This window comes from Castor canadensis, chromosome 4 (assembly GCF_047511655.1).
Source record: "Castor canadensis chromosome 4, mCasCan1.hap1v2, whole genome shotgun sequence".
Taxonomy (NCBI): domain Eukaryota; kingdom Metazoa; phylum Chordata; class Mammalia; order Rodentia; family Castoridae; genus Castor; species Castor canadensis.
Window position 1 is genome coordinate 92,335,624 of NC_133389.1, and position 144,179 is coordinate 92,479,802.

Below are 144,179 nucleotides of genomic sequence, written 5' to 3' on the forward strand. Positions count from 1 at the left end.
GACCCCATCTGAAAAATGACTTAAAAATCAAGAAGGGCTGGATGTGTGGTTCAAATGGCAGAGTGCCTGAATAGTAAGTACAAAGCCCTGAGTTCAAACCCCAGTACTCTAAAAAAAAAAAAAAAAAAAGCCAGTTATGGTGGCTCACACCTATAATCCTAATAGCATAACATCTGATCAACCAAACAACCCAATGAAAAAGAAATGTATTAGATAAGCAAAAAACATGAGACAACAGTAGACAAAATTAAAATTGGGCTGGGCACCAGTGGCTCATGCCTATACAGAGATCAGGAGGATCACAGTTTGAAGTCAGCCTGGGCAAATAATTCATGAGACCCTAGCCTGAAAAACCCTATCACAAAAAATTGGACTGGTGGAGTGGCTCAAAGTGAAGGCCCTGAGTTCCAGCCCCAGTACCATACATACACACAAAAATATTAAAATTGGGAAACAGGTTTCATGTGGTATACAAAAGGGTGACTTTCTGCAATGCTGAGCTAAAGAAAATTTAAGGCTGTGTTTAGGACACAAAAGAACAAATCTTATGATCTATTTGTGACACCTGCCCTGGGCACAAGGCGGGAGGAGGTGCAGCTAGTATTTAGCTATTTGACTGAATGGTCGCCATGATCCTTCCTAGAAATCAAACCTCAGAGCTGAGACACTCACACATGAAGGAGAGGGAAAGGTGAACCACAGGAAGAGGGGGAAGGCGAGGGAGAAGGAGGAGGAAAGAAGAGGGAGGGAGGGAGGGAAATATGAACAATCAAAGGTCTTTTTTTTTTTTGGTGGGACTGGGGCTTGAATTCAGGTCATTGCGCTTGCAGGGCAGGTGCTCTACTGCTTGAACCACACCTCCAGTCCATTTTGCTCTAGTTATTTTGGAGATGGAATCTCTCAAACTATTTGCCTGGGCTGATCCTCCTGATCTCAGCCTCCTAGGCAACTAAGATTACAGGTATGAGTCACCAGTGTCTGGTCATCAAAGGTTTTTTGACAGTCAACTTAGATGCTGCTCTCTACAGGCGGGTAAGTGCCCCCACCTCTACTCAGAATAGCCAACTCCCCTGAGAACCTGCTGCACCCAGCATCTAGTTCCCAAGGACAGTTTGTCACCAACTCTAACTTGCCAGGTCAGTAGTCCATTCCCTTCTCTCTGATTGTCCCCTTTTCTTCCATGAGATAGAGAACTCTCCTTGGAGAAAAGTCAGTCACATAGAGAAAGGCTTTAAACTGATCCCTCCCAGTGCAGGTGCTATCATTAAAATATGTGCATCGTTAGCATGATTGCCCCTTTCCAGTGGGGTTCAGCAATTAAGATCCCACCCCCCACCACTTTTCAGAATGTGTCAAGAGACTTGTTCTGGGCAGCAAAGGAAAAATACATTTGTCATTGGAATGACAGCCACAACAATCAAAGCCATTTTTATCCTATGGCAGTGGAGCTGGCCTTATCCTTCTGGGAAAAATAACGAATATTAGAGGTTCGGTTTATAAATATGCACCTTTTGCTGGTTTCTCTCACAGCCCAGCAATTTTTCAACAGGACAGCTTTCTTGGAAACACTGTACAGGACCAAAAGATGATAAAATGTGGTATCCAGAGAGACACCCAGGGCTCTATTTGTTTAACTGGGTAATTGGGCATAGACTGGAAAAAAGTCAATTTCTTGATCCAAGTCGCCCCAAGGTGGTGGTCTGGGAGGAAGCTCTCTGGTGACACAATGTGGTCTAAAAGCATGCCTTCCTCTCTTCTCTGGCTTCCCAAAGGGCCACCTTCTCTGTCAGATTTACAACCCCTCTGCCTACCATTATTCAAGTTCACTGATCCTCGTGGACTTTTCCAGAAAGAGCCAAATATGTGAGCATCACCACCCTTCCCTTTGCTGGGTGAAGCTGAGCCTACTTGCTCTCTCTCTCTCTTAATATGCTTAAGTCCTAGAACCACCAATAAAATCAGTGTGATGAGCTATCAGTTCACACGTGAAATGGGTAAGGGTTGGTTTAGACTCAGGAGAGAAAATACCCCTGACCATAGCTCACAGATTTTTTTGATCCTATTTATGTTTGTCTTTATCCTCAGGGCCTATTGTCTCTGTGACACTATCTGCAGAGTCTCCCAGCAGGTGCTGCTCACATGTTCACTTGAAGATACCCAAAGTCTGTCATCCAAGGCTGAATTCAGGCTGAAGGAACAACATAAAATTTGCCTTTCCTAGTGGCCGTGTGGTATGATGGGGAAAGCCAGGCACACCATACTTGGTTGTGGTTCCTGGCTCTTATCTTCTTCTTATTTGTGTCTTGGGTGAGTCACCTGCTTTCTCTACGCAGCATCAGTCTCCAGAGCTGCAAAATGGGGAGGTAATGTGGTTGGTAGAACATTGAGCACTGAGTCCAGCTGAATAAAGACAGAGGTTGCACGAAGAAAGTAGTAACTATTACTAATTATGCTTCACGCTAGCCTGCTGTTAAAATAAGGACACTTTGAGTACAATGACTTGTATTTCTGTGACTCTCACTTGCAACGCAGCTCAGCAGAGGCCTTGAAATTTTTAGGAAGTCCCAGGAGGTGCTCTTGTGTGCACCCAAGCAAGGCTGACACTGGACGCTCTCTGCAGTTGATGGGCTCTGCCAAGCCTCTGAGGTCAGTGTGTCTGCCCCAAGACCTCATCTTCCTAAGGGACAGTCACCCCACACTTCCCAGCAGGGATACAGAAGGCTTTCACAGGCCTCTTTCACCATTAAAAATGTATATATTAAAATTATATTTTATGACTTTATTGGTGTAAAAACAAATATAATCCAGGTTGAATTAAAAATTAAAACATTTTTTGTGCACCTTAAAATTTCTTTTTTAAAAAATGTATTTGAGGTGAATTAATATAACATAAACTTAATTATTTTTTAAGTGTACAACTCAGTGGCATTTTAAAAAATCTCTTTTTTTTGTTAGCACTGGAGTTTGAACACAGGCCTCCCCCTTGCTAGGCAGGTGCTCTACCACTTGAGCTACTCCATCAGCCCAATTAGCACAACCATCATCTCACAATAACAATAACGTGTTATTCCAACATATTTTTATCACACCTAAAGGTCCTGCACCCAGGAAATACTCATTCTCCATTCCTTTCTCTCTAGCATAATGTCTTCAAGGTTCATCCTGCTGTAGCGTGGATCAGTACTTCCTCCCATGTTTTGTTCATTCATTCATCAGTGGATGGTTGGTGTGTTGTTTTCATCTTTTGGACTTTAGCAGGAACATAACCATGAACATTTGTTTAAATTGTTAAATACTTAGGAATGGAGTTTTTGAGTTATGTGGTGACTGTAAGTGTAGCTTTTTTGAAGGAATGCTATTTTTTTCCAAAATGGCTGCACCATTTTACATTCCCACCAGCAGTGTGTGAGGATTCCAACTTGTCCATGTCCTTGTCTTAACCCTTGGCAAGTATTTTTATTGTAGCCATCTTCAAGGGTGTGAAGTAGCAGCCATCTTCTTTTAAGAACAACTAAGTCAAAGACTAGAGAAGAGATGGGATCCACTCAGTGTCTAGAGAGCAATTGTCTTTCACTCCCAAACTGATGCTTGCTTCCATCAGACCAAGCCTTCTTTCTCTTCAGCACTGCAGTGAAAAGGAAAGGCAGACCAGCAGAGCCAGCCTTCACTTGTTGTCACAACATGAACTGGGGTGGGCTGGGGGAGCACAACCTGTGTGGAGCAGCTGTGGGCTTCAGCAGAGGGGTTTGAGTGGAATTTTCCCAGGTCTTTAAAGGGCTTCCTTTACTTTTTGAACTTTTCTTTGATGGTAGAGAGCTTCAGCAATGACGTAAGTCTGCTTTACCAACACTTCATTGGGAGACTTTTGGATGCTGGCCACAGAGCTACACAATGGAAGAATAAAGATGATTAAGATATGGCTCAAAGCCCACATGTAAACAATATCTCAGTTCTACTGAGTGTTAACAGTAGAGGCAGATGGAGGGCATGAAGGGGGTGCTGATGAGGGGACCCAACCTGGACTGGAAAAGGGTGTCTTGAAGGTCTTAGAGTGATGGTGGTGCTATGGTTTGAAGGTGTTTTGAGTGTGTCCCCCAAAGATTCATGTGTTGACATTTAATCTTTATTATGAGATATTAAAAGGGTGGAAACTTATCCAACTGTGATTTTTAGAAGTAGAGTCTTTGGGAGGTGATTAAGATTAGATAAGGCCATCAGGTTGAACCTCCATTATTGAATACTGGTGGTTTTATATGAAGAGACATCAATACCAGAGGCTCTAGACATACACACACCCTGTCTCTTGCCATTCTGCATTGTCTCAGGACTCTACCAGTGACAAGGCCATCACCAGATGTGGGACCTCGAATCTCTAGAATTGTGAGCTAAGTAAACTTCTTCTCTTTTTAAAGTTATGCACCCTCAGGTATTTTGTGACAATAATGCTAAATGGACTAATACAGGTTGGAAGCTTGCTAGACTGTTCTGTAGACAGAGACAGGTGAAGAAGCATGCAGGTAACTTGCCTGGGATGGGGATCACAGCTTGAAAGTCAAGTAACACATTCAGCAGCCCCAGGCTGCAGCAACCTTTTGTTTGACAGCTATGCACAGTTGAAAACCATTTTCAATGGTGGACCAATCAACTTCCTGGGTAACCTAACACCTATAATTCATGCAGAGGATTTTTCTACAAGTGGTAAGAGGTAAAGTGAGAAGGTATCTAACCATGGAGTAGCTGAGCAGTGACAGTCACAGCTGCAAATCAAGTTCTACCCTGGAGTGTGTGTAGCACACAAAGTGCTGGGGTATTAGGAAGGCTTTGTTGATAACACCTTCTTCCTACAAAGTGACTGCTGTTTTTCAGTTGTGAAGGACGTGTTAGATCCCCAAACAAGCATACAAATAAAGAAAAGCCTGCTTTGATTCATCTTTTCCATCTTGGTTTGCATAAAGCACCTATTTTTCACATCAGCCCCTGGCTCTGTGGTCTCTGCCCTGGCGGGCCTCAGCAAGATTGTGCAATGGTGAGGTTCCTTCCTGGGACCTACAGTTGTTGTGACCTTGCTCATGATGGGCTGCATGGGAGAGTGAGGGGCTTTAGGGTTGTTTACTGTAAAGCTGAACTCACTCTTGATTTGAAATCTTGATTTTGAAACACAATTCTCTTCAGAACTGTGTTTCCAGTGCTCTGTGCTGGCAGAAATGTTTGTTAAGTTAGGGTTTTCTTTTTTTTTTTGGTACTGGGGTTTTGAACTCAGGGCTTTATGTGCACTCTACCACCTGAGACACACCTCCATCCAGCCCTTTTTGCTTTAGGTTATTTTTCAGAGATGGTCTTGAGTTTTTGCCTGGAGCCAGCCTCACACTTTGATCCTCCTACCTATGTCTCCCAAGTAGCTGGGATGACAGATATCTTCCACCAAGCCCAACTTTTTTGTTGAAATGGGGTCTCACTAACTTTTCACCCCAGCTGGCCTATACGTTCTTGTCTCTACCTCCCGAGTAGCTGGGATTTCAGGAGTGAATCTCTGTGCCTGGTCTTAGTTTTGAGGGTCTTTTTAAAATGAAAAGCCAAGCGATGTGGTGACCAGTGGTCATCACACATACACACAAATGCCATTTTTCCAGCCAATGTACATAGCCAGTCATTTCTAGAATCTAGGAGCAGGAAGGAATAGCAATCTTATAGAGTGTAAGAGGATGGAAGAGTAAAGATTAATTTGAAAATTTTTAAATAAATCACTTAGATTACATATTTCTGATCAATGTGGATATTTTAATATATATAATTGCATTTTAAGTAAATAGTGGTAAGATAGCAATTATCCTCATCACGGAAAATCACTCAGTTTTTTTTTTTTGGCAGTACTGGGTTTTGAACTCAGGGCCTCACATTTGCAAGGCAGGTGTGCAATAAAAGGGTGCCAGCCCTTTTATTGTAATTTTTTGTTTTTTTCTGAGGTAGGGTCTTGTGAACTGTTTGTCCTGGGCTGGCTTCAAACTGTGATCCTTCTGATCTCTGCTTCCTGAGTAGGTAGGATTACAGGTGAGTCACTGGCATCATCATTTAAAAAAAAAAATTGATATTCCAGTCCACAGTCTGAATAGCATCACAGTTGGTGGAAGAAGAGAATGGATATGAGTCTTCTAGTTCAGAAATTAGGCCAAATTCTAGCACATTAGAATATATACACACCATATGAAGTCTTTTTCCTCTATAATTTGTGGAAGATTCTAGAGAGGGTGCCAGCATCTTCATTTCTCTCTCTCACTGTGCTGGGCTCTAGACAGCAGCAGGCAGGGGCCCGGAAGCAGGGCCAGGAGAACAGTGATGAATGTGGTCCATTGGGAAGGAGGATGGGCAGGACAGTCTTGGGGGCTCCTGGGGTGAGCCCATGCAGTGAGGGCACAAGGTGCGAGAGCCAAGAGTTTGATGTTTGACCTCTGTCCTCTCTCTCCTCTCTCCATCTATCCCTTCCCTCAATATGTTTTCAATGAGCATTTTCTACATTTTAGACTGTGTTAGCTACTGGTGTGTGAGAAGTGTGAGCTAGGGTTCCTGTGCTTTCAGAGCCTGCAGGAGACTAGTGAGGAATGTCTTGGAGGAGCAACATGTGGCCTGGGGGACTGTGCCTAGAGAGTGTGTCTTACTCACTGATTTTGGGCAGTGTGGAACAGTTTTGGAGTGGTTTAAGTGCATTTGCCCGCACCGCTCTCTTCTCTTATAATTTGCTCTGCAAATAACGCCTTTTCAAATTGAGTTGGAGCATCACTTCTCTGAAAATTTCCCGCCACCAAACACAGATGGCAACTCTCCTAATTCTCTGTTTATAGCCGCCTCCTGCTTCTAGGTGGAGAGGTCCTCAAAAGCTGAGACCATGGCACACTTATCTGGTATTTGCACTGCCTGGGACAAAAAAGGTGCTCAGCAGTGATTGTCCAGTGAATGAGTGGGTAAAGCTCAGCTTGGATTCTGTCTCTCCACTTGTTAAGGCCATTTACTTGGAGGCTGCCACCTCCCTGAGTCACCACCTAGCCATCTAATTTAGCCAGGGACGCCCATGGAGAGGGCCTGAAAACCTTCAGGCTATACAAGATTTTATCTAACACTTTTCTATTTCTGCCGTAACAGGTTCCTACAGGCTTAGTGACTTAGTGGCACATGTGTGTTATCTTACAATGCTGGAAGGCAGGCAGGTCAATCCAGACTTTGCAGGGCTGCCTTTCTCCTTGAGGTTCTAGGGGAGAGTTTGTTTCTCTACCTTTTCTGACTTTTCAAGGCTCCCCATAGTCCTTGCTCATGGCCTTTTCTTTTTTTCAACAGCAGGTCAAGTCCTTCATATACTCATCTCTGCTTTTCTTCTGCTTCTAGGAACCCTTGAGATTACAATAAGTTCCATCAAAATTCAGGCAAGCTAATTAACAACCTCAATGTCTTCTGCAACCTTTTTTTTTGTGGGACTGGAATTTGAACTCAGAGCTTCACACTTGCAACAGTCTGGAGCCACACCTCTGAACTATTTTGCTGTGGTTATTTTGGAGATGGGAGTCTTGTGAACTCTTTTCCTGGGCTAACCTTGAACCTTGATCTTCCCGATCTCAGTCTCCCAAGTAGCTAGGATTCTAGGCACGAGCCACCAGCACGACTCATCTGCAAACTTTATTCTCCTTTGCCATGTAAAAGCCATCTTATTCATATATTCTGGGGTGTGGGATGTGGACGTCTTTGTGGGGTCATTATTTTGCAGTCCACAGTCTGTGATATATTTCTGATCCCAAGTAAGAAATTACTTGAATCATTAGGTTCTCTTCTCAATACTCTCTTCCATTCCTGTGAATAGCCGAGTGTAAACTGACTTAGTACTTCTGTTTAAGCCACAGGACAGCAGTTGCTTCAAAAAAGCCCGAGTTGGTACTGGGATGAACACCTTCCTCCACAAATGTGAGCGAGAGTGTGTGAGTCATGGAAAGTGCTGGCTTCTCTCTGGTTCTGAATCTCAACCACAAGGATGTAGTTGACCACAGGTGAGCCATTCCTGGCTTGGGATGACTGTCACTGATGAATGACTGCCATGTGCCAGGTGTTCTTTTGCATGTATCCGCTCAGTGCCTACTGTCACCGAGGGTAGTACCATCATCCCAGTGCTTCAGAAGAGGACACTGAGGTTGAGTCAAATTAAGTAACTTGCTCTAGGTCACATAATAAGTGGTAGAGCTGGGTTTCCAGCCTTGGCTTATCTGATTTCACACCATTTCTGGTCAGCTCTCAGGAAACCATTTTTCTTAAAAGTCCTTCCGATTTGCTTCTGTTAGTCCTCAGCAGAGAGGCTTGCATTAGACTTACCTAGTGTGCCTTTAAATGATACCAGTGACTTGCCTCAAACCCATTGCTTTGGAATCTTGAAGGGGAGGGGCTTGTTTATTTGTATTTGTTGCTGTTGTTCCCCAGTGAATGTAATGGTGTTTAGAGCTAAGAACTGCTGCCTTAGGGAATGTGGTTGTGCTCTCCAGAACCTTCTTTGCATCACACTGCTGTTTAAATTGTTGCTCTGAGCTGCTTCCTTCATGTTTTGTTGCTAAAGAGGTAGAGTCCAGCAAGTCTGGTTTCTTTGCTTTTCTTTGGGGCTACAACCATCCCACCCCACTTGTTGGCAGACTTCCTGGTTAAGGTCCCAGTTACATGGGGGTTTGGGAGCCTCTTAGCTGCCCTTTCTCCCTTCTCTTGACTTAGCAACTCAGGTGGATGTCTTTGAGTACCTGTGTTTACCCAGGTGAACAGTGAAGAAGAGAAAAGGCCCCATGGAGTTCAGGAGTAATACCATACACCTTGGAGGAATAAAAGTACTTCTTTTTCATTCCTTTACTCCCCTTTCCTTCACTGATTTTGTGTTTGAATAAGTTCTCAGGACTAGCAGAAAACAATAATTTGCAAAGACAGTGATTTAAGTTTCTCTCTGGACATCTTTGGTTTAGTAAATCCACATAACACTTTAGACTGGAAATAACTTAAATACTTGCTAAGAATGGCAGGCATGTTCTGTTTCCAGAAAAAGAAGCAGTCACAAGTTTACTACAAGATGGCAAGTGTCTGTGAGGGGGTGGGATACACCAGGGGATTCTCCGCCTTCCCAAGCCAGATAAGTGGAGCACATCCCAAACTTTTTTCTTATTTACGAAACACCTCAAAAATATAGTAGTGAGAGGAAATAATATAACAGACACCCAGAGTTTAACTAGCAGTTATTATTTTGCCACATCCATTTTAGAATTCCTAAAAAAGAAAGATACACTAATATGTATCCACCTATCGTCTCATCTTATCTTTTTGCTTTTCTTCCTCTTTCCTCAAAAATAACCACCCTCTTGAACTTGAATATGTTAACATCCTAAAATGTAAGGAATCTATTATAACTCAAGAGCAAGAAAACCAGATCATCCAATTCAAAATGGGCAAAGGGTCTTAATAGACATTATTTCCGTAGAAGACATATGAATGGGTGGCAGATACATGTAAAGAAGCTTATTGTTGCTAATCAGGAGAGAAATGCAAATCAAGAACTCAATGACTTACCACCCCACACCTCAGAATGGCTATCATTGAAAAGAAAACACAGAAAGTGTTGATGAGGTTGTAGAGAAAAAGGACACCCTTGTGTACTGTTGGTGTGAATGTAAATTGATTCATCTGTTATAGAAAACAGTATGGAAGTTCCTGAAAAATTAAAAATCAAACTACCATATGATCCAGCAATCCCGCTTTGGAATACATATCCAAAGGAAAGAAAATCAGATATCCTGTAAAGATATCTGCGCTCCCATGTTCATTATTCATAAGAACCAAGGTATGAAAGCAATCTAAGTGTCTATCAGTGGATGAACAGGTAAAGATGTGGTACAGATACAATGCAATATTATTCAGCCTTAATAAAGGACATTCTGCCATTTGTGACAATGTGGATGAACCTGTGGTGTAATAAGCTAGACAAAGAGTCAATTGCTTCATGATCTTACTTATAACTGGAATCTAAAACAGTTGAACTCACAGAAACAGATAAAAATGGTAGACACCAAAAGATGGGGAATGTGGGAAAAAGAAATGGGGTGCTGTTGATCAAAGTGTACAAAAGTATAGTTATAAGATGATTAAGTTCTAAGGATTGAATATACAGCATGGTGGCTATCGTCAATAAGTACTGTACAGTACACTTGAAATTTGCTGAGAGCTCTAAATTATTCTCCCATATAGGAGAACAAAAAAAATATGGCAACTATTTGAGGTGATGATGGATGGTTTAACTAACTTGATGGTGACACTCATTTCACAATATATGCATGTATCAAAACACCATGTTATATATCTTAAGTATACAATTTTACTTGTCAATTATATCTCAATAAAACTGGAAAGAGAAAAAAAGAATTTCCTTTATTTTACCAGCTACCTTTTTGTTTTTGTAAGTTTTTTTTTCTTGTTTACTGTTGTGCAAATTATATGGACAGATTTTTAAACAAAACCTTTTTAGGATGAAACATACAGTCAAGGTTTTTTGTACATTATTCAATTTATTTACCTAAAAGATAACAAAAGATTTTGTGTGCCTGTGTCTGTGAGATTGGCTTATGGGTTTGCATTCTCACACTGTCCTCTCTGGTTTGGGTACCAAGGACATGTCACTCTCATAAAATGAGGGAGGAGCATTTCCTCTTTTTCTGCATTTTGAGACAATTTGAATCAGATTGAAAACATCTGTTCCTTCATTCTTTGGTAGAATTTACCCATGGAATCATTTGAGGTTGGGATTTTTGGCAGGTAGATTTGCATATGTGTGTGAGCACATTTTAAAGTATTGATTCAATTTCTTTACTAGTGATATCGTATATAAATTTTTATGCTTTCATCGAACAGTTTTGATAAATTATATTTTTCTAGGATAGAATAGAACATTTATAATCTAAATGTTCAAAAGTTTATAGTAATGTTATTTATAGTGTTATGATTTCTGAAAATCTCCACTGTGTTTGAAATTTGGTTCCTTTTTACATGTCTTCATTGGTGGTGTGTGTGCACATGTGTGTATAATTTTTAAATCTATCACTGTTTCTTAATCAATCTTGTCAGAGGGTCAATTTTACTTTGTCATTTTTTCAAATAATCACTTTTGGTTTTCATTGATCTTTCTATCATTTTTCATCTACTGATACCTATATATATATCATTATGAAGTGTAATTTATGATCTGAGTTAATATTAGTAATTAATGAGCCAATAACTCATGGCTACCAAGTAAAATCAGTGAATTAATGCCAATGACATTGCTGTAGCTTGTGAATTTATTGTTATTCAACACAGTCTGACATGTGGAAAGACACAAGCATGTCTGTCTATGATTCTGACACAGATTGCTTACGACAATTTTATCAGCAGTTCTTTGATTTTGAAACAATTGCTTTTGTGGCTGTCATTGATTGATACTTTAGTCTTCCATATTCCCAGAACAGGGAATTCATCCTTAAGGATCTTTTCCTTGTGAAAGATGAAAGTTTCAGGACCACCCCGAGACAAACACCAGTGGAAATAGTTCAACTGTTCATTATTGAATTCCGCATCTCAACATTAGAGGATTGCCATTGTGTCACCTGGAAATGCCATCCTCATTGCTGGTCTGCTGCTCTGTGGAAGACCTTGCTGTGGCCAGCCGCCATAAGATGGTAGGACCACTGGAGGGGATGTGCAAGATATGGTTCTCATATATGAAGATGCCTGATCCCTTTCTTAAAATACCTTTCTCAGGGTGAAAGTAGCAGGCCTGTGGTAAAATTTGCTTGAACTACTTTCCTGGTGAAGTCCCCATTTTACTTCTATCTAGGAGATTTTTCTTTGCTTATTCTAGAAACAAACTGCTCCTCCTAATCAAAGGAGAAAGCAAGTACAATTCTCAAATGAAAGGACTTTAGGAGAGGATTTTCCTATACTGTTCATTCCTCCTCCTTGCCATGCAAATATAAAGATATTTTATGAGGAAATGTACAAAGGCCTTTGTAGGCCTTGCTTGAGAAAAATAATTTCATTGATTAAAATCTTCTATAAAATCTTTATTCCCAAAAAAGAAACAATCATTACATAGCTCATGTTAGGACTCTATGTGCATATTCCTCTCCCGTAATAGCCAAGAGTAATAATGTCAGTGTCTCCTTAAGGACCAAAGATTGCCTTAGTGCTAGGAATACTGAGATAGAAAAAGGAGGTCTTTGCCTCTGAGGAACTCACAGGCTGATGGAGGTGGGTAGATTATCACTAGAGAATTTAGGAGTGATGTAATCTGTAAGAGAAAATGATTAGTTGGCTTTCATTAAGATTAAAAACTTTTATTTTTAAAAAGATATTGTTAAGAGAATGAGAAGTCAAACCACAGATGCGGGAGAAATATTTGGGAACCATATGTCCTTCTAAAGGTCTTTTAACCAAAATTTATAAAGAACAACCAAAATATATAAAGAACAGTGCAATCCCAGCACTCGGGAGGCTGAGGCAGGAGATTGTGAGTTTGAGATCAACTTAGGCTATATAACAAGACCCTGTCTTAAAAATAAAAAAAAATCAATAATGCACACATATATATTGAAAGAACACTTAGTTTAGTAATAAGAAAACAAGTACCCAATTTAGAAATAGAAAAGATTTGAGGTGCATTTCACTGAAGAAGATGTGTAGATAATAGAGCACAGGAAATGATGCAAAACATTAGTCATTAGGGAAATGAAAATTAAAACTACAATAAAATTTCATCACTGACCTAGAATGGTTCAAATGAAAAACATTGACCATATCTAGTGTTGGATAGGATGTGGGAAAATTGGAACTCATATACCACTGGTGGGAATGTGAAATAGTTTAGCAGTTTATTAAAAAATGTAACATATTCCTACCACACATCCAATCATTTCACTTTTAGGCATTACCCAAGAGAAAAGAAAGTATATAGCCACAAAGAGACTTGTACACAAATATTCATAGAAGCTTTATTTGTAATGCCCCAATCTGAAGACAACTCAGATGTCCATCCACATTTGGATAACCAAGCTGGGGAACTTCTATGAACTTGAACACTACCCAGCAGTAACAAGGATGGAGTTACTGACCCACCCAAGGTGGATGAATCTCAAAACAATTTTGCCGAACATGAAAGAAGACAGTAAACAAAGAGTACATGCTACATGGTTTCATTGAATCGAAGTCTAGAAAACGAAAACTAACCTAGAGTGACAGAAGGCAGGTCAGTGGCTGCCTGGGGAAGCCCAGGGAAAGGATTCCAAGAGTCATAGAGAAACTTTTAAAGGTGATGATTTGTTTGCTACCTTGAGTGCGATGATGGCTTTATGGGTGTATACCTGTACCAAAACTTATCATATTGTTCAGTTTAATGATATGCAGCTCATTGTAGGTTAATTATGCTTAAATAAGACTATGTAAAAATAGGGTGCCAGAAACTTACGTTGGAAGAGGTTAAGTTCAGGATGCTACCAATAGATAGTACACAGGAAAATCCCTTAACTAAACTACCCAGAAGTCAGGACAAGGGGGATCACTGGCCTGAGATTTGAAATTTGAGTAGATGTTATTCAAGGAAGTAGGGTGAGGTAGAGTAGGAGGAGTGGAGAACTCTCCATGTTGAAACAAATGCAAAATTTGCAAAGCACGTCAGAGTGTGTTGTGTTTAGAGACCTGAAAGTGGCTTGACTTGACTGAAACAGGATGCTCATGAATAAGAGAGGAGAAGGCAGGGGAGGCAGGTGCTGACTCTCAGATTCTTTTTGTTATGGTTTAGATATAAGTGCCCCCTCCAAAGCTTATGTATTAAGAGGTTGGTCTGGGGAGGCTCTGGAAACTTTAGGAGATGGGGTCTAGCTTGAGAAAGTAGGTCACTGGGGCTAGGTGTGCTTGGGGTGCTATCTTGTTCCAGGCTTCTCTTTTTCTCTCTCTCTGCTTCCTGTCTGCAATGAAGTGAAGAACTCCTCCACAATGGGCTTCTGCTGCTAGGATGTTCTCCCTTACCACAGGCCTAGAATCAATGGAGCCAAAGACTGTGATTGAAACCTCTGAAGCCACAAGCTAAAATAAACAATTCCTTCCCTTAAATTGATCTTTCATGTATCTTAGTCGTAGCTATGGAAAACTAACTATCACACCTTTCCTTCTCTTGAGTTTATGAAATTCTCATTATATGTTACTTACCTGGGTCATCAGCTTGTCCCGGCATACCCATCCCCAAATACAAAATGAGACCACAACTCTATTTATGTGCAAATTAAGATGACAGTTGCAGAAAGTATTCCCCCAGTTATTTGAGAATGTCCCCAAATGAAGTCTTGTATACATGCTCATTAACGAGTCTGCCATGTTCTCTTTCCTTCCCAATTCACACTTTTTGACATCTACTGCTCAGGAAGTTGCATTGGTTTCCTGGTTGAAAGTTTCGACTGGGAGAACTCCAGAGATCATGGCAAGATCAATGTGATATTGGGTATGGCCAAAGCCACCAATCTCAGGTACCAGAATTGGTATCATGGATCTGGATTGTGTCAAGATAGGTAAGTGAGATTAACCTTTCCATTATAGGTCCAAGTTATCATTGCTCACAAGACTCATTTATCCAGGGATTTGGAAGGTGGGATCACATTTTCTCACTTTGGTGGTGAGTGTGGGCATCATGGCAGTTTGTCACCTTTGTCAGCCATCTGTTGTCTGCTGAGGCAGCTCCCACAGGCTCTCCTGCTTCTGTAAGCCCTGGGCTAGATGCGTGCGCAGCTCTGTAGTGAAGGAGCCCAAGTCTCTTGTAGCTCAGCCAGGTTGGAGGTGATGAGAGACAGATGCAGGTTCCACTTCATTTTTAGGGTTCTTAGTTTGTCCTTGTTCTTGTCCACATCCACCTTTCCTTCCTGATAACTGGTCTAGTTGACCTAGAGCAACTTCAGGTTTACCACTAGAGCCAGAGGTAATAGGCGGCACAGACTCTCCACCACCTCCTATAACTGCATAACTCTAACCCTTATAATATAGGCTGTATTCCATGTCACTTAGTAGCTCTGCTTCTCTGAACCCTGCCTAAGACAGGACTCCCACCCAGCTTTGTGCCACGGTGGCCCAGGAGCAGCTCTGCTTTGCTAAAAACTCTCATGAAAGTCCAGTGTCTGAAGTTTGACCACCACCTTACAATCAGAGAATCAAACCTCCAGGCTGGCTGGGGGAGAAGCACCAATACAAATCTCATAATTTACTTGATTTTCCCAGCCCCACCCTAACCAAATGCCTTCCCCCTTCTTTGGTTAATGAAAACAAAAGCTCCCTGCACTTCCATGGGTGTGAACAGATGTTCCGTATGGGTGTGAGTACTAGTGGAGAGCTCTTTGCTGTCCCCACCAGCTGCCTTGGGGCCCTGCTCAGAGGGCCCTCAGTGTCCTGCAGAGGTGATTAACTCCTCCCGGGAGTCTTTGATTCTTTCGTTCAAAGACTTCTGGCAACTTGACCCTTTGCTCATATGTCTTTGTTTTCATTCATTTCCTTTTCATGGGGCTTTGCCAGGACGCAGGGATGGATTACAAGGCCTCTGTGAGTGTCTAGCTGGATGGAGGAGCAACTGAAAAAGAGTCCTTTTGTGGCTTTTGATTGCCTGGAACTATCTTAAATACAAGTCTGCAAGATCTTACAGAGAGAAAGTCTAAGCTAGAGCAGGAGGAACAGGTACGTAGAGAACCTGAGTTTGAAATGTCCTGTGAGTCTCTTGGCTTATGAACAAGTCTCTTTCTGTCTTTCTCTCATAAATCAGGTCCTGGACATGTACACTATCCCCATAGACTTCACAGAACATTCTGAATGAGTGAGTGCTCAGGGGTCTAAGAAGTGGCATTGTCAGAGCAGTTGTTTCTAAAGTTCATTAGAACCCCTCAGTTGAGTTACTATTCCTGCATACAGTCAGCCCTCTGACAGACTGGTTGTGTACCCATGGGTTCCGCCAACCTTGGACAGAGAATATATTTTAAAAATGCATTTGCACTAAATACACAATGGCCTTTTCCTTGTCATTATTCCTAAACAACAATTATGTACCTAGCATTTACATTGCATTAGGCATTGTAAGTAATACAGAGATGATTTAAAGTATAGAGGAAAATGTGGGTAGGTTCTAAATATTAGGGACTTAAGCATCCTTGGGTTTTAAGCATCTGCAGGGGTCCTGGAACCAATTCCTTGCAAATACTGAGGGACAACTGTATGTGTATCTGCTCATGTATATGTATATGCATATATGTATGTGTATATATGCATATGTGTATGCATATGCATATGTATATGTAGATGTTAGAAGCCAGCACTAATTTCCAGCTCCATAAACCTCCTCCCCAACATTGGAACTCAGCAGGCCTGCAGGTGATTCTGACATTCAGCTGAATTTGGCAACAACTGGCCTAGTGAACAGTAGATGAAAGGAGAGGACTTACGAAGTTTAGGGGTTTGTCTATGTGGCCAAGGAAAATGGAAGCAATTATCTAGATAATCCTGGCATGAAACATGTTTTTATTAGAATTGTGGAAATGATGAACAACTTTCTGAGAACTTTGGATGTGAAGCACACTAGTAAAACTCAAGTCTGTCGCTATTTACATTCGGATCCAGCCTCTGGAAGAGGGGCAATGGTTGGAGGTTAGGCAGAGGGGAAAGAATTGCATTTTCTGGGCTGTTTTGGTCTCACGTGGCTGCTATACATTCTGGATGTGCTGACAACCTCTTCTTTCATATATGCTTATTATTCCTTAGTCTCTTCCTCATGAACCATGAATCCCCACTCTGGCACGGAGAAACGATGACTGCTCTTTATAATGCACCATGTTTTGGCTGACCATCAGAGAATGTATCTTGAGACTGTTTCCCATTTTGCTTAGGATTTACAATATTTAATGCATCTTTCAATGCCTATCTATTTTTAGGTCTCTGTCAGTTGTAACTAATATGGCCACGTTTCCTAGATGTTATTGGGGTCCAGATTTATTATTTTTCCCCATTGTCTCATTGGTAGCACATGACCAGTTGGCCCCAGGCTTCCTAATTTAAGTGTGGGAAATTTTGGTTCTGTCTTTAGAGTCTGAATGGAATGCATGCAGCCCTGTTTCGGGTCATTGTGCCAGGGTCTGCATTGGCTGGATGGCTAATTTCTGCACTGCCAGGTTTCTAGGGAGAAACACTAGGCTATTTTGGTTCCATCAAATTTATCATCCACTGTTTATTGTCCTGCTGTGGGGTTCACCCAGAGAGGAAGAGGGTGTGGGGGCCAGCATTACATTTTACCTGAATGCCAACTGAGTGCTGCCATCTTGTGGCTGGGCAACCTCCAACAGCTACCAATGTCTTTGGAAGCAATCGTCTGAAAAGGAACAAAGCGTTCAAAATCCTGCTCAGCTGAAAAAAATTTACCACAAGCTCCTAATCACTGTACAACCCCTCCTTTTCTGTTTTCCTGAATGAAGAAACTAGTGGTTACATTATTAAGGTAGTTTCCTCTCTGTTTCTTTAAAGAGAAAGGAAATCATTCTTCTCCTGGTTTTTGGTTACTTTTGGACCAGCCCTCTAGCAATATGTTGAGACAAGTTTTGAGAACTTTGGAGAGAAGACTTTGGAACATGATCCAAGGTTAGAAAGAGGCCAAAAGTGGGTCCAGGGAGTCCCAGGTTTTCTAAGTGGAGGCCCTGCACCAGCAGCAGAATGACTTGTTATGTCACACCTGAGCCAGAGCTGCAGAAACAGAAACTCTGGGAATGTGTTGAAGATGAAACAGATGTATGTTCAAGTTGGGGAACCACTGGGTGGGGGTGTAGAAGCCAGCCCTGGGCACTTGTGACGTGGACAGCGTCCAGGGTCCACTTGGGTCTCCATAGAATGTATTTCTTTCCAGAGCCCTATCCTGCGCTATTTACTCAATAAACAGCAAATTTTTAATTCAGTGGATCTGTTTCAAGTGATATGGATACAGGAGTTGTCCTGAGAAAGGGCCTGAGAATCTCACTTCTAACAATTTCAGGGGAGGAACCATATTTGGGGAGCCTTGTTTTAGAGACAAAAGCAGCAGGCTCAGAAGCCAATGTGGTTCTGGATGGTGAATATAGTGCAAACTTTTTGGGGAACCCATGTGGTTGTGAGACCCACTTCCCTGCCTCTTACCGTGAGCACTCAGCAGCCATGTTTATTTGAATTGAACTCTAGTCCATTAGAAAGAGATTAAAATAACATGCTGTGATTTTTACCCAAAGGTTAGGCAATTCAAAAGCCAGAGTAGACATGTGAATATTAAAAGGCTTGGAGAAAATTGTCAATAGTTTTGGAAAGTTCGGCCGTACATTAAATGACCTGTTTTGTGCTATTTGTCGCCCCAACCAGATCAATATGGCGTGTGTGCCGGTACATTCACCTCTTTGTTTAGTTTACCATTTATAAGTTAGGTTGGTCCAACTAGTCTAAACAAGTCTAATGCAAAGAATAAATAAAAACTACAGCAAATCAAACTGGATTTGTGGGCACAATTATACAGCAGGAACACTCAAAGCTGGGAGCAGAGTTCTAACTGCAGATTAGAATACAAACGTCTGCCTGTGTGTCATATGCAGGCAGCCTCTACTATCTGCCAAATATAAATGGTTCCCCGATCAATCTTCTAGTCAGTAATGTGTGAGAAGGTAAGAGCTGTGTGTTGCTCTGCAAAATTCTTAAATCTTAGAGAGAATGTAGAAGGCAGCATAGGATAGTGGCAATGACTCCAAAGCCTTTGTGTTTTGCAGAAACTTATTTGATCTATCTAGCTCTTATTTTCTTTATCTGTAAATGTGGTGCCATGAAAACTATTTCATGGGGTGGTTTTCAGGATCAAATGAGTCGAGGTAGGTAAGGACCATAGTAGACACTCAATATATAGTGTCTACTCCCAAATCTTTCAGTTTCAGAGGGCTGGGGATAGGGCTGGGAGAGGTCAAGAGGTGAACATCATGGCTGGAGGTGGAGCCCAGCAACTGAGCTCAGTTGTGCTCAGTGTGCACAAGGCCCAGGATTCCATTCCCAACACCAATAAATAAATAAATACATAAACAAACAAACAAACAGACAGAGGTCAGGGCATGGTGACTCATGCCTGTAATCCCAGCTACTTGGGAGGTAGAGACAGGAGGATCATGGTTTGAAGCCAGCCCAGGCAAAAGTTAATGATAACCTATCTCAAAAAACAAGCTGGGCATTGTGGACTTCTGTAATCCCAGTGAGGGAGGCAGAAGAATCCGAGGCCAGATCTGGGCAAAAGTGTCAGACCCTATCTGAAAAATAACTAAAGCAAAAGGGCTAGGGGTGTGGCTCAAGTGGTAGAGCACCTGCCTAGCAAGTGGGAGGCCCTGCGTTCAAACCCCAGTACAAACAAACAAAAAACCCAAACCAAAAAAAAAAATCCCCCACAACAAAAAAACCCAAGCAAACAAACAACAATAATGACAACGACCAAAACAGGTGAGCATCGGCACTTCCAGCCTTCATGCTCCTGGTTACCCCCTCCAGCTTATTCTGTTAAGTGTGAGTGTGTGAGTCCTGAGTGACTTATGAAAACTCTGTCGTTCCCCAGAGCAGTAGAAGTGCTCAGTTGCGGAGCCAGGGGATCACACTGGAAAGTTACACTTGAGCTTTTAGTTCAGAATTGATAGAACTGGTCCCTGAAGATTAAGTTGAGATAAGATTAAGCTAGAACTTTAAAGGGGAGCCTCCTCTATGTGGTGGGTGCTGTGCTAATCACAGTCATTATGGTGGTCAGATGCACACCTGTGGAAAAGCAGCTGCGCTCAAGTTCAGTGGCAAAATGACTGAGAGGAGGAGTGTTGGGGTTCTAGGAGGAAAGCATGGGAGGGCTGTGGAGGTCAGCCCTCCACATCTGGGACTGCTATGGATGGGAGAACAAGGAAGGTGAACCTAGAAAAGTGGGAGGGTGGGTATGAGATGTGGAGACCACATTTCTAGAATTGCATGGACCATGGGCCAGCTCTCCTACCACACAACCCCATTGCTTAAGGAGTTCATCATAAGACTCTGGGAGAAGAAAAAAATTCATCCCAGCAGTTGTGTGAAGAGTGTATAGGGAAAAGAGTTAAGGCTATGGGGTCAGATTTGGTCCTGAATTAGAATCCAGATCTGCAACTTCAAGCTGGGGGACACTGCACTGGTTTTGTCGCTCATCTGTGACTCGGGTCTGATGTAAACTGGGATTCATAACAAACCTATCTGATAGGGCTGGCAGGAATGAGGACTGATAGAGATAATGCAAAGAGCACATAGCAGAATGTCTGGTTAGTGGCAAGCACTCCTATGCTAACTCATGTCAAAAGAAAGAGCTTGGTACATGGCTGTGTGACCTTCAACAGGTCACCTCTCCTCTCTGAGACAGAGTTGCCTCAGCTCTTTAGAAACAGAAATAGCCACAGCCAATTGCAGCTGGGGGCACAGACAGAGTCATTCATCAGGAGACTGAGTGCGAAGAGTGGGGCTTGCATGGGAGTGTTTGGGAGGAAGGCGAAAGCTCACCAGAACACATTTGTTTGGAGAGAAATTTGTCTTCCGTTTTGACTGGGAGGAAATGGGGAGGGGAGGGGAGGTTGCTGCCAAAGGCAGAGTCGGCTGATGAAACTCCGTGGTTATGTTTCTCAAAAGGAAATAGGACATTGTCGCCTTTTCTGACTCCCACCAGCTGAGCACCAGATTTTCTGCCTGTTTGCACCTGTCGCTCATGTCCTCACTTGACTTTGGGTTAAGCTGCAGCAACTGGGGCCTGGAAAGTGGCCCTGACATCCAGTGGACCCACTGTCCATATTTTGCCTATTCTCGTTAAATAGTTCATTGGACACTTACTGAGTACTTACTATATGCTGGTTTTCTGGGGTTTCAGCAGTGAACAAAATAGATCAAGCTCTTACACTCAAAGACCTTTCAGTCTTGTAGAAGGTAAAGGCAACCTTCAGAGACTAACCATGCATACATGTTGAATTAAGATGTCTGCTGTGTAAACATTTAGAATGTTATACAATGAAGACTGTACAATATAGTAAAACCTAAATTAGATTTGGGATCCAGCAGCAAAAAGAAACAAAGTGGGAGTGGAGATCAGATGAGAGAGGAAGTGACATTGAACTGAACGGGGACAGCCCCCTCCTGTTTTTCAAGCACAAACCTGTCTTTCATAAACGGGCATTGACCATGGGAAAGCAGTGTCCTGCTTCCTGATATTATTGTCCTCTGAATGCCCGCACTCTGAGCACCCACTTCAGTTACTCCAAATGATGTAAATGTTAACTTTAGGCTTGGCTCTGCTCTCCCTCATCTGTAAATCCTTCCTAAGTGTTCTGTCCTTCCTTTAGACTTTTCTTCTCAGGGAGTATCTGGATTGTCTGCTGACCTTGATTCTATTTGCACATATGACATGTTGTTTCGTTAAGCCAGTGGGAAATGTACATGGTAGCATGTGTGTGGTAACTCTATGCGAATGTACAGGTAGCCTTTTCCCAACAAGAAGGTTGATGAAGCTATACAATGTGAAAACTACACAAGCCATTGTAGAGCTCATCTTCCAGCCTGCTTATTCTGAAGGAACCCAGAGAAATTAAAAGACCTCATCAATTACTATGTGAGAATCTAGGCTTATAGTTCATGTCTTGCTAGTTATGTTTGTATCTTGCCACTGCACTTATCAGGATACATAATGCAATGCACATTTTCTTTGTTTAGTCCTCCAGTTAGGCCATGGACATGCTGTGCCATGTCCTTCCATTACTCACTTCAAACAGTAGATGTAGCATGTCGTATTATTTAGTCCCTTTGTGTGCTTTGTTTACCTTATCTGTCAAATGGGTATAGTAATCCAAATGAACAACATTTACTAAATACTGTATATCATGACCATTGCAAAGCTTTTTTTGTGGCCGGTGGCGGGGGGGGGGGGTGGGGGTAGGGGGATAGACAGCTTAGATAGATCTCAGATGTTAAGTTAGATCTGGTCCTTGCCTTAGGGGAACACACAGTGGTAGAACTTAGCAAAGGAGTAATTCATTACAATACAGCAAAAGTATCTATAATAATGGAATATGCAAAATATGGAAACACAGAACAAATCAACTGCCTTTGCCTGGGTGAAAGGGAAAAGCTCATTAATACCTTCTCTATCTCACCTTTGTATTATAAGATTCCAATAAGATAAAGCAGTGGAAGCATTGATGGAAAATGTAAAGGACTGTATAGTAAACAAAGTATCCAAACTGGGGGAACACTTACTTATTTTGATACCATTAAATTTCACACAAAGAAAATTCAGGTCCATGGCTATAGACCATCAGAGCTATAGTTACCAGCTTGTCAACTGAGCTTTCTGTTACAGAAATGACTAAACCTAGTCACCCCATTAAAACACCTGAAAGCTCTCTGTGACTTAGAGTGTGAGTCCTCATTATTCTCCCATTGGAAGAACATGAGTGAGAAGATGTGGGCTAGAAGAACAGACAGGGTGTTAGTTGGGGATTGGAATGGGAATCCAATGGGAAGCCCATAGGTCTCTTGTCAGTATCATAAGCCCTGATGGGCTGGTGAGAAATTCACTTCATTTCTTTCATGTAATTGTGAAGATCTGAATAGTGCGTTGTTCTGAAACAAGCAGTTTGCAAACATGAGCAGCTGTCACAATGATAGCACAATGCTCAGAGAATTATTTCTCAGGACTCACAAAAGCATGGGTCAAAGGACATTACCCAAAGCAAAACAATTATGTATGGTGTGAAACTGACATCACCCTAGGTGTCACGTTTTGTTAAAAACAAAACAAAAAATCCATTTGTGTGTTGCATATGACATTTGGTTCAGTTCAAAGTCCTGAGCCACATCCAACCTTGCCCTGAGAGTAAGAAGGAAATGTGACTACTGGGTGCCCTCTTGTGGTGAGGCAGACCCACTACAGTTCATGGTTGGAGCCCATACCCTGGAAGAAACCTATGCATCTCAGAAACGACTTCAAGAACTGTTTTTACTATCCTGGATGTGAAAAGACATGAGGAGAATGTTCTGAGGATCTTATTGCTTGGATGCATGACAATAAAACAGCCAAGTACTGTGCAGTCTTCCATAAATGGCTCATTACTGGAGTGAAATGACGCACAAGAACAGCCCCACTGTAAATCACTGTGATAAAGAACTAGCCCAACCAACTATAACCGCTTCTCCTTCTTTCTTTGCTTCCTCCACTTGAAAGTTAATACTGCTGGCATTAACCAGCAGCACCACTCTTTCTTTGAAGTTGAATCTGTATTATATTGCCGTGGAAACAACAGTAATTAGGGAACCACCACCAGTGGGGTGTCCTCTTTGTGGCTCCATGAGCTTCAGGAAGCACAGATGGAAAGAGGATGGCTGGAAAGGAGATAATTCAAATGCCTGTTGTCTTTTCACTCCAGGAAGAATGCCTTCACTATTAGTCAATACACAGATGTCACATAGGCTGTTGGCATAAGTCTTTTGTGTGACAAAGGGTGGTGATCTCTGGGACAACAACTGAGCTCAGTTTCATGGTGGTGCTTCCCAATAGCTTAACTGTGGTAAAAATAAGGGGAGGTCCATACAATCAACAGCACCCTGATGCTACCTGGCTTTATTTGTCTTTAGCTTATGCTGACTGTGACAGCCAAGGTTAGTTGGAAATGACCCCACTGGCAATTCAGCAAGACTGACTTTGCCAGTCTATGCCCAGACATCCTTGGCTATCTGTAGGATCCTTGTGCTAGTAAAGCCCATCCATAAGGTGCAGTTCCTAGCAACCCCACTTGCAAATAACTGGAGCAGGCCTATGGTTACTGCAGTGGAAGTGTGAGACAATGACTATCTGATAGATTGCAACTTGCACCTGTGCTGAGAGGCATGTTTTGTGTGTCTGTGTTTTTCACCTAGTGAGTCTCTCAAAACCATTCTTTGGTCATGGCAAAGAATGCATGGTGGTCAATAATGCATTGTTCTCACACAAGCTTTGATGTTCTCTAGATCCATGGAGCAGCCATGGATGAGCTGGGGAGGAGGAGCAGATGTGTGTGTGGGGAGTGGGCAGAGGACCGGGAGATGACAGAGCTATTCCAGGATGGTAGAGTCTCCCTGTAGCAGAAACATGTCCAGACAGTTCCCAGGCCCCAGAGGACCAGGAGTCTGGCTCTGTCTCACTTGAAGCAGAGTATACAGTGTATTTCTCTTCAAGACAGTTTGTAAGGATCTACTGCTGGCCCTGTTTTGCTCAGAGACAGTGATTCTTGGGGCATCAAAGTAGAAATGGATAACTCAGACAGATGGTGACCTCGTGTTAGGAAGATACTCAAGAGCAAACTAACCAAACCAGCATTTTTCACATTTTTTAAACAACTAATCCAATCTGAAAACTTAATTTGTACATTACATACTTTTAACTAAAACATATAAACCCAATGTCAGTATTTATTATTATCATTGCAAAACTATTTTTATAGCCAATTAAATTTTCAATCTTTTCTAGCTGAATACTCAGACAGCTTCTGCCTAGCACGTACCATGTCAGAGCACTTGTTTGTTCCTTAAAGTCCTCCTGAAATCATGAAAGGGAAACACAGAATGTGACCTGTCAGGAGTGCACTGGTCCTTAAGGAGATCTCTCATTGCTCTTTTGAGGAAGAGTCCATCACCATCATCATCTCATCAAAGTCTTTTCCAAAGGAGGATCACTTCTGAAGAAAGTTCCTTAGTCAATATCCTTGGCTGGGGTTTTAGCCGGGTAGGAGTTGGGCAGGTTCTGTTCAAGAAGCTGACATGCACTCTCATCTACTGCAGGTATCTGATTTTCTCTAGGCATTAGATCATGAGGTACAGTTGCTAGACAGTTCCCGATGACAGCCGCTTCCTTTGGCTCTCCTGTGAAGATGTCCCTGTGGGCAGATTACTCATGTTGAGCACTCTGAATGTTGCCATTCAGCTGGGCACCTGGTCTCCAGCTAGAGTAAGTTAGGATATTCACTTTATGGGTTTCTGGGAAATTGTGTGACATGATCAGCAAAAAGAGATGCTCTCTCTGACCTACAAAGCACTCAGAATTGCTCTTTTAGACTTGTAAGAGACCTGGCCCAGACTGAGTCCAGGTCTGAATGAGCAGGTGATCTTACACCACCTTACCTGAGAAAGCCTGAGCTTCAGCCCTGAGGGTTAAAACATAGATTTGTGTCATATGTAGCTGGGTACTTACATGGAATATAAGAGTATTGGTTTGGTAAGCAACTAAGTTTTGAAAGCCTATTATGTGTCAGAATATAGGGATAAAAGACTGAACAATCATTTATCTTCCCAGAAATTTTGCTTTAAAGGTTTATCAAAGTAATAATACAGAAGAACTTGTGGTGGCTAGGACAGTCTCTTCCCTGGTCATTACCACTCCCCAACTCCTGCTTTAATCCAGTTTTTACTTAATTCTTCTGGTGTTTTTAATCTTCTTTAAATATGCTATACTTCTGTTTCTTGATTTATGAACGTTAGGTGATATTTTTAACCATGAAAAACTAGGATTTATGTTAGAAAAGAGGTCACCTAACCTCTTTTCTTCCTCTGTTGCTTCAGTATTTTGATTATGATTATTGTATTAGGATGTTAAATGGGTTCCTCCAATCTTACCAGTGGAAGCTGCAAGTTGAAGACAATGGCTGGCAGATGTCCTCATATTCAAACTCGAGGTGCTATGCTGTCTATACTGAGGACCTGCTAAAAGAATACCCTATAGAATCTAGCCCCAAGCTATTTCCAGGTGACCAATGAGAGCAGGGAAGGGTGTGAGTGAAGTTAAAGAGTATTTCTGAAGGCATCAGGCTATTGTGTGCTTCCTACCTACCTTAAACCATGGACGAAGTCTTTAGGATTGTCACTCAAAAAAAGTGATGATCTCTTCAAGAGAGATTGCCCAGTGGTTTCTCCTTTAGGTACCAAATCTCTTAGTTGTCCTCTTTGTGAGTATTGATCACAGTGGTTGTTTGAGGTCCTGGATTCTAGATCTGCAACTCCCATTCATTTTTCCTTTGATGTAGACTTCTTGCCTGAGGGTGTATACACAGACCTAATTTCTTGCCAAATAATATGAAACCACAGCTTCTTCTGACATGCATCACAACCACAGAAAATCTTTTCTTCATAAGCTTAGAGAGGGGGTTATGCCAGGTCTTTGGGGATGGGAAATGAACTGCTCAACTCCAAGAACTCAAAGTCTCATACTTTTCTCCAATCAAAATGGTTTCACCTTTGCTCTACACCTCCAACCTTACTAAGTCATGCTTTCCAGTCTCTTGATTGTTGGCTCATTTCCCAGCCCAAGAGTAGCCAAGGGATTTTCATCTCCAGTCCAATTTTATCAGTAGTTGGTAAGGGGTGCCAGGAAGCTGTGAAGAATTTCCACTGGGAACACTATGACTGATTCTCCATCATCCAGTCCAGCCCTGACTCTGAAATCTATGGCATATGGGCCAGTGACTGATTTAGGAAAGGACAAGTAAACTAAATGAACAATAGGATGTGAGGAGAAGCTGACTGGGGGGGTTTCTGGAAAAGGTAGCTTTTCTCTACAAATAGGGAGAGATGATCTCTTTGGAGTTTCTGGACCTTGACATCCTGGATATGACACCTGCTGCAGCATCTTGAAGCCAGGACAAATGTGAAGCCAACTTTGAGGATGAAGAGAAAATAGACCCTTGATTACTTCACTGAATCAATTGATCTAAAGTCTACTTCTCTTTTGACCTTCTGAACTTCCTGTTATGTGAGACTATGCATTTACATATTGTTTAAGCCAGTTTGAGTCAGGTTTCTGTCACATGCTTCTAAAGTCAACCTACCAACTGATATGATTTCTGAAGTCATTTGTGGAACCAGTGTGACAGAATACTGTGATACATAATCTATATCTGTCCAAGGTAGGGGATGTGATGTTTGTCAGCCTGTGCTAGTTAGCTTCTCCCTAGTATCTGTTTGGGGGTTCTGTATTTTTCTCTCTCTCTCTCTTTTTTTTTTGCCTTCATTACTATCCACAATAGTACTTTTAAGGTGTAGACAGTGATTACCGCATAACATGAATACCCAACTTGTATATCTTGTTTTAGGCTCTAGCTTCCTGAACTTCCCAACCCATTCTACACTTCACTTCTTCTGTTCCTTTTGACTCCCCTGTGAACTGAATTCTTGCCTCACTGAGTTCTTCCAACTTTCTCTTTTCCCTGTTGTTGGGATTTTAAACCCACCTGAAGACTGGACAAGACAACAGCACCCTGAAGCCTTTCTGAAGCATCAGTTGAGTGATGCTGACTGTGTCAAATGTGAGGCTGATCTGATTGATGCATGTGTAACCCATTGGTGGCACAGATTGAGCTGGTTGATCTGACAGGCTAGGCTGGTGTCCCCTTTGTCTGGCTCTTATTGATATGTGGGCAACACTCCAGAAGCTGTATATGTGGTCAAAGAGGATGCCCTTCCCTGAGGGAAAGAGCAGGCCTTTGGTCAAAGGTGTAGAGACTGATGACAAACACAGACTTGACAACATTGAACTGAGTCTGCCTTTATTTCTGGAGTCTTCAATGCATTTCCAGGTCTATAAAAAGAATGACAGAGAGTAAGTAGAAACAATGGGGTTGCCATTTCTCAGCTCTCTTACCTTTCACCTGCAAACAAGTTGCAGAGGTTCAAACCCAGTGTGGACTGTAAATTCAGTTGAGAGTACAGGTAGACATTGCACACGGGTATAACTTGTGGAAGAGTTCATGATGCCCTTGGCAGTATGTGCTCTTCTTTTCTGTTTGCTAATTGATTAAAAATATGTATGTATTGCAAAGCTCATTTATTGATCGAGAGGAGAGTGAAAAGGATAGCTTCCCTAATTAAAACCGATTTGAGCTGTGAAAGTTTAATTAATTGGATGCATGTCACTTCATTTCCATGTTATGTTGTGCACAGATCTCTGTTTTCATAATTACTGTGTTGTGTCAGGGTGGCGGGTGTCTCTCTAATTAACAGTCTGAGAGAAAAGTGATGTATGGGCCTGCTGAGCAAGCAGAGTGGGTGGAAAGAGAAGTCCCAGCCAGAATACAGTCTCTGTTCCCTGTGGCCTGTTTCTTGCCATTCCCATCATCCTTTGTTCAGTAAACAGGGGTTTGGTGGATGTCTATAGGGACCACTGTTTATTTGATTGTGTTTTAGGTGTTTTTCCATCAGAAGGCAGGGAGACTGGATAACATTTCCAGAGATTGCAGGTGAAAACTCCCAGAATGTGGATGAGAAACACTCCAATGTTTTCTCATTAGGACCGCCATAATATCCACCGCATCCATTCCTTATTGGGCAGCCGACATTAGCCAAGACAAACTCTCACCAAGTGTCCATTCTGCAATGTATGGTGATGGGTGGGGTGACTTTGAGTCCAGACTTCAGCCTCTTACTAGACATGTGACTTTGGAGAAGCTACCTAAACTCTCCGTAACTCAGTTTTCTCATCTTTAAAATTGGAATGTGGGGGAATCTTCATATACTGTTGGTGGGAATGTAAATTAGTACAACCCCCATGGAAATCCATATGCAAGTTCCTCAAAAAACTGAAAATAGACTGACCTAGCTTATGGCCCTGCCACACCACTCTTGGGTATATATCTGAAGATGTGTAAATCAATATACAAAAGAGATACCTGCATATCCATGTTCATTGCAGCTCTCTTCACATCAGCCAAACTGTAGAATCAACTGAGGTATCCAATAACCACTGAATGGATAAAGAAAATATGGTATATAATATACATAGCCATCATGGAATATTTCTCAGCCATAAAGAAAAATGAAATTATGTCAGTTGCAGGAAAATGGATGGAACTGGAGATCATCATGCTGAGCTAGATAAGCCAAGCTCAAAAGGTCAAATATAGCATTTTTTTCACTCCTTTGTGGAATCTAGCTCTAAAATGACAATTATTATACTATTAATAATAGCAAGACGTGAATGTATAAGGTGAACTGTGTGTGCGTGCGATCAGCGGGAGGGAGAATGGGTTCAGGAAAAGATACTGAAGGGTGAAGAGGATATATATGTATATATATATGTGTATATGTATGTATACATATATATGTATATATATGTGTATATGTATGTATACATATATATGTATATATATATATATTATAATGAAACCACTGAATGCTGAATTATGGGGAAAGAAGCAGAGGGAGCATGGCAATATAATGTAGGGAATGAGCTTATTTAAGGTATACAGTACACACATACAGCATTATCATATGAAATCCCCCTCATACTATTAATGTATGATAATCCAAAAATAAAATTTAAAAATTAAAAAAAGAAAATATTAAACATAAATAAAACAGGAATATGAAGGCATTCTAGTAAAGATGTGTAGATTACATGAAATAACATAAATGGTGTATACTGTATACACAGTTGTTTCACCCCATAGTTCTTTCCTTCTCCATGTGTTTTGAGCATCCTTAATAAAAAAAAGTCTGAAGCTAGACACTGGTGGCGGCTCACACCTGTATTCCTAGCTACTTGTGAGGCTGAGATTGGGAGGATTGTGTTTTGAGGATAGCCAGGGCAAAAAGTTTTCAAGACCCCATCTCAATGGAAAAAAAGGCTGACGTGGTGGTGCATTCATCATCCTAGTTGCCGCAGGAAGCGTAAATAGGATTGTGGTCCGGTGGACCTGGGCAAGAGGTGAGACCCTATCTCCAAAATAACCGTAGCAAAAAGGGTTGAAGATGTGGCTCAACAGTAGAGCCTAGCAAGTACAAAGCCCTGAGCTCAAATCCAGTACTGACCCCTTGCCCCCAAAAATCTGAAGTCCAAAATGCTCCAAAATTCATATGTTGTAGAGTATTGTCATGATGCCACACGTGGAAAATTCCACACTTGACTTTATGTGACAGGTTGCAGTAAAAATGCAGGCACAGTACAAATGTATAACATGCCTTCAGACTATGTGTATGAGGTGTATATAGGCCATAGATAAATTTTGTATTTAGAGTTAGGTCCTATTCCAAAGATATCTCATTATGTACGTGCAAATATTCCCATGCCCCCCAAAAAATCCAAAGTTCAAAATGCTTCTGGTGCTGATCAGTTCTGTTAAGGGCTACTCATTTGTATTTTTAAGTTTTTAAAAATTTAAATCCTTACCTGAAAGATCCTACTGCAAGTTGTAACTCCTAAATTGCCTCACTCCTGTGCTCTCCTCCTAAAACCCATGCTCTGCTTTGGAAACAGAAAAGATGATTGTGTGAGACCCTTCAAGATGCCCTCTTGCCCAGGTGATGTTAAACTCTGAATCACAAGAATTCCACCCCTTGCACAAACTGACCCCTGTCTATCCTACTTAGGGACCCCTCTTCCCTTCTTTCTGCAGCCCTCCTCAGTACAGCCCAAGCCCCAAGACTTCTTCACACCCACACACAATACCCTTTTCCCCCTTCCGCCTGGAAGACTCCTTTTCTTTGAAAAGAAGAAGTCCTACTGATTTCTGCGTATTCGGCTCAAATATCTCCATTTGGGAGAAGTCATATGTTCCCCGCAGCACTATTTTCTTGTTTGACTAGACAGGAGGTTCCCACTGTCAGGGACAGGAAGTTCCTATAGATAGGGACGGGAAGTTGCTCTTTGTGTTGTAGTGCTTGACTAGAGTGTGCTATGAACCTGGCTGGTCATAAGTGATGTTGAATGATGGACACAAAAAGCAACATTTTCTTCATGTGGAATTATGATTTAATATTTGCCTTCTCACAGACAGTTGGCTCCATTCAGGCAACTTGTTCTATCTTGTTTCCTATTGTCTGGCACATCGTTGTGTCTATATCATAATTTTGTTGTGAGGGCAAATTAATGAATATAAAGTCTTTAAACTTAAAAATCATTGAATAATACAGCAGGGATATTTTAATAGAACAATAATTGCTAATACTATTTTAACCATAGTACTTTTTATTGTTATTGAATGGAATGCTCCTCCATTTTCGGTGATTTCTTGAGCAGCGGTGACCTTTGCATGTTGTTACTACAACTGGGGGTGACATCCTTGCACAGACCCACAGGCTGCCCTCATAATTGTCAGAGGGGAATCCTGAAGCCTTTACTTAGCAATACTGTAAGTGAGCTGCCAGCCAGCCTCACAGTGTGCCATTTGAAAAATCCTATAACTCACTGGTTTTCCTAATGTGCTAGTCTCCTACCTCTGTGACATGCGCAATAAATAATGTATTCAGGTAGCTTTAGAAAATCATTTTATTTCCAGGCACCTGTATAGAATCAAATCAATGTTTGTACTTATTCAAAAGGCTTTCTTTTTCTTTTTCGTTAAGAAAGGTTTTGTTTTCTTCTTATGAGTGTTTGACCTTGTGGAAAATAACAAATCTTTTCTCTGGTGTAATCCAAGGGAACAAAACTCAGCCATAAAGATTATCAATCCTACCCCTTCTAGGGACCGCTTATGGGCTGCAAGCCTGATCACATCTTCCGTTTTGACTGGCTCTTCACACTTGCCTGTAGTTGAGAAAACTTGATTATGAACTATGTCTGCTATCTCTCCAGCCCGGCACTGGTGCAGTTCTGTGAATAATATTTACCATCCTGAAGCTGGAAATTATGAAGACTTGAGGTGATTAGGAATAACTTTGGATGGAAATGACTAATTTGTTTCAGATCTTCCTCCACACCAAAAACTAGTATTAATGAAAGAAAAAAAAAAACCTTACCCTGCACTATTTCCCTAGCTATGTCTTGAATCATAGAGAAAAGCATCAAAAGCTGGCCATGGGCGTTTAGCTGGGGTATGAGGTGTGGGGGTGAAGGCCTAGGGGTCCGAGGGACCTGGCTTTGGCAGGCTCTGCCATTAGTTGGCCACGTGATGGGGAAGTCACTCACCTTTTCTGGGCTTCAGTTTTTCCTCTCAGTTAAGTGAAGGTGTTTGTTGCACAATTTTGGGTGAGCATGCAGGCTGTGTTCTACAATGATAATTGTGCTCCTACCTTGTGTCAGCGTTGTGCTGGGTTCTGGGGTCAGAGAATACAATGAAGTCTTGCTGGTCAAAGGACCAATGCAAAGCACAGTGTGCTCAGTCTACCCCCACTTCCCAAATGCAAGTTGGGTGCTGGGGTGATTGGCTTGGGACCAAGTCCACCTTTCCTGGGTGTTGAGCTCAGGTCATCAGCTCAGCCTCCTGCTCCAAGCAGATGACTTCCCCTTTACCTAGGCTCATGTGCCTGCAGACTGACTGCACCCTAATGCAGAATGGTGGGGAACTTATAAATACATGGATTCTGAAAAGAAGAGGCAGTGAGTAGATAGTAGTTCTCTGTCCTCCCTTGACCCTGCTGCCCTACTGGGACTTTACTGGCCTCTATGGATAGGTCAGAGCCAGTGCTCCACCTGGAGCCCTTGTAGTGCTGTGGGAGCCTCCTCCCTTAAGTTATGGAACTAAGAAACAAGTTCTACTTTGCTTCCCCAAGTAAAAAGAATAGCAATCAGGATGCCCTCAGGAAGCATCGGAAGAGCAAAAGGAGGGAGGTATAGGCAGGGCTGCATGGTACCGGCCTGGGAGGCCACACTTAGGCACTTTTACCCTAGGACAGCCGGGATTGTGGCTCTCAATCTTCATTGGGCACTAGAATCACCTGCACTGCTTGTTCCAACAGACATGGATTATTTCTGATGTAATAGGCCTGGGTGAGGTCTTAGAATCTGTTTTCTTACCGTTTCTGGGGATACTGAGTCTGCCTTGCAGCCCATAGGCTAAAGGGAGGACTTTCAGGGGTCTGATCTGAATGAGTGGTCACAGGGGATACATCCTGGAAGCAAAGCCTACAGAAGGTAGGGTGGTTTCCGGGTGTACTCTACCAGCTCCAATAGCATTTTTAAATACCAGTGTGCAACGTACTTACATATTAGGTATAGTCAATGTGCTTGTGAAGTCTGGGCATAGATCATGGCTTCAAGGGAGGGGCAAGGAGAGGAAGGAGCGCTCAGATCAGGCCTATAAAAGGTTAAGCTCAGCCATAATTGCCTATTATCATATTTTTCTTTCAGGGTGTTGGGGTGAGTGAATAAGAAAATTGAGCAGAGTCTTATTTCCAGCCAAACATCACTAATAGTACCTCTTCCAAAAGGCCTGAAACAGTTTTAAAAATGGTTTTATTGAGACACAACTCATATAAACACCTATCGTACCATTTACCTGTTTAAGGTGCACAATTCAATTGTATCCAGTAGCAGTCACTCATCATCACTCTCTTCCTCTCATCAGTTCTAAGCTGTTGCTAATCAACTTTCCATCTTTATTGATTTGACGATTTCATTTAGGTTTTATGTTAATGGAATCATACCATATATGGGTTTTGTGATTGGCTTATTTGGCTTAGCAAAATCTTTTCGATGTTCATCCATGTTGTAGCATGTGTCAGTATTTCATTGTTTTTATTGCTAAATAATATTTCATCATATGGATATATTAAATTTGTTTATCCATTCATCAGGAGTTGGCCATTTGGGTTATTTTCACTACTTGGCCTTTGTAAATAAAGCTGCTGTAAACATTCACATGTAAGTTTTTATGTAGATGCATGTTTTCATTTCTTTGTGTGTATATTCAGGAGTGGATCTTCTGGGTGATATTGTAACTCTGTGATTAACCTTTTGACAAACTGCCAGACTGTTTTTAATAGGTCTACAACATTTTACATTCTCATCAGTAATGTGCAAGTGTTCCAAAATTTCTCCACATTCTTGTCAGCACTTGTTATTATTTGTCTTTGATCATAGCCATCCTAATGGGTGTGTGTATTTCATTGTGGTTTTGATTTGCGTTTGTCTGATGGCCAGTGAGGTTGAATTTCTTTTCATTTGCTTATTAGTCATTTGTATATACTCTTTGGAGAAATGTCTAACAGATCCTTTGCCCATTTTTAAATTATTTTGTCTTTTTATTATTGAATTGTAGAGGTTTTTTTCATATATTCTATATACAAATTCCTTGCCAGATACAAGATTTACAAATATTTTCTCCCATTGTGTAGGCTGTTTTTTCTTTATTGATGGTATCCTTTGAAACACAAATGTTTTTAATTTTGGTAAAGTCCCATTTATCTATTTTTTTGTTTTTCATGTGTGCTTTTGGTGTCATTTCTAAGAAGGTTTTGCATAGTCCAAGGTTACTTCCATACTTTCTTCTGAGAAAGTATGTGTGTGTACAGACATATACATAGCATATAGGCATATGCTATTATATATTTATACACATTATGTATGTGTATATATGCATGTATATATACCATATAGTGTAGTTCTTACATTAAGAATATGATTCATATTGAGTTAATTTTTGTGTGAGGAAGGGATTAATTTCATTCTTTTAATATGGATACACAATTGTCCCAGCACCATTTGTTGAAGACTGTTCTTTGCCTCTTAAATTGTTTTGGCACCTTAAAACAATTATTTTTTAAACACTAGCTCTGTATCGACTCAAAATAAATAAAAATATACCAATTCTTGGGCTTCTCCTCAGTACAAATAAATCAGAATCTCAGGGCGAAATTCCCTATGCAATTCTAATATACAGTCAGGGTTGAGAAGCACAGGCCTAAGTTATGGTTCTCAAAAGGTGATCTCAGGATTGGCACATGGCAACACCTGGGAAATTGTTACAATGGAAGATCCTCAGGACCCTCCCCAGCCTTGTTGGAAAGAGCATCATGAAGGGTTGGGCCCAGCATTTTGTTTTAAGAAGCCCTTCATGCAATTCTAGTGTCCACTTAAGTTTGAGAACCTCTGGCCTTGACCAGGCATAGCTCCTGCTTTAAGTGCTAACAAGCTACCTGTGGCGCTAAACTCACCTGTAAGCCTTATGTCCCTGTTCCCATAGAGGTACCCATGCATGGTGTTTGCTGTGCCTTACGGTGTGCACTGAGGTCCTATGTCTCCTGTTGCTAATGCTGTGCTTGTGAATCCTTCTCCTGATGCAAAAACCCTGCCCACGGGAATGGGTACCTGCCCAACTCCTCCTGCCTCCACCTGTGGAGCCAGTGCTGAACACACAGCTTTACACCTCAAGGGGCTTTTGATCCTTTCTTAGGGAACTCCTGTGACTAATGTTCCTATACTTGTTGGTCTGCCCACCTGTTTGTTCAACATGCCCTTGTCTTCAGGAATGAAGGTATTTGATTACCATGATAGGAGTTTCCCTTAGAATCTTGAATTTCAGAGAGGATGGGGATGAGGGATATAGAACCTTATCATCAATAGCCTCTACCTCAAATTAGCCATTTCCACATTTTTTTCTGGCCCCACCTCCAGAGTGCAGAAGCACTCTTGTTTCTCTCAAATCTTATCCTTATGCCATTCAGCACCTCTCCACTCTCTTGTTCTGCAATCTATTTCCTACCTTTCTTTTCAAAATTCCAGATGTTGAAACCCAGACCCTGTGGTTTTGAGATGACAGATCTTCCTCCCCTTGCCAGGCTACCTCTTCTGTCTGTCAGGAGAGGGGCCTGGCACACCTCTAGGATGTCAGCAACTATTCTGTTGACCTCATTTCTGGAGTAAGCCCTGATTTTGAGCTTCTGTTTTCTGAACCAGATTTATGCTTCTTCCTAGGAATATCAACATCTACAGATACCTTGGGCTAGTCAAGGGTCTTTTGACTCTTAATGCTGAAAATGTGACCCAAAATGACCAAAGCAAAATTGGAATTCTCTTTTGACTGAATCCTAGGTTGGATCTGACTGGGGCTTGGTCGGAGATCCAGATGTGATTTCTGACTCATCATTCCTTGGTTCTTTTCTTTCATGATGAATTATTCTTACATTCTTTCTTGTGGTAGCAAGAGATGGCTACAACAGTCCCGGATCTTATATCTTTTCAGCTTCCTGTGCCATAGGAAAGCATGGAAATCTCTTATTTTGAAGTCTCATTGTTTCTCACTGAGCTGATGGGGGTCATGTGTTCAACCAGGATGATCTCTATATGTAGAATGGTGATTCAATGTGCTGATTACTTGTGCCTGGGTGTTATGCTCCACCGGTGGCAGTGGGTGTGGGTAGTGCTTCATTAATCAACTATAAAAACAGAAAATAGGGAAGGGGTGGTATGATAGAATATAATACAAACATTTGATATTTGTTTCTACTTTCTGGCAGAGTGCTCCTAAGACTCTTGGGATTTACTGTTTTGTATGCTAATGAAATGATTGGTGGCTGGGGACCCTATATAACTTCAGGATGGGGGTAGTCACCAGAGAGATCAAGCCATGATTAGAGAGTTGAAACTTTCAGCCCCTAGAGGTTAGGTCAGAGGATCAGAGATCAAATTCACTCACCAATGGCCAATGATTTCATTAGTGATGCCCACATAATGAAACCTCCATAACCCCTCTAAATGACAGAGATTGAGGAGCTTCAGGGTTGGTGAACACATGGAGGTGTGGGGAGGCAAACCTGCTGTGACCCCTTCCCCCATACCTTGCCTTCTGCATCTCTTCCATTTGGTTGTTTCTGAATTGTATCTTTCACAATAACACATAAAGGGGGTTCTGAGTTCCACAAATTGTTTTAGTGAATTATTGAACCTGAGAAGGGGGTAGTAGAACTCCTGGATTTACAGCTAATTGGTCAGAAGTACAGGAGGCTATGTTGAACTTGTAACTAGCATCTGAAGTAGAGAAAGTAATGTGGGAGCAACCTGTGGGTTCTGTGCTAATGCCAGATAGTGTTAGAATTGAATCCAACCATTGACACTCACTTGGTGTCAGAGAATCAGAAAATTGGTGTTGGGAAAGACACCGCATATATGGTGGTAGCAGAACCCCCCCCTTATGTGAATTCTTAAACAGTTGGTACCAGAAACAGGGTCCAAGGAGGCTGGTGACCAAAAGGCACATGCTCACAACATTCTTCCACCCTGGTTACATTCTAAATCTGCTTCTTTGGACAGACAAATTAATTCTGTGGTTATCACATTCTTATAGGGTGCCATCCTCCTTCCAGTCCCACACATCACAGCCCATTTGGGAAGTTGTTCATTGTCCATTATAAAGACTAAAATTTTAAATTCTGCAGTCATTTGGGAAAGTTTAATGGGTGTAACTTTCCTTAAAGACAGTTTAGTCCTATGTATTCCCTTAATAGGTCATGTGACCTTGTAATCTTAAATTTTTGGAAATTTATCCTAGGGGAATGATGTTATGTGGGTCAAGCTTTGGGTAAAATGTTATCTACTGCAGCATTAATCATATAAGTCAAATAAATTTTAGTGTATTTTAAGATGGGATATTATGCAAATACTAAAAATAATAAAAAATTTAAGTCTACTGGCAAATTATTCATTTAAAATATCATGTCATTAGTAATCTATATAACATCATCCAAATTATACCAGCCAGTTGTTTTATCAAATAATTGGAAGCACATCTTTCTAATACCATAACAGGGTTACCTTGGGATGTGGGATAATCAATGTTTTAATTTTTTAAAAAATATTTTTATTCTGTATTTTCTAAAAGGATGCTGCCATTGTATTTAATATCCAGGGTAAGATCCAGAGGGTCAAGACACAGAGTTCTCCTTTTATAATCAGGAAAGAAGCTAATAAAAAAATTTTCAGCAGTGCATTTCACATTAATAGAATTAGACTCTCATCTTTAAAGCTGTACAGAGAGGCTGTACAGCTGCTTTGATTTTTGCACTCCTTTTTTTCTTACTTGTAATATGTAACCCATTCAGGGTTACCTTTGAGGTAAGTGCTCCAGTGCTCCCAGGAGATTAAATCACAGGCTGGGATATTGCTCCACTGAGGCACACTTGGGGAGAGAAGGGGCCTTAGAACAGACTTTGCCCCTGGACAAACTCAGAGGGAGGGAAGGACACGGGTTGGTTTCTCAAATCTGGAGAGCATTAGCTATTATCAATTGGACAGTGGTTCTTAAATCACTGCCCAGGACAGCGGGCATTTTTCTGAAGTCTTTGCACACAGCTTGTTTCTCTGAAAGGCCACACCCTTTTGTCTTAGTAAAATAATGAACTTGGAGAAATGCATCCCTTTGTCTCCTCCTGTCCTTGTGTCTCTCAATGAATGCTCAGGGCTTCTCCTCCTTAAGATCCTACCTGCTCCCTGTCCTGTTGGTGTTCTGGCTTTATTTGGGTCTGACCACTTCAGAGGCATCCCTGGACCTGTGTACCACCTGTCAAACTCTCATGTCCAGGGTCCTTTGCCTTCAGCAGTTCTAGTCTCTGCCATCTAACAAACTTAATGGTATTCTGAAAAAGTGGGCACATGCAAGATATTCCATTCCCTTCCCAGATAATGCTTGAATTTGCATAACCCAAGGCACAATGACAGGCAAGGATGGCAAGTGAAGTTCCCAGACTTAGAGCTCTAACTGTCCTTGTGTTGTGTAGCCTTTTGTAAGGAGGTGTGCACACTTCCCAGAGAAGAACTCATGGCAAGTTTCCAGACTGTTCGGGATATCACTTCAAGAGAACTACTTATTTTTTCTTTAATTGTTTTAGGTAGGGAATACTTTTGAGTAGACTCAATTTTAAAAATGACAAAAGCACAGAGGGCAGAAATCTCTTCCCATCTCTGCTCCCCATCTGCCCAGTTTACTCACTCTCCACAAAGGAGGATGAGTGTAGAGCCAGCTTTTCCAGATGGCCGCCCCTGGTCTCAACTCCATTAATTTTTTTTTTCATTTTTCTTTTATTATTCATATGTGCATACAAGGCTTGGTTCATTTCTCCCCCCTGCCCCCACCCCCTCCCTTACCACCCACTCCGCCCCCTCCCTCTCCCCCCATCTCAATACCCAGCAGAAACTATTTTGCCCTTATTTCTAATTTTGTTGAAGAGAGAGTATAAGCAATAATAGGAAGGAACAAGGGTTTTTGCTGGTTGAGATAAGGATAGCTATACAGGGCATTGACTCACATTGATTTCCTGTGCGTGGGTGTTACCTTCTAGGTTAATTCTTTTTGATCTAACCTTTTCTCTAGTACCTGTTCCCCTTTTCCTATTGGCCTCAGTTGCTTTAAGGTATCTGCTTTAGTTTCTCTGCGTTAAGGGCAACAAATGCTAGCTAGTTTTTTAGGTGTCTTACCTATCCTCACCCCTCCCTTGTGTGCTCTCGCTTTTATCATGTGCTCATAGTCCAATCCCCTTGTTGTGTTTGCCCTTGATCTAATGTCCACATATGAGGGAGAACATACGATTTTTGGTCTTTTGAGCCAGGCTAACCTCACTCAGAATGATGTTCTCCAATTCCATCCATTTACCAGCGAATGATAACATTTCGTTCTTCTTCATGGCTGCATAAAATTCCATTGTGTATAGATATCACATTTTCTTAATCCATTCGTCAGTGCTGGGGCATCTTGGCTGTTTCCATAACTTGGCTATTGTGAATTCAACTCCATTAATTGAATAGTCCATTTTTCTCTCCTGATTTGGATGGATATCACAATGTCCTGTATGTGTTTGGATCTATTTTTGGGCTTTGCATTCTCTCTCAAGGTCTGTCTGTCTGTTTATATGCCAACATTGATGGGACTTGAGGACAGACAGAAAATACTTAAGCTCAGAGAAAGTGAACAGCTTTTCTGTCTTGCCTTGTTCTAGATTTCAGTTTCTCCTGCTTTTAGACTTTATGATTCTAATGATTTTTTTCTCAGTGACATGTAAGGAAGATATTATTATTCCCATTTTATTGATAAAGAAAATAAGAAACAAAAAGTCTTATGCAACTTCTGAAGGTCACATAGCTGGTAGGTGGAAGAGGAAGTCACTACAAACTCAAGTAGTAGGACCTCTGAGACAGTTATCTAAGTCTCATGCTCTGTTGTTTTCCAAAATGTTATATTTGAAAAAAAATTCAGCTGAGTGCTGGTGGCTCATGTTTCTAATCCTAGGTACTAGGAAGGCTGAGATCAGGAGGATTGTGGTTCCGGGACAGCTTGGGCAAAATAGTTCATGAGGACCCTTCCCCTTCTCAAAAGAAAAAAGCTGGGCACTCCAGAAACGATGGGAAGCTTAAAATAGGAGGATTTGCAGTCCAGGCCAGCCTGGGCAAAAAGTGAGACCTTATTACCAAACTAACCAGAGCATAAAAGGCTGGAGGTGTGGCTCAAATGGTAGAGCACCTGCGTTGTAAGTGTGAAGACCTAGTTCAAACCCTAGTACTATCTCCAAAGGGAAAAACAATTAAAAAAAATTATTTGTGGTGCTGGAGATTGAACCCAGAGCCTTGGGCATGGTAAACAGGCAAACTACCACTGAACCACATCCCCACCCCATGTTCTTATATTTCACATCAGTAGCACTGTTGATTGAGAGCTACCTGCTAGGAACAGTGAGCCTTGAGTACTTTGCATAGAGTGTCCTTTTCACTTACATCTCTCCTACCTGCAAGGTAGATATGTTTGATCATCAGATTTGTTAAAGACGGGTAATTGCAACTCAGAGAAGATATCTAAATTGCTCACATTCACTTGACTACTCTATGTGGCTGCAAAAAATTTGTTCCTGCAGGTTTTTTGATGCTATAGGGCTCTCTGTTGTCACAAGTAAGTATTCTTCCTTATTCTTTTTGATATCACTTCTTTTTTTGGCCACAGTCCTTGAGCATTTCCCAAAGGCACAGAGGCAGAGCTGGGCTTGGGTCTGAGACTCCTCACAGGCCTCTCTTCTTTGTACTACCAAGGCAGTCCCACTCTTCTGACACATTTTTGCTTTTTTAGGTGATGAAATTCTCTCAAACAATGTATAAACTCTCAGGGTCTTTGTATTATAAGGCAATTAGTAAATACATTGATGTTAAGAAAGCTGTTGGGGAAGTATGCATTAGAAAAAGAAACAGCAGCAGGAGAAAAAGATGAATGAGCTATGAAGGATCCTAAAACTCAAATAGCAAAGCTCAGAGTTGATGGGAGAAGGTACAAGGAAGACACAGAAAGCTTTTTCATTTGTTAGTTACTGTCCTTTTGAGTTAGGGTCTCAATATATAGCACAGGTTGGCCTTAAATTTGAGAGCTTCTTGCTTCATTCTCTAGACTGTGGGGATTACAGGTGTGTTCCACAATGACTGGCTTCACAGAAGATTCTTGGGCTGAGAAATAAGACAAATGGGCTTTATGGAAGAATAGTCATGGCCCATATGTGTTCTGTATAATCCTCCCAAAGAAAGGGAAGAACCAGGACAGCTAACTACCAGATATACTTAACACTGCTTATAAAGACTTCAGTCTTTCCCTGAAGACTTTTCTTTGTCCATCTACTTTAAACATCTCATCATCTGAGTGTCCCAATATTTGTTATTTTTCTTTTAGAGTAGAGGTCTCTGTGTATTAAAGGTCTAGGAGAGCAGAGAAAAACTTTCTCCTTTAAACTGATTTCTTTATTACAAAAGAGACTAGAAAGAGAATGGCAAGAACCCTAGTCAGTCTTCAGAATCCTTAACTCAGGGGACAAGGACCTTCAGCCTCAGATGTTGCCTTGTCTGTCTGGCTACTACCTCCCACCTTTCTTTGAGTAAATGTTTCAGTTTCCAAAAGCCCATTTTCCCTTTTGCCCCTGGGAAGTTTCCTAGAATATATATATATATATATATAGATATATATATATATATATATTTTTTTTTTTTTTTTGGCCTTTACGTCAAACACCTCTTCTTCCTTATGTCTTGACTGAGAGTTGATCTCCTTCAAGAAGCCTCCCTTGGCCTCTGAAGGTTGGTTGGTGTTCCTTGTATGGATTCCTGCTGTATTCTGCAATTTCCCGGTCTTTCTAGTGTTCCTGTCTGCTGGCTTGGTGATCATCTGATATTTACTTGCTCCTCTTTACTCTGAAATCCTAAGAGGAAAGAGCCATGTCTCAGGCTTGTGTGTCCCTGGGCCTGGCATACAGCAGCTGTCCAGAGAAGGCTGGTATGTGAATAATGAAGGAGCATTGCCACTGACCAGCTGTCCCCATCTGTTGCACCAATTGACTAGTTGGTAGCTCTTGGCTCCTTGAATTTCCTCCTTGTCATCCTAACAGGAATCTCTTTGCTCCGAAGTTGGAGATAGAGAAAGTCTTTCCTTTCTTAGAAGACCCTTCTTTATGGATCCCTAACTTCATGCCTCCTAGGTCCTGGTTCTCCGAGGGTCTGATTTCTCCCCAGCACCTCCAGCAGTGCCCTTTATAGTCTCCTCCCCTTAGGCAAATTAATGAAAAGCAATGCTTACATTTGCCATTTGACCTACTAAGCTACCAGGCTGACTCACAACTTTACGCCTCTCCCCCCAGCCTCTGTCTCTTGTGGTGACAGCAGCTGCTCCTCCAACTTCCCCAACACCTCTTCTCCTCCCCCCTCCTCCTCTTAGTAGAATGTGTCCCTTACTCCCTGTCTTTGTTAATTATTCCCGTCCTTTGACTTCTGTGATTCCTAAGCATTTGGTTTTCTTTCTCTTCTATTTTCTCCCCAAGCTGGTTCTTGTCCACACTTCTTAAATACAGATTTTCTCAAGTTTGTGTTTTTAAGCTCCTCACTTGGAGCCCATCCCCTTTCCAGGAAGCCCTCTCAAGGCTTCAAATGGATATTGTCCCAGCGTGGCTGAAGAGTCTTAGCAATGGTCCTAGATTCTCTGGGAGTCCAAACACAGGATGTGACCTGGGGCATCAGCTCATCCCATGGTCCCCCAATGCAGGATCTCATACTTGGAGTGATAAGTGAGACCTCAGGAGTCTCTCAGAGGCCAAATGAATGGAATAGGGCCCACTGAGAAGTCCCATGGTCCTGCTATTTGCCCATCCATCTGCCCATTGACAGACAAGATGCAGGTGGAAGAGACAGTGTTCTAGGCACCCATGGAGCAGCTGGAGGAGGTGACATTTGGGGGACCAGGGAGAAGACTGTACTATCCAAGATGTGTGCCACTCATAGCATCACTTTGGGCACAATTCCAAGAGTCTTTGCTAATGTTGGATGATTATCCATGTCTATCCCTTTTTGAGACATCCAAACCAACTCTATGTAAGCTGAATGTTCTATAAATTTATTTCACAACTGGACATGTCATTGTTATGTTAAAATACTTGACATGGAAATTTGTATTGATTTGAAATCTATTTACATTATCACAAAAATGCCAATATTATTTGTCAATAAAAGAAAATAGTTATTAAATTATTGTAATTTTTTGAAATCTTTTAAAACTGATTCAATAGTATTGATCTCCTTGTGTGAACAAAGCATCTTGTTGGGGACCATTAAGAACTGAAGGCATTGTTTATGAATCACTTTTAACCATGGCCAACCTGTGTGCCCTAAGAGAACAAGACCCTTATCCTTTGGGGCGAGTCTATAGAGTGTACGTTCATGAATATAAGTTCATGGTTTTTCACTTAAATATTTGGAAAATATTTTATTTGGTAATTTTATATAAATTCATTATTTAATACCTGTCTGAAACTTTTGTTTTATTTTTATCAGAATGATATAAAGTATAATGCTTTCTTTTCTCAAAAAAGTCTGAGTTTCTATCAGTTTACTCCAGGGTCTGATAGGGATGCTATCACTTTTCTCTGTATGTCATAAAATTAAAAAAAATTAGGAAGGAGTTTAAAGCAATTTTATTGAGGTATCATTTGACTACCATATAGTTCACCCTCTTTAAGTGTACAACCCAATAATTTTTTTAGTACATTTATTGAGTTGTGCGACTATCATTATCCAGTTTTAGAACATTTTCCTTATTCCAGTAAGATGAGAAGAAACATTTTTTTGTTTGTTTTTTGTGGCATTGGGGTTTGAACTCAGGGCTTCACGCTTGCTAGGCAGGCACTTTGCCACTTAAGCCACTCATCATTCTTTTTTGTGTTGGATATCTTCAAGATAGGGTCTCATGAACTATTTGCCAGGATTGGCTTCAAATTGCCATCCTCCTGATCTCTGTCTCCTGAGCAGCGAGGATTATAGGGTGAATCACCTGTGCCTGGCTGAGAAGAGAAGCAAGTTTTAAAGAAAGGTGAGAAGGGACAAGAAAGCATCCTAGGGAGGGAGACCTGTGGGGCCTGAACAGTCAGAGGGCAGGCACGAAGGTGCTGAAATCCCAGGAGAAATTTCACCCGTCCCCAAGAGGCATAGGAGAATAGGGAGGAGGCTACTGCTCAGGAGAAGAGCAGATGGCTCCTCCTGGAGCCATCCTCAGCTCACATAGGAGCCCCTCTTCCTTTCCTGTGTACCTGTGTCAACCTCTCATAGTAAGACTATTACAAGTGGATTTTTGGTTGATGGACTGCTATGCCTGCTAGACTGTGAGTTCCCTCTTCTGGCTCCACAGTACTTAGCCCATCTCTGGCTCATAGTTGAACTTAATCAGTGAGTGCCCAGGCCATAAATGATTGGTTCATTCTCCCTTCCAAGGTTGCTGAAGCAAACATGGAGTTTCCCACGCCAAACCACAGTGACTAGAGAAGAATCAGACCATCTCAGAACGTGAGAACACACAGAGAGAGGTCAAGTCTGGCTCTGCTTCTGATCATTTGTGCCTGTGTGTGTCACTGTTCCTCTCAGCCATTCCATCCCTCTAGTATGCTAGATCACATACTGTTTCTGTTGCTTTGTTGCCAAAAGTCCATGGATTCCAAAGGTGCATCTTCTCCTCAATGTCTAGTGGAGTTGCCTGCATTTGAAAGGCTAATTTCTGGGGAGCAAAAGAGGTAACCATAGGGGCTTTAGCCCTGGCTTTGAGTGGGAATTTATTATCATAACACTGGCTCAGTCCTACTCAGACACAGGGAAGGCAGCAAGTAGACAAATTGCCTTCACAACCCAGAGAAGCAGGTATATTGGCAAGATGGCTTCTTTGGGCACAGGAAAAATGAAGAGGTTTAAAGCAAGCACGTCAAACTGCTTTTGAGTGCACTTAGCAGCTGCCCAGACTTGCAATCCCCTTTTTAAAAGCAGAGTTACTTCCCTAATAATAGTGTTCCATTATTCTTATCTTCTATTCTCAACTCTGTTCCCCATTTCTCCTCAGTGCTCTGCTCACTGAGACATTTATCCTCTCTTAGAAACCTACACTTAAAGGTGACATGAAATGCAGTAGGGATGCCATGGGAAAGCTTTCTGGTGGTGGCTCCAGCTACAAATGATTATGGTGGTGACAGAGAATCTGTTACAGGCAATTTTTGTTCCCAGGTGCCTCAGTAGGTGTGGGGGTGGAGTGGGTACTGCTTCTTGGTGCACACTTGGAGAGATTTGAGGGCTCCTGGACTCTCCTTTGGACTCCAGTTCTGACCCTTTGTTGCTGGTGCAGGAGCAGCTGCATCAGGGGGAGGTAGACAATGACTCCCCTCTCCTATTCCCTGGGCATTTCAGGACCAGTCTGAGCATCCTAGAACAGCTCAAACCTGACTCAGTGTCCTGTCTAGTCAAGTTGTTAATTAACATAACAAATCTTCACAGCTGCTGGCTGTGGTTTGCTCCCCCTTCTCCCCACTAATTAGTGCAAAAGCAGGGAACAAATCTTCAAGCATTGATTCGCCTTTGTACTAAGGATTATTTTGGGAACAACCCAACCTTCTGCAAGCAGACAACCCCTCCCTCCACACACATACCCTGAGTTTGAACCATGCTTTTCCTTCCTCATAGAGTTTTGGCTTTGCTAGGCCAAGGTGGAGAACCCAATTACTGAAGACAATAATGCCACATTTGTCTTCTCTAGTTTTAAAAGACAAAAGGGATTGTGATATGATTCCTTTAAAGGTGTCTCTTTGTCTTCTGTTCAGAGTGGCCCCTGAAGGTGCAAACTTGGTTTAGCCAAGTGTCAAGTGGAGCATCTCCAAAAAACCCTCCACTCACACCTGGCCCTCCATGAAGTGTTCCAGCCTCCAGCAGCTCTTTGCACTGCAGCCAGTGCATCTCATGTCCCCAGATCTGTACTAGGTCAGCCAGCACCAGGGGCAGATGTGTATTAGTGTAACTGGAATGGCTGTCAGCTCGGATGCAGCAAGGGCAAAGGTGGAAGTCCCAGAGGCTCAACCAGCTCAGGGCAGAGGGGGACTTTGGATCTGGGTTTCTGGGTAGTTACTGAGGCTTTTGCATAGACTGTGCCTTTGTGGCCTGTTAGCTACTGGTAACCCTATATGGTAGTAGGACAACAGGACAGGAGTATGTGGCCTTTTGCGCACTTGGCAGAATGCATGATGTGTTTGAGACTTGGTCAATGGTGCCGTTTTCCCCCTCCTTTCTACTACCTTCCACCTTTGGAGGACAGTCTTCTTTGTTTCTCTCCCTCTTTCCCTCTGACTTGCCCTCTCAAAACAGAGGGATACATAACTTTATTATTTCACTTTCTGCCCAGCTTTTCTCACAGGGTTCTCTCCTGCCTCAGGAAGTGTAAAGGATGGAGGAAGCAAGTTGTAGTCGATTAGCATTGTCTGCAGTGGGGAAGGCTTGCTGTAATCTACTAAGCAAGCTATGTACCTACCATTTCCATCCTTTAAAAAATGTTTCTAATTGTGGAAAAATACAGATAGCATTAAATTTACCATCGTAACCAGGCTTAAGTGTACAGTTCAGTAGCACTAAGTATATGCACCAATTTCCAGAACTCTACATCTTGTAAAATTGAAACACTATATCTGTTAAACATTAACTTCCCTTTTCCCCTTCTTCACCACCACCAGTCTATTTTCTGTTCCTATGAGGAACAGATGAGGTACTCTAGGTACTTCATCTAAATAGAATTATATGGTATTTTTCTTTTCATGATTGGCTTATTTCGTTTAGCATAGTGTCTTCAAGGTTCATCCATGTTGTAATTTGTGTCAGAATTTCCTTCCTGTTAAGGTAGAATGATATTCCATTGTAGGATACACACCATTTATCCTTCTGTTCACCACTGATGGATATTTGGGTTGCTTTTACCTTTTGATCATTACAAATGATGCTGATACTGAGTGTACAAATACCTGACCCTTTTTTTTTTTAAAGAAATATTTCCAACAATTCAATGATCTAATTCAGTGATTTCGGAGTTTTAGAGAAGATATTATTCCCTGAACCGAACCCCCCCCTAATTTAATCTACACGATTGAGGGTAGAGCCTGTTGAAGGTCTATGCAAGAGCTTGCTGTCAAGAATCGGAAGCACTTTTTAAGAAAACATATTTTCTGGAGATTGTGATTCAATAGGTCAGGAATGGGGCCCAGAAAGCTATACTTTTAAACAGAGCCTCAGGATATTCTCATGATTGAATATTTAGAAATTACTCTCTATGGGCCGAGCATGGTGGTATTCATCTGTAATCCCAGATACCTGGGAGTTGGATGTCCAAGGCTGGCCTGGGAAAAAGCTCAAGACCTATCTGAAAAACAAACTAAAAAGTGAAGAACTGGGTGTGTGGCTCAAATGGTAAAACACTTGCTCAGCCAGGCCATGGCCCTTAGTTCAATCCCTAGTACCACAAAAAGAAAAAAGAAATAAGAAGGAAACTACTGTCTTAATCACCCTAACCACCACAAAGTCTTTATCTCTGGATCATAAAGAGCCTCAAATGGTTCTCTAATTACCATGTGTATCTTGGTATCATATCCCTGCTCAATTCATAGAAATGAAATTTCTGAACAAATAGGGGCCTTAGAGACTAGATAATCTGTTCTGTCAAGGTCACACATGGATTTCTGTGCTGGGGCCAAGATTCCATCCATTAAACCAGAATTTAAAGTTTTGTTTTTTCATGGTGTCTAGGCAAACCAGCACTTTACATTAAGGAAAGGTTGAGGGTGACTTCCATTTCTTTGGGGGAAGAGCTGATGCTACATTTATACCTCCTGTTATTAGTCAATAACTGGCACACTGTTCATGAAGTATGAAGGATCTAAAGTGTCCACTGAATGACAAAATTATCTACAGAGGCTGGGAGTTCAGCATAGCTGGGCTGACCAGAGCTATAGGTGTCCAAGTAACTGACTTGACTTTTGGTCAGGTTCAAGTACATATTAGCTGTAAGATAGTGGACCCCTAAAAAAACTTACCTTAATGAGTTGGATATAATTGTATTTCCTTCACTGGGCCATGAATTATAAGTGCTTACATTAACTGAACATTGTCTGTGTCCCAGGTGTTGTGCTACATGGATGGTGTGATTACTGGACATTGCTTTGTGGAAACTAAAGCTTAGAAATATTGAATGACAGGTCCAGGGTGACTAGCTAGCAAATATTCAGGTTCAGATTCACAGTCAGTCTGTCTGATTTCTCTGTCATTCTCTTAATCACTGTGCTATTTTGTGACAATGAAAAGAGCTAAGCAAAATGCTTAGCATTGTAGCAGATCAATAAATTGCAATATCACCATTACCACCACCACTACCACCACCACCATCATCGTGGTCATCCTAACAATAGCAACAAGCCCTTACATAGATCTTATTGTGTGTCTGGCAGTGTTCAAAGCACTTCATATATATATATTTATTTGCAAAATAACCCTATAAGTAGTACTATTGTTATAGATTTAAAGCTGAGGAAACTAAGACACAAAGATTAAATAACATGAAGTTATCCAGCTGGTAAATGGCAGAGCTGGGATTTGAACTAGAAAGTCTGGCCCTAAATTTAATGCCATTAAGTTGTGCATTCTGTTTCCTTCCAAAAGGTAAATGGTTAGTAATAATTCAAATAATAATGATAATAGTAACAGGGCTCTTTGTTTCCCACAAAATAAGAAGGAGCAACATTTTTCTACATACTTCCCTTGTAGGCAGGCTATTAAGGCAAAAATAAATATGACAATAGATTCAAGTGTTCTTTTGATGTCTCCCCTTGCTGCCCTTTCAAAATTCTTGGTTCCAACTAATACTAATTCACAGCATCTCATTTTAGGGGACTGATGTTCATAAGTCTTTAAATTTTTTTAAGATGGAAGAAGAAAACTTAGGACTTCCCCAGGAGGGGAGCTCTGAAATAAAGTACTTGCACCTGACAGAATGCACAGGGGTACCCACTGAAGTTGACAATGAAAATGTTGGTATAAACTCTTGGGGATATACCCAAAAGACTGTTACTCCAGAGGCACCTGCACACCCATGTTTATTGTGGCACTATTCACAATAGCCAAGTTATGGAAACAGCCAAGATGCCCCAGCACTGACGAATGGATTAAGAAAATGTGGTATCTATACACAATGGAATTCTATGCAGCCATGAAGAAGAATGAAATGTTATCATTTGCTGGTAAATGGATGGAATTGGAGAACATCATTCTGAGTGAGGTTAGCCTGGCCCAAAAGACCAAAAATCGTATGTTCTCCCTCATATGTGGACATTAGATCAAGGGTAAACACAACAAGGGGATTGGACTATGAGCACATGATAAAAGCGAAAGCACACAAGGGTGGGGTGAGGATAAGTAAGACACCTAAAAAATTAGCTAGCATTTGTTGCCCTCAACGCAGAGAAACTAAAGCAGATACCTTAAAAGCAACTGAGGCCAATAGGAAAAGGGGAACAGGTACTAGAGAAAAGGTTAGATCAAAAAGAATTAACCTAGAAGGTAACACCCACGCACAGGAAATCAATGTGAGTCAATGCCCTGTATAGCTATCCTTATCTCAACCAGCAAAAACCCTTGTTCCTTCCTATTATTGCTTATACTCTCTCTTCAACAAAATTAGAAATAAGGGCAAAATAGTTTCTGCTGGGTATTGGGGGGGGAGAGGGAGGGGGTGGAGTGGGTGGTAAGGGAGGGGGTGGGGGCAGGGGGGAGAAATGAACCAAGCCTTGTATGCACATATGAATAATAAAAGAAAAATGAAAAAAAAATAAGAAAGAAAATGTTGGTATAAAACAAAAGAAATGGAGGGCCACAGTGACCCTCCTGGTAGGCATTGTCATAGTGACCTGATGGCTCCAGCTGCTCCTGCTGACCCTCCCTGCTGGAAGCATTCACCTCCCTTAGCTGAACAAGGTCACATTCATGTGGCTTCCTATCTCTATCTGTTCCATCATAGTCTCTTTATAGGTTTCCTCTCCATTTAAAAAAAATGTAAAAAAGATGGGGACGTGGATCAGCATGATCTCCTCCCTTGCTGTCTGTGAAAGAAGGTCACTACAGCAAGGTTGGAGACTCTGGGGTACAGGCCTCCTGGTTCTGTTCCCTCTTAGCATATTCATCTTGCTGTGTGGATGGAATTGTGTCCCCTGGAAGACACATTGAAGTGCTAACTCTCAGGACCTCTAGCCTCATTTGGAAATAGTGTCATTGCAGGTATAATCAGTTAAGAAGAGGTCATAATGAAGTAGGGTTGGCCCTTAATCCAATATTACTTTTAAAGAAGAGGTGTCCTTATATGACCAGGAGAAGAAACAGAGACATGGAAAAAACACAGCCATGTGACAATTGAAGCATGAATGGGTGAGAAGTCAAAGATTGCTCCAGCCAAGTTCGGCTCCATAAACCTTGGTGTCATGGATTGCAGACAAATGCAGAAACTGAAAGAGAAATGATTTTCCCTTGCAGCTTTCAGAGGGTGCATGGCTGTGGTGATACCTTGATCTCACACTCTGGCCTCTGGAACTTATGAGACAATGGATTTCTGTTGTTTCAAGCCACTCTGTTTGTGGTCCTTTTTTCACCAGGAAGTCAACTCATGAGCCTATTTACTTAGATTTATGAATTCTATTTCCTTGTTTGAATGAAACAATCCCCACAAAACAGCACTGCACGACCATTTGAAGATAACACCTGTAGTGCAAGTCCAAGTGCATTACAGGCACATGGTAGCTTGGCCCATCTCCACCAGCCCCCATCATAAGGGAGAAATAAAGACAGTGACACCAAACCAACCAAAAGGTTTTGAAATTATCAAAATGTTTGATGTGTAGATTATCATCTAACACTATTATGATAAATCAATGTTGCCCCAACTCATATTGTGCCTTGAGGCATTGGCTGATGAGAGCATGAAGCCATTACAATCAATATGGCACTTAATATTCCTTTTCATCTTTATCTCATGTTTTTAAATATTTTATTTTTGTGCTGTTTAATAATATATGCAACATTTCTTCATTAAAGCATGTGTTTATAGCCTATAAATGAATGAGTAATTAAATGCATATAAACTGGCAATATATGCTTATTTAAAAATTGATGGAATATATAATCAAAGTTGAAGACCCTTGATCTGATCAATACCTGCCTCTGTTTGTGCATCAGGGAACAGGTCCAGTGTGGTTATGTGAATTGGTTACCAAAGTTGCAACCTGGACTTGGTTCTTCTTGACTTCAGGGTCAGGCCTCTTTACCATTCTTTCTCCCTTAAAGGTGTAGTGAGATGTACACTTTGCTCTATTTTAGCATCATGGGACATTGGACAACTTTGAGTAAGCCCTGTGATAAGCAGAGGTGTTCCAGCAGTTCAGATGAATATGGGCTTGAATTAGGGTCCTCCTGCTGGTTGTGTGACCAGGGCCAAGTAACTTAACTTCTCTGATACACATTTTCCTTAAATGTAGGATGAGAATAATTATGCTTACATTAGAGGGGTGTTCTATAAAGAATGAATTATAAAATACATCAAAGCATGAATGACATGCTTCTTAGCTGTCATAGTGTGAGTTGATGTTTCTGTTATAATTATCAAGATGCAAGGGATTCCTGGGGACTGATTGACCAGACCCAGGTCCAGATGTGAATGATGCTTGCCTGTCTGGTCAGGTGGCACAGAGGAGACGTGGGGCTGCAGGTGGTACCCAAGTCCAGGGAGCCAAGAAGACACTTTTGTAGGTTCAGGTACAACTCTGTCCTTTTCTTTTAAGTAAGTAATATTTATCTTCTCTTTATGATAAGTAATGCTGATTTTCTATTTGTGCTAATGACATAATGCTTTCTTTCAAAACCAACTTGTAAGTGAAAAAAAGAAAGTCAATTGAAATAAAACTGTTGAAATAGCGAGTCCAGTTGAGATATGAATATGGAGGAACATCATGGTGGTTAATACCGAAGTGTGACTGAAGTTTAGGAAGCAGGGTCTAGCCTGGCTAGCTCAGTGGTTCTTGTGGTTTGGATCTTAAATGTTCCCTGAAGTCCATGTGCTGAAGGCTTAGTCAGCAGCCTGTGACACCATTGTGAGGTGGTAGAACCTGTAGGAGGTTGGGCCTAGTGGGACAAATTGGGTCACTAGGGGCATGCCCTTGACCCTTGGAGATATTGGGATTCCTCTCTCTTTCTTTGCTTCCCAGATGTCATGATGAGAGCAGCTTTGCTCTTCTGTGTGTTCCTGCCGTGCTATTTTGCCCTGCCATAGGCCCCAAAGCAACAGAGCTAGCTGACTATGGACTCAAACTTCTGAAACCATGAGCCAAAATAAACCTTTTCTCCTCATAAGTTGATTTCCTCAGATATTTTGCCATGGAGATGGAAGTCTGACTAACATGGTGGTTTTAAACAATTTGCTTGACAACTCTCAAAATATTTTGGAAAACTTTAAGTTCTTTTGTGTATTTTTACAGTTGACAAAGTTTTTTTTTTCTATTATATGTTTAGAAGGTGGCAAATATAATTTATTGCCTTTCAACTTTTATAAGGTGAATTTTAAGTCTAAAGGAAAGCTAAATAACATGATTACTCAAATACCCTTCGCCTGCAGTCAGCAGTTGTGAGCCTTTTTTGCTCTTGCTTCATCTCTGTTGGGGTTTTTCTGTGTGTGTGTATGTGATGAGCCATTTGAAAGTAAGGTTCATTCCGACACTCATTCCTAAGGCTTCTGCTGCATCTCCTGAGAATGAGGCCATCCTCCTATCATAAGCAATAGATACCATGATCATACCTAAGAAAATTAACATTATGCAAAGCAGGTAACTTCTGTCATGTTCTAAATATTGACATTTAAAAACAAATCTCTTGCATTTTCCTATTAAGTTTTATTGAATGGAATCTAAACACCTTTAGGCTGTGATATTCATCACTATGTATAAATACACAAATAAGCTCTTCTTTATTATTTGAAAAATTATATTTTTATATTCTTTCCTTGAATTTGCATATTATTCCACTCTAAAAATATTATTCTAATATATTATTGCTTATGTTTCAAAATTTTTTATGGGGCATATTAGTATGTTCTAAAACAAAAAAATGCATTGATTAAAATTGAACTGTTTTTTATATGCTACAATCATAAAACTCTAAATGTTAAAGAATTTTTCTCATTTGGGTTGCCGTTATAATTATTATCAGTACACAGATATACTACTAGCATGCTATTGATCACAGCAGCCTTATAACACCATAATACTGATGTTAGTCATAAAATATAAAAAAGTTTTGAAAATATATCTCCTAGATGGCATGATTGTAAATTTGACAAACAGTTCTTGTATTCAGGGGTGAACATTTCCTTTTGCTTGAAAGCAAGAGGGTAGAGCAGCATTCCATTCTTATTTTTTGTATACATAAATTAAAAATGCACATATAAAATAAGTTGCAATAGAAGGGTTATTATATTATTGGTAATTCCTTCATGATTATATGTTAGTAATCACAGTGATATATTGCAAAATTAAAAACGATTCTGCTCATTACACATCACTGGATAACTCAGTTAGGTCCTCCTTCAATTTTATTAAAAGCAATGAATTAGAAATAAGCCAAAATTGCAAAAGATTTATTATCCAGTTTAGACTTATTCACTCTTAATTTCTTGGCATTATGATGAAGAGAACTTATCAATCCTTATTAACTTATTGTTAATTATACTTTTTTTTAACTTAAAAGCATCTTTTTTAACTTGGTGGTTAAGAAAATAAAAATATTTGTCATTGCAAAACTCTTTTCCAATGCAATTTTTAAATCAAGTGGAAAAGCTTTACATGTATTTAAATGAAACCATGGTGATGCAGAGTTTATGGAAAATTTCCTTCATGGCAGACCCCATCAGCCAAGGCAATGTAATTCCTGCCAGAAAGCATCTGACTTTATTTTCCAACTTGAGTATACTTGTCTGTTGAGTCTCACTCTGTCTTTGTGTCTTAGAAGGATGAGAAGAGAGCTAGGAGGATACTGACCCTGGCAGGGAGCTTGGTGTCTGTGTGACATAGTACCTGGGCCACTGTCTTTGATGCAAGCTGGGGAAAGAAGAGGAGAGGATATTGAGAAAAGTTCTGAGTATCTGAATTCAGGTCTTTAACCCTGTAGTTTGCTTAGATTATGCTCAACACACACACACACACACACACACACACAGAGAGAGAGAGAGAGAGAGAGAGAGAGAGAGAGAGAGAGAGAAAACCATGCTTGGGCAAGGACTTTTCCCATGCTGTCCTGGTTTGGGACCTAGACTGACCACAGGAAGAGGTCAGTTGTACTGTCAGTTTGCCCTTGGATGTAGAGTGAGCCCTGAGTGCCAGAGAGTGGAGGTGGAGGGGGTCCTACAGACCAACAAGAAGCCCCTACCACTGAGGCTGTCACAGAGAGATCAGGGTTAGAAAGAGTGGGCATGGGACTGGTAAACCTGGAATTTGATTTCCTTAAAGCAATCATGGCTTCCAATCTCGTGGAGTGGTGTCCACTTCCCCCTGGGTACATGTGCCCAGATGAAGCCTGCTGAGCAAGGCACCTGACTTTGCCAGAGTTCAGGTTGAGGATTATGAGGAGGAGTAGGGGTGGGTGGAGTGAGGGTCCCTGGGCTGCGGCCTCCCACTCAGCTTTTCCAATGCAGGGAGGCCTTGCATTGAAGCATCTATGTGGTTTGGAGGAACTTGGGGTGGTGGTGGGGAGTTCCCCACTGATCTGGTTAACTCTACCTTAGTGACTGAGAATGCCCTTTGTCCACTTAAGGCAGAGCTGTGACTTTTCCATTCTTTCAAGAAACTCTCAAGAGAATCATTAATATTTATAAATTCAAAACATCATGTTTTATCATATATATATCAATTAAAAAGTTTTATTAATGCACATTCATAATTGTCTATTCCATTCAGTTCTGGGTTGAAGAGCATAGGTGTAAATCGAAATGAGTATGAGCAAAGATTGTTTAGCAACTAAAAAAAAACCAAATTAAAAAAAGAACAAACAAGGTCGGGGCGGTGACTCATGCCTGTAAATCCTAGTTACTGAGGAGGCAGAGATCTGGAAGTTTGAGGCCAGCCTGGTCAAAAAGACACAGTCTCAAAGAATAGTTGGGAATGGTGCATGCCTGTGATCCCAGCTGTGGGGAAGTATAGGCAGGAGGACTGCCGTCCAAGGCCAGCCCAGCCAAAAGCTTGAGACTCCATCTGAAAAACCAAGAAAAAAGAGGGCTTGGGGCATAGGGACATGGCTCAAGTGGTAGAGCATCTAGCAAGCCTGGGTGGTACCTGAGTTCAAATCCAGGCACCACCAAACAAACCAACAAATGAACAAACATACAAACAAACAAAAATAACATTTAATGGAGGCTCAGCCAAGGCTGTGTGGGGAGAGTGGTTTCCCACAACATGTGTTGGGGAAGCTCTTGGGATTTTCCTCTGAGCAGGAGTCTTTCTAAGATATGTGGGGAACTGCTGGGGTGTGGCAATCTATTCTGAGCCTTCTGATCAGCTTTCAATTACTTTCTTGGCTTTTTAAGCCAGGCAAACCTCAAACAGTTTGTTCCTCAATTTCTGTGCAGGGCCACCCAGAAGAAAAACGAGAACTTCCCCGTGCTGTCATCCTCCCCAACCACGTGCATTCTAACCGTCCTCAGGGAGTGCGGGTCAAGGTCACAAACCCATGTCATTTAAATAATGTGCTTAGTTTGGACAGTAGGAAGTACTCATTTTTCAATCCAAATTTATTTTTTCTCATATGTGAAAATCAGTAGCCAGGCTTGGTGGCCTACACCTATGATCCCAGCACTTAGGAGGCTGAGGCAGGAGCAAAGTCATGGCTACCCTCAAGAGCTCTTTGGTTGGTCATAGTCTCCACTCTACCTTGAGGTTTCCTGTGTGTTCCCTGTCAGAATTTGGATTTGTGACTTCTAAAAGTGGGTTTATTAAAGAAGTTTCTGCTTTTTCCCAATAAACAGTAGTTGAACACTTACAATGACTAATCATACTCAAAAAAATCCCTGTCCAAATGGAGCTTACAAGTTAGTGTGAGAAGATAGATAATAAACAAATAAGCAAGTCATAGACTGCTAGAAGGGGATTATTTTATGGAAAAAATACAGCAGAGAAGGAGATGGCAAGGGTGGATGGGTGTGGTTAAGGGTGGTGAAAGATTATATCATACAGATATGTCTTGGGAAGGGCATTCCATACAGAGAATAGCAGATGCAAAGGCTCTGAGGCAATCAGACAATTGTAGAAAGAGCTATGGCTGAGGAGAAAGGAAATGCTGTATGCTCTAAATGAGTCAATAGCCCCCTCTGAGCTCACCTTCACATGAAAATGGCACTTTGAGCAAGGAAATTTCCTATGTTCCATTCAGCTCTAACATTTGGGGAGCCCCTTCTCATAAGGAAACATTGGAAGGCATTTGCCAGTGTGGATGTACTCATGGAAATAAAGTCTTAGGATTTCTCTGAAGAGAACAGAATTTGAGAAAGGTGGCTTGCTGGGGTTTGATGACTGACACACATGCACGTGCTCTCTGAGGGCTGAATTTCCCTTGTAGCTGGGACACAGATGAGTTGGAAATGAATGGAACAGGCAGAATGACTGCTATCTGTTTTATTACTGCTCGGGGTTTGGCTTCTGCTGCAACCCTGGTAGATGACAACAGATTGCTTAGCATGACCAAAAGGAGATTGTTTCCTATCTGATCACTTTTGTGTGTATTTGAAGTGGACAAAGATTTTCACTATTGAGAAATCCATCAGCACGAACAGTTTCACCCACCGTCAACTTAGCCTGTTTCTTTTAGTCCCATTCTGCTAACATTCCAGTTCTTTAAAAAGAAAGTCAACCATTGGCAGTTTGGCTTGATAATGGGGGGGAAGGAGGGCAGCGATGGAAACTGGAGATAAATACACATTTCCATGGCCCTTGTGTCTCTTCTGGGGGACTCTTGGGTTTGACAATTTCTTTTTGTGCCTTATGTAGGGGAGTCCATGAGAAATTTCCATCACTGTGGACAAGTATTCTTTAACCAAGACTGCAGACACAGCATATAGGGCTATGTGCCTGGAAGAATTCTGAGAGTTTCCTGAGTTAATTGAAAGTGTCAAAAAATTCCTGTTTTCATGGGAATGATTGGGAATGCAGTGGATATAAGAGGCAGGTAGGGGATGGGATGGGGATGGTATGAAAGAAATGCATTAAGACTGAAGGTCTAGATTTCACCTGACTTGCAAGCCATTGTGTTAACTCACCACACTTCCATGGGTGCTGGCAGACTTCTGGGTCAGAGATAAGGGACTTCATTACTCCCCACCATCAGTAGCCAGAGCGTCAGCATTTAGAACCCATTTTTGGAGGATGGTGTGAAGATGGCCAAGGCATATCTGTACACTGCCTGGAGGGTTGCATTATGGGAGAGGCACTGCGAGCTTTTATAATGGCCTTTAGCTCCAGAGGGAGACATCATCTTGCATAAGTAAGCCATCTTGTACTTTACTCTGGAGATAAAGACTGTTCTCCATGCAAACATCCTGGGAAAGGAAGTCAGGAGGAAAGGCAGTCAGTGCGTCTGCACTGAAACGTCCAGAAATCCAATGGACACATGGCAAAGTCTCTGACTCAAGACGTATTTTGGCCCTAAAGATGCAGGCTGACCCTTTCATTCCCAGATGCCTCAGGTGAGATCATGTCTTCCTTTGGATCATAGTAGCTTTCCCTCTAAATCTCAGCTCTCTTTCTAAATTCTAAATTCTAAATCCCAGGGTATTCATGCCTGTCTGAGATCAAGGCAAAATTAAACCCTTCCAGGGGCAAAGGCTGAGCAGAACATAAAAGACCTATTTACTTCCTGACCAGAGTGTCTCTCTTACTTTGCTGTCATTGCTGGACTAGAAGCAACTGTTGGAAATGCTGACTTCATCTCATTTTTGCTCCAGGTGGGACTGCAGGGGGTACCTGGCTCAATCCTGCAGGGAGGCAGTCTTTTCATTTTAGGCAACCAAGCTCTGGAGAATGAAGCATCTTCTTCAAAATCATTCAATAAAGATGTGGTGGTCTATGGAATGAAGTTTCTGACATTTTTTCCCTGTCAAAGTTTAGACCAGGGGGTCCTTTTCAAACAGACTCAAACTAGAAGGGCTGAGAAGACAAGAGGAAGGGAGGTAGGGAGTCCTTAGAAAATATCTTTCTTTAGCATTTGGCAAGAGAGATACACAATATTCATTTTCTCCTTTTTTAAAGATTAGATTTGTATATTTGCCCAACATTTATTTTATTTTTAATTTAAATTCTTTTCTTTTCCTTTTTTTTTTTGGTGATACCAGGGTTTGAACGCAGGACCTCACACTTGCTAAGCAGGTGCCCTACCACTTGAGCTACACTGCCAGCCCCCTTTTCCTTCATTTTGTTTGCTTGTTTTTTTTTGAGGCAGGATTTTTGCTATTTAGCCCAGGCTGGTCTCACACTTGTGATTCTTCCTTTACTTCTCCAGTGCTGAGATAGTAAGCATGTGCCACTATACCCAGCAATATTTTTAATTATATGTATTTAATGTATACAACATGCTGTGGAATGACTTAGTCAAACTAATTAACATATACATTACCTCACATACTTGTTTTTCTCTTTTGTGGTGAGAACATGTAACATCTACTCTCTTACCGTTTTTCAAGATACTCAACTTAAAAACAAAAACACTGTATTTGCTTGTTTCCTTGAGGTTGGGGTAGTCAATGAGGTGAGTAGAAGTCTCTTCCAGCAAAGTATTTTGGACTTGGCAGGAAACCTTCTCCTTCCCCCACTCCCATTCCTGCCTGGAACATGGCTCCAATGACTAGGGTCACAGGGACAGTCTCATAAGAAACCTCATACGTGGAAATATGAATTATAGATGCTCATACATGGAGCAGAAAGACAGAAGGAGGCTGGCAATTATTATTGAGGCCACCACACTAGCCCTGGAGTAGTGATTTCTGGACTTCTTCAGTAAGAGAGAGAGAGAGAGAGAGAGAGAGAGAGAGAGAGAGAGAGAGAGAGAGAGAGAAGACCTTCTGTTTTTGGTTAAGTTATTATTATTATTATTATTTGGTTTGTTTGTTTTCAATATCGGGCCTTGAACTGAACTCAGGGCCTTGTACTTGCCAGGCAAGTGCTCTACCACTTGAGCTACACCCCCAGCCCTTTTTGCTTTAGTTAGTTTTTAAATAGTGTCTCACATTTATGTTTGGGCTGGCCTGGACTAAGATTCTCATATTTATACTTCCTGAATACTTGGGACGATAGGTATACCTCACCACACTCAGATTTTTGTTGGTTGTGATGGGGTCTTGTGAACTTTTTGACTGGGCTGGCCACAAACCTCAATCCTCCTGATCTCTGCTTCCAGAGTAGCTAAGATTACAGATGTGAGCCATTGCACCTGTACAGAGGCCCATCAATGTATTTTTGAGTTGCAGATGAACATAACTCTTTAACAGACACTGGGTTCTCACTGATGCCTGACTGCAATCCCCAAATGTTGATTGTATCTGGATGAGTTCCTTAGTTAAAAAATGACAGAAGCTTTGGTGACTTTTAGCAAAAAGGGACTAAATATCTTTTAAGAAGGTTGTGGAGCTTCTCACTAAATTAAGGTGATGGTTGAAGAACTCTGCCTGGAACTCCTGAGCACTAGATTGCTTCTAGAAGGCTCTGCTCACTGATCTCTGCAGGGTCCCATGGAAACAATGCACCTAATATTTTGACAGTCCTTGTGTTACTCTCAAGATTCAACATCTCAGGGGAGCAAGTGTCTAATTGGTGGAACCAAGGTCATGTGGCAGCCCTCACCCAAGGTCACATTACTGCCTTCAAACATGTTGACAAGGAAGAAAGCAGCAGAAGCAGCCTCCTGGATGCCCTCAACTTTCACCACTGGAAGACAGGCTCCTGGATTTATTGTTCCATGGGGCTGTGTCTAGTGGGGGTGGAGGCGATGCCCTTTAAGACATGTGAATGCCCTTGGAAGAGACACTATGCTGAGTGGTTCTCTCCCCCACCTCGATTAAAAAATGCATCACATAGGGAGGATTCTGTACTTTCTGTGATGAGGTGCATTGGTCAATATAAAAGGCAGAGACTGTCACAGGCATAAATAGTTCCTTACACATCCTCCTTTTCAGAACGCAGGGCAAGTGCTCCATGTAAAAGAGCTCTTTTAATCTTCTCTGCTACTATAGATGTAAGTGCTATTTCACAGTGGAAACTTGAACCCGTCTATTTCTTTGGCTGCCTCTCCTTCTTCCCTTAACCAGGCTGCAGTTTCCAGTTCACAGTCAGAGGCCCATCTGCAGCAGGTGGAGGCGCCAAGGGTCACCCCATATGGGTAAGTAATCTTGTCCCAATGTGGGGTAAATCAGAGCTCCATGAAGATCAAACGCTGTTCCCAGAGCCATGGGGTGTGATGATGGTGTGGCTAGGCAAATGCAACTGCCAGAGCCTGTGGCTAAGGTGGCTCTGGGTCACCAGCTAAGTAAGGGCTGCCAAAGAGAGTGGCGTCAAAAGACTTCATGAGAAGAGAAACGTGTGATGCAGGAGCCATAGAGACTCCACATTTGCATGGAATATTAGTGAAACATCCAAAAATGCAGCAACCTGGAGACTTGGATCCTCAGAGTCCCTCCAGACTTCAGTTTCTTGTTGCAGCCCTGATTCATACACACCACCAGGAAAGACCATCAGGAAGAGGGTAAAGCCAATGTCTTTCCCTTGCTTAAAAGTCTCCACTGGCTTTCCAGAGCTAGTGGAATGAGACCCATTATCCTCACATGGGCATCTTTCACGACCTGACCTTGCCTTCCTCTGTGTTGTCCTCTTCCCTCATCTTCCCCTGCTGCTTCAGCTGCTCTAGTTAGTATCTTTCAGTTGCTGGAAGCTTATTCCCACGCCTATGCATTTGCTGCCTAGGGATGCTCTGGTCTGCCTCAGAGCTGTGCCTGGTGAGCTCTTCTTTGGCATTCTGGTCTCAGTTTAGCTGTTGCTTGCCCTGACCTGGGATTTCAGGGCCCTGCTGCCTGGTTTCCATGGTTGGCTCTATTGTGTACTCCTGTGTAGTATTTATCAAGCAGTTTATCACTGCGTTATCTCATTTCACTCAGCTGTAAATGGGGATCGTGACAGCATAACATCATATGGTGGTTGTGCAGTTTATAAAAATCAATATATTTGAAGCCCTTATGATAGTGCTTAGGACGCAGTCAGTGCTACACCAGTGCCAGTGGCATTGTTATCAGAGCCCCCACTCAGAGTCACTGTCATACGACCTGGCTCATTTATGTGATAGCAGGGATCACCATTACTTATGGTTGATCTCCTCCAGGCTATTAGCAGGTTGAGTAATTGGAAGCACCCAGAATTCTAAATTTGTTTAGATGGGTAAGGATTGAGCAAGCCCCAGTCAATGGTGGCCTTTTGTGCAATCCTGGGTTTCCCACCTGTGTGGTGAAGGGCTCGACCACACTACTGGTTCTTTTGAGTCACTATATGGGCCTGTTAAAACTAAAGCTACAAATACAGCTGCCATATGACCTAGCAGTCTCACGTGTGTGTACATATGCAAAAGGAATGAAGCAGTATCTCAAAGAGATATTTACACACCAATCCTCATAGCAGTAGATTTCACAGAAGCCAAAAGGTAGAAGCTACCCAAATGTTCACTGAGATGGACACATAAAATATGGTATATACATGCATACAATGGACTAATATTCAGTCAACAAAAAGGAAGAACTCTTTTAACATGCTACAACATGGGTGAACTGTGAGGACATTGTACTAAGTGAAATAAACTAGTCACCAAATACTGTGTGATTCTGTGAGGTCCCTGGAGTAGTCAAAGTCATAGAAACAGAAGGTAGACTGTTGGTTATGAGGGACCAAGGGCAGGAAGAATAAGCAGGGTGTGATTTAAAAGACATTTTAGTTTTGCAAGGAGTGCAGGTTATAGGATCTGTTTAACAATGATTGAATATACCACACTGAACTGGACACTTAATAGTGTCAATGGAAAAATTCTGTTAATGTGTTTTCAAGCCACAATAAAATTAACTTAAAATTAAAGATGAGATTCTGAAGATTCCCTAACTCGATTGGAATGGGTGGGGATCTATAGTTTAAAATTTCCTCTTGGAGATTCTGTCACTGCCACAAAGTTTAAACCTCTGAGTGACACCAAGATGTGTCTTTGGTTTGGGTTGGGGCATTGTACGGAGAAAAGCGCTCCTCGGATCGTCTCGCGGGTCCTCTTTAAGGTTGCAGAATGAATCTACTTCTCTCTATTCCTGTCTCTCACCATTCCCTCTCGCTGGCCCCTCTGGAGCCAGCCTAACAGCTGCTTTACTCGCAGTGTCCACAAGGTGGCGGGCCAGGCACTCGGATTTGGCCGCCGGGGGCGCACAGGCTGTTCGCAGAGGGATGTGCGGTCCCCGCGCTTTTGCGCGGTTTGGGGCGAACCTGCGGCAGAGCGTGGGGTTCCCGCGCTGCTCGGCTAGAGCCGAAGCTCGCGGGTCCGTTTCCTGGGAGCAGGTGGGCGCTGGTTCTCAGGGAAGGATTTGAGTGTTCGCCTTCCTCTCTCCCTCCTTCTCCCCCTCTTTCAAATTCTTAACCGGCCAAAGGCAGAACGGAAGATACTTTGTACTTGAGAACTCACTCCTAAGTGGTGGGGTAGAGGGTGGGGGCGAGTGCGGTGATGCACCACCCTGGGATACGAGTGGGCATTTAAAAAACACACTTCATTGACCCACTTCAGGCCTTGACCCGGCGAGGGGCACACTGAAACAGGGAATAATGTGTGCTTTGGTGACACACGGGGACGGAAAGAGGACTTTTTGCACTTGTTAACGTGCTGTTTGTGCTCAAGCTAGGACCCGTGATGCAAGACTCGTGAAGACTGTGGGGAGCACAGCTTGGGGTCAAACATGGGGGTTGGAATTCCAGTTAAGTCTCTCACAAGCTGTGGCATTTGACACAAGTCCCTCACCCGTGTGACGGGGATAAGAATGCCAGCGTGGTGTGTGGGGCAAGGGGCAAATGACATACGGACTCATTTGTTCACTCATTTAACACGCGCACATTCGAGACCTATTTGCCAGACACCAGTAAGGATCTGAGGATACCAAGATAATTAGACACCCTTCTCTACAGTAGGATAGGAGGCAAACAAGCGGGATGTTTGCAGGTCTGCTGGAGAGCAGGCCTTTTCAGGGTGCTCTGTGGGCTGGGGATTGGCTAAGGGAGGTAGCACGAAAAGGCAGGGAGGGCTGGAGACCCTAGTGAGACAACTGACAACTGAGCTCAGGTAGCATATTGGAGGGTAAACTTGGGGATTGGCGGGCAGTGTTTGCCACTACAAACAGAATGATTTGTCTTTCATTTAAACATGGAGAGCTTTTACTTGCAATTCCAGGTATCTAGCTCCTCTGGAAAAAAAACAAAAACAAAACCAAAAAACAGTTGTGGCTATGCCAAGCCAATATTTACTCATAACACAATGGCCAGAAAGTAAGTAGTGGTTGCCTTCTTGAGAGAGGTGTGTGCTTGCAGTCCCCACAAAACCCAAGTCAGCCTGCTTGGTGATTCTCAGGTCTGCCCCCATGGGCATGGGGGTGTGCAACCTCTGCTGTAAGTGTCTAGAACCAGGGCACTCAGTGGCCTTAAAACTTGAGATTTCCTCACAAGCTGATTAGAATGAAGGAGCTACAGGGCAAAGCCAGGATTCAGTCTTCTGGGGAGACTTTTCATTTCGCAGGTCTTCTCACATTTAGAGTGACGTTCTAGCCATAACTAGGGGCTCAGAGAGTGTCGGAGGCTGGCTGGAGTTACAGTTTGTATGCCAGGTTTTGCTTCTCAGCCATGCTTGGCTTATTTTAGAGAGCCACATGTAAATCTCTCTCTAAAGTACCATTTCCCCAGAATAATAGAGAACTATTGTTGGGGACGTAAGCCTGGGGTTCTATAATAATAGCGTTTCCATGAGGAAAAATCACAGCCCCACGGTGAGCACAGTTGAGAACATGAAACCTACTATTGAGAGATTCTGGTTAAAATAAAGCATTATCCCCTAAGATGGGCCTGTCTGTGGGAGTCTGAGCGAAGCCAGGTGAGAGGGGTTTGCAGGTCCCCACTGGAAATGAGTTAGTGAAACACATCCGTCCAGCCAAAGATGATTAAACTCAATTATGGCACTGTGGGGAAGCCCTAGACTCACCTACCAAGTAGGAGGCAAAAGTGTATAATTCAACATCATAAAGGAGAAGGAGAGAGTTGGGGATGGGGAAGGTGAGGTGAAGGGAGAGGGAGGAAAGAGGCTTCACTGGGAAACCCAGATCCATGCAGACTCAAGAGTGGGGACCAACCACACTCTTGGGCCCCTTTGAAGGTCTCCAGTGTTTGTCACCTGTAGGTGATAGAGGGCCAAGTGAGGCCATCTGAATGGGCCTCATTCTAAGTCAGCAGCCAAGTGATGGGAAGACAGCTGCTGGCATAGGGAGCCTGGAATTTATGGACTTAGAGGGAGACCGCAGGTCCTCCATTCTTGGACAAAATGGGGGCAGGAGCTACCTTTTTCTACTTCTCTCATATTTAATGACCTCTTTGTCCCCACTGCATTAAAAAATCATTGTTTGCAAGCTATTAGAAATCCTCAGAAATATAGAGAATTACATAATTTGAGGATCTTTCAAAAATTCCTCTCAGACCAGTGGCATCACAGTCTCTGAGGACAGAATGAAGGCATCTGTAGTTTTGAAGGCCCGGGCTGGTTCCAGCATGCAGACAAGTGTGGGAGCTCGTGAAGTCACCACATGTTTCTTCCACACATTTCCCACAATAATGAACATGTGGCCAGTCTCCCAAGTCTGCCTACCTTCTCCTCCCAGATTACTTTAAAACAATGTTAAATTTCAATTTACTTAATTCTTAAATGCTTTGATGTATAAGACCTTAACCAAGTAAGTAATCCCAACTGTTTGGGAGGCAGAGATTGGGAGGATCATGTCTGAGGCCACCCAGGGGAAAATGTTAGTAAGACCACATCTCAACCAAAAGCTGGGCATGGTGGTGCATACCCATAATACCAGCTCCTGAGGAATTGTATATAAGGAGATTGAGGTTCAGGTCAACCCCAGACAAAAGTGCTAGACCTTGTTCCCAAAATACTATAGCAAAAAAGTCTGGGAACACGGGTCAAGTGGTAGATGGCCTGCTTAGCATGCATGAGGCCCTGAGTTCAGCCCCCAGCACCATAAAAAAGCAAGCAAAAATATCATTATTATTCCAGAACATAATTAGCAGTGATTGGTAGCATCACTTAACATTCTGTCTTTGCTCAGTTTACTTTTTGAAACATCTCTCTCTCTCTCCTTTTTATTTGCTTTAGTTTGATTCCAAGGAAGAAGTAATGTTTCTCCCCTTATTTTTGAGGTAGCAGAAAAGGTTTACCTTTCTTCAGGGCAGCTAAGGTTTCCAATTCCTTCAAGGATAGTCCTGCTCATGTTTGTGGGGGAGGAGTCAGTCATGAAATTATGTGGTGCTCATATAATCATTCCACGATTGCTGGTTAAATGCATTGTGTTAAATGCTAAGAGACTGGGTCTGCCACCATATTGTTCAGCGATGGTAGGGATTCAAAAATATTTAGTTCAATGATGAAATTATTTGTTTTTGTTATCATTATAGCCAGAGGGCTCATTGCTGATATATTGTGCATTAGTCATGGTTCTCCAGAGAAACAGACCAACAGGATAGAGATTAGAGACATAGGTGATAGATAGATAAACATAAGAAAAAGGTGCTTATTGATTTTGTGATTAGGGAGACTGAGAAATTCTGTGACAGGCCATTTGTAAGCTGGAGTCCTTGGGAGGCCAGTGATGTGGCTCAGTTAAAGTCTGAAGGCCTCTGAAGCTGATGGTGTAATCCTTAGTCCATGACTGAAGGCCTGAGAACCCAGGGAGCCAGTGGTGCAACTCCTGGAGTCCAAAGACCAGGGGTCCTGGAGTTCAGATGTCTCAGACAGGAGAGAAAGATTGCATCCAAGCTCCCAGAGACAGAGATATACTCACCTTTTTCTCTGATGTTTTCAGGAGACCCTCAGACAATTGGATGATGCCTGCCCATATTGAGAATGGATCTTCTCCATCCAGTTCCTTCAGACTCACATGTTAATCTCCTCTGGAAACACCACCACAGACACTCCAAATACTGCTTAACAGGTTCTATGTAGAGTCTTTTATCCTGTCAAATTAACCATCATAGTAAGCAATACCACGTTATCAATCACATTTGCACAAAACCTCCAAATCATGTCTCTTTATTCTGGGGTCTGTGAGCATTTTTTTTTATGTATATCTTAGTTTTTTTAAAAAATTTTTATTTTATTCATATGTGCATACAATGTTTGGGTCATTTCTCCCCCCTTCTCCCCACTCCCTCCTTTACCCCCCCTTACCCCTCGCTACCAGGCAGAAACTATTTTGCCCTTATCTCTGATTTTGTTGAAGAGAGAGTATAAGCAATAATAGGAAGGACCAGGGGTTTTTGCTAGTTGAGATAAGGATCGCTATACAGGGTATTGACTCACATTGATTTCCTGTGCGTGGGTGTTACCTTCTAGGTTAATTCTTTTTGATCTAACTTTTTCTCTAGTTCCTGGTCCCCTTCTCCTATTGGCCTCAGTTGCTTTAAAGTATCTGCTTTAGTTTTTCTGTGTTGAGGGCAACAAATGCTATCTAGTTTTTTAGGTGTCTTACCTATCCTCATCCCTCCCTTGTGTGCTCTTGCTTTCTGTGTGCATTTTTAAAAAACAATTTCAGTGCAGCATCATACAGATTCCCAAAGGAAATGGAACAGCGTGGCAGGGTTAAATCTTAGTATCAGGGAGCAAGGGCAGTCTGAATAGTTGGAATGCAAACATGTTATGTCTAAGCCTTATTCCATCTACGAGGTCTCCACTGTCTCTGTCTATTGAATCCATTGAAAGGATGCTAACCTACAGTGGGAATTGATTGGTTTGAAACTGACCTTCTTTTACTTTTTTGCCCAGCCTTTAAGTGAAACATTTAGAAACAGAGCAATAAAATGTCCAGCGGCAACCAATGTAGTCAAGGAAGAAAGTAGGATCCCAGTAACTCACAAATATTTTAGACTATATTCTGCTTTGCACACTAATGTGTTTATTATAGGAAACTTGAAAAATGTAGAATAAAGAGATAAAGAAATGAAAATCACCCATATCTTACCCTCCAGAGATAACTACCATTATTTACCAGAAAGTGCTGGTATTTCTTTCTAGTCTTTTCCCCCCCAATGCCTAAATATAGATTGTGTTCTCTGAACAAATTAGCTGTTGTTAATTTCTTTAATTTAAATGTACTTAGGATGTTGTGCCTTTATAAGCAATTTCTGATGTGTTTTCTCCTTTGTTTCTTGTTATAATTCTATAAAGGCTACAGAGAAAGGTGTTATTCTAATTGTGCAAGTGAGGAGTCAAGGCCCAGGAAGGTTAAGTGTTTTTTTTTTTTTTTTTAAAGGTTAACAAATGATCCAGGACTCCTCATTTACAATCCAAAGGTCTTTACACCTTGTCCGAGGACTCACTGTGTACAGAGGCATGAATCAAGACTGGGGTCAGAGCTCAAGTGGTAGAGCACTTACCTAGTAAACATAAGGCCCAGTATTGCCCCAAACTCCCCAAACAAAATAAAACAAAACAAATAAAAAAACTCAAAACAAAAGCATGAACCATGAGTGGTAATATCCCTAAGAGCATTTATGGCAGTGGGACTGACTGATCTGTTTCCCCCATCGCTAGAAGATTTGAATCAGTGGACAAATATTCACACACCTTCTGGGACAGTCTAATTATGGATGCCGGAGGGAGGTAGAATATAAAGTGCCATCATGGTTAAGGCAATCCAACCCATATTCTGAATGAGATACTTTGTTAGGCACTTGATTAAATTGTATGTTATGACATTTGACCTCCAGACCCTTAGTCACTCACACATTTCCTAAGGAAAGGCGCCTGACCATTGCTTCTGCTGCCAGAATGCTTTACTTGCTATGGAGTGATCTGTGCCTCAACTCATCTTGTGGGCCCAAGGGTGAGGCTTGATTCTCATTTCAGAATCCCAAATGATGTAAGGAAGTTTCTTCAAAGTGTTCACATTTCCTCAATGTTCACAGTGGAATATGACTATGACCTGGTATAAAAAGATGAATAGATTTACCAGTGATCTGCTGATCTCTCAAGAGTCTAGACACAGTAATAGCAAAAGCCACATGTTAACTGAAATTATGAGGGAGTCAAAAGCTTGAATCTGTTGGTAGGGAGAAAAAATTATGGATTCTAGGGAGAATCAAAGGTGCCATGGAGGGGAGGGAGTCAGAGGGAGAGGCCAGGTTACAGAGTTGCCTGTGTCTGGGATTTCCACGTTCTTGTGTATTCCCTGTGTACCTGACAATGACTTTCTTCACCTACTGCCACTCTTGAGGTAACCTACTTGGGTCTCTTATCTTTGCAACCAAGCAAGGCAGGTAGTCTGAACTGTCACAAATTCATACCCTGAGAGATGGGAACAGACTTCTGGAAGGCCTGGCTTGACTTCACTAGGCCTTCCAGTTTTTCAGGTAAGGGAGCTGAAGCTGCCAAGGGGAGAGGACTTGGCTCAGGCCAGCTGGTCTCCTGACTGTAATCCAGGTTCCCTGCTATCTCCAGGCTGTGCTTCTGTGGTTTCTTCTTGCATCCTTGGCTTCTAGTCATATCCTTCACTTTGAGGTCTAGGCTCATGCTTTCTATGCTCTTTTCTTTCTCTTCCTTTTGCGTTGTATATGGCTAAATACTGAATAGGTGTTCAGTAAGTACTTGATACACTGGCTTACACTGTAGGATTAAAGAACAGTCCTTGATCAGATGTATCTTTGGCAAATACTTTTCTTTTGTGGCTTTTCCTTTTATTCTCTCAACAGTACTTTGCAGAGTAAACTTCTGCTACGAGGCAGAAACTATTTTGCCCTTATCTCTAATTTTGTTGAAGAGAGAGTATAAGCAATAATAGGAAGGACCAAGGGTTTTTGCTAGTTGAGATAAAGATAGCTATACAGGGAGTTTACTTGCATTGCTTTCCTGTATATGTGTGTTATATTCTAAATTAATTCTTCTCTAACCTTTTTCTAGGTCCTGGTCCCCTTCTCCTATTGACCTCTGTCACTTTAAATTTTCTGCATTAGTTCCTTTGCATTAAGGACATCAAAAGCTATCTTATTTTTTTGGGTTTCTTGCCTATCCTCATACCTCCCTTGTGTGCTCATCCCATCATGTGATCAAAGTCCAATCCCCTTGTTGTGTTTGCCCTTGATCTAAAGTCCGCATATGAAGGAGAACATACGATTTTTGGTCTTCTGGGTCTGGCTAATCTTGCTTGGGATGATGTTCTCCAGTTCCATCCATTTACCTGCAAATGATAAGATTTCATTCTTCTTCACGGATGAGTAGTATTCCATTGTGTATAAATTCCATATTTTAAAAATCCATTCATCAATAGTGGGGCATCTTGGTTGTTTCCACAATTTAGCTATTGTGAATAGTGCTGCAATAAACATGGGTGTCCAGGTGCCTCTTAACCTGTTGCATTTCTTTTATATTCCCATGAGTGGTATTGATAGATCATATGGCAGATCTATGTTTAGATTTTTAAGAAGCTTCCAAATTTTTTTCCAGAGTGGTTGTACTAGTTTGCATTCCCACCAGCGGTGTAAGAGGGTTCCTTTTTCCCCACATCCTCACCAACACCTGTTGTTGGTGGTGTTTCTAATGATGGCTATTCTAACACGGGTGAGGTGGAATCTTAGTGTGGTTTTAATTTGCATTTCCTTTATTGCTAGAGATGGTGAGCATTTTTTCATGTGTTTTTTGGCCATTTGAATTTCTTCTTTTGAGAAAGTTCTGTTTAGTTCAGTTGCCCATTTCTTCATTGGTTCATTGATTTTAGGAGAGTTTAGTTTCTTAAATTCCCTGTATATTCTGGTTATCAGTCCTTTGTCTGATGTGTAGCTGGCAAATATTTTCTCTCACTCTGTGGGTGTTCTCTTCAGTTTAGAGACCATTTCTTTTGTTGAGCAGAAGCTTTTTAGTTTTATGAAGTCCCATTTATCTATGCTATCTTTTAGTTGCTGAACTGCTGCTGGGGTTCTATTGAGAAAGTCTTGCCCATACTTATTAGTTCCAGAGTATTTACTACTCTTTCCTGTACCAACTTTAGAGTTTGGGGTCTGATATTAAGGTCCTTGATCCATTTTGCGTTAATATTGGTATAGGGTGATATACATGGATCTAGTTTCAGTTTTTTGCAGACTGCTAACCAGTGTTCCCAGCAGTTTTTGTTGAAGAGGCTGCTATTTCTCCATCATATATTTTTAGCTCCTTTGTCAAAGACAAGTTGGTTATAGTTGTGTGGCTTCATATCTGGGTCCTCTATTCTGTTCCACTGGTTTTCATGTCTGTTTTTGTGCCAGTACCATGCTGTTTTTATTGTTATTGCTTTGTAATATAGTTTGAAGTCAGGTATCGTGATACCTCCTGCATTGTTCTTTTGACTGAGTATTGCCTTGGCTATTCGTGGCCTCTTGTGTTTCCATATAAATTTCATGGTAGATTTTTCATTGGAATTTTGATGGGAATTGCATTAAACATGTAGATTACTTTTGGGAGTATTGACATTTTTACTATGTTGATTCTACCAATCCATGAGCATGGGAGATCTCTCCACTTTCTATAGTCTTCCTCAATCTCTTTCTTCAGAAGTGTGTAGTTTTCCTTGTAGAGGTCTTTCACATCTTTTGTTAGGTTTACACCTAGGTATTTGATTTTTTTTGAGGCTATTGTAAATGGAATTGTTTTCATACATTCTTTTTCAGTTTGCTCATTTTTAATGTATAGAAATGCTAATGATTTTTCTATGTTGATTTTACATCCTGCTACCTTGCTATAGCTATTGATGATGTCTAGAAGCTTCTGAGTAGAGTTTTTTGGGTCTTTAAGGTATAGGATCATGTCATCTGCAAATAGGGATATTTTGACAGTTTCTTTACCTATTTGTATTCCTTTTATTCCTTCTTCTTGCCTAATTGCTCTGGCTAGGAATTCCAGTACTATGTTGAATAGGAGTGGAGATAGTGGGCATCCTTGTCTGGTTCCTGATTTTACAGGGAATGGTTTCAGTTTTTCTTCATTAAGTATAATGCTGGCTGTAGGTTTGACATATATAGCTTTTATAATGTTGAAGTACTTTCCTTCTATTCCTAGTTTTCTCAGAGCTTTTATCATGAAATGATGTTGGATCTTATCAAAGGCTTTTTCTGCATCTATTGAGATGATCAAGTGATTTTTGTTTTTGCTTCTGTTAATGTGGTGTATTACATTTATTGATTTTCGTATGTTGAACCACCCCTGTATCCCTGGGATGAAGCCTACTTGGTTGTGGTGAATAATCTTTTTGATGTGTTGTTGAATTCGGTTTGCCATTATTTTGTTGAGGATTTTTGCATCAATGTTCATTAAGGAGATTGGCCTATAGTTCTCCTTTTTGGAGGTGTCTTTGCCTGGTTTTGGGATAAGTGTAATACTGGCTTCATAAAATGTGTTTGGCAGTTTTCCTTCCCTTTCTATTTCGTGGAACAGTTTAAGGAGGGTTGGTATCAGTTCTTCTTTAAAGGTCTGATAGAATTCAGCAGAGAATCCATCAGGTCCTGGACTTTTCTTTTGGGGAGACTCTTGATTGCTGCTTCAATTTCATTTTGTGTTATAGATCTATTCAGGTGATTAATTTCCTCTTGGTTCAATTTTGGATGTTTGTATATATCTAGAAATCTGTCCATTTCTTCAAGATTTTCAAATTTATTGGAGTTCTCAAAGTAGTCTCTGATGATTTCCTGGACTTCCATGGTGTTTGTTGTTATCTCCCCTTTTGCATTCTGATTCTACTAATTTGGGTTTTTTCTTTCCTCATTTTAGTCAGATTTACCTGGGGTCTATAAATCTTGTTTATTTTTTCAAAGAACCAACTTTTTGTTTCATTAATTCTTTGTATGTTATTTTTGGTTTCTATTTCGTTGATTTCAGCTCTTATTTTTATTATTTCTCTCCTTCTATTTGTTTTGGGATTTGCTTGTTCTTGTTTTTCTAAGAGTTTGAGATGTATTATTAGGTCATTGATTTGGGATCTTTCAGTCATTTTAATATATGCACTCATGGCTATAAACTTTCCTCTCAGGACTGCCTTGGCTGTGTCCCATAGTGTCCGGTAGGTTGTGTTTTCATTTTCATTGACTTCCAGGAACTCTTTAATTTCCTCTTTTATTTCATCAATGATCTATTCTTCATTAAGTAATGAGTTATTTAGTTTCCAGCTGTTTGCATGTTTTTTGTATTTACTTTTGTTGTTGAGTTCTACTTTTACTACATTGTGATCAGATAGTATGCATGTAAGAATTTCTATTTTCTAATATTTGCTGAGGCTTGCTTTGTGCCCTAGGATATGATCTATTTTGGAGAAGGTTCCATGGGCTGCTGAGAAGAATGTATATTGTGTAGAGGTTGGATGAAATGTTCTGTAGACATCAACTAGGTCCATTTGATCTATTGCATATTTTAGATCTTGGATTACTTTATTGATTTTTTGTTTGGATGACCTATCTATTGATGATAATGAGGTGTTAAAGTCTCCCACAACCACTGTGTTGGCGTTTATATATGCTTTTAGGTCTTTCAGGGTATGTTTGATGAAATTGGATGCATTGACATTGGGTGCATATAGGTTGATAATTATTATTTCCTTTTGGTCTATTTCCTCTTTTATTAGTATGGAATGTCCTTTTTATCTCGTTTGATCAATGTAGATTTGAAGTCTACTTTGTCAGAGATAAGTATTGCTACTCCTGCCTGTTTTCGGGGGCCATTGGCTTGGTAAATCTTCTTCCAGCCTTTCATCCTAAGCCTATGCTTATTTCTGTCAATGAGATGGGTGTCCTGTAAGCAACAAATTGTTGGATCTTCCTTTCTAATCCATTTCATCAAGTGGTGCCTTTTAATGGGTGAATTAAATCCGTTAACATTAAGCGTTAGTACTGATAGGTATGTGGTGATTCCTGTCATTTAGTTGTCTTAGTTGTTTGAAGGTTTGATTGTGTGTACCTAAGTTGAGGTTACTCTCTACTGTCTTGCTTTTTCTTTTCCTGTGGTTTGGTGCTGCCTGTCTTTTCATGGTTAAGTTGGGTTTCACTTTCTGTGTGCAGAATCCCTTGAATAATCTTTTGTAGTGGTGGCTTTGTGGTCACCTATTGTTTTAGTTTCTGCTTATCATGGAAGACTTTTATTGCTCCATCTATTTTGAATGATAGCTGTGCTGGGTAGAGTATCCTGGGGTCGAAGTTATTTTCATTCAGTGCCTGGAAGATCTCACCCCATGCTCTTCTTGCTTTTAATGTTTCTGTTGAGAAGTCTGCTGTGATTTTGATGGGTTTACCTTTGTATGTTACTTGTTCTTTCTCTCTTACAGCCTTCAATATTCTTTCCTTAGTTTCTGAACTTGTTGTTTTAATGATGATATGTCGTGGGGTAGTTCTATTTTGATCTGGTCTGTTTGGTGTCCTGGAGGCCTCTTGCATCTGAATGGGAATATCTTTCTCTAGATTTGGGAAATTTTCCATTATTATTTTGTTGAATAGATTACGCATTCCCTTCGCTTGCACCTCTTCTCCTTCTTCGATGCCCATGATTCTCAAATTTGGTCTTTTGATGGAGTCAGTGAGTTCTTGCATTTTCTTTTCACAGGTCTTGAGTTGTTTAATTAATAGTTCTTCAGTTTTTCCTTTAATTACCATTTCATCTTCATGTTCTGAGATTCTGTCTTCTGTTTGTTCTATTCTGCTGGATTGGCCTTCCGTTTTGTTTTGCAGTTCTGTTTCATTCTTTTTTCTGAGGTTTTCCATATCCTGGGTGGTTTCCTCTTTAATGTTGTCTGTTTTTGTCCTGAGTTCATTTATCCATTTATTCATCGTGTTCTCTGTTTCACTTTGGTGTTTATACAGTGCTTCTATGGTTTCCTTTATTTCTTCTTTTGCTTTTTCAAATTCTCTATTTTTGTTGTCTTGGAATTTCTTGAGTGTCTCCTGTACATTTTGGTTGACCCTATCCAGTATCATCTCTATAAAATTCTCATTGAGTACCTGTAGTATGTCTTCTTTTAAATTATTCTTGTGGGCTTCATTGGGTCTTTGGCATAGTTTATCTTCATTTTGTTGGAGTCTGGAGCTGAGTTTCTGTTTTCTTCATTCCCCTCTGGTTCCTGTACTAATTTTTTGCTGTGGGGAAACTGGTTTCCCTGTTTTTTCTGTCTTCCCATCATTGTCTTTAGTGTTGTTACTGTCCCTATTCTGTGTGCAATTAAGTATTTTCTAGCTTGTAATAATAATAATGGTAATATTTAGAATGGAAGGGTGAGCTGAGATGGAAAGCAAGAAGTTAAAGAAAAGAGGAAAACAAATACACAGACAAGAGGGAGAAAACAGAACAAGGTTTCAGACAAGAAAGTTTCAAAGGTATAAAGAGGGAGCATTAGTGTACTAATTGACAGTAAGCTGAACAGACATTAGAGAGACAGAGAGGATTGAAAATCAAAAATAAAAAAAATAAAGATAAGAATAAAAATAAAAAATAAGTAAATAAAAGAAATATCTATATATAAAAATAAGTTAAAATAAAATCAAAAATAGAAAATTAAAAAAAAAAACCAAAAAACCAAAAAACCTCCAAGTTCAAATGCAATGAAGTTTCAGTCTTAATAATTTGGGTGTCTGTCTCAGTCTCCAATTCTGGAGATGGTGCCTCAGATGTTGTTCTGTAGTTGTCTCATCAAAGGGGATGCATAAAGTAGAACAAAACTACACATACACACACACACACACACACACACACACACACAAAACCCCACCTAGTGTCCCAAGTTCAAATGCAATACAGTTTCAGTAAGTTTTTCAGCATGCAGGTGTAATTCGGTTGTTCTCTCATCAAAGGTAGGGAGAAAAAGAAAAAAAAGAGTCTGGAGACAGTTCTGAGAATAGTATCTGCAGCTGTGGCTTGCCTGCCCGCTGCTGTCAGCCTGCTGTTGCTGCAGGTGTTATTTATGCAGATCTCTGGGGTGAGCTTAGCAGTCACCTGGCCCCTCAGGCTTTGTTTGCTCAGAGTTCTCCTGTGTGGGAGCCTCTGTTACAAGCTTTTGCCTTTCCAAGCACTGGGAAAGGTGACACTGCACCCGCATTGTCAGGCCTGCGTGTTTATTTACAGTTCATGTGGGAGATGGGTCTTCCCCCCTCTCCTGTGGAGTTTTCCTCCCATTGCCACTTTCACAAGCTTTCCTGGTCCTGATTACTGGGCGGTGATGCTGCTCCTGCCAGCCACCATGTTTGTTTACAGTTCACGTGGGAAGTGGGTCTTCCCTCCTCTCCTGTGGAGTTTTCCTCCCTCCGCCACTCTCACAAGCTTTCCCACTCCAGGTTGCTGGGTGCACACCCCAGCTCCCGCCAGAGCCTCTCTGGCCCGCCCAGCTTGTTTATTTACAGTCCTGGGAGGGATTCCCTTCCCCCAATCTTTGACGCTCAGGGTGCCCCACCCTCTTTCCCGTGTGTCTTTATTGTTCTTATTGCTTATTTTCAATTTCTCTTTTTTCCCCGGGTGGAGGTCAGTCTGTCCAGGGGGCCATGCTGCTCTGGCCCAGGCTTGTCCGTGGGAGTACCGCGGTACTGTGAAGGTCACCTGGTCCGTGTCTTCCCAAGCCATCTGTGCGCAGGCGACTGGTGGCCCGGGGGCCCTCCTGGTTTCTCCATTTACCGTGAAGTGGAGATTCTCTGCGCCTGCTGGAGGTGTGGAGGGGTCAAAGTTATGCCTCTTCTCAGTGATTTTGCCTGCAAAATGTGTCTCCAGCGTCTCTCCAAGATTTCACTATAGGAGGCTCACTTTCTGCTTCCTCCCTCTAGCCGCCATCTTGGAATCTTGCCGTGATTTCACTTCTTAAAAAAATCATTTACACTTAAAAAATGGGATGAGGTGGGATTCCCTCCTTTTTAAAAATGTTTCTAGAGCTACTAAAAAACTTGTATCTACAAAATAGTTGATAAAAATATTCCTCTGGATTGTACAAGAAGGGAGACGGGGAGTACTGGTGAGATGTGGTGTGTGATTAGTCAGCCGTGGCTTCTTTCTCTTCTGCATCGTCAGAAGCTGCACTCTCCTCATTTTTATTTTCTCCATTTTCTGCAGGTAAATCTTCTTTCTTGGTTAGCCACTTCAGCTTGTTTTCCCTTTGCTTCCCTTTTTCCTTTTGCTTGCACTTTCTTGTCTGAAGACTTCTCCTTCCCTGCTGCCTTTTTGGGCTTCGACTCCACCTTTGCAGGTGCAGGCTTAGCTGACAACCTTGCCGACCTCCTCTTGTGCTCTTCCTTTGCCATGCCTTTGGCTGAGCTGACCTTCCTCTTGGGCATGATGGCGGCACAGGGGGGAGCGTGTGACAGTTGGGGGTGGGGTCTGTGGAGCGTGAGAGCCTTCCCAGAGGATGCTGCCTGGCTGCTGCTGCTTCTCCCGCAGCCAGAGCTGCTAGGACCTGTGGCAGGGGCGGTGGGAGAACCAGATGGAACCAGATTGGAGCCCGCCCCCTCCTCCCCCTCCACGCCCCCACCAGCCAGGCCGCCCCTGCCCCCATTGGCTGAGGGGCCCACCGCACCAGCATGTGCCTCAGCCTGCACCCCGAATAGGTGAGGCAGCCCGTCACCTGACCCTGTGCCCCATCCCTGTTCCTGGCCCCCAACCTGGGCCGGTGTCGTGCAGGCCCCAGACCCTGGAGAAGGGCTCCACTTTCTATAGTCTTCCTCAATCTCTTTCTTCAGGGGTTTATAGTTTTTCTTGTAGAAGTCATTTCATCTTTTGTTAAGTTTACTCCTAGGCGTTTGATTTTTTTTTTGAGGCTATTGTAAATGGAATTTTTTTCACATATTCTTTCTCAGTTTGTTCATTGTTAGTGTATAGAAATGTTAATGATTTTTCTATGTTGATTTTATATCTTGTTACCTTGCTATAGCTGTTGATGGTGTCTAGGAGCTTTTGAGTAGAGTTGTTTGGGTCTTTAAGGTATAAGATCATATAATCTGCAAATAGGGATATTTTGACAGTTTCTTTACCTATTTGTATTCCTTTTATTTCTTCTTCTTGCCTAATTGCTCTTGCTAGGCATTCCAGTACTATGTTGAATAGGAATGGAGATAGTGGGCATCTTTGTCTCATTCCTGATTTTAGAGGGAATGGTTTCAGTTTTTCTCCATTAAGTATAATGCTGGCTGTAGGTTTGTCACATATAGCTTTTATAATGTTGAGGTACTTTCCTTTTATTCCTAGTTTTCTTAGAGCTTTTATCATGAAATGGTGTTGGATCTTATCAAAAGCTTTTTCTGCATCTATTGAGATGATCAAGTGGTTTTTGTCTTTGCTTCTGTTAATGTGGTGTATTACATTTATTGATTTTCATATGTTGAACCACCCCTGCATTTCTGGGATGAAGCCTACTTGGTTGTGGTGAATGAGCTTTTTGATGTGTTGTTGAATTGGGTTTGCCATTATTTTATTGAGGATTTTTGCATCAATGTTCATTAAGGAGATTGACCTATAGTTCTCCTTTTTGGAGGTGTCTTTGCCTGGTTTTGGGATGATTGCAATACTGGCTTCATAAAATGTGTTTGGCAGTTTTCCTTCCCTTTCTATTTTGTGGAACAGTTTAGGGAGGGTTGATATTAGTTCTTTTTTAAAGGTCTGATAGAATTCAGCAGAGAATCCATCAGGTCCTGGACTTTTCTTTTTGGGGAGACTCTTGATTGCTGCTTCAGTTTCATTTTGTGTTACAGATCTATTCAGGTGATTAATGTCCTCTTGGTTCAGTTTTGGATGGTCATAAGTATCTAGAAATCTGTCCATTTCTTTAAGATTTTCAAATTTATTTGAATATAGGTTCTGAAAGTATTCTCTGATGATTTCCTGGACTTCCATGGTGTTTCTTGTTATCTCCCCTTTTGCATTCCTGATTTTACCTATTTGGGTTTTTTCTCTCCTCATTTTAGTCAGGTTTGCTAGGGGTCTATCAATCTTGTTTATTTTTTCAAAGAACCAAGTTTTTGTTTCATTGATTCTTTGTATGGTTTTTTTTGGTTTCTATTTCATTGATTTCAGCTCTTATTTTTATTATTTCTCTCCTTCTGATTGTTTTGGGATTTGCTTGTTCTTGTTTTTCTAAGAGTTTGAGATGTATCATTAGGTCATTGATTTGGGATCTTTCAGTCTTTTTAATATATGCACTCATGGCTGTAAACTTTCCTCTCAGGACAGCCTTTGCTGTGTCCCATAGGTTCCAGTAGGTTGTGTTTTCATTTTCATTGACTTCCAGGAACCTTTTAATTTCCTCTTTTATTTCATCAATGACCCATTGTTCATTAAGCAATGAATTGTTCAGTTTCCAGCTTTTTGCCTGTTTTTTGTCTTTATTTTTGTTGTTGAGTTCTAGCTTTAATGCATTGTGATCAGATAGAATGCATGGTATAATTTCTATTTTCTTATATTTGCTGAGGCTTGCTTTGTGCCCTAGGATATAATCTATTTTGGAGAAGTTTCCATGGGCTGCTGAGAAGAATGAATATTGTGTAGAAGTTGGATGAAATGTTCCATAGACATCAACTAGGTCCATTTGATCTATTGCATATTTTAGATCTAGGATTTCTTTATTGAATTTTTGTTTGGATGACCTATCTGTTGATGATAGTGGGGTGTTAAAGTCTCCCATGACCACTGTGTTGGAGTTAATATATGCTTTTAGGTCTTTCAGGGTATGTTTGATAAAATTAGGTGCATTGACATTGGGTGCATATAGGTTGATAATTATTATTTCCTTTTGGTCTATTTCCCCTTTTATTAGTATGGAATGTCCTTCTTTATCTCGTTTGATCAATGTATGTTTGAAGTCTACTTTGCCCAAGATAAGTATTGCTACTGCTGCCTGTTTTCAGGGCCATTGGCTTGGTAAATCTTTTTCCAGGCTTTCATTTTAAGCCTATACTTATTTCTATCAATGAGATGGGTCTCCTGTAAGCAACAAATTGTTGAATCTTCCTTTTTAATCTAGTTCCTCAAATGGTGCCTTTGATGGGGGAATTAAGTACATTAACATTAAGTGTTAGTATTGATAGGTATTTCGTGATTCCTGTCGTTTAGTTGTCTTAGTTTTTTGAAGGTCTGATTGTGTGTATCTAAATCAATGTTACTCTCTACTTTCTTGCTTTTTCTTTTCCTGTAGTTTGTTACTGCCTGCCCTTTCATGGTTATGTTGGGTTTCACTTTCTGTGTGCAGAATCCCTTGAAGAATCTTTTGTAGTGATGGCTTTGTGGTCATATATTGTTTTAGTTTCTGCTTATCATGGAAGACTTTTATTGCTCCATCTATTTTGAATGATAGTTTTTCTGGGTAGAGTATCCTAGGGTTGAAGTTATTTTCATTCAGTGCCTGGAAGACCTCACCTCCAATACTTAGATTTCATCTCACCCTAGTTAGAATGGCCATAATCATGGGTAATTACAACAACAAATGCTGGTAGGATGTGGTGAAATAGGAACCCTTACATGCTGTTGGTGGCAATGCAAATTAGTACAACCATTATGGAAAACAGTATGGAGATTACTCAAACAGCTAGAGATATAACTGCCATATGATCCAGTGATACCACTCCTGGGCTTCTACACAAAAGGATGCAAGACAAGATACAGTGGAGACACCTGTACACCAGTGTTCATTGCAGCACTATTTATAAAGTTTTAAAATTTTAAGTGAAGTTCACGTTTCCAATTCTTTCTTTCATAGTGCTTGTGTCAAAGCTAAAAATCTCTATCAAATCCTAGATCATGTGATTTTTCTCCTATGTTATCTTCTGGTAGGTCTTTGATCCATTTGGGGTGAATTTTTGTGAATGGTTGAAGTTCTGTGTGTTCAGATTCTTTTTTTTTGTATATGTGTATCCACTTTTTCCAGAACCATTTGTTGAAAGATTATCTTTACTTCATTGTATCACCTTTGCTCTTTTTGTTAAAGATCAGTCTACTCTCTTTATGTGTATCTCATTATGGGTTGTCTATTCTGCTCTGTGTTAGTCAATTTATCTTTTTATTATTTTATTTTAAAATGTTTTTATTAGTATAATAGTTGTACAAGGGGTATCATTGTGACATTTTCATATCTGTGTACAATGTACCCTAGTTTGGTTCATCCCCTCCATTATTCTCCCTCCTCCTTTTAAAAATGACTTTAGCATATTTCAATGCTCCATATTAATACATGCATATTCACCCTCCTTTGTCTTCTTCATACCCCCTCCCTTCTACCCTTAACATGACCTGTTTAGTGGGGTTTTGCCTTGGAGTTTTACCTGTAAATATTTCCTGTTTTAATCAGTCTAACCCCTCTATTACTATTCCTTACCCCTTTCCTCCTACCCTGTATTGTTCAATAGTTTTCAGTGCACTTTGTTGTGTCTTGTTCCTATACAGATGTGATTTTTCAATATTATTCTTCTTTCCCTTCTCCCTGAGTCTCCTCTAATAGTCCTATTATTGGAAACATGTTATATATATTCATATATATAAATATATAGTATATGAATATGTGATAATCCTTGCATTTTTATTTTTATCTATCTTTCACATATGAGAGAAAACATGTGACCTTTGTCTTTCTGATCCTGGCTAACTTCCCTTAAGATGATGTTCTCCAGTGCCATCCATTTACCTGCAAATGACAAAACTTCATTCTTCTTTATGGCTGAATAATATTTCATTGTACATGTGTGTATATATGTATATACGTATATCACATTTTCTTAATCTACTTATCAGTTGTAAGACATCTGGGCTGTTTCCATAGTTTGGCTATTGTGAATAATGCTGCAATGAATATGGGTGTGCTCAGAAGTGGTATTGCTGCATCATATGGCAGTTCTATTTTTAGTTTTTTGAGGATGCACCATAGTGTTTTCCACAGTGGTTTTACTAATTTACATTCCCATCAACAGTGTATAAGGATTCCTTTTCTTAGATATCCTTGTCAACTTTTGTTGTTGTTTGTGTTTTGCTGGTAGCCATTCTAACAGGAGTGAGGTGGAATATTAACATGGTTTTGATTTGCATTTCCTTTATGGCCAGGGATGTTGAGCATTTCTTAATTTTTTTTTGGCCGTTTGTACTTCTTCCTTTGAAAAATTTCTACTCAGAAAAAAAAAAAAGAAAAATTTCTACTCAGTTCATTTGCTCATTTCTTCATTGGTTCATTGACTTTTTTTTGAGAGTTTAGGTTTTTCAGCTTCCTATAAATTCTGGTTATTAATGCCATATCAGATGTATAGCTGGAAAAGATTTTTCTCCCATTCTGCATGCAATCTCTTCAGTCTGGTGACCATTTCCTTTGTTTTTTGGTTTCATCTAGTCCCATTTGTCAATTCTTTCTCTTAGTTACTGAGTGATTGGAGTTCAATTTAAGAAGTTATTGTCTGTGCTTACATGTTCCAGCATATTCCCTATTCTTACCTGCAGAAGTTTCAAAATTTCAGGTCTTATATTAAATTGATATTTATATAAGGTGAAAGACATGGATCTAGTTTTAGTTTTCTGCATGCAGATATCCAGTTTTCCCAGCAACATTTGTTGAAAAGGCTGTCTTTTCACCATTGTATGTTTTGGGCTCCTTTGTCAAAAATGAGGTGGCTGTAGCTGCATGGACTTATGTCTGGGTCTTCTACTCTGTTCCATTGGTCTTTGTGACTGTTTTTGTGCTGGTACCATGATGTTTTTATTGCTATGGCTCTGTAGTACAGATTTAAAAATTTTTTTTTCATTTATTCATATGTGCATGCATTGTTTCAGACATTTCTACCCCCAGGCTCCCATCCTTCCCTTGCCCCCCAAATCCTCCTCACTTCCAGGCAACAATAACAGAGACAGCGTTTTTGCTAGTTGAGATAAGGATAGCTATACAGAGTGATTCCTAGCATTGCTTCCATGCACAAGTGTATTACAACCCGAATTGATTCATCTCTACCTGATCTTTTCACTACTTCCCGGTCACCTTCCCATATTGACCTCTGTTGCTTTAACGTTGCTATATTAATGCCTCTGCAGTGGGGACATCACATACTATCATGCTTTGGATCTCCTACCTATCCTCATACCTCCTGTATGTGCTCTCACCTTATCATGTGACCCAAATCCAACAACATTGCTGTATTTGCCCTAGATCTAAAGACTGCATATGAGAAAGAACATATGATACTTGGTCTTCTGAGCCTGTCTAACCTAGCTCAGAATGATGTTCTCCAGTTCCATTCATTTACTTGAGAATAATAAGATTTCCTTCTTCTTCATGGCTGAGTAAAATTCCATTGTGTATAAATACCATGATTACTTAATCCATTCATCTGTAGTGGGACATCTTGGCTGTTTCCATAACTTGGCTATTGTTAATAGAGCTGCAATAAACATGGATGTGCAGGTGGCTCTGGAGTAACCTGTGTTGTACTCTTTTGGGTATATCCCCAGGAGTGGGATTGCTGGATCATATGGCAGATCTATGTTTAGATTTTTAAGAAGCCTGCATTTTTTTTTTCCAGAGTGGTTGCAGTAGCTTGCATTCCCATCAGCAGTGTATGAGGGTTCCTTTTTCCCCACATCCTAGCCAACACCTGTTGTTGGTGGTGTTTTTGATGATAGCTATTCTAACAGGGGTGAGGTGGAATCTTAGTATGGTTTGGATTTGCATTTCCTTTATGGCTAGAGATGTGTTTTTTGGTCATTTGAATTTCTTCTTTCGAGAAAGTTCTGTTTAGTTATTGGTTCATTGATTTTGGGAGAGTTTAATTTATTAAGTTCCCTGTATATTCTGGTTATCAGTACTTTGTCTGATGTATAGCTAGCAAATATTTTCTCCCACTCTGTGGGTGGTCTCTTCCATTTAGAGGCCATTTCTTTTGTTGTGCAGAGCTTTTTAATTTTAAGAAGTCCATTTGTCCATCCTTTCTCTTACTTGCTGAGCTGATGGGGTTCTATTGAGGAAGTCCTTGCCTATACCTGTTACTTCCAGAGTATTCCCTGCTCTTTCCTGTACTAACTTCAGTTTTGGATCTGATATTTAGGTCCTTGATCCATTTTGAGTTGATACTAGTACAGGGTGATAAACATGGATCTAGTTTCAGTTTTTTGCAGACAAAGAATCATTTTTCCCAGCAGCATTTGTTGAAGAGGCTGTCTTTTCTCCATCGTATATTTTTAGCGCCTTTGTCAAAGACAAGTTGGTTATAATTGTGTGGCTTCATATCTGGGTACTCTATTCTGTTCCACTGGTCTTCATGTCTGTTTTTGTGACAGTACCATGCTGGTTTTATTGCTATTGCTTTGTCATATAGTTTGAAGTCGGGTATTGTGATACCTCCAGCTTTGCTCTTTTTACTGAGTATTGCCCTGGCTATTTGCATTCTCTTGTGTTTCCAAATGAAATTTAGGGTATATTTTTCAATCTATGTGATGAAAGTCATTGGAATTTTGATCGGAATTGCATTAAACATGTAGATTGCTTTTGGTAGTATAGCCATTTTTACTATGTTGAGTCTACCAATCTATGAGCATGGGAAATCTTTCCACTTTCTGTAATCTTCCTTGATCTCTTTCTTCAGGGGTTTGTAGTTTTCCTTGTAGAGGTAATTCATATCCTTTGTTAAGTTTACTCCTAGGTATCTGATTTTTTTTTGAGGCTATTGCAAATGGAATTATTTCCATATATTCTTTCTCAGTTTGTTCATTATTGGTGTATAGAAAAGCTAATGATTTTTGTAAGCTGATTTTGTATCCTGGGAGTTTTTGGGTAGAGTTATTTGGGTCTTCAAGGTATAGGATCATATCATCTGCAAATAGGGATATTTTGACAGTTTCTTTACCTATTTGTATTCCTTTTATTTCTTTTTCTTGCATAATTGCTCTGGCTAGGAATTCTAGTACTAGGTTGAGTAGGAGTGGGGATAGTAGGCACCCTTGTCTCACTTCTGATTTTAGGGGAAATTGTTTCAGTTTTTCTCCATTAACTATAATGCTGGCTGTAGGTTTGTCATATATAGCTTTTATAACGTTGAGGTACTTTCCTTCTATTCCTAGTTTTCTTAGTGCTTTTATCATGAAGTGGTGTTGTATCTTGTCGAAGGCTTTTTCTGCATCTATTGAGATGATCAAGTGGATTTTGTCTTTGCTTCTATTAATGTGATGTATCACTTTTATAGATTTTCGTATGTTGAACCACAACTGCATCCCTGGGATGAAGCCGACTTGGTCATGGTGAATGACCACATCTCTCTGATGTGTTGTTGGATTAGGTTTGCCATTATTTTATTGAGGATTTTTGATCTTCATTAAAGAGATTGGCTTATAGTTCTCCTTTTTGGAGGTGTCTTTGTCTGATTTTTGGGATGAGAGTAATATTGGCTTCATAAAATGAGCTAGGCAGTGTTCCTTCCCTTTCTATTTTGTGGAACAGTTTTGGGAGGGTTGGTATTAGTTCTTCTTTAAAGGTCTGATAGAATTCAGCAGAGAATCCATCAGGTTCTGGACTTTTCTTTTTTGCCAGGCTCTTGATTGCTACTTCAGTTTCATTTTGTGTTATAGATCTATTCAGGTGATTAATATCCTCTTGGTTCTGTTTTGGATGGTCATAAGTATCTAGATAACTGTCCATTTCTTCAAAATTTTCAAATTTATTTGAATATAGGTTCTCAAAGTAGTCTCTGATGATTTCCTCAATTTCCATGGTGTTTGTTGTTATCTCCTTTTTTGCATTTCTGATTTTACCTATTTGGGTTTTTTCTCTCTTCATTTTAGTCAGGTTTACCAGGGGTCTGTGAATCTTATTTATTTTTTCAAAGAACCAGCTTTTTGTTTCATTGATTCTTTGTATGTTTTTTTTGGTTTCTATTTCATTGATTCCGCTCCTTATTTGTAATATTTCTCTCCTTCTGCTTGTTTTGGGGTTTGCTTGTTCTTGTTTTTCTAAGAGTTTGAGATGTAGCATTAGGTCATTGATTTGAGATCTTTCTGTCCTTTTAGTATATGCACTCATGGCTATAAACTTTCAGGACTGCCTTTTCTGTGTCCCATAGGTTCCGGTATGTCATGTTTTCATTTTCATTAACTTCCAGGAACCTTTTAATTTCTTCTTTTATTTTATCAATGACCCATTTGTCATTGATCAGTGTGTTGTTCAGCTTCCAATTGTTTGCACATTTTTACTGCTATTTTTGTTGATGATTTCTAGTTTTAATGCATTGTGGTCAGATAGAATGCATGGGATAATTTCTATTTTCTTATATTTGCTAAGACTTGCTTTGTGCCCTAAGATATGATCAATTTTGGAGAAGGTTCCATGGGCTGTTGAGAAGAATGTATATTGTGCAGAAGTTGGATGAAATATTCTGTAGACATCAGCTAGGTCCATTTGATCTATGGTGTGATTTAGTTCTAGAATTTCTTTACTGATTTTTTGCTTGGATGACCTGTCTATTGGTGATAGGGAGTATTAAAATCTCCCACTACCTCTGTGTTGGAGTCTATATATGTTTTTAGGTCCTTCAGAGTATGTTTGATGAAATTGGGTGCACTGATGTTGGGTGCATATAAGTTGATAATTGTTATTTTCTTTTGGTGTATTTCCCCTTTTATTAGTATGGAGTGTCCTTCTTTATCTCATTTTATCAATGTAAGTTTGAAGTCTATTTTGTCTAAGTATTGCCACTCCTGCCTGTTTTTGGAGGGCAATGGCTTCTTCCAAGTTTTCACTCTCAGCCAGTGCTTGTTTCTGTCAATGAGATGGGTCTCCTGTAAGCAAGAGATTGTTGGATCTTCCTTTTTAATCCAGTTTGCCAAACGGTGTCTTTTGATGGGGGAGTTAAGTCTGTTAACATTTGTGTTAGTATTGATAGATATATGGTGATTCCTGTCATTTAGTTGTTTTTGTTGTATAAGGGTTTGATTGTGTGCAGCTGAATCAATTTTACTTTCTTCTTTCTTGTCTTTTCTTCTTCTGTGGTTTGGTACTGCCTGTCCTTTCATGGTTTTGTTTGCTTTCATTTTCTGTGTGCAGAACTCCTTGAAGAATCTTTTGTAGTCATGGCTTGGTGGTTGTATATTGTTTTAGTTCTGCTTATCATGGAAAACTTTAATTGCTCTATCTATTTTGAATGATAGTTTTGCTGGGTCAAGTATCCTAGGATTGAAGTTATTTTCTTTCAAAGCCTGGAAGACCTCACTCCATGCCTTTCTTGCTTTTAAGATTTCCATTGAGAAATCTGCTGTGATTTTAATGGGTTTACTTTTGTATGTTTTTTGTTTTTTCTCTCTTACAGCTTTCAATATTCTTTCTCTATACTCTGTGCTTGTTGTTTTAATGATAATATATTGTTGAGTAGTTGTATTTTGGTCAAGTCTGTTTGGTGTCCTGGGGGTACCTGAATGGGCATAGTTTTCTCTAGATTTGGGAAATTTTCTGTTATTATTTTGTTGAGTATATTATGCATTCCTTTTGCTTGTACCTCTTCTCCTTCTTCAATGCCCATGATTCTCAGGTTTGTTCTTTTGATGGAGTCAGTGAGTTCTTGCATATCCCTTTCGGAGGTCTTGAGTTGTTTGACCAATAGCTCTTCAATTTTTCCTTTAATTTCCATTTCCTCTTCTGAGTTTCTGTATTTCTGTATTCTGCTTGTTGTAGTCTGCTGGAGTGGTCTTCCATTTTGTTTTGTACTTCTTTTTCATTCTTTTTTCTGAGATTTTCCATATTATGGGTCACTTCCTCTTTAATTTGTCAATTTTCACCCTTAATTCATTTATGTCTCTATTTATAGTGTTTTCTTTTTCACTTTGGTGTTTATTTAGGGGTGCTATGAGTTCATTTATTTGTTTTTGTGTCTTCTCATATTCTTTGTTTTGTTGTCTTGGAATTTCTTGAGTGCCTTTTGTATGTTTTGGTTGACCATGTCTAGCAACATCTCCATGAAATTCTCAATGAGTACTTATAAGATTTCTTCTTTCAGTGAAGAAACTGGAACTGGGTATCCATTTTCTTCATTTCCCTCTGAATCCTGTGTTAATTTATTTTTTGGTGGAGAATGGTTTCCATCCCTTTTTTGTCTTCCCAGCACTCCACTTGGTGCTGTTTGTGTCCCTGGTCTGTGTGTAATTTAGTATTAGGTAACTTACAGTAGTAAAACTAACAAAACAAAGCAAGCAAGAGAAAAAGAGAAAAAAATAAACCAAAGAAATCAACAGGGAAAGATGGTGCACAAACAAACAGGGAACAGAACAAACAAACAAACAAACAAGCATACAGATAAAAAAATTCCAGGTTCAGGAACAATAGAATTTCAGTCTTAGTAGTTATGGTGTTACCCCTTCAGCATACAGCTCTGTTTTAGTTTCATTCACCTGTTTTCTTTCCCTTGGTTTAATTTTGTTTTGTGCGTGTTTTGGGTTTTAGTTTAGTGTATGTATGCTTTTTCTGTCCCTGATCTGTGTGTAATTTAGTATTAGCTAACTCACAATAGTAAAACTAACAAAACAAAATAAAACAAACAAACAAAAAGCGAAAACCAAAGAAATCAACAAGAAGAGATGGACAAACACACCCAGACAAACAAACAGTAAACACATAAAAAATTGCAGGTTCAGGAACAATAGAATTTCAGTCTGAGTAGCTCTGTTGTTATTCCTTCAGCATCCAGTCCTGGTGTTGGTATTTAGTCTCTCCAGGTGGTTGGATAGACTTGCCAGTTTTTTTTCCCATCTTTCAATGGCAGCTGCTTAGTCAGCTTCTCCCTCAGTGAGGTGTGGCTTGTCCTCAGGTTCCAGAGATTGGCTCTGTGGTTCACTAGCCATCCTGCTTTTGCCTCACCCCCTTCCTCTGGGGGAAGGTCAGAGATCTGTCATCTGATCCCTACTGTAAGCATGTTATTCTGGTTTGCTGATTGTTTTTCAGTTTTGCAGCATCGTTTGACTTTGGATGTTGCTCACTGGCTCAGGAGATGAGCTTTGTGGACCACTATCTGCCCTATTTCAGGCAGTGGCTTATCACCCGTCCACTGTCAGCTTATCTGCCTTTTCAGCCTTTGTTTACTGCAAGTTCACATGGAGATCAGCTCCTTGCTCCTCCCCCCTTCTCCACTGTGCTTGCAGCACCCTGCCTCCTCTGCTGCATGTTCCTTTTCAGTTCCTTGTTTATTATTCATTTTTTTTTTGTTTTCTGGGGCAAGGGGTCAGTCTGTCCAGGGGGCTATGCTGGTTTATCCCATGGGTGGTTGTGGGAATACTGTGTGCCACTTATTTGCTCACATATTGGTCTGCTGGATGTCTCCCAAACAGGTTTGGAGCTGGCTTCTGGCAGCATGGGAGCCCTCCTGTTTTCTCAGTGTAACCTGATGTGGAGAAGCCTTGTATGGGATAGGGGTTCAGGGTGTGGAACCCCTGATTCCTTATGGCACTTTTTTTCTGCCAAGTGTGGCTTTAGCATCTCAGCAAAATTTTTAATTTACGGAGCTCACACCGTATGCTTTTGCATTTTAGTCGCCATCTTGGATCCATCTGCGGTATGCATGTAGTGTAGTTTTAAGTCAGGTATTATGATATATTCTTCCAGTGTTCTCTTTTTGCTAAGTTAAATTTATCTTTAAACTTTTTTTCCAGTACTACCATGTCTTGATTACTATTTATATTAAGTCTCGAAGTTGGGTAGTGCCAATTCTCCAACTTTGTTCTTAATATTGTGTTGACTATTCTGGCTCTTTTGTCTCTCCAAATGAAATTTTGAATCCAATTTGTTGATATCCACTAATTAACTTGCTGAGATTTTGATTGAGATTGAATTCAATCTATAGACCGGGTTGGGAAGAACTGATATCTTGACAATATTGATGCTTCCTAACTGTAAACATGGTCCAGCTCTTCATTTATTTAGTACTTACTTGACTTATTTCTTCAGTTTTACACTTTTCCCTGTTTAGATCTTGCACATGTTTTGTTAGATTTAACACTTAAGTATTTCATATCTTTTGAGTGCCAGTATAAATGTTGTTGTGTTTTTAATTTTGAATTTAACTTGCTCATCACTGGCACATAGAATAGTTATTAACTTTTGTGTATTAACCTTGCAATTTTCAACCATGCCCAAGTTGCTTATTGATTTCAGAAGGTCTTTTGTCAATTCTTTCAGATTTTGTCATCTGAAATAAAGATGGTTTTATTTCTTCCTTTCTCTTCTGTATACATTTAATTTCCATTTCTTATACATTATCTAGGACTTCCAAAGTGATGTTGAAAAGCAGGAGTGAGAAAGGACATCCTTGTTTTGTTCCTGATCTTAAAAAGAAAGCTTCAAGTTTCCCACCATTCATTTTTTTTTCAACAAATATTTATTGAGTGCCAACTCTCTACCAGGCATTATTTTATATGCTGAGAATATAGTGGTAATCTGAATCTCTAAAAATCCCAGCATACCTGGAGCTTAAATTCTATAGGAGTTGCAAAGTTTGTCAAAAAACAGTTGAAATGTGGCATGTATTGGTTTGGTAGTGCTGAAATAACCAAGTACCATAGACTGGGTGGCTTAAACAATAGAAATGTATTATATCAACAATCTTGGAGGCTAGAGGTCTAGGGGTTGATTTTTTTTTTCTCTTTCTATTTGTCTTGTAAATGGCCAGTTTCTTGTGTCTTCACATAGTCATTCCTTTCTCATGTCTGTGTCCAAGTTTCTTCTTCTAAGAACATCAATGATATTGGATGGACCCAGTCTAGTGACTCCATTTTAACCTAATTACTTCTCTAAAGAGTCTATTTCAACATGCAGTTACATTCCAAGGTACTGGCATATTAGGACATCAGCATACGAATTTTGAAAAGGATTCAATTCAGTCACAACACAGCATAAGTAAAAAAGTTGTTTTGATGCATGATAACTCACTATATTTAGACAGAAAGGACAACATAACTTTTTCAAATTAGGGAAAGATTGCTTGTCTACCCATGACACCTGTGGAGGGTGGTGGAGGCTGGCCTTGGTCAACAGAATGGCAACAAAATGGTGTGCACTGAATTTTTCCCTTAGTTATACTATGAAGGTACACAATGATTGAACCAGTAGTCTGGGCTTAATTATGACAGTCTAAAGAAGACTGGGTCTTATACATAGCTTAAGCATAGCATTGCCTGCTAGAAATAAGTGAATTATTTTCACAAACAACAGCTCAGCCATTTCATGAGAGAGCATTAAGCTGTTTGTTTGTTTTTCCCTTTAATCACCTCCTATTTTGCTAATGGGATTAGAGTGTGTGTGTGTGGTTCCTGCTGTTTTATATACTTTGTTGCTGTGTGGCTCATTGGTTTCTCTTTTCATTTATGCTTTTGTGGTTTTACTGAATAAACGACTTTTGGTGTCATAATGACTTCCTGGGCCTTGACATGCTAAGCATAAATCCATCAAATCTGAAACTCCTTGCTATGGAAGATTCAGACTGGCTTCTGAAACAAGATAAAGATGCTGAAATTGTTGGTCAACTACATAGGAGAAAGTCTCATTCCCCTGAAGAGGTATTAGCACAGCAGACACCTGGGGCAAGTTGGTGTGTGTGGGCTTGATCTATCTGTCAGATTGGAAGAGCCATCCTTCTGCCAATTTAACACCTGGGATTCCCTCAGAGGCACTGGGGGACTAATTTGTTAGTGAAGAGTTTTGCAAGGTTCTAGTCACAGGAGTGTTGGGGAAGCACTAAGCAGGGTTGCAGAGACTTTGTCAGCTCTTTTGCCAAGACCACCCAGTTGAACAATAAAGGATTTAGATAAGCCAGGGGAAGAAGTTGAGCTGACTAGAGATAAGATTAGGAAGAGAAGTTTTATTTGTGATTTCTGTGCTCTTCCTTTTATTGACTTAAACATCTTTATTGGAACTTCTCTTTATGTTCATTGATCGATTCCCTTCCTTTGAATTTATTCATTAACAGAACATCTACTAGGTACTGGGGACTGGGTTAATATCTGAACTCTTCCTTCACAAAACCTGTGTGGTCTATCATTCTAGAAGCAGATGCCAAGGAAGGATTAAGTGTGCAAGGATTTTATTATTGGAAATGGTCAGCTTCTCAGGCCCCAAGGTGGAAACCTTAAGCATTTTCTATTCATCTTTCCTTTTTGCTCAAAAATAGCCTCCTTGAGGTAGGTGTGGTGGCACAAACCTGTAATCCCAGCACTTGGGAGGCTGAGGCAGAAGAATTGCAAGTTTAAGGCCAACCTGTGTTATACAGCAAGACCTCAATTATTCTTCTTCCCAGTTAGTAAAAAAAAAAAATCCTATAATTATGGGTGTGTCTGCCCAATTGCTTCTATTTCCTTGAACTCCCCAAGTTCAAATCTTTCTTATCCTTACCTGGATGGTAGCAGTGGCTTTTAAACTGGTTTCTTCACCTTTAATTTTTTTGTCTCTTTGGTTTGACTTTCACAGTCATGGTCAGAGTCATGCCTCCACCCCTTTAGAATCTGCTCAGCACCTTTCCAGCAGCTACAATTTGCTTGGAGACCTCATCATCCCCACGTCCCTGCTGTCTCCTATTCCGTTTTCATCACACCTGTTCCCCACTCTGCTCTTCCTAGCTGGAGCATGCGTACTCTTTCCTAATATTCACGTCTCGGCTTATGTGGTTTCTTCCACCTGTAAATCTCTTCCCTACCTTCATTGTCTCTTCAAATATTTTCTTATCCTTCAGGCTTCAGTTCAAACTCCACCATCTTTGTGAAAAGTTTGCTCTCTAAACTTTCCATAAATCGTAGCTCTTCTTTATGCCCCACTGTGCAGTGGTGTTTGCATTCTCTCTCTCTGTCTAGACTGCAAGATGTTGAGTACATTAAGTGCCACACATGATTTGACTTTGTGTGTAGCCTAAGGACGAGAATAATTCTGTACATGTATTACTTGTTCAGTGACGAGTTCACTGTCATCAGCCTATTGGATTTCTCCCTTTGCAGGTTCTGTCATCAACCAAAGCTCAACATGTCCAAAGCTGAGTTCGTGAGTTCTGCCCACTCTCAAACTGGTGCTCCTTCCCAACTTGCTTAGTTCTAGCCATTGCAATTTAGTCACTGGGGCACAAAGACTCAACCATCCTTGCCTCTCCTTCCTCCCATAGCACTTGTTAATCCCTGGGCCCTACAGACTTCACCCAAAGTATGATAAATGCCTTCCTTTTTCTCTCCAATGAACTTGGACCTTATCATTTCATGCTCAGTGTTTCTTAGAACTTTAACTGGTCTCAGGTGAGCTCCATTTAGATGTGGTTTAGAGTAGGTGTATGCTGAATCAACCAGAGGACAAAAAGCACAGAACGAAGCTTTTTGAGGACCAAGGACCATGTTTATATTTCAGTGAGCACAGACAGAGTCTAACTACCTAAAACCAATTTTTATAACTTTTTGTCCCATCACAAAGATACATATTAATTTTAGGATATTATAAAAATATCAACAGGAAAAAAAGAAGAAAATAAAAATGACACACAATTTTACCAGAACACATTTTGGTATGTATTCTCCCCCTCCTCTTCTTTATTTTCTTTCTTTATTTTTATCTCTGGTGGAGATTTGAACTCAGGGCCTCATGCTTGCTGGGCAGGCCCTCTACCTCTTGAGCAACTCTGCCAGCCCTCCCCCTCTTTTTGTGGTATTGTGTGTGGTGCACACATGCATGTGTGCTGCAGGTTAGGATTGCATTTGGCTTTAAATGACAGCAACCCAAATACAGTGCCTTAAATAAAAAGCCACTTATGAGCTCAGCATGGAGGTCCATAACTATAATCTAGGCATTTGGAGGCAGAAGGATTATGAATTTGAAGCTAGCCTGTGCTACATAGTGAGACCCTGTTTCAAAAGAGGCAATCACCCATTTACCTTTCTCCTCTAATAAGAGATTTGAAGAGAGGGACACTAGGCATGTATAGTGCGCATGATTTCAGGGCTGAAAGTCTTGGCCATTTGCTCAGGAGCTGAAGATGAAGGCTGCAGTTGTAGCCATTTTTAGCTGTGACTATAGGGGAATTAGGAGGAAGGCAGAAAGCACCTGTAGACGTATTCGTTTCTTTCATGGGTCAGAACTGTGTCAAATGATCAGTCCTAACTGCAAGGAGAGCAGAGAAAAGAACATTTACCTTCACTGTACAGCAGGCAAGAGGGAAAGGCCTGAAATTGGTGTTGGGAGGATTGAACTACAATATGTGCTACATAGACAATGATGCATTTAATACTCTTCTTGGTAAATATTTAGGGATCATTTGCATTGATATTCTATGATAATTTCTAGATATGAAATTTGTGGGTCAAAAGGTATATAACCTAAAAAGAAGCAGGCAGGGGAAGGAAAGACAGGAAAGCTCTTCCTTGAATTACCACTTGTGTCACAATCCCAGGCCTGGAAGATATTTTTAGTGACTTTTCCCTTCACTGATTCTCTGGTGAGTTTTTGGGGAATTCTGCCTGGGAATCCACTTTAGCTCCCCTGGTGCAGGCTGTGCAATGTCTACCCTATGTGCTACCCTCATCTGCTTCTCTGAAATTCCTACACACATGTCATACCACTGGAGGCCTCACACCCTCCCAGCATGTCCTTATGGGCAGGATTAAAATGGATCCAAGCTCATTTTTTTCCTCATGGTCCACATCTTGTCCAGTAAACTTTGGACAAATCCTATACATGTCTCCTCCTGCCATGTGCTGCTTCAAATAGGACATGGTGTCCTTTAACTACTGGGACATTCTTTATGGGCCATACTACTTACTGGTTCTCTTCAAAGCAATTGTTTCAAAAATTCCCCCTTCCTCCGTGTTCTCAAAATTTTTATTTTCTCAAAGCAAATAAAGGCTGCTGGGCGAGGAGGCTCAAGAGTTACAAAACTGTGAGGTTAGCCTGGCTCAAAAGACCAAAAATTGTATGTTCTCCCTCATATGTGGACATTAGATCAAGGGCAAACACAACAAGGGGATTGGACTATGAGCACATGATAAAAGCGAGAGCACACAAGGGAGGGGTGAGGATAGGTAAGACACCTAAAAAACTAGCTAGCATTTGTTGCCCTTAATGCAGAGAAACTAAAGCAGATACCTTAAAGCAACTGAGGCCAATAGGAAAAGGGGACCAGGAACTAGAGAAAAGGTTAGATCAAAAAGAATTAACCTAGAAGGTAACACCCACGCACAGGAAATCAATGTGAGTCAATGCCCTGTATAGCTATCCTTATCTCAACCAGCAAAACCCCTTGTTCCTTCCTATTATTGCTTATACTCTCTCTACAACAAAATTAGAGATAAGAGCAAAATAGTTTCTGCTGGGTATTGAGGGGGGGGAGCGGGAGGGGGTGGAGTGGGTGGTAAGGGAGGGGGTGGGGGCAGGGGGGAGAAATGAACCAAGCCTTGTATGCACATATGAATAATAAAAGAAAAATGAAAAAAAAAACAAAAACAAAGGAATATACATATCTCCAAAAAAAAAAGAGTTACAAAACTGGTTCCTGGCCATTTTCTATTTTCTATAAATTCTGCTTTGGAGACTGTTCTACATTCTTGTGTGTGTGTGTGTGTGGTGTGTGTGTGTGTGTGTTGAGACAGGGTCTTACTATGTAGCCCAGGCTGGCCTGAAACTTTTGATCCTCCTGCCCCAGCCTCTGGGTGCTGGAATCACAGGTATGTGTCCCCATGGAACTGGGAGAAATAAATTTCTGTTGATAAAAAGACACCCAGCCTGAAGTATTCTATTGTATCAGCCCAAAGAGACTAAGAAACACCCCTCTTCAAGGCTTCTCTAAAGTTCAGACAAATAAGGCTCCTGCTCTCCTTGATATGGAAAAAATGAAAAAGCAGCCATTGTTCTGGTTGTGATAAATCTGTGTAATCATTTACATAATCCAAATGGCTTTCTGAACTGGAAACCGGCTCAACAAGAGGCTAGGCAAATCCTTGCTGAGGATTATAATGCTGTAAATTGTCATTATCTATTTAAACATCTAGGGAAGTGCCTTATGGAAGAGGCAGCTGGAATTGCTGTGCTCTTTCAGAGAATAGTGTGATGGCTTTTCTCACACTTATGGTTGTCCAAATGCAAATTCAGGGACGGTCAGTGGGAGGGTGTGTTGAAAGCCCAGTAGCAGGATTCTGCCTCATAAAGGAAGATGTGATCTGACTACAAGATTCAAGGCCCTGCCTTATGGCTTTCCAACAGCTCCTGCAGACGTCCCATTATTGATTTTGTGGAACTTGATCCACACTGAACAAAATGTTGCCTGCATGACTCTGGCCATCTCTCTGCTGAGAACTTGGGGGTGGGGTGGGGGGAGCTTTTGGGGTGGAGCGCTGAAATTGTGTCTCTGCATCTTAGCTCATATTCTGTTCCCTCCCAAGGTGTCCTGCCTTGTCATCCCTTCATCCATAGAATCAACCGTCTTCTCAGTCTTGGTTCAGTTCCTGCCCTCCATTAAGCACTCCTTGATCACTTGCCTGTAAGCCTTCTCTCCTTAAGGTCCCTCAGGAGCACTACAGTTTACTTCCTGGCATTGTTGTTGTGGACCCCAGTAAGGGCGCCTCTCCTGTTGCTTTACTTTCTTTTTGGAAGAAACTGAAATCCCATAGGAAAGATAAGAGCCCTTAAGACCTTCAATTAGACACAAGTGGTAAGAAGCAACAGTGGGGTAGGCTCCTCTGTTGTGGCCCTGTTGAGCAATTAAGTCCATCTCAATTCAAGTAGCCAGCTTGGAGGCTACTGATCCTTCTCTTTACTTCAGTAGACAATAACTGAGCCCTAACTATCTGCTGGGCCTAAGACTGGGCTCTGGCCTACTTTTTAAAAAAAATATTTATTTATTCACATATGCATACATTGTTTGGGTCATTTCTCCCACTGCCCCCCTTCTCCCATCTAGCAACTTAGAGAAAGGGCATCTGCCCTTATCACTAGTTTTGTTGAAGAGAAGACATAAGCATAATTAGGAAGACAAAGTGTTTTAGCTAGTTGAGTTAAGGATAGCTACACAGAAAGATTCCTAGCATTGCTTTTGGGTACACATGTGTTACGACCCATATTGACTCATCTCTAACTGATCTTTACACTGGTTCCTGATCCCCTTCTTATGATAACCTGTTGCTTTAAGGTTTCTGTATTAGTTCCTCTGGAGTGGGGACATCAAATGCTTTCATGTTTTGGGTTTTCTACCTATTCCTATATCTCCCGTATGTGCTCCCCCCTTGTCATGTGACCCAAGTCCAACAACATTGCTACATTTGCCCTAGATCTGAAGTCTGCATATGAGGAAGAACATACGATTTTTGCTCTTCTGAGCCTGGCTGACCTCGCTCAGAATGATGTTCTCCAGTTCCATCCATTTACCTGCAAATGATAGGATTTCATTCTTCTTCATGGCTGAGTAAAATTCCATTGTGTACAATACCACATTTTCTTAATTCATTCATCAGTAGTGGGGCATCTTGGTTGTTTCTATAACTTGGCTATTGTGAATAGCACTGCAATAAACATGGGTGTGCAGGTGCCTCTGGAGTAACCTGTGTCGTATTCCTTTGGGTATATCCCTAAGATTGGGATTGCTGGATTATATGGCATGTCTACGTTTAGATTTTTAAGAAGCCTCCAAATTTTTTTCCAGAGTGGTTGCACTAGCTTGTATTCCCACCAGCAGTGGACCAGGGTTCCTTTTTCCAAACATCCTCTCCAACACATGTTGGTGGTGTTTTTGATGATGGCTATTCTAACAGAGGTGAGGTGGAATCTTAGTGTGGTTTTGATTGCATTTCCTTTATGGCTAGAGATAGTGAACATTTTTTCACGTGTTTTTTGGCCATTTGAACTTCTTCTTTTGAGAGAGTTCTGTTTAGTTCAGTTGCCCATTTCTTAATTGGTTCATTGATTTTAGGAGAATTTAGTTTTTTGAGTTCCCTATATATTCTGGTTATCAGTCCTTTGTCTGATGTGTAGCTGGCAAATATTTTCTCCTCCTCCATGGGTGGTCTCTTCAGTTTAGAGACCATTTCTTTTGTTGTGCAGAAGCTTTTTAATTTTATGAAGTCCCATTTGTCCATCCTTTCTCTAAGTTGCTGGGCTACTGGGGTTATATTGAGGAAGTCTTTGCCTATACCTATTTGTTCCAGAGTGTTTCCTGCTCCTTCCTGTACTAACTTCAGAGTTTCAGTTCTGATATTTAGGTCCTTGATCCATTTTGAGTTGATACTAGTACAGGGTGATAGACATGGATCTAGTTTCAGTTTCTTGAAGATGGGTAACCACTTTTCCCAGCAATATTTGTTGAAGAGTCTGTCTTTTCTACATCGTATATTTTTGACATCTTTGTCAAAAATGAGGTGGGTATAGTTGTGTGTATTTATATCTGGGTCCTCTATTCTGTTTCACTGGTATTCATGTCTGTTTTGTGCCAGTACCATGTTGTTTTTATTGCTATTGCTTTGTAAAATATTTTGAAGTCAGGTATTGTGATAACTTCAGCATTGCTCTTTTTGCTGAGTATTGCCTTGGCTATTCGCATTCTCATGTGTTTCCAAATGAACTTTAGGGTAGATTTTTCAATCTCTGTGATGTAAGTCATTGGGATTTTGATGGGAATTGCATTAAACATGTAGATTGCTTTTGGTAGTATAGCCATTTTTACTATGTTGATTCTACCAATCCATGAGCATGGGAGATCTCTCCACTTTCTATAGTCTTCCTTGATCTCTTTCTTCAGAGTTCATAATTCTTCTTGTAGATGTCAGTTACATCCTTTGTTAAGTTTACTCCTATGTATTTGATTCTTTTGAAGTTATTGTGAATGGAATTGTTTCCATATATTCCTTCTCAGTTTGTTCGTTGTTGGTGTATAGAAAAGCTAATGATTTTTGTAAGTTGATTTTGTATCCTGCCAACTTACTGTAACTGTTTATGGTGTCTAAGAGTTTTTGGGTAGAATTATTTGGGTCTTTAAGGTATAGGATCATATCATCTGCAAATAGGGAAATTTTGACAATTTCTTTACCTATTTGTATTCCTTTTATTTCTTCTTCTTGCCTAATTGCTCTGGTAGACATTCCAGTACTATGTTGAATAGGAGTGGGGATAGTGGGCACTCTTGTCTCATTCCTGATTTTAGGGGGAATGGTTTCAGTTTTTCACCATTAAGTATGATGTTGGCTGTTGGTTTGTCATATATAGCCTTTACAATGTTGAGGTACATTCCTTTTATTCCTAGTTCTTTTAGAGTGTTTATCATGAAGTGGTGTTGGATCTTGTTGAAGGCTTTTTCTGCATCTATTGAGATGATCAAGTGGTTTTTATCTTTGCTTCTATTTATGTGCTGTATTACATTTATAGATTTGCATATGTTAAACAATCCCTGCATCCTGGGATGAAGCTGACTTGGTCATGGTGTATGATCTTTCTGATGTGTTGTTGGATTTAGTTTGCCATTATTTTATTGAAGATTTTTGCATTGATATTCATCAAGGAAATTGGCCTGTAGTTCTCCTTTTTGGAGGTGTCTTTTTCTGGTTTTGGGATGAGACTATTATTGGCTTCATAAAATAAGTTAGGCAGTGTTCCTGTTCCTTCCCTTTCTTTTTCCTGGAATAGTTCAGGAGAGCTGGTGTTAGTTTCTCTTTAAACTTCTGATAGAATTCAGCAGTGAATTCATCAGGTCCTGGACTTTTCTTTTTTGGGAGGCTCTTGATTGCTGCTTCAATTTCTTTTTGTGTTATAGATCTATTCAGGTGATTAATATCCTCTTGGTTCAGTTTTGGTTGGTTGTAAGTTTCTAGAAATCTGTCCATTTCTTCAAGATTTTCAAGTATATTAGAGTATAGGCTCTCAAAGTAGTCTATGATGATTTCCATGGTGTTTGTTGTTATCTCCCCTTTTGTTTTTCTGATTTGGGTTTTTTCTCTCTTCATTTTAGTCAGGTTTGACAAGGGTCTGTCAATCTTATTTATATTTTCAAAGTACCACCTTTTTGTTTCATTGATTCTTTGTATTTTTTTTTTGTTTGTTTCTATTTCATTGATTATTCTTTCCTTCTGCTTGTTTTGGGATTTGCTTGTTCTTGTTTTTCTAGGAGTTTGAGACGTATCATTAGGTCATTGGTTTGAGATCTTTCTGTCCTTTTAGTATATGCACTCATGGCTATAAACTTTCCTCTGAGGACAGCCTTTGCAGAACATAGGTTCTGGTATGTTGTGTTTTCATTTTCATTAACTTCCAGGAACCTTTTTATTTCCTCTTTTATTTCATCAATGACCCATTCATCATTGATCAATATGTTGTTCAGCCTCCAACTGTTTGCATGTTTTTTACTGCTGTTTTTGTTGTTGATTTCTAGTTTTAATGCATTGTGGTCAGAAGAATGCATGGGATTGTTTCTATTTTCTTATATTTGCTGAGGCTTGGTTTGTGCCCTAAGATATGATCAATTTTGGAGAATGTTCCATGGGCTGTTGAGAAGAATGTATATTGTGCAGAAGTTGGATGAAATATTCTGTAGACATCAGATAGGTCCATCTGATCTATGTTGTGATTTAGTTCTAGAATTTCTTTATTGTGTTTTTGTTTGGATGACCTATCTATTGGTGATAGGGTTGTATTAAGGTCTCTCACTACCAGTGTGTTGGAGTTTATATATGTTTTTAGGTCCTTCAGAGTATGTTTGATGAAATTGGGTGCATTGATGTTGGGTACATATAGGTTGATAATTTTTATTTCCTTTTGGTCTATTTCCCCTTTAAATAGTATGGAATGTCCTTCTTTTTCTCATTTAATCAATGTAAGTTTGAAGTCTACTTTGTCCTAAATAAGTGTTGCTACCCTGTCTGTTTTCAGGACAATTGGCTTGGTAAATCTTCCAGCCTTTCACTCTCAGCCAGTGCTTATTTCTGTTGATGAGTTGAGTTTCCTGTAGGGAGCAGATTGTTAGATCTTCCTTTTTAATCCAGTTTGTCAATCAGTGTCTTTTGATGGGGGAATTTAGTCCATTAACATTCAGTGTTAATATTGATAAGTACGTGGTGATCCCTGTCATGTTCTTTGTTGTTTATTGTGTGCAGCTGAATCAATGTTACTCTCTAGTTTCTTACCTTTTCTTCTCCTGTGTTTTGTTATTGCCTGCCCTTTCATGGTTTTGTTTGCTTCATTTTCTATTTGCAGAATTCCTTGGAGAATCTTTTGTAGTGGTGGCTTGGTGGTCATATATTGTTTTAGTTTCTGCTTATCATGGAAGACTTTTATTGCTCCATTTATTTTGGATGATAGTTTTTCTTGGTAGAATATCCTAGGGTTGAAGTTATTTTCATTCAGTGCCCGGAATACCCCACTCCAATCTCTTCTTGCTTTTAAGGTTTCCATGGAGAAATCTGCTGTGATTTTGATGGGTTTACCTTTGTTTGTTATTTGTTTTTTCCTCTCTTACAGCTTTCAATATTCTTTCTATATACTCTGTGCTTGTTGTTTTAATGATAGTATGTCGTGGGGTAGTTCTATTTTGGTCAGGTCTGTTCGGTGTCTGGAGGCTTTCTGTACTTGAATGGGCATAGTTTTCTCTAGATTTGGGAAATTTTCTGTTATTATTTTGTTGAATATATTATGCATTCCTTTTGCTTGTACCACTTCTCCTTTTTCAATGCCCATGATTCTCAGGTTTGGTCTTTTGATAAAGCCAGTGAGTTTTTGCATTTTATTTTCATAGGTCTTGAGTTGTTTAACTAATAGTTCTTCAGTTTTTTCTTTAATTTCCATTTTGTCTTCAAGTTTGAGATTCTGTCTTCTGTTTGTTCTATTCTGCTGGCATGGCCTTCTGTTTTGTTTTGTATTTCTCTTTCATTCTTTTTTCTGAGGTTTTCCATATTGTGGGTTACTTCCTCTTTAATATTGTCAATTTTTGCCCTTATTTCATTTATCTCTGTGTTTATGGTGATCTCTGTTTCAGTTTTGTGTTTATTTAGGGATCCTATGATTTCATTTATTTATTTCTGTGTTTTCTCATATTCTTTAGTTTTGTTGTCTTGGAATTTCTTGAGTGCCTTCTTTATGTTTTGATTGAGCATGTCTAGTAACATCTCTAGGAAATTATCATTAATTACTTGTAGGATTTCTTTTTTCATGGTGTTCTTGTGGGCTTCATTGTGTTACTTGGTATAGTTTCTTTGTTTTGTTGGAGTCTGGGTCTGGGTATTGTTTTCTTCATTTCTCTCTAAATCTTGTATTCCTTTATTTTGGGGGGGAGAATGGTTTCCATCCCTTTTTCTTCTTCCCATAATTCCACTAGATACAGTTTCTGTCCCTTGACTATGTGTAATTTAGTATTAGCTGGGTTACAATATTAATACTAACAAAACCAAGAGGGAAAGATAAAAAAGAGAAAGAGACAGAAAGATAAAAGGAAGAGAGAAGAGAGGAAAAAAAATAGGAGGGATGGTGTGTGATCAAACAGCAAACCAGACAGCTAAACCCTTTAAGAAGGGAAAAAAGAATCACCAGTTCTGGAGCAGTAGCATTGCAGTCTTAGTTGTTCTGATGTTACTCCTTTAGCATCCATTCCTGTCTGTGTGTGTCTCTTAGGCATGTTTGGAGCTCTGTAGTGGTGGCCTGAGTGGGAGCATGGTGGTGCAGTAATCTGGTAAACCTGTAGAGCTGGGGCCCAGCTTGACCCGAGGGTTGGGGAGCCCAGCAGGCTGGAGGATATGGCTGTCTCATGCTGAGCTGGTGCCTGGCCCTGAGGGGTGGTGGGGTGGGGATCCGGCAGGGCCCGAAGGGTGGGGATCCTAGTGGAGTGTGGCTCTGATTGTTCTACATGGAGCTGGGGCCCAGCAGGGCTTGAGGGGCAGGGGAACCAAGGGCATGGATCCCCTCAGAGTGTGGATCTGGGGTGGGACTGGAGCCCATGGCCCGAGGGGCGGGAATTCTGGTGGAGCATGGATCCAGTAGTCCCATGCAGAGCTGGGGCCCAGCAGGGCCTGAGGGATGTAGGACCTGAAGGGTGGGGATCCCAGTGGGGTGTGGATCTGGTGTGGCCTGAGGGGCTGGGATCCCCGTGGAGTGTGGATCCAGTGTTGGTCTGGGGTATGGCATGGCCAGAGGGGTGGGGATCCTGGTAGTGTCTGGATCTGGTGCTGGGCTGGGGCCTGGGATGGCCCAAGGGGCAGAGAGCCTGGCAGGCCTATGGGGTGGGGATTTGGCAGGCCAGCTGTTCTTTTATTAGATTGTGGCATGGAGAAGGCTTCCACGGTCTAAGGGTTTAGAGTGCTGTATTTTTGGCTCTCCCTGGTGCTTTACCTCAGCCAGGTGTGTCTCCAGAATCTCAGCAGAGTTCCTGCTTCAGGAGCTCACGAGGTCTGTGGCTCTGTCACAGTTGCCATCTTGGATCCACTCTCTGGCATACTTTTGAGTGCCTATGGTACTTGTTTCTCAGAGAACTCAGTGTTAAGGCCAGCCTGACATGTGAGAAAATGTAATAAGGTGGTGGCCTTTATTCATTCACTTCTGGGGCCACTTTCTGAGCATCAGAGGCTCACAATGGGTTGTCTTTCTCCAGGGGATGTGTGTGACCCAGAGTGTCTCCCCAAGAATCAAAGCTGTTGGAGAAGAGGAGGCTGGGAATGGGCAGCACAGTGATGGGGGAGGGGTGGATGAGAGAACTGGAATTTGGTAACTGCTGGGCCTTGGAGACTTTGAGAAGGGAGATTTGAATTTGGTGAATCTGGGGACTGGGAAGTACTAGCTGGGCTCAGAGTGCTTCATGGTGGTGACAGGAGGTAAAGTTGACCAGGTGGTCTGATGGCTTGCCTTGGCACTGGCTTCTGTATTGCAGCTATATTTTTTATACTATCCCTTGGTTAGAATGTGCTCATAGCAAAATTTATGCAAGCCGAATGATTTTATTTCACTATTTAACCTATTTAATATGTTCCATTACATATTATTTACCTTAGTCTTTTTATCTGTAGTTTTGGTTGTAATATCTGTCTTTTATGATGTGAGCTTACTTTTTATTTTATCTTGGCTGCTGTCTTTAGTTCTAACATTTTAAGTGCATTGTTTGACTCATCAAATTTATTTTCTAGTATTTTTTGATTTTACCAGTCTTGATTCCAGTATATTTTAAGCTTATGTTTACTTATGGCTCTTTACTTTTTATTTTTTTTCAAAACAGTTTTTGTCTTTTTAGCTTATTTCATCTTATGACTTCCTGAAGGTGTGCTGATGTCTTCCTCATGTCTCTCCTTTTTATCTTTCCACAGTCCCTGGCAGAGGGGCAGCCCTAAATATTTACAGAGGGACAGATCCAAAATATGATTCATTCTTGTCATGTCAGTCACTTGGTTCTGGCCACTTTACTTCCTAAACTCCTTAAGTCCATCCCTTCCCACCTCTGTGTCATTACTACCACCACCAGCTCTCACCTGGGTCTCTGCCATGACTTCTTAAGGCCTTTGGTCTCCTCTCTTCTCCTTTTAAGTTTACTCTCTACCCACAACACAGTGATATTTTTAAAAGACAGAAAAATAACCAAATACCTTCTCATTTATTTTTAGCTACTAAATTAGCATATACAACATTTAAAAAGACATGAATTTAACATAAACCATCCAGATCTTATTTTTGTAATTCATATTATTTAAAAAATATTTCTACTATGGAAACTTTAAAATTTACCTGAATAAAGAGTGCATAATATTTTCAACCTCATGTACCCATTGCCTGCCTTCAACTGTTATCAACAATTCGCTAAAAACAGTATTTTTTCATCAGTTCTCCTTTTTGTTTTTTTATTTTGCTTGAGTGATGCATTGTTATATTTTGCAATTCCCAGACATCATGTCATTTCCGTGTAATCATTCTCAAACACAAACTTGGATTTGTCACGGGCCAGCCTGAGACCTTTCCATATCACTCCAGTGCTGCCAGATTGGATATGAGCACTACCTCTGCACATGCTGGTCTCGGCTTTGCACCAGCCTGTTGATTCTCAGTTCTTCTATGCCCAGTCCACAGACACCTTGCTTCTCTTCCAGCTGCTGTTTGCTCTTGGTTCACAGCCTGCGCACTTGCTAATATCTCTGCCTGGGGTGTCTGATTGAAGGGCAGACTGCAAGAGGTCCCAAAAGGTGATAATCAGCCAAGGAGACACTTCTTCCCAGGCAAAGTCTGTTTGCTTCTGAGAGACATCTCTGCCCTCGGGCAATACAAAAAAAAGCTATAAAACCCAATTTCCAACTTGACCCATGGGACCACCGGTTTCCAGGTCCTGCTGCATGCTCACATTCAGCCTTTCTCTTCTCTACAAATAAAATCTTTCTGACCTCTGCTGCTCCAGTCCACCTCTACTTTCAACCTCAGAACAGACCCAAGAACCCTCAACAACTGAAAAATCCTGCATGTCACCTGTGTATCATGTTCTCCGCTCCCTTCTCCCTCCACTTTTGATTTCCTTGTATTTTAGATCAAAGCTTTGAAGTCCTAGATTCTGGGAAACCATTTTTACTCTCCTTCTCTGATTCCTGTCCTATTGTTTTGTCCTCCTACAGCCCCCAGGACTCTCTTATACTGTTTTGTCATTGCCTATTTATTTCCTTCCTAGACTCAGAGCTCTTTCCACTACCACTGCTGATTATTGGAAATAATGAATGAAGAGGCAGCTAACAATGAACTTAAGGGTATTCTGCTGCTTGGGATTGGGATGATTCTGTCTCTGTTACCTACTTACTCATGGTGTGATTCACCATCACACCCACGTAATCATTCATTGTACTCAGCCCGGGACCACTTTGGTTAGCAGGGAAAATAGGAAGCACCCATGGCTGTAGCTCTCTGCTTTGCTGCCAGGTTGGGGACTTTGTGTGGCACTAAAAGCCTCTGAATCTCCCAGATTGTGAACGGCTCTGTGCCAGTGCTCCATCCTTTTCCTGGGACCTGGGAATTTAGGATGAGTTTTGCACATGCCAGAGGTGATGGGCAGAGACACAGTCTGGCTCTTCTTAGAGAATGTCCAACACTGTCCTCTGGAAGTCTATCAGAAGGCCTAACAAGCTGCAATTGCCTTTTGTTAGAGGACTGAACATTGGGCTGCTTGCTGCTTTGACCTTTGTGTAAGAACACAGCATGCTTCTCCTGTGGGGTTGCATCTGATCCCTTCGCCTTGTACACATTTCTGTCTGGATGGATTAGAGGAACCCAGTAAATCGGCTTTCTGCTTCTCCAAGATAGGTCAGAGTTTTACACCTGTACATAATCTCTTTTCTGAGATTACTGTCTCAAAACTAGGCCATCTATTGTAAAGGAAATTAGGCAGTAATTAAATTTACCTGGAGGTTACAGTTTTGGTGGTTTCATTTTGGAAGAGAGTGTAGCTCTCTAATTACTTTATTGTGATAGGTGCACTGTTTTTTTTTTCTTTCTTTTCCTTTTTTTTGGTGTGTGTGTATGAGAGGGTAGAAAGGGCAGTAAAAAAGATTATATTTAATAAGTTACATGATGCATTCTGGACTTGAATTTTTAATTGGGAGAGTTCCACCTTCAAGTGAGTTTTCTTTCCTTTGTACTGTCTTCCCGGTCTACTTGACAGAGGCCAGCTCTTTTTCCTTCCAAAGTCATTTAGCTCAGCCACCTGGGGATATCTTTTGGCAATGGGCCAAATAAGGACTGGCAGAATGGCTCAAGTGATAGAGAGCCTGCCTAGCAAGCATGAAGCCCTGAGTTCAAACCCCAGTACCACACACACACACACACAGGTGATTTTAGTGGTTCTTTTAATGTTTGCAGCCCCTGGTCTCAGCTGAGTGGAATATAACTGACCTACTATATTTATCCCTCTTCTTACTTTCCGCTGAGGGTACCAAGAGGGCCTGATTGCTTGAGTGGTGGAGCTTGTAGAGAACCCAGGTTAGATCACTCCCTGGTTAAGCAATGTTTCTTACTGGTTAATACTTCCTTTTACTGGTTAATACTTCCTTAATTTGGTGACACAGGGATCAGGCAGCCACCCCAGCCGAGCTGTTCTTGTGTCTTAGTGTGGAAGTCACCCATTGGCTGGCTTTAAATGGAATCTTAGCCAAATGGGGATGACAGTGGGTTTGTGCCTTTAAAACTCTGACTGTGAGGTTCTTGTAAAATTAGACAATTTTTAATGAGCAAACAGAAAAAAACCCCTCAGAAACAGCAAAATAAGAGCTCAGCTCTGGAGATTTCTTAAAGAGCAAGAAAAAATCCCACAGAGCACATTTTAGCTGGTTAATAAGGAAGCTAAGTGCAACAGGCCACGTATATAACCTGCTCCTACACTATATCAATATATAATTACCACATATTTTCCAATCTGCCCCTGGGAGACATGGCAGGTAAAATAGATTGAGAAGAAAATAATGATGCTTGCTGCACAATATATTAGATTGATATCTGTTAATACTTGAGCAGGCTTCTGGCAGGATGAATGGAAGGCCTGGGGAGTGCTCCAGTGCAGAAGAAACAAAGTGGCTCTTTAAGCTCTTTGTTCTTTTTTAAATACCTAGTACACAAGCCTGGACAGGTTTAGCAGAGGTTGTAAATTCATTAATACTTTCCTGACTTAGGGGTTGGAAGTCCTTCTCTGCTTGACCAGTGTAGGGGAAGTGCTCTGTGAAAAACTGACTTGTCTCCACAGGGAGGGCAGCCACTGGGGCCTTTGCTGGGGACTGGCTGCCACTGGGGTTGGTGGGGCTTTGGACATTGATTGGCTCAGTGATGTTGGAATTAGACTCATGCAGCCTACCTACGCCTAGTCCAAAGCAGACTGAAGCTTTTCTCCTCTTCTTCCTTATTAAACAACAGCAACAACAAAAACCCAGTAAAAACAAACAACAAACAAAAACCAAAACCTAGGGCACGGCTCAAGTGATAGAGTGCTAAAAACAAACAAACATGAATTACCTGGGAACTTCTTAAAAATAGCAACAATAAAAACAAACAAAAAATGTATATGGAAAGTAGAAATAAAGCCAAGTGTGGTCACACTGCCTTTTTTTTTAGACTTTTGACTTTTGTTCTTGTGAAAATAATATTATATATATGCTTTTACAGTTATAATTAGGATATAAAAACTTCTGGATTTTTGATCTTTTCCCCACATCATATGTCACAATTCTGCAATGTTTTACCTAGATTTTATTTTATCTCTCTCTTTTTCTCTTCCCTCACATGCATGCACACACACATACAAATTAGATTGGAGTATTCTTAAACAATTTTCAGATATTATTTTACCCCTATCTAATCTAATGTGAGAGATGTTTTATTTTTCTTGAATGTCAATATCATGAAAATTATTATTTTTTACTTTATCTTTTATTTTTTTTTTAATTTTTTCTTTTTTTATTGTGCTAGGTGGGGGTACATTGAGGCATTTACAAAAGATCTTATAATATATCACATATATGGTAATTGAATTCACACCCTTCACCATTCTTCTTTATCCCCCTTCCCTTGAGGACTTTTTTTTTTTTACTTTTACTATGATCACATCTAACAAAATTAACCATGTTCTTTATTACTCTCCAATACTCCACCACTGTTTCAGTTTTAATTGTCTTAAAAATGTCTTTTTAGAATTGATTTGTTAAGATGGTAAAAGACTTGCAGACTGTATTTGATTGTTAAATTTCTTAGTTCTTTTTTAATGAAACCATTTCTACACTGTGCTGTGTATTAACTGAAGAAATGGGTCATGTGTCCTGTACTATTTCATGGATTGCATTTTGAAAAACTCTAGTGTAGTCTTTTTATTTAAGTTATTAACTCTCTTTGTTTCTGGAGGATTCTGTGATGGCTTTGGCTGGCCACTTACACTCATGCTGTGATAGGTCAGGATGTCAGCCATATGGTGAGCAAAATTCTAGGAAAACTTGGTCCACTCACATGCTTATCCATCGTTTATTCGCTCATTTTCAACAAATAGCATTAATATGTGACACTTATATTATAGATTCAATGATGTAAAAGAAAGTTCCCGTCTGTAAGAAAAAATCTCCTTTTGGGGCAGCATAAATGCAGTAAAGAATTCTGTGTAGCTGTCTTTACCTTAAACAAGCAAAAATGTCATTTCTTTTTTTATTCTTCTACAAAATTGGAGAAGGGGGAATTGGTACAAGTGGGAGGGGGGAGGTGCCTGAGAAAGGTGTGTACCCATATATATGAATGCAAAAATGATACCCATTGAAACTATTCCAGGAATGGGAGGAGGGGGATAAAGGAGAGCAGTGGAGGGGGTGAATTCAAGTGTGATATATTGATACATTGTAAGAACCTTTGTAAATGCCACAATGTACCTCCACCCAGCACAACAATAAAAAAAAATGTACCTAAAGTATTTTGGTTGCTGAGTCTTATTCAATCATGTGGGGAGGGAGGCAGTATCTGGAAATAGACATAATTTTCCCCACCTCTGTATGTTGACATGGGCCTCCCTAACTTTTGGCCCAGGCTGGCATTGTACTGTCATCCTCCTGATGTCTGCTTTCCAGGTAATGGGTATTACAGGTATAGGCCACTATACTCTGCTGTGTGTCCACACCTTTGAGCCAAAATTTATAAGGTGAGAGGTTTTCTGTAGGTGGTCAAGGCAGTCAAGGGCTTTTGTTCTTGCTAAGAAAGATTCCCTTTATCTTAATGTTGTGGGAAGTTGCTAGCTGAGATATGGGACACTGAGACAGTTTAGCAGGAAGTAACATTTTATTGTGCCAACACAGACCTAGCAGACTCATGTCTAAAGGTTGAGTCCTGAGAACAAAGGGATCTCACCTTATGTACCCTTTCAACAGAGGCAATAAAATTAAAAAATAAGGATTAACCCATATATGGTTATATGCAATTCTATAGGCTACTTCACCCTAGGGCTAAGTGCCCTTCTACCCCTAGTGCTATGTGACCTTCTTCACTTTTGAGTTCTTTAGGTTTTATATCTCTGCTGTACCACCCCCCCGCCCCCAGCTACTTTATCAGAACTGAGGCCTGCTTGTTTTCTTTTGATCCTCCTCCCTGCTACATTATTCCCCCCTTTGATGCTTGGACCCATCTAGGGTGGAAGAGCACCATATTGATTTAAGGGTTTGTATTGCCATAGCATCATTACATGATTCTATAATATCCTCCATAATAGTCCTGACAGACTGCAGTACCAGGGGATCCAGGCAGGGCAGTGTTAAGCATGTTATTAGGATTAGGCCTATTGCCCCTATCAAAGTTTTGAATCTACCTAAGGCAGAAAATCACCCTCCAAACAAGTCATTGGGATTCCATCCTTTCCAAGTCTGGACAGGGACATGGGCAGGCTTTCTCATTCTGTCTGTGATCTCTTCTGTGACCTTTCCTTCATCATCAATCCGTAAGCCCCAGCTGCTCAGGTTAAATTTTCCACAAACTCCTCCTTCAGAATCCAGCAAATAGTCAAAAGCCAAGTGGTTCTGATACATGGCATTGCGCATCTTAGTGCTTTGCTTTGCCAGCAAATTGAGGGTTCTTTCAGTTTCATTAGTTATAATTTTAACAACAGCCTACAGCCTGATGATGTGGTTGAGCATATATATATAGGGGTGTGACAGCCCCAGGACCAGTGTTCTGCCCAGGTGGCAGGACTGTAGTACTGGATGATTCATTCAGGAGGCATTCATTATTTTTCCAATTGCCAATTTGTAAGGCACCCCGCTTTTGTCTACTTAATCTTTCTTCATATATGGAGACCCCCAGTTTTTCACCTTTTCTGAGGGGAAGCAAGAAGAAAGATGGTCTGATTGAGCTTAGCACAGAAGACCCAAACCAGCTTCTAGGTAGCACCGTTTAAACTTGCTTCCTAGAGATCCAATATAGTCCCCTGGGTGCCTGCCGATCTATGTTTGCAGTAAGATTGTCCCACTCTTTCTGGAGATTAGAAAAGTTGGCCAGTGGTTGAGGCTGGCTGGGGTTCTGTGTGGTTTGGAGCTCCTCACCATTGGGTCTCTTGGGCAGTGTCATTGTAGAGCTTCTGTCCTAAACAAGTTAAATCCCCCACTGAGGTGGAGAATTGGCCTCTGGGCAGGAGATACACATTAATTTCCAATGATGGAAATTTTAAGGAACCAGATGCCTTTCCTGTGTTTTGGGAAGGCAGTCTCATTAAAAGGTTCTCGTGGGTCCAGCTCCCTTGCTTCCCAAGGTCAATGTTATCCCATGTTGGTCCCCCCACCCCCCGCAAACATAGCATGAAGTGACATTCAGTGTCTGGGCTATAGACTCAAACAGCAAGAGGAACAAGGTTTTAGCTTTGGCAGAGATGGAAAATTCACTCCTCATCTCCTCATAAAAGGAGTGAAAAACTTGGTATGAGGAACTCTCATGGGTAACAGTCACTAATCTGAGGTGCATCAGACTCCTAGGGTTAAGCCCCTTTCCATCTATCCTTATGCTAATTACTTGTCCCCATGTCCAATCAGATAGCTTAAGTACAGGGAAATTTACAAGGTTACATGTGCCACAGGTGCAGTCAGGGGCAGTTTTCCCCTTGGGAAGGAAGGCTTCATATTTAGCCTTCTGCCATGTGGCCCATGAAACACAACTCTAATAAAGACAATAATAAAAACTCACATCATCACATAGCCAAGAGTTGTCTCCCTGGCACATACACTTATCATTTGACGTATAGGCTCTTTCCCAATCTAGGCCCCCACAACTATATCCTCCTTTGTCTATGGCTGCACATGCATCAAAGAGCATTGACACTAATTTATCAGGACTAAACACCTGGGTGCGGCTGATGAGGTTCCCAGGGTTTCGGATGCTACTGATCTCTAACCATTGCTTCTGAAGGCAGTAAGTGGGGTTGAAGCAGATATGCTGATTACCATGGGAGCACACTAGATAGTTGGTGTGATTGTGAGTGCATGACCTGATGACAGAGCCTGCACAGGAATAGTAAGTATGGAAAAGTAAAGTCTTAGTAACAACTCTCCCTGCCTGAGTAGTATGCATACATAGGTCAAAATAGAGCAAATAAAAACCTTTCACTGTGAGTCCAATCAGTGGGGGTGGTTTCTGTCAAGCATATGGCAAAGACTAGGGTGAGAACTATAGCAACAGACACAGACAAGGGGTGACAATGCATTATAGTGAGATAACCAATGTGCAAAACAGCCCATTTGTCCTGTTGAAGAGTTGACTCCTCAAGCTTCTGCTGTGTGTAGACTAGTCAGCTTCTGGGAATGACTAGAGCAGGGCTGTTGTCCTGCTGTTCTTGGTTCCCTATTGTGTCCTGGGAAGCTGAGTCCTGCTGACGGAGAGTGCTCAGGTTCCCGAGGGTGATCCTGCATGGTGAACCTGGATCAGGGATGCACTCCCACTGAAGAGAAGCTGGCTTGACTTAACTGTGGTGGATCTAAGGAGCAATCATTGCTACTTTAACTGGTGGGAGTAGTAGACAAGTTAACAACAAAAGGGCCCCACCAATGAGGTTTTAGTGGTTGGACATTTTATTTTTTTACCCAGACAATGTCTTTTTTTTTTAAGCTGAGTAGAATTACCATGGCAACAATATATTATCAGTATATATGTCCAAGAAAACATGTTATTTTAAGAAAGTTAAAACCACCATCCTTAAGTATCAAAGGACATGTTTAGAGCCAGTAAAAATAGTTATTTTGTCTCTATTTTAGTAGAAGACTCTGTCTAAAAATATGAGTTTGTGTCTGGAATGGCCTTAATGTCAGATAGCCACACATGCATAAGAACCATTTCTTTAATCCTCTTGGCCTTGGTTATTTTTGAGAGGTCTGGCACCAGTGACTCCATTTGAACTTTGATGGCATTCCCCCCTTGTCTCCAAACTGCTTGTTTCTGAGCAGTCTCTTCTGAAGATCTATCTCCCATCCAAGTACTAACCAGGCCCAACCCTGCTTAGCTTCCAAGACCAGATGAGATTGAATGTGTTCAGTCAGGGTGATACAGCCTTAGATTGAAGATCTTTCTTGATTGGTCTTTTTTTTCCCTTCAACCTGAGGATTTGTTCTTTCCTGGATTTTGTTTGTTTGTTTGGTTTTGGTCCCACTTTGGGGGGTGGGGGAATAATGAGCAGATCAGGTGGGAGTCAGTGCCAACTAGACCCTTTTGGTCAAATTTAAGCAACAAAGAGGCTCAGAAGGAGTGGCTCTTGGGCAGTGGGCTTTTAGACAAGGACAATATAAAACAAAATCCAACAAAAGCAGATGTCTAAAAAGCTAACCTGGTTGACATATAAGTAGTTATTAGAGTCATTTTATATGGACTTGATTGTAAATGTCCCAGAAGGATCAGAACTGTAATGACAAAAATTTAAGAGTCATGGTTAAAATTCTGATGGACAATTTAGCAGCTAACAGAACAGTATATCAGAATCACTAACTTTTTGTTACTGTGTTTATCTAAATTTTGAATTTTAGAAGACTTGATATACTTGAAAAACATAAATATACTTAATGTAAAGAAACCAGCAGCAGCAGCACAGCTCGATAGAGGTTATATATACATATTAGTTTAGTTGTTGCTCTTGAAGTAAAATCTTGGATTTTTTTTTCATCATTTGGGGGAGGAAAACAGTGTCAGTGACCCCAAATAGCCCAATCACAGACACATATAGGATACCAACTGCATTAGAATCACTCAAGACAATAGTAGTTTAGCCATGAGGTCATCTAGAAAATTTTACATAAACCAACTCTTAAGTGAACATGACTCAGTTACCTTAGTAGTTAAAACCCTGACAAAAATTACCAGAGAACACAGGTAAATATTTATGACTACTAAGTAAGTTAGGAAACATAGTGGCCAAGAATCATCACTCAGACATTGATAAGGGATCACATCCCAGATTGCTGACATTAACACATGGCTCATGACACAGCAGGATCCCACCAACCTGTAGTCAATGGAGCATCCCTAAAATAACAGGCCCAATCTGGTCATCCCAGGCCATAAATTCCCTCTACCTGCCATGTGGAAGGAATAGGACTAGCATCTCCATTCTGCTGACTCCAATAAAAACTGGAGGTCTTGACCTCCAGTGTAGTGCTCCTTTTTGAGTTTTTTTTTCTTTATCCTATCTGGAGGGTGTACTTTGTCTTTTTTTTTTTTTTTTTACTTTGCTTTACATAAGGAAACATGTCTCAACCCTCAAATCTGTGCAGCAGTACTCCCTGTGCTCAGCTGTCTCTTGTCTCTCTGAGTTTTAATAAACTCTTGTTGTCTTGATAAATTTGTGGATTAACCTGTAGCACCAAAAATTCCTGACAGTTATCTTGACAAAACAAAAACCATTTTTAAGACAATTTTTTTGTAAATGTTATCATGAGCAATACAATATATTTGAGATAGCCTTGTTGTTATGAGCTTAGAGAATTAAGTTTTAGTTTAACATCAGTACATTAAATTTTGACCTTACAAAACGTTTAATGTAACTGGATTTTAGTTAACTTAAATCACTTACATAAGCATTTATAAGCTCCATCTTTGTATGACAACTTATTCTTTATCTTTGTGACAACTTATTTTGTATCTTCTGGGGAGCTTGTCCTTATCCTTTTTTGTTATTTAAAAGTATTTTTTAAAAACCATATCCTTAATACCATATATATGTAACATAAATATATATGTATGTTACTTGTTGAAAATAATTCATAAAGTCTTTTAACTTAGAACCTTATATTTGTATAAAAAAAGAAAGAAAGCAATCTTGAAATTATTTTTTGTATAAAAACAATTTATAGAAAGCCCATTTGTTAATAGACCCATGTATTATAGAAGAGAATTAAATCCCAGATTTTATTTACAACAGAATAAAACAGGCTAAGGTAATTTTTAACTACCCAAATTTTAAGATTCCTGCTGCAAGTTGTGGCCTCCCTTTTCTTTCTTTCTTCTTCCTTTCTTTTTTTTCCTCCTCTGGTCTGAGCCAGAGTATTAACCACTGAATGTCTGCATCCTTGTGAGACCTGATTGAAATAAGTTTGAAAACCTGTTTTCTTAAAAGTAGCAGAAGAGTAATATTTTTTACATTGACAGTATAATAAGAACCGTTCTCAAGATGTTTACATATTTATGTGTAAAAAGCCTAAGCAGTTTATAACAGAGACCTTTAAAACAAATACTCTGTTTTTTTGTTACCTTGAGTTCATATTAACCTTATAGCAGCAGTTTAAGAACCATATTGAAGATGCTTACACATATACACACACACGAAAGTTTTTAGCATGCCAGAAAAAATGTCAACTTCAGCAGCAAATTAATTTTTGCCCAGTGCTGTAAACAAATTGACACACACACACACACACACACACACACACACACACACAATTAGAGTGCACTCTCAAAACAAGAAAAAAATTTAAATTATATGCAGACAACTATCCAGTGGAATGGTGGATGATACATCTGTTCTCTTGTGCGTCTCCTTCTTTGGAACTTAATTTTTTGTTATCTATCTTTTAACTTCAGTTGTGGCTATTTCCCAGGAAAATCTCAACTCCCACCCCCAACTCTCAGAGGTGTCTTACATATTTTCACCCCCCTCCCTTAACCTGAGACACCCAGATTCACCCCAATAGGATTATTAGGGAGTCTCAGGGAGGTGATCAGTCTCCTTTTCTGCCTCCTGAGGCAGGCCTGAATTTGAACCCTGGTTCTTACCAGTCTGATGAGCAGTGCTCCCCTCCCCTCACCAGTTCCTGCACCTCACAGGGTTCCGTTGTGCATCAGAGGTCTTCATTCCAACCCGTCAGGAGGACAAATCTCCGTCTGGACCAAACTGTCTATTTGTGCCTGGTGGGATCTCCTCGAGGTGGTCTGGGGAAGCACCCTGGTGACAAGAGAGGTAATAACTCACTGTCTCTGCAATCGTGGCAAATGAGTCCCCCAGAAATATTGTGGGAAGTTGCTAGCTGAGATATGGGACACTGAGGCAGTTTAGCAGGAAACAATGTTTTATTGTGCCAGCACAGACCTAGTGGACTTGTGTCTGAAAGCTGAGCCCTGAGAACAAAGGGGTCTCACTTTATATACCCTTGCAAGCAGGTTACAGAGGCAATACAATTAAAAAACAAGATTTAACCCATATACGGTTACATGCAATTCTATAGGCTACTTCACCCTAGTGCTAAGTGCCCTTCAACCCCTAGTGCTATGTGACCTTCTTCACCTTTGAATTCTTTAGGTTTTATCTCTCTGCTATGCCATCCCTTCTTCACTGCTACTTTATCAAAACTTAGGCCTGTCTGTTTTCTTGTGATGTTCCTCTCTACTTCATTACTAAAGGCAGAGGGAGCTCCTGAAGGACTGAGATAGAGAAGTATGCTGGGATCTATGCTGGGATATGAGTGGCTCTGGACCAGAGGAGATGAGCACATGAGTTCTGTCAACAGCTTTGGCAATGAAAGAGGGGACTCACATGGCAAAGGGGTTAGTTAAGAGTATCCTTTTCTCACTTAGAGACTATTGTTCCTACTTTTGGAAAAGTGGCATTTTTGGGTATCTCCTCTGCTTCAAACACCATTAGCCAAAGCGGGGAGGACGGCACTGTGTCTGTGCAGCCCTCAGATGGGGCTGGCAGTGGCTGCTTAAGAGTGCTGCTCCCAGGAGGGGTCTTCCAGGGAGGTCAGGCCAACAGGACCCCTGGCCATGAATCTGTAACTGAAGAGCATTCGAAAGAGCAGCAGCCTGTGTATTCTGTGTGCCATTCTTGCCCAGCTGCCATGAGGGGGGCAGCCAGGAGGGCCCAGGAAATGTGTGATAATGCAAGAGCCCAGGCAGCAGCATCAGGGGCAAAAGCATAGGTCTTAGAGCTGGATATACCCAGGTTAAAACCCCAGCTTTATCAACCCTGAGGTCTTGGATAAGTGACTAAATTCTCTTGATTTCTGGTTCTATATCTGTGAAGTGGGCTTCATGAGACCTGCCTTAACCAGTCCTGGGATAACAAAATGAGAGAATACACACAAAGCACTTAGTGTACACACAGGGTAGTGAAGTGGTTCTTGTTATATTAAGACACTTTCTAATGTGTACATCCCAAGGCTGTGGAACAGGGTGGCTTTGAGACCCCATGACCCTTAAGGGTGGAACTGCAGAGTTGTTGAGGAGTTGGCAACTAGTGGGCTAGCTAGAAATGGTTCCTAGTGGTCCTAACTCCTCTGCTCATCTGTGGCAGGCTCTGACCATCCTTTCTTAGCCCCCAGTCTGGATGTTGCTCTGTATTTTCCTTTTCATTCCTGCCACAAGAACTTTGATGTGTGTTTTAATGGGATTTCACCCAAGACAGGGCTTGGCTGTGTGTATTTTATATTTGTCTTCCTGTCAATCTATCAGCCTCTACAGCCACAGGCACCCACCACACGTCCCACTTAGCCCTAGGCTTGCCATGATACGTGCCTTGGTGCCTAAAGGGACACTGTATTTATAGCATCCTGTCTGTTTGTCTCTAGCCTTAACCTTGAAATGGTGGCTTTAACTGATTTTGTTAACTCTGCCTGGGGGATAGACTGCAGACTGTTACCATTCCTTTCTTATCCTGTTCCATTTCTCTGCAAATGGAACCTCTTTATCTCCAGGGAAGAACTTTATCATGGCAGTTGCTCACACCCTGATTGGAAACAGTGCCTGTGGGGGTGGCGGGTTGGAAGTTGAATATGCCATCAGTTCCTGGTCTGCTTTTCCTGAATCAGTTACTTGTGCATGGAATTGGAGAGAGGAGGAAACACTGAAGAGTCATCTTTTTCCTTGGGGTATAAGCATATCAGCCTGGTTAATATTAAATCACTTTGATGTAGCTTCTTGTTTGGCATTTTCTGGCATTCACAAACTCTTTATGGTTCCAGAATTCTGGGACATTAAGTCAGAGCCCTTGTTAGATAGACTTGTCCACTTCGATGCTAAGGTTTGCTGGGACAATATTTGGATGTCAGGACAAAGCTAAAAAAAGGAGGTTTGAAGTGGATGAGCAGCACATTTTCTATTGACATCTTATAATTGTTTTTAAGATGTTATGTTGACATGATAATTGCTAAGAATATGCTGAAAATATTTTTAGGAAGCAATATGAAACAAGCAATGGAAATATCAGTGCGCAGATGAGGAAAGAAGGTGTCTTAAGGATGACACAATTTTTTACGTACTAGTCCTTTCACTAACCAAGGGTGCAGGTATGGCTCTTGTTGCATACCCACACCTTTGCAAGTACCTGTTTTTCATGGTGGTCTTTTATACATGTGCTTTAGTAAGCATTAAGGCACAGAAGGCTTGTCTTTTACTTTTGTTTCACAGCAATTTGATTTTTACCTGACATTTCTATAATCTCCACATATTGGTGAGTATAAGGAGAGAAAGAAAATATAGCTTTGAATAACAACAGCATTCTGTGGTGGTTCGTGCACCTAAGTTTTGGGATAATTTGTTATTCAACAATGAATACACCTATTGGGTAAGAAGAAGGATTTGGTCTTAACCACAAGCTGTGCTAGGAAGCAGTGTCCTATAGCTTCTGCTCTAGCCTAAGTCAGAAGTGAAAATTTCCTCCTTTTTCAAGGTGGGCTTTCTCTTGTGGAGGTACTAGTCATGTTGATTAGTCAGGATAGTGTAAGTTATGCTGTGGGAATAATTCCCAAATTTCACTGGTTTAAAATAGGAAAAACTTATTTCATATTCTTATTCATGTTGCATGCCCTTTGCAGGTCACAAGAGTAGCTCTGCTTTTACTACAGGTACTCAGGATCCCAAGTTGAGGGAGAAGCCACCATAGAGAATGTTGCTTGTCACTGTATCATGGGAAAGAGTTCTGGCAGGTCTTGTATGGGTAATGAAGAGAAGAGATTGGAATATGCCACTATAAAATATACTACTTTGGCATAAGAATTATTTTGAGCTGAAGGCAATTAACAAAACTGCAGACAGAGGATGAACTCTTAGCCTTCCCCTTTCTGATTAAAAGTAGGTAATGAATTTCCCCGTGGAAAGGTGTGCCTCCTCCCTTCTCCCACCCCAAATGAGAAGAACATTTCCCAATCAACAGAGACAATTCTTATCACTGGAGAGGCATGTCTTGAGCCTGCATAACAAACCTTATCCCAAATAACCTTTATCTTTATTCATTTCTTCCTATTTTTACATTCCCACAATTTACAGCCCTTAGAAGTCCAAACCCTTTCTTCTCACTTCTCCACAATTTATGGTTCTTTGCTAAAATAGTATATAAGCTCTCGAGCCCTTGCTTATTTTCCAGGAAACGCCTGTGCCCATGCACAATAAACCTTTTCTCCTGCAAATCTGTCACTCAGTTTAATTTTTAGCCCCAAGTACTTACCCTAGGAAAGAAGAGGAAAACCTTTTTCCCCCCTACTACAGAAGTGACATCATGTCATTAACTAGAGCTGATCCCATGGCTATACATTATGCTCAACAGTTGGAGAGACACAAATAATGCCAAACAATATTCATGACTTCCTGGGGCTTTTGCTGCCCCTTCCTGCCTATTGACTATGGTACTAGAGAAATCACAGTTTGCTAAGTGATCTCTTTGCTAAGAATGACAGTTTGCTTAAGAGTGCTGCTCCCAGGAGGGGGTCTTCCAGGGAGGTCAGGCCCACAGGACCTCTGGCCATGAATCTGTGACTAAAGAGCATTTGAGAGAGCAGCAGCCTGTGTATTCTGTGTGCCATTCTAGGGACTGATTGTGTGTGTGTAAATGCATACATGCACACAATTCATGTCTGCATTCGTTTCAATACCCACCTATGCATATTGAAAACCGTGAGTTTACACTGGTATCTCCAAACCCCAGTCCAACACCACAGACTTTATTATCATTACCTCATTTTCTGTATTTGTAGCTTCCTGCTCTTGTAGTGAGAGAGCTGATTCCCACTGTCTTTGCTGTGTTATGAATTTGATTAACTTCTAGATCTGCCAGTCTCTTCTCACCACTCATGCCTCACTCCCTGCCTGGACATCCTCCCATCCTGCTTGGGACCTGTTCTGACATCTGCTGTTGCTCTGGCTGCACAGATGCCCCTCACCCCTTTGGGCTGACACCACCCAATGCATCTTCAATCTGCTGCCCCAGTCTTCTGCCTGGATGGCTTCTTCACCCTATGCTGGGGTGTCATCTTTCCTATATAGATGACATCCTCACCCTGCTTGGACTCTGAAGCTGTGGTTCACCTTGTGCACATCTTTCACCCTTTTGATTCTCTGTATCCTTGTCCTTCTTGCCTTACTGCAGCTCCAGAATCACATGGTGGGCTAAGCACTGTCCTATTTCTTCTTTATCTCTCGTGAATGCCTTCCTTACTGCACCTGAGTTCCAACAAACATCCTAGTGTGCTTCGGTGTCCTCTTCCTGTCCCTTTCCATACACAGGGTGTTCTCTTTACCCAGTAAGTTTATAACACTTCACTTTGTGACTCCAAAAGTTTCTGCCCAGTCTGGGTCTTTTTTATTTTTTGAGATAGTGTCTTTCTATGCAGTGCAGGCTATCCTAGAACACCCAATCCTCCTGCCTCAACCTCCTAAATGCTGGGATTATAGGCATGGACCATTGTATAAAGCATACTATCTGGAACTTCTTGATTGAATTGCTCAGGATGGAATGGAAAGGGGAGGTGGAAGACATGGAAAATTCAGTGAGGTTTTAGTGTACTTTTAAAATCAACTTCTTTACTGATAGTACTAGTATAATTTACTTTTAACATTTGTTAGGCAGGGTATAGAAGCATTTACATGTTAACACAAAGCTTATGAATTTTCCTAAAATAATAATGACTTCTATATATTCACATAAGAATTCCTAGAGGCGTTCCAAGTGTTTCTCCTGCTCAGGGGAGATTCAATTAACATGGTAAAGTAGAAGCATTTCTTTTTCTTTATCTCTGAGAATTCTTGACTTTTAAATCCACACAGTGCTATAGTTCTTTGTGTCCTAGTTGGATTGCACCTGTGTGTTTTCTCTTTCTCTCTCTCCCTCTCCCTCTCTCTCTCCCTCCCTAAAGTCTCTGATATGTGTCTTGAGTGGTTTTCCTTTCCCCCCAATGCTCTGATCCATAGGCTTGGTTCACTTCAGAAGCAACAACTACAAGTCCGAGGTGCAAAGGGAGAAGTTGCTTGTACAAGTGTTAGATGAAAGTCAGGTGTGGGATTTGGAAGCAGACTTGCAGAATGAGCTTTTCTGTTTGCATAAACTGCAATGAATATGAATTGGGGAAGGGGGTAATTTTGGAGGATGGAGGGACTAGGAAAGAGAGAGAAACCCGGTCTAAGCAGCGTGTTAGGTAGGGTTGATGGCATAGACCGTATGTAGAGTTCCAGGGAATCCTGTGTAGGTCACTGCTAAAAATAAAACCACCAGAGACCATCAGAGTCACAAATTGAAGACATGAAAAGGTGGATTATCACAATAAGGTGATTTACCTCTGCACAGAAGGTGCATATGTGCACTCAGGCAAGCAGGTAGGTACACAGAGCAGGCAGCCTGCCCTGGTTCTTATCTCTGAGGAAAGAACTTCCCCTTTTCCCTGATTGGTTAGGGTAAGGGCTCATACTGTTGTCAGGATTGGCTAATGTTACACTTGGAGTCTGGGGATGGGGTAGGTAGTAATTTCAGTGCGAAAATGGAGCTCAGGGAACAAGAACCTGAAACAAGAACCCAGAACTTGGGCAGTTTAAAATGGCAAAATACTTTGATAGAAAATACAGTGGATAGAAGGAAAAACTACCTATAATCCTACCCCTCTTTTAAAATTGTCTATTCCTTTTCTTTTTTTTAAACTTAGCTAGCATGATTTGACTCTAAGGCTCAGCACTGTCCAGTAGTGTCTTAGCAATATTTAGTAATGGTAGGTCATACAGGGCATGACACATCATCCGACCAAGATCATTGCTCCTACCACAGTGATAAGAGAGGTCAGTATGGAGGTCATTGCTCCCTTTTATTTATTTATCTTTTTAAACCATTGTTTTATTAAGTCGGTGAAAGGACCATCTTGCCCAATTTTTTTGCCAACTTGTTTGCTAGGGTTGTTAGACTTCAGAGGGTTTTAGGTATAGTCCCATCTGGGGTGGTATTATTAAGGATAAAAGTGCAGCATTGGCCTCCAATCATGATGCATACTCCCCCTTTATCAGCTAAGATCATATCTAAAGCAATCTGATTTTTCCAAGGCCATCTGACTGGTAGGGCCTGTTTGGCTATTACTTTTATTGTATTTTTGGCATAGTCGACAAACTTCTGTAGATTGTAATAAATATAATTAATCCAATTAACATTTTTATTTATAATAGACCACCCAAAATAGAACTGGTTCAAATCCTGCAGCAATATGGTTCCTAGCTTCAATGAGTTTATCATTAGGATCTCCCCTGGGGACTTCAATGGAATCAATATAAACATGAAGGTCAAATCACCCACTAGAGGAACTAATGTCTTGTTACCTGTGAACAGTTTGGGGGTGCTGGAATGCCAGGGTGAAAGGGATGGCCAATTGGACTAAAGTATAAGTCCCACTGCAGTTTGCCGGTAAGGTCTCAAGCAATGACGTCTGCTCAGGCAACACTCAGAACAGACTGACTGCTTAACTTTCCAAAATGTTAGACCTTCACTGCACTGGATGCATTCCCCAGGATCTCTAAATATCCCCCCCCACCACCTTGAGAGGCACAAGGTGTAGTTAGAGTTTCAGGATAGGAATCTAATTGACCAGGGTGGCTTTTATTCCCCAGAATCTTTGACCACAGAAAACAGTAGTGACAAGGTCGTACAAGACTCATTGCCCCAGGCCGTCCTTTCTTGGAAGAGTGTTACTTGGAAGAAAATATTCATTTTCGGCAGAGTCTGAGGTCTATCCAAAAGGGAGAGGGACAACTTGAGGCTCTGACCTTCCTGTCACACATACATACATTGCTTTTGTTTAAGGTGTGGACAGAATATTTAATCCATTCCAACCAGGCATTAGTTTCCCCATAACCAGTTTCAACAGCCATGGTCTGCTTTAAGTTCTTAACCTCCACTATAGTTATCTTGGCTTGATCACTATAAGGTTTGAGGGGTAGCATTGGAGATAGGGGCCTATCATCAGGAGAGGATGTAATTGTAGTATTTTTAATTAATCTCAAAAGGAATGTGTCTATGGGGTCTCTTTTGGAGACATCAGCTCCCAATCAATACTGCCTCAAGATGGAAGGCTCTATGGTCATGGTATATGGGTCATCTATGATCAACAAAAGGGGGTTGCATTGGTAGAGCTGTCAATTGGGGAGAGAGCTCTACTAATTTGGATCTTACTGTGTAATTTTTTCCACTTTCCTTTCCCATAGGCTGACGAGGTCCAACCCTTATATTGTGTAGTCCACCCCATGTCTGACCAGCCCCTACATGGCCCATCTAAGTTTTCATCAAAATCATCATGGTGGTTCTCTCTGGGGCCAGGGTATGAACATATATATAAAGTCTCAGCCTAGAGCTGACACTGTCACTCGCTATGGTGTCCTGTACACCATAGGGGAGTACAAGGCATGCATCAAACTTAACAGTCAAAAGAGAAGAAGTTCAGGTGATATCAATAGTAAATACCAAGTGAAAATGAGAAAATCATCCCACTATAGTCTTTTTAAAATTACTTTGGTGTTGCCAGGCTCTGAAGATAGTCCATTTTCCCCTGGTGGGGCTCTTTTTACCTGAGTATAGTGAGTCCATCCCCTGTTAGCTGTGTGCACTGCTGTCTCAGTGGACACAGCAACACCTGGTAGGGGTAGGGTCCCTCCCAGGCTGGTTCTAGTTGTGTCCACCCACCTCACATCAAGTCTTTTTTTTTTCATTTAGTTTTTATTTAATTTTTTTCTTTTATTTATATGTGCATACAATGTTTGGGTCACTAGGATATAATCTCCAGGTTGGTGAGGATGTACTGGGAACTCAAGTGGTGGTGTGTGAGCCAATAAACTTTGCTGCCTAAGAGACAATAAGGTAAAAGGGAGACCAAGAACATAATTTTTTGAGAAACTGATCATTGGTTTTAAAAGAGGGGAGGCCAGAGGGCTGGCCTAAATAAGATATCCCATACAACATTTCATAGGTGGAAACTCTGATATCTTTACGGGGAGCTGTTTTAATTCTTGATAGGGCCAAGGAAAGACACTTTGTCCAAAGCAGCCTAGTTTCTAAAACCAACTTTGTTAACTGCTCATTCTCTCAACTTTTCCTGAAGAAGGAGGATGCCAGGGGGTGTGATATTTCCATTTCATGTTCAATGCCTTCATCAGTTCCTTGAATATGTTAGCCATGAAATGGTTCTCATTGTCAGAATCCATATTTTCAATAAGCCCGAATTGAGGGATGATACTCTCTAGGAGTACTGTAACTACCCATTGGCAGTGGCATTGAGAAAATGTATGGCTTCAACCCAGTTAGTTAGATGATCTACCACAACTAGTAAATATTTTAAACGGCCCACCTGAGGCAGCTCAGTGTAGCCTATTTGGATACTTTAGAAGGGCCTTAAGCCTGGAGTTCTCCCTCATGAGGGTTGTGTACTCAGGGCTTGTTTGTTGACCTTTCAGCAGATTAAGCAGCCCTCTGTAAACTGTTTTGCTGGGGTATATATTCCTGGACATACATAGACTCTAAGGACAGTATCACACATAACCTGGGGCCCCCAGTGGCTTCCTTGAGGCAGCTGAGTTAGTATCTCCTTCATGACGGGCTTGGAAAGCATTCTTCTCCCAACTGGGAGGAGCCATTTTCCCTCTGGGGTTTGAGAAGCACCCAAATTCTTGAGCTGGTCTTCCTCCTGGGGGTAGAGACGGGGTCAGAGGAGGAGCCTGAAGGACAGGAGTGAGATGGAGCATTAGGGCTTCTGAATGTACAGCAGCCTCATCAGCCAAGTTATTTTCCTCGGGCCTCAAGGGAGTAAGCTTGTTGATGCCCTGGAACGTGGACTATTGTCTCTTTGGGCAGCATAAGGTTTTTGTTTTTTTCTTTTCAACAATCTAATGATCCTTATGTACTAAATCTTTTCCCTTGCTATTGATTAAACCCCTTTTAGCCCATATCTTTTTAAAGGTCTGTATTGCTCCAAATGCATACTTAGAGTCAATATATATTGTCACTTTCTTGTCCTTTAAGAGTTTTAAGACTTGGTGTAGAGGGAGTAACTCACAAGTCTGAGATGACCAATCTCAATAATCTGACTCAATAACCTCTACTTTGTCTCCAGCTACTACTTAATATCCATTTGGTGGCTTTCCTTGGCTTACCCAAGATGAGCTATCCATGAACAGTTTGTGCCCAATTAGGAAAGGGGTTTCTTTGAGGTCTGGCCTGATCTTAGTATGATATTTAATGAGGTCCAGGGAACAGTGTTTCATAGGGTCCTGAGCCCTCTTCCTATTAGGCATCTGCTGGGTTTAAGTAATTTTCTGCAATGAGAGTTAAGTAATCTCTCTCTAATAGGAGAGCTTTATATTTTAGTATTCTAGAGTCAGTTAATCATCTCCCTGCTTTTTGTTGGAGAAAGGTCCTGACCTGGTATAGCATGCTAACTCTCAGGGACCCTCCAAAAGTCAGCCTTTGGCTTTCCTCTGTTAATAGGGCTGTAGTGGCCACAGATTGGTACATTCTGGCCACCTCTGAGTCATGGGGTTAAGAAGTTTTGACAGACAGACTACTTTTTTTTTTTTTTCTCCTTGTTCCTGAGTAAGAACCCAAGGGCTGTCCCTTTGTCTACATTAACCAAAAAGTGGAAAGGTTTTCTAAGGAAGGCAAAACTAGCACAGGAGCCACGACCAAGTGTTGTTTGAGGCTTTCTGCTATCTGGATTTCTTCTGGCTTCCAGTACAAAGGGTCAGTTTCCTTTTCTAAAAGTTTAGAATAAAGATCTTTGGTTTTAAGGGTATAAATTTTTATCAAAAGACTGCAATATCCCACAAATTCCCAAAACTTCTAGAGTTCCCTTTTAGTCTCTGGTAAAGGCACGCCAGTAATTTTCTCAACCCATTCAGAACCCTATCTATACTTTCCCTTCTGACTAAATATCCCAGGTATTTTACTTCTTTTTTTTTTTTTTAACAAATTTTAATCTAGGTTTTGAAACTCTTAATCCCTGTTGACCCAAAAAATTTAGGAGGCTGATGGTTGTGTCAGTTACTTCCTTTTTAGCAAGTCAAGATAGTAGAAGGTCATGTATATACTGTAGTAGATTCATCTGAGGAGTCAGGATAAACCCCTCTACTACTTGGCCAAACAAATTGGGGGAATTAGTAAAGCCTTGTGGAAGAACTGTCTATCTATATTGTTGCTTTCTCACTGTTTGTGGATCTTGCCATTTGAAGGCAAAGATTTCCCTGCTATCCTCCACTAGGCGGCAGATCCAGAATGTGTCTTTTAAGTTGACTACACTAAACTATTGGTGATCTGGGAGTATTTTACTGAGGACAGTGTAAGGATTTGGAACAACTGGGTGTCTGCTTTGGACTATCTGATTGATTGCCCTTAAATCCTACACTAACCTGTAAGCTCTGTTTGACTTTCTAACTGGTAGGATTGGAGTGTTAAAAGGGAACACAACAATGGGATTGGACTATGAGCATATGATAAAAGTGAGAGCACACAAGGAAGGGGTGAGGATAGGTAAGACACCTAAAAAATTAGCTAGCATTTGTTGCCCTTAACGCAGAGAAACTAAAGCAGATACCTTAAAAGCAACTGAGGCCAATAGGAAAATGGGACCAGGACCTAGAGAAAGGGTTAGATCAAAAAGAATTAACCTAGAAGGTAACACCCACGCACAGGAAATCAATGTGAGTCAATGCCCTGTATAGCTATCCTTATCTCAACCAGCAAAAACCCTTGTTCCTTCCTATTATTGCTTATACTCTCTCTACAACAAAATTAGAAATAAGGGCAAAATAGTTTCTGCTGGGTATTGAGGGGGTGGGGGAGAGGGAGGGGGTGTGGAGTGGGTGGTAAGGGAGGGGGTGGGGGCAGGGGGGGAGAAATGAACCAAGCCTTGTATGCACATATGAATAATAAAAGAAAAAAAAAAAGGGGACATACAAGTCTCCAGTAGGCCAACCCTTAGTAATTCCTCAATTATGGGTTTTAAACCTATTCTCCCTCCCAAAGGAATGGAGTACTGTTTTCTTCTTACTGTTTCCCAGGGGTTTTTAGGTCAACATGAATTGGGGGAATTTTTAGTTTTCCCTGGTTTCCATCTTTAGATGGAAAGGTCTAGACCTCAGGGATGATCCGGTTTTCAGCTGTCATTAAGCTTAATGAAATCTTGACTTTCTCTTTAATAATCCTTATCCCTATTCCCAGTTTCAGGGAAATGTAGTTATAGGCCCTGTCTCTAGCAGAGGGTGTAGTCAATCTCTTCCTGACTCCCTCAACTTTTATCTTAACATAGTTAATGAATAATTGATAGACCCAGTCCTCATCTGACTTGAATTTTGGCCAAAAAACTGCAGGTTTGAGTTTAGGTAAATCAGCAACGTTTAATCATTTGTTGCTTCTTTTTATTTTTGACCGGAAGATTATTGGACCATATTTAAGCATACACCCTAATGGACTGTCTGATGGAATCCCATCTTTAGGTTTTTTTGTTTGTTTTAGAGCTCTTTTTACTTGGATTGTTTCCCATCCCATGATACCTGGTTGATGAGGTTATTTAGTAGAGACTCATCCTCCCCTTTCTTGGAAGTTTCCTGCATTGTGCTTCATTTATCACCAGCTGATTCCCTCGCAGGATGGTATTCAGGTGGTGGTGCTACTTGGCAATGGGCAGGTTGGTGTAAACCTCCAACTAGGTACAAATGGACTGCTGATAAACTGTATGTAGTCACCAGGATATCTATGGAACTGCGGATCAGGACTCTAGTTTTGCCTTGTGCTTCATACACATTCACCCACTCTCATACAATCTTCGGGATGTTCCTGGCCACCAAGACAGCACTTTGCCACCCAGTGGCGTTTCTTACCTTGGTCCATGCATGGAGTTACCTGGTTGCCATGGTGTTTGCCAAGGCCCTTTTCCTTGCATTGTTGAGAAAATTCAGGTCTGGAAATAAATTTCCAGTCCAGGAGTGCTGGTTGCCTGATGCCCCAAGGCCACCTCAACAAGGTAGAGGGACATTTCTATTTTGGGAAAGGGGGCTTCCCAGTCACCTCTCCCAGATGGAATTATCCTGGATGGGCCCCAAAATAATTGTTAGGAATAAAACCACTAGAGTCACAAATTGAAGACATGGAAAGATGGATTATCTCAACAAGGTGATTTACTTCTTTGCAGAAGGGTACACATGCACACATGGAGTGAGCAGTCCACTCTGGTTCTTATCCCTGAGGAAAGAACTGCCCCTTTTCCCTGATTGGCCAAGGTAAGTGTTCACACTCTTGTTGCAATTGGCTAATGTTACACTTGGAGTCTGGGGGTAGGGTAGGTAGTAATTTTGGTGAAAATGGAGCTCAGTGAACAAGAACCCAGAACAAGAACCTGGAACCAGGGCAGTTTAAAATGGGGACATACTTTGACAGAACAGACAGTGGATAGAAGGAAAAACTATTTTCCTCCAGTCACTTAGCTGTCTCTTGTTGTTGTCACCAGCAACCAGTGACCACCTCTCAGCTGTGTCTGGGAAGAAGTGACAATTGTCAGGGCTTGGAGATTCTGTCTCTTTCCTTGTCCCAATCATAACTTGAGGCTGATTGTAGGCCTCTGTGGGGCTCTAGGGATAGAGACTGTGAAAAAGGACAGCCTTTGCGGAGTTGAGTGTAAGGTAAAGAGAGTTATTTGGTTCCTGATTAGGAGGGGGCTAGCCAGACTAGATGGAACAATTGGGCAACTGTCTCTTTGGCCAGGGTAGTGCTGAATAGTGTCTGTTATATTATTGTTATTGCAGGAGATGAATATGGAAATTAAAATAATCAGCCCAGAATGGTGTAGCGTGAAAAGTAAAATTCTCTAACCCAGGTATGTAGTGCTATGGAAGCATAATTCTAAATAATAATACGTTAGTTTCTTGATTTATCAACTTTGTTTTTCATTTGTTGATACTACTAAAAAGAATAGGATATGATTCTTTTTATTAGCATATTACAGTCCCACTGGGGGTATATTGTGACATTTACAAAAGTGCTTATGGTATTTCTATGCATATGATTATTTTTACTGACTCATCTTCCTTCCTAGTTATTAAAATTTAAAATCTTTAAAAAATTTAAAATACTCATTTTGTAAGATAGATGAAAAATTTAGGACCTGGATACTTGCCACTGTATATTCTTCTTCTGCCTTTCAGCTGGTCAGCCATATCATTTTTATTGACAAGGTTTGCAGTATTTACATTGTGTTACATTTTAATTAAGTAAAACACAAAGATTCAACAGCCTTATAATGATTAAACATTAGGAAAGGATATGGAGTGTAGCATTGATATATGGACCATTCAAGGGTTTTTAGGATCCTTTTGAAAGAGGTCAAATGGATTCTTTTCAAAATCATGCTAAGGGGAGGGTGCTAATGGGAAGGGAAGAATAAAAAAAGGAAGTTAAGAAGGTGAATATGATTGATGGACTTTCTATACAAGAATGAATACAGAATATTTAAGCCTGTTGAAATCTCCATAATAATGGGACAAAGGTAGGAAGGAGAAAAATGGAGGGGATAAACCAATGTCACAATGAAACCCCCGGTATAGCTATCTTAAACTTACAAAAATGTCTTTTTAAAAAAATGTAGGACAGGAAAGTAAAACAGGTCCTATCTGGGGATTGATACCAATGTGTGTGGTGGGGCCATAAGGAAAGGGTGAAGAAGGGCAAATATGGTGGAAATAGTATGTACTCAATATGAAAATGGAAAAATGAGACCTGCTGAAACTCTTCCAAGGAAGCAGGAGGAGAAATGATAGAGAATGATGGAGGGTGTGAATCTAAGATGTATTGTGAGAACTTTTATAAATCTCTCAATGTACCCCCAGAATGACAATAATATGCTAATAAACATAAAAGTAAATCATGCCATGTGTCCTTCATATCTGGAATATAATGCTTTAGGAACATGTATTTGCTTTATTGAAAGTTTATAACTATGTTTTTTTCTTGTTGGCTGAAACAATAAATGCCTTTTCCCCCATATTCCTGAAATCGTTCAGCTTTTAAAAGCAAAACCTATTTCTTTCTAGGTCTGGGGTTTCTTTTAATTGCATTTTAAATTGACTATGCTATTCCTGGGATCCTATATCTTATTTTAATTTAATTATTATTTTCTCTACTTTGTTGTAGTGGACTTTACTCTCAATAGTTTTTTAAATTTAATTTAATTTTTTATTCATTTATTCATATGTGCATACATTGTTTGGACCATTTCTCCCCCCATCCCCTGCCCGCCAGCCCCCCACCCCCCTCACTTCCAGGCAGAGCCTGTTCTGCCCTTTACTCCAATTTTGTTGAAGAGAAGACATAAGCAATAATAAGAAAGACAAAGTGTTTTCGCTAGTTGAGATAAGGATAGCTATACAGAGAGATTCCTAGCATTGCTTCCATGAACAACTCTGTTAGAACCAAAACTGATTCATCACTGACCTCTTCACTACTTCCCAGTCACTTTAACGTTTCTGTATTAGCTCCTCTGCAGTGGGAACATCAAACACTTTCATGTTTTGGGTTTCCCGCATATCCCCATACCTCCCATATGTGCTCTCTGCTTAGTGTGTGACCCAAGTCCAACAATATTGCTGCATTTTCCCTAGATCTAAAGTCTACATATGAGGGAGAACATACGATTTTTGGTCTTCTGAGCCTGGCTAACCTTGCTCAGAATGATGTTCTCCAGTTAATGACAATGACAAGATTTCATTCTTTTTCATGGCTGAGTAAATATCCATTGTGTACAAATACCACATTTTCTTAATCCATTCATCAATAGTGGCGCATCTTGGCTGTTTCCATAATTTGGCTATTGTAAATAGTGCTGCCATAAACATGGGTGTACAGGTGCCTTTGGAGTAACCTGTGTCACATTCCTTTGTGTATAACCACAGGAGTGGGATTGCTGGATCATATAGCAAATCTATGTTTAGATTTTTAAGAAGCCTCCAAATATTTTTCCAGAGTGATTGCACTAGCTTGCATTCCCAGCAGCAGTGTACAAGGGTTCCTTTCTCCCCACATCCTCTCCAACACCTGTTGTTGGTGGTGTTTTTTTGATGATGGCTATTCTAACAGGGGTGAGGTGGAATCTTAGTGTGGTTTTGATTTGCATTTCCTTCATGGCCAGAGATGGTGAGCATTTTTTCATATATTTTTTGGCCATTTGAATTTCTTTTTTTTTTGAGAATGTTCTGTTTAGTTCAGTTGCCCATTTCTTTATTGGTTCATTGATTTTGGGAGAGTAGTTTTTTAAGTTCCCTGTATATTCTGGTTATCAGTACTTTATCTAACATATAGCTGGAAAATATTTTCTTCCACTCTGTGGGTGCTCTCTTCAGTTTAGAAACCACTTCTTTTGTTGTACAGAAGATTTTTAATTTTATGTAGTCTCATTTGTCCATTTTTCTCTTAGTTGCTGAGCTGCTGGGGTTCTATTGAGGAAGTCCTTACCTATACCTATTACTTCCAGAGTATTCCCTTCTTTTTCCTGTACTAACTTCAGAGTTTGGGGTCTGATATTAAAGTCCTTGATCCATTTTTAGTTGATTCTAGTACAGGATGATAAACATGGATTAAGTTTCAGTTTTTTGCAGACAGATAACCACTTTTCTCAACAACATTTGTTGAAGAGGCTGTCTTTTCTCTATTGTATGTTTTTGGCACCTTTGTTTTAACAGGAGTTTGAGGTGTAGCATTAGGTCATTGATTTGAGATCTTTCTGTCCTTTTAATGTATGCACTCATTGCTATAAACATTCCTCTCAGGACTGCCTTTGATGTGTCCTATATGTACTGGTTTTGTTTTCATTTTCATTAACTTTTAATTTCTTCTTTTATTTCATCAGTGACCTATTGATCATTGAGCAATGTGTTATTCAGGTTCCAATTGTTTGCATGTTTTTTACTGTGGTTTTTGTTGTTGAGATCTAGTTTTAATGCATTGTGATCAGATAAAATGCATAGTATTATTTCTGTTTTCTTATATTTGCTGAGGCTTTCTTTGTGTCCTAAGATATTGGAGAAGGTTCCATGGGCTGCTGAGAAGAATATATATTGTGCAGCATTTGGATGAAATATTCTGTAGACATCAGCTAAGTCCATTTGATCTATGGTGTGAATTAGTTCTAGAACTTCTTTACTGATTTTTTGTTTGGGATGACCTATCTATTGGTGATGGGGGGTAGTAAAGTCTCCCACTACCACTTTGTTGGAGTCTATATATGCTTTTCGGTTCTTCAGAGTATGCTTGATGAAATTGGGTGCACTGATGTTGGGTGCATATAGGTTTATAATTGTTATTTCCTTTTGGTGTATTTCTCTTTTTATTAGCATGGAGTGTCCTTCTTTATCTCATTTGATCAATGTAAGTTTGAAGTCTACTTTGTCTGAGATAAGCATTGCTACTCCTCCCTGTTTTCAGAGGGCAATGGCTTGGTAAATCTTCTTCCAACTTTTCACCTTAAGTCAGTGCTTTTTTCTATCGATGAGATGGGTCTCCTGTAAGCAACAGATTGTTGGATCTTCCTTTTTAATCTATTGCCAAATGATGTCTTTTCATGGGGGAGTTAAGTCTGTTAACATTCAGTGTTAGTATTGATAGTTATGTGGTGATTCCTATCATTTAGTTGTTTTTGTTGTGTAAGGGTTTGATTGTATGCAGCTGAATCAGTGTTACCTCTGATTCCTTGTCTTTTCTTCTCTTGTGGTTTGGTACTGCCTGAGCTTTCATGGTTTTGTTTGCTTTCATTTTCTGTGTGCAGAATTCCTTGAAGAATCTTTTGTAGTTATGGCTTGGTGGTCATATATTGTTTTAGTTCTGCTTCTCATGGAAGACTTTTGTTGCTCTATCTATTTTGAATGATAGTTTTGCTGGGTTGAGTATCCTAGGATTGAAGTTATTTTCATTCAGTGCCTGAAAGACCTCACTCCATGCTTTTCTTGCTTTTATGGTTTCCGTTGAGAAATCTGCTGTGGTTTTGATGGGTTTACCTTCATATGTTATTTGTTTTTTTTTCTCTTACAACCTTCAATATTCTTTCTCTATACTCTGTGCTTGTTGTTTTAATGATAATATGTTGTGGAGTAGTTCTATTTTGGTCAAGTCCATTTGGTGTCCTGGAGGTTTCCTGTATCTGAATGGGCATAGCTTTCTCTAGATTTGGGAAAATTTCTATTATTATTTTGTTGAATGTATTATGTATCCCTTTTGCTTGCACCTCTTCTCTTTCAATGCCCATGATTTTGTGGTTTTTGTCTTTTGATGGAGTCAGTGAGTTCTTGTTTATCCCTTTCAGAGGTCTTGAGTTGTTTGACTAATAGCTCTCCATTTTTTTCTTTTAATTTTCATTTCATCTTCAAGTTCCGAGATTCTGTATTCCATTTGTTCTCGTCTGCTGAAGTGGCCTTCCAGTTTGTTTTGTGTTTCTGTTTCATTTTTTTTTCTGAGGTTTTCCATATCATGGGTCATTTCCTCTTTAATATTGTCAGTTTTTGACTTTAATTCATTTATCTCTCTATTTATAGTGTTCTGTGTTTCACTTTGGTGTTTATTTAGGGCTTCTATGAGTTCATTTATTTGTTTTTATGTCTTCTCATATTCTTTATTTCATTGTCTTGGAATTTCTTGAGTGCCTCTTGTACGTTTTGGTGACCATGCTTAGCAACATCTCCATGAAGTTCTCAGTGATTACTTGCAGGAATTCTTCTTTCAGAATGTTCTTGTGGGCTTCATTGGGTTCCTTTGTGTAGTTTATCTTTGTTTTGTTAGAGTCTAGAACTAGGTATCCATTTTCTTCATTTCCCTCTGAATCCTGTATTAAATTATTTTTTGGGGAAGAATGGTTTTCATCCTTTTTTTGTCTTCCCATCACTCCACTTGGTACTTTGTACCTATGTTCTTGATAGGCTATTGGTGGTTTCATTCACCTGTTTTCTTTCCCTTGGTTAATTTTGCTTGTGGGTGTGTTGGGTTTTAGATTAGTGTATTTATGTTATTTCTGTCCCTGGTCTGTGTGTAATTTAGTATTAGCTAACTTCTAATAGTAAAACTAACAAAACAAAATAAAACAAATAAACAAACAAAAAAGAAAACCAAAGATATCAATGAGAAGAGATGGACAAACACACCCAGACAAACAAACAGGAAACACATAAAAAAATTCCAGGTTCAGGAACAATAGAATTTCAGTCTGAGTAGTTCTGTTGTTACTCCTTCAGCATCCAATCCTGGTGTTTGTATTTAAGCAGAAGCTCTGTTTTAGTCTCACCAGGTGATTGGGGAGCCTCGCCAGTTTTTTTCCTGTCTTTCAGTGGCAGCTGCTTAGTCAGCTCCTCCCTCAGTGAGGTGTGGCAATTTGAGTTTGTATATTGTTCTCAGGTTTTGGAAAACAGCTCTGTAGCCCACCAGCCATCCTGCTGGGAGTTGGGTTTTCACTGTGTTGGTTTATTGGGCCTTGTTTCTTTGCCCACCCCCTTTCTCTGGGGCAAGGTTAGAGATCTGTCAGCTGGCTCCCTGCTGTCAGCATGTTATGATTGTTTGCTGATTGTTTTTCAATTTTGCAGCATCGTTTGACTTTGGATGTTGCTCACTGGCTCAGGAGATGAGTTTTGTGAACTGCTATCTGCCCTATTTCAGGCAGTGGCTTATCACCCACCCGCTGTCAGCCCTTCTGCCTTTCTAGTCTTTGTTTACTGAAAGTTCATGCAGAGATCAGCTCCTTGCTCTTCCACTCTTGTCTGATGTGTTTTCAGCACCCTTCTCCCTCTGCTGCATGTTCCTTTTCAGTTCCTTGTTTCTTCTTCTCTTTTTTTTTTGAGGGGCGAGTCTGTCCAGGGGGCTATGCTGGTTTTCACAGGGGTGGCTGTGGGAATATTCATGACACTTGTTGCTCACCTGTTGGTCTACTTAATGTCTCCCAAGGTAGTTTGGAGCTGGCATCTGGTGGCATGGCAGTCCTCCTATTTTCTCAATGTAACATGGCATGGAGAAGTTTTGTACAGGCTGGGGGTTCAGGGTGTTGAAGTTTTGATTCTTCTTGGTGCTTTTTTTCTGCCAAGTGTGGCTCTAGCATCTCAGCAAGATTTTTGATTTACGGAGCTCATGCTGTCTGCTTCTACACTCTAGTCACAATCTTGGATCCTCCTCAATAATGTTTTTGCAGAAAGCATTTATGGAAGGTAAAATTTCTGTGTTAATGAATGTTTGGAAATGTCTTTTATTTTTCCCTTGAGCTTGATTGATAGCTTGGCTCAGTATAGAATTCTATATTCACAATCACTTTTCCTTCTGAACTCTGAAAGCATTGATTCATTTTTTTTAGTCTCTAGATTAGCTATGATATTGTCAACTTTAAATTTTAATATATCCCTTGTGAATAACTTGTTTCCCCTTACTCTGGGTCTTGGTTTTAGTTTTCATGTTCTTAACTGTTAGGGGAGTTGTATGGAGTTGAGGGTCCCATCAGTTTTGGGAAATTTTCTTTATTTCTCTGATTTATTTATGTCTTTTATATTCTCAAACTTTCACTGGTAGTTCCTTCCCAGAACTTCCATTGAATGTATAAGATCCTTTTCTTTTTTTTTTACCCTTGAAGATATGCAGTCTTTGTCAATTAAATATTTTCATTAGTGTACATTAATTGTACAACACAATGAGCTTCATTGTCAAATTTCCATATATGCATATAAGGTTCTTTGAACATATCCACCTTATTACTCTTTTTTTATCTCCTCCTTTAAAAAATTTAAAAATGGGCTTCAATATGACATTTTCATACATGCATGCAATGAACTTAGATCAGACTTACACCCTTACATCATCTTCTTTTCCCCCCTTCCTCCTCCCACTGGAGGAGGTTGTTTGGCTCCCCACCAAAAAAACTCCAATTTACATTCATGTTCCTCCCTTTTAAAAATTAGATCTATATTCTGTACATGAGATAAAACAAATGATATTTGTCTTTCTGAGGCTGGCTTATTTTGCTTAACATATTGATCTCCAGTTCCATTGATTTTTCTGCAAGTGACATAATTTCATTCTTCCTTATGGCTGAGTAATACTTCATTGTGTATAGACACTATATTTATTTATCAATTTATCTGTTGATGAGCACTTAGGCTGATTTCAGAACTTGGTTATTGTGAATAGTGCTGCTATAAAAGTGTCTCTATTATATGCTGACTTTTCAATTGATCCTTTTTATTGGATCTCTTTTTCTCTAAACTTTGACTTCTCAGTCTTCAGTGTAGCTTTCCTCCCTCTCTCTTTTATCTCTCCATCCCTTCCTCCATTCTTTTCTTCATTCCTTCCTTTTTCTCTCTCCTCCTCCTTTTCTACCACTACATTCTCTTTTGGGACTAGGAAGAGAGCTATGTGTATTCTGCCTGCAGGCAGGAAGTAACAATCAGTCTTAAACAGCAAGGAAATTCTGATGAACAGCACACAACCTGGGTGAGTGCTGAAGCCATGCTAAGTAAAATAAACTGGTGACAAAAGAACAAATACTGTTTGATTCTACTTATATGAGGTCTTAGAATAATCAAATACATAGTGTAATAGAGTAGGGATTACCAGGGGTCAGGGAATGAGGGGTCAAAGTTCACTGGGTACACATACATAATGTGTGGCACATACATAATGCCACTACTGTCCACTTAAAAATGGTTATGGTGGTAAATTTTATGTGCTGTGTGTATCTTAGTCTGTTTTGTGCTACTACAGCAGAATACCTCAGATTGGGTTATTTAAAAAGAACATTTATTTGTTACAGTTCAGGTGGCTGGGAAGTCTGATATTGAAGAGCCAGGTGTGGTAAGGGCCTTCTTTCTACTTACTAACATGGTGTAAGGTATTTCAGGGTTTTGTGTGTGTGTGTGTGTGAGAGAGAGAGAGAGAGAGAGAGAGAGAGAGGGAGAGAGAGGGAGAGAGAGAGAGAGAGAGAGAGAGAGAGAGACAGAGAGAGGGAGAGAGAGAGAGAGAGAGAGAGAGAGAGAGAGAGAGAGAGAGAGACAGAGAGAGATTTATAACAAACACTGTTATGTTAGTACACCCATTCCTGTGATAATGACATTAATACATTCTTGAAGACAGAATCTTCCTTACCTAATAGTCTTTTAAAGGTCCACCTTTCAATGTTGTTGCATTGAGGATTAAATTTTTAAAACATGATTCTACCACAATTACAAGAAATTTTAGATACTTCTTAATTTACACTAATTTAGATCATGGGAGAAGTGCTATAGCACTTCAGGTAGCAGTACCCAGTCTTCAAAGATCTGACTGGAATGGACCTTGTGCTGATAAACAGGAAAGAAGATCTTCCACCTGCCTCAGCAATTCTCTTTATTATCAGTGAGCCAGTTTTTTAGTATTAGCCCCTCATTTGGGGATAATTATTTCTGGGTTTTGCTTCAGTGTTGAGAGTCTTATCTATTGTGGTGTGTGCCTTCAAAATTGTTCCCATGAAAATATGGAAGAGACCATTTTCCCTAGAAACTCAATTTTTATTGCAACTTTATGGTGGCCACAGCATAATAAACACTGGAACAATTCTGGAACATCAATGATACGGAGTTATGAAATATGTTTGGACTTTCTCTTGCTCAGATACAGTACCTGCAAACCTGTTCTCAACCTTTACCTGCCAGGTGGATTGAGGAAACTCAACAAAACCATACAAGGAGCACTGGGGAATCTTTTATGCCCTTGAGAAGATAGGTCACTAAGAAGAGCCGGCTACACACCCTTTGGCAAGTGCCTAGCCTCCCCAAATAAGCATTTTTTCATCTGTAAAATGTGCATGGGGGCTGGAATCAGCACCTTCCTTATTGAGATGACGTAAAGGTAAATAATATTTAGGTAAAATGCATAGCTTAGATTTATAGTAGTTCCTCACTGAATGCCGTTTTCCAGCTGGAGGAGGCCTTGTGTTCAAACCCAAATACTGATAAGAAAAAAGTTCATTTTCCTTTCCCTTAAAAAAGAGAGATGTGAAAACCTGGATCTCAAAAAACATTCTGGTATGACTAGGGAATATTATCTTTCCCCTAACAGGAAAATATTCTGAAATGAAGTCATAGCTGAAACCATATTGAGTGGATTTTGCTGTGGATTCTCGCTTCTGTGGTTAGATTTATGATTATCTCTAAATCTACAAGGAAACTGATAAATTACACATGTGGGAATGAAATGCTCATTTAATTAATTATTTGTCTAGCTATGCTTCAAAAAATACAGCAAAGTACCTATTTAAGTCCATATATAAATGTAAACACACAAGAACACACACACACACAGAGTTTTTGTGCTTTGCTGATTCAAAGTCTCATATAAATTTTTGTCATAGTCTTTATCCTCTTGCTTTCCAAACATAACTTTTAAAATGTTTGGCTAAGTGTAGACTACTGTTGTTTCTTTGAATAAGAATTATAAACTGCTCAGGCAGGAAATTTGAATAATCTTCTTTTGGTGGGACTGGAGTTTGAACTCAGGGCTTCATGCTTGAAAAACAGGTGCTGTACCTCTTGAGCCACACCTCCAGTCCATTTTGTTCTGGTTATTTTTGGAGATGGGGGTCTCATGAACTATTTGCCTGGGCTAGGCCTAGTTGGCTGGAGGTTGAGAATGCGATGATTTTTTTGATGTCGTTTTGTGTCAAGGCGCAGATTGACGGCCTTGAACCATGATCCTCCTGATTTCAGCCTCCCAAGTAGCTACGATGACAGGTTTGGACCACTGGTGCCTGGCTGAATAATGGTTTTAATTCTTATTGTTCTTTCAAGACTTTTCTGTTGTGTGGAATGTCCATCCATATGTTTCCACACTTTCCTGTGTATACACCTATTAGTTTACTTCCAAATTATCTTTAAATTTGGAAAAAAAAATCTGTTTTTTCCCCATTGTTGATGGACTTTTGCAGACTAGGGACTATCATGCACATTTCTGCATCTATACCATCCTGCACAATACCTGATCATAGTAGGTATTCAGTAAAATTTATTGAGTTAAATTGTGCTTTGGCCATTATTTTGAATCAGTGATCTCAACATCTTTTCCTTTTCTTGATATTAAAGAGAATTAGCAATACTCTATAAATAAGGCTAAAAGCTTGAGATAGAGACTATTGAAATGAATCAAATGACTCAAATAAAATTTGAAGTGCTAGAACACTTTTTCACTCATCAGAAATACTATCTAGAATGTTACAAATATCATTCAGATTGACAACTTTTTTTTTTTTACTCTTAGTCTCTCTGGAATGACTCTTGAGCATATTAATTCATCTTGTTTCCAGAAGATCACATTTCAGAGCTTGTAGATTATTGTGTTGGCAGAATCTCCCTCATGAGATGATCTCAGGATGGAGTCTTTTATGCTTTCTGTAATGAAATCTCACTGAACAAAGTGCAGACAGAAGCACATCACCCTCAGTTCTGCCCTCTTGTTACCAGCTTGATGGAAAGAACCCAGACTCCTGACACTGAGGAGACACAGGGAATGGACTCCCCATTTCTCACTCTCTCCCCTTGCAGGATGGAAGGGGTATTGGCTAGGATGAACACGAGACAATGTTTGATGATAGAATTGGGAGGAATGATTTCTAAGTGGCTGGACTTGGATGGGCTGAGATTAAGATCTGTTATTTTTGGCAAAGGAACTAACATTGTAAGAAACCATCAATAAAAGGCAATTTTCCCATTGGTTTCTTTCAACATGAAGTAAATACTAAACCCACAAAGTTGAGCATAGTAATGAAACAGAAAACCAAAATACAAATCCTTCAGCAATCCAAGTCTTGAATTCGCAAAAGAAAGATGTAATGGTATATGGTGTTGGCAAAGAAATACCTTCATCAACATCTGCTGTTTGAAGGACCAGCTTAACCGGATCCCACTTTGCAGAACCTGTAGATGTGTTAGAGGAATTTACTACTGAATGTAGACAGGAAGTTCTGTTAATACCAATGTCTTAGCTTAACTATACTCAATTCAGAGAAATGAGGCAGTTCCTTCTGAGGATACAGTGTAGGGAGAGAGCCACTACAATTCTAGAGGAAGGGATTGTTTACTGCATGCCATTGTTCAAACAATGAAATCACAATTGATCAGGGGGAAAAGAGTCTACCAATAACTCAAACAAAGATGCAGTAAAAAGTATGGTCAGACAGCAAGAAGAAATAATCTTTCCTTGCTGGAGAACACTGGGATTTAATAAATGACAAAACAAAAATTCCAGTCTGTTGTAATGTAGGTGGAGTAAGATCAAGAATGAGGAACTGCCAGAGCTCTGTAGGACAAGCTAGAAAACCCAACTGTACAGTGGTGAGGTCAGTCACTTCAGAGGCCTCCTAAAAAAACAGAAAGACCCCAAGCCAGAAGAGCATGTGATGGCTGTCATCTGAAAGATGAATTCATACAGCCAAGGAAAAATGGCTCTCAAGAGAAGGGTCTATTGTCCCAGGAAGATGGAAAAGGAACCCAAGGATTCAGAATTCATAGGTTTTTCATATTGCACAGTGGATAAAGTCAGAGCATCTAGGGGACTTGAACCATGTAGCCTCCTCAGAACACCCCGCCTGCTTTGGGAAAAGCTTTATAGGTTCCTCCATGTCCTACTTGTGTCTCAAGGTAACAGTGTGTCCCATAAGTAGCTGGCTGCCTGAGACATCTATGTCTATGGGGCATCATTCATCTCACCCTGTCAATCATCAGCAAGGATTTACTTATTATTCCCAATGTATCAATGTTCATGATTATAATATCCATCCTTTCCAACCATAGGTTTTCATCTTGATTGTGATTCTCAATGTAAACTTTAACACATTAGGCACTTAACATTTCTTTTAGATCTTTTTTTAGTATAGTTACTTCTAAAAGCACCCTAAAAAGACCCATTGTATGAACATTGCTACCTTTGTAAAAAATAATGTTTATTTCAACAAACACTTCAAGCTGTTATTGTGCATCAGACTGTGTTAGAGACCAGGTCTATAGAAATGAAAGACTGAGGAGGTCATGAACCAGTATGGGAGATAGGGAGTTACAGTAGACTTTCATAAGTGTTCTAATGGATAGAGCAGAAGGTTCAGAGAGAAGGGGGGGTTTAGCTGAGATGGTTGAAAGGACTTCTCAGAAGAGGTGATCTGTGATCTGAGTTTGGAGAGACATGTAGGAGTTAGGTGTGGGATATTTTTGGGTGAGCCACTCATTAATTGAACCAGTAACCATCAAGCATCTTGTACATACTAATATTCTTCTAAGCATTGGAGACAATTTGTGAAATTGACATTCAACTTGGGGAGGTTGGGATGAAAAGACAATAATAAATATTTAAAGCAATAATTGATACATTTAAAAATAAAGGTTGCTTAATTTTATGGTCAACTTAACTAGACTAAGATGCCCAGATAGCTGGTAAAGCATTATTTCTGGGTGTGTCTGTGAGGATGTTCCTGGAAGAGGTCAGCATTTGATTCAGGAGACTTGAGTAAAGAAGACCCAGTGTGGATGGGCATTAGCTAGTCCATCAAGAGCCCAGATAGAATGAAAAGGTAGAAGAAAGGTATATTCTCTTTCTTTCTTCTCAGGATGGGTCATTCATCTTCTCCTGCCTTCAGTCAATGGAGGTATTTATTCTTGAACTTTTGAACTTGAGGAGCTACATCAGGGTTGTCCTTGGTTCTCAGGTCTTTAGTCTTGATTGAACTACATCACCATGGTCCTCCTACTTGCAGATAGCAGAGTGTGGAATTTCTCAACCACCCTTTGGTTTCATTTGGTGTGAGTCAATTCTCATGTATATATCTCCCTTGGGTTTTGTTTCTCTGGAGAACCCTAACTAATACAAAGGTATCATGAAGAAAATGAAATATAGCACAGGATCAAGAATGACTGGGATGGGAGTGACATGGATGAGAGCTGGCACTAAGACGGTCCAGGTAAGGTTCTCTGGGATAACCAACAGGGTGAAAGAAGGTCTGTGGATAGAGTATTCTATATAAGTCAGCAACAATTACATGTGAAGAGGGGGTCAAAAGGAAGCAGTGGATGGTACTACAGTAGACTGGGCTGGACAGTCAGTGGGTGGGGAAGGAATGGGAGATGAGGTCAAAGACGGGGTCTGATTATGATTGGTCTCATGTGCCCCATCTAATAAAGGATTTTATTCTCAAGTCAGTGGGAATATTTGGAAGGTTTAATCAGAGGAATGGTACCATCTGATTCATGCTTCAAGAAGCTCACTCTGGTGCCACATGGAGAAATAGAATGTCAGGGGCAAGAATAGAAGCAAAGAAATCCATTGGAAGGCAATGCTGAGATCCAGGCCAGTAATAATGGTAGCTTGGATCAGAATTAGGGCAGTGGAGGGGAGAGAAATCAGCCAGATTCAGGATGTATTTTGGAAGCATTGCCAGCAATATTTGATGGTTAATTGCATGTAGGGAGGAAATAAAAACAAGAATCAGAGATGACCCCTGCATTTTTGGCAAAAGTACAAAGGCACAATCTGGGGCCACTGAGGACAGATGAGCAGTTGATTAGGGGGATTGAGTGAGATGTTAACTTTGGAATCAGAAAGGCTATTTTAATCCTGATCTTGCCACTTCCCAGCTGTGTTACCCTCTCTGGGTGCTGGTATCCTTGCTCGGAGTGTTTATGTCTTCTCTAGATTGTTGTGGGTGTTCAATAAGCTAATATATGAAAACTTTAATAGTATTTGGAATATAGCAAGTAGCTAATAAATGATAACTATTATTATTATAGGTTTAAAACTTTGCTGTGTTTTGTCTTCACAAAAAGCTTGTACATTAAAATACAAATATAAACACATCATATTCAAGTTTCCTAAAATCTTTACATGTACAAATGCTTTAGTTAGAGATCAATGAAAGAGAAGTCAGCTCTCTCAGACTGTTAGAGACCAATTGTTGCCGTGCAATTGAATATTCCCCCTCTTTCTGCCCTTTTCAAACCTTGGCACATTCATTTCTTTTACTGGTAATGATGGACCTTATCTTGGATTAAAATAGTCTTTGTGCATTGAATGCTTCTAGGTGTGTTCCTTTCATCAGTGGGGGTCAGAGGCTTGTGCTGAGATCATCTCAGCACTCCTGATGCTGAAGCTGACTCATGGGGGTGGGGAAGAGGCCCTTTTTCTCCTTTCACCAATGGCTGAGAAGAAGGGTATAAAGGCAGTGCAGTGAGGAAGGAATAAGAGATTGACAGATGAATACCAGGGCCTGCCACCGGGCTATTGGTAGACTCTGCAAACATTGCTTTCCAGATAGTTTAAGCCAAAAACCGTTTTTGGCTAATAGCATGTGGGGAGTGAATTAAAGCCTTTAAGAACTGGACACAAGCAAGGGGAGATGCAGTTAATTGCTTTTACCTGTAAGCCAAGTGAGATAGGCAGAGCTCTGGCCACGAAACAGGGAAAGGCAGAACATGGCATTTCCTAAATTGTACTCAGAGAAGCAGGAACGCAAGTTTCTCCTGTTACAATGTCACACCCCTCCCCATGGCTCCACCCTGTTTGCTGCTATAAAAGACCCCTGAATGAGGAAGAGGAGCTTTTATGCTTTTGCTTTTTGGGGCTTTACTTTGGGCTTTTTGGTGTGGAAAGCTTTGGAAGGCAAAAGAATTGATGAAGGGAAAATGCTAAAGGAAAAGGGGAAAAATTGCTGAAGGGAAAAAGTTGTTGAAGGGAAAATGCTAAAGGGAAAATGCTAAAGAGGGGTTGGTAGAGTGTGCACTGAAACTTTAACACAGGCTTTAGAAAGCAAAGCTGAGAAAGAAATTCATACATAAGCCTTAGGAATAAAGCTAAAGAAAAGCCCAAGCATGGGACAGTACACAGTGCAAGTCTAAGGACAGAGACCTTAAGAATTATGTCTATGCAGTTTTTAGGTGCAGCTGCTGGTTTGCAAGTTTGAACACCGAGGCTTTGAGAGAGCTAAAGAGAGATGGAACAGTGCAAGCTCGGGGGCAAAAGATTTTAAGAGCAATTAAGCTAAAGATAAGCTAAGAGCAAATATGGGATAGTGGGAGCCTAAGGAAAGAGGTTTTAAAGAACTGCAAAGAGCAAGGCCTTAAAGAATCAAGATAGAGAAAAAAAACCAATGAGGATTGTGCGGAACACACCTGACCCCAACTTTCTGTCTGTCTGTCTGTCTATTCTGTGTCTTTTCTAAAATCTCCAGTTGTCCCCAGTTAAGCCCAGTTAGGTCCAGTAATAACCAAGGAGTGAGAAGGAAAACTTTGCTCCAAAAAGGAAGGGAGTGCAAGAAACAGTGCCCTCTTCAATAGCACACAGGTGAGATGTGAGGAGACGGGTGCAAAGAGGAAAAGATAATTTGGACTTGAACGAGTTTGCAAGGGCTGGAGTAAGGCAGGTGTTGGGAAGCAGAGGTGACAAATGGGCAAAATACAAGGGAGACTGTGATCAGGGCTCAGATGACAGGGCAACAAGCTGTGGGGTAGAGAGGAGAGAGCGATTCTTTCTCACCTAGTGGCTTTAGAATCTTCTTAAAGAAGGTGGCATTTGGGCTGGACAATGGGCTTAGAGTCTGGTCT

At 40.6% G+C, this 144,179-nt stretch overlaps 1 long non-coding RNA gene and 1 pseudogene across 1 annotated transcript; one reads left to right on the forward strand and one right to left on the reverse strand.

Annotated features, from left to right (window-relative positions):
• Positions 1 to 15,372: 15,372 nt before the first annotated feature.
• Positions 15,373 to 67,916, forward strand: LOC141422366 (uncharacterized). Its single transcript, XR_012446913.1, has 4 exons — positions 15,373 to 15,467; positions 15,583 to 15,741; positions 66,315 to 66,443; positions 67,761 to 67,916. It is a non-coding gene; the product is annotated as an uncharacterized lncRNA (long non-coding RNA).
• An 8,376-nt stretch (positions 67,917 to 76,292) lies between these two features.
• Positions 76,293 to 76,764, reverse strand: LOC141422367 (non-histone chromosomal protein HMG-14 pseudogene; annotated as a pseudogene).
• Positions 76,765 to 144,179: the final 67,415 nt, after the last annotated feature.